General features: G+C 44.2%; 1 protein-coding gene across 16 annotated transcripts; it reads right to left on the bottom strand.

The window, feature by feature from the left end:
• Positions 1-2,941: 2,941 nt before the first annotated feature.
• Positions 2,942-115,144, bottom strand: ARHGAP20 (Rho GTPase activating protein 20). Of its 16 annotated transcripts, none has more exons than XM_053305207.1 (17): positions 113,413-113,476; positions 111,982-112,035; positions 94,899-95,004; positions 92,794-92,879; positions 53,092-53,262; positions 43,002-43,151; positions 40,651-40,692; positions 40,090-40,174; positions 36,302-36,379; positions 27,724-27,790; positions 22,308-22,496; positions 11,741-11,919; positions 9,783-9,944; positions 9,112-9,221; positions 8,526-8,715; positions 6,497-6,611; positions 2,942-5,527 (listed from the first exon to the last, which is right to left on the bottom strand). In XM_053305207.1, the coding sequence occupies exons 3-17, from the start codon at positions 94,899-94,901 to the stop codon at positions 3,792-3,794; spliced, it is 3,363 nt and encodes a 1,120-aa protein (XP_053161182.1). In that variant the 5' UTR covers positions 94,902-95,004; positions 111,982-112,035; positions 113,413-113,476; the 3' UTR covers positions 2,942-3,791. The 16 variants fall into 16 exon arrangements, with proteins under 16 accessions (XP_053161182.1, XP_053161187.1, XP_053161186.1 ...); XM_053305212.1 differs by lacking the exons at positions 111,982-112,035; positions 113,413-113,476 and adding exons at positions 76,452-76,531; positions 101,354-101,610; XM_053305211.1 differs by lacking the exons at positions 94,899-95,004; positions 111,982-112,035; positions 113,413-113,476 and adding exons at positions 76,452-76,531; positions 114,846-115,142.
• Between the last annotated feature and the right edge of the window lie 29,035 nt (positions 115,145-144,179).

Here is a 144,179-nt window from a genome sequence, read left to right on the forward strand (position 1 = left end):
GAAGTTCAGCTCACACAGCTCAATGGCTGGCTCAGTGGTGGGGGCAAATATCGATAACCGCCTTTCACCATTAAGTGCTCTGTGTCACTCGAAAAGACGTCCATGAGAGGGAAGGGAGTTAAATTCCACCCCACGTGTATACTAGCACTGATGCAGCATTCACCTAGAACTCTTCAGAAGCACTGGTGCTTCTCCCATTTTGCTGGCGCAGTATTGTACAACTTCAGCCCTCCTGCTGATGCTGGACCACAACTCTCATTATCACTTACCACTGGTCACTCTGACTGGGGATGTGAGTTGTAGTTCAAACACAGTTGGAGGGCCAAAGTTGTGCAGCCTTGCACTAGTGCTTCATTAGTCAGGATATCAGTCACTGTGGCTACATTGCAGTAGCATGTTAAGGAGCCTGAAGACTAAGCGGTACTGGAGAAGCTTTACCCTTGCTATCCAAGCAAGAATGCCAGCAAGGAAAGATCAGACTGTCTGACTCCAACAGGATAAAGACCCTTATACAACTTGCCACTTTGTTTTGGCACTGTCCAGTTGATTTCTCCCCCGCTCCGAAGTTTGAGGGATTTTTTTTAAAGCAAGTAGGTCTGAGCTATATGGCTGCATCCCAGCTGCCTGGCACAAGGATGCTGCTTCAACCTCATCACAAGCCTAAGACAGTATATGGTCAGGCTAGGATAGTATGGATCAAACTGCCTAGCTTTCTGAATACAAAGTTGTAGAGAACAGACTCCCTACCCCAATTCCCCCCCCCCAAGAATTAACTAGAAGTGAACCCTGTCTTGACTGATAGGCTGGTGAACTCCAGGGCTCAGCCAATCAGCACAACAGGTGGGTGGGACCTAGAGAGTAGTGGTGAGAAAGGTCTTTGTTAGAGGACATAAGGCCATGGAAGTTGGCTCCAGGATAATGACTCTGCAGGTCCTTGAAATATAGGAGGGAAGGAAGCTTGATTCGCAACGAGTTTGGTGAGTTCAAGGGAAAAGGAAAGTTTAGTCTAGGGAAACATTTATTAATCAGACTTTGCGTTAGAATTTCTATTTCTTGGAGGGGCGGTGTTTTGCATATTCCCAATACTATTTTATTATAGTTACGTGCAACATAATTGAAATAAGAAACACTAGCCTACGACCTAGGGCATTGCAAAAGACTCTATAAACATTTAAATGTGCCTAAGACAACCTATTTTTGTAATCTATTAAAATATTTTTAACTGTATCTAAGAAAGCTAGAAAGCCTCAGATGGAAGCAGTCTGCAGTACTTGAATAAAACCGTTTTTTAAGCCTTTTCTTTTCACAAGCTTGGTTTTTAACTCAGGAAAAAGGGGTGGTGGCGAAGGTGGGAGTTCTCTGGTGCAAACATGTCCTCAGACGCTCAGCAGCTAACCGTTTTCTCATCCCTTGTAAGCTTACACGTAGAAGGTTCTTGTACTTATCCTTTAGTAAAATAGTTTTTTCCCTGGGATTCCACCCCAAGCCTAGGGAGGTTCAAGCTCTGTTGGTAAACCAAATAGTTTTAGGAGAAGCCTAGCCAAGCAGCTCAGCAGGGATGATTCAGCATTTCTTTCTCTCTCGTGAGCTTGCTCTGAGACAAAGGCTTTAAACCGCAGCAGAAGTATACAAGTTTGATGAGGGAACAACTAGTGTATTTAATCAAACAGCCATTTAGCAGCAAACAGAAGGATATTTCAGTGTCCATCATGACAGGACAGAGAAAGCCTGGACAGGATAGCTGTGCTGGTTGTTGTCACCATCAGTTCCACAGTTTTCAGTAGTGTACTGTGTGTACCAGTAGACACAAAGCCACATAAAAAGGTGATAAGTTATTAGATAAAAAGCCTAATTTTCAATGAGGTGATACAACTTGTGCCTGGGCCGTACCACATCAGACTGCAGGTCATCTGCACTAAAAGAGGACCTGCTCCTCCGTACCAAACTGAAACATAAGCTCATCCCCTCACTGCTGATATAAAACTCAATGTCGGGGAGCAGGGTTAAGTTTGCTTCCTCACATCTAGTTTTCTTTGTTAACCCCCATCTTCACTTTGAAATGGTATAGCTCAAACACAGGGAACTCACCTCAGTGAGAGCTAGGCCAAAGAGCATATGCATACTTTTTTGGGCTACTTGCACACCTGGGATCCAAAGCCCAGGAGCCTTTACCACTTAGCCATCTAACGTAGACTTTAATTGATACAGCTTCAGATACAGTAAGATGACCCGTAACAACTAGTTTAGGTGAGGATGGTATGTGTAGATACAAATCACCCCGTCTGCATGGAGAGTTTTCAAGTCACCACCAGGAACATTTGACAGTGGTGTGGAGACTGACTCCCATTCATTTCAAGGAGGATCATGCAAGGGCAGATTTTCACAGACTGTGCTCACTATTGTTAAGGAACAGGCCATGTTTGGATGAAAGAAGTCAGCAAGAACAAATGTTGCTTGCCTAATAGTTCTCAACCCATCTCCTTTGTGGCAGATTTTTCTAAATGTCAGATACACCACTGGCGACATACATCAGGGGTTCTCAACCTTGGGTTCCCAGATGCTGGCTTGATTGATTGATTGACTGACTGCCATCAAGTTGGTGTCGACTCTTAGCGACCTCATAGATAGATTGTCTCCAGGATGATCTGTCTTCAACTTTGCCTTTAAGGTCTCTCAGTGGTGCATTCATTGCTGTCGTAATCGAGTCCATCCACCTTGGTGCTGGATTACAACTCCCATATCTATAATCCATATCTGGATTACAACTCCCAATCCTGTTGTTGGATTACAACTCCCATAACCTCCAGCCACAATGGCAGATGCCATTGTGGCTGGGGAATGATGGGAGCTGTAGTATGGGGACCCAAAGCTGGGAACCCCAGCAAACAAAAAAATCACCAGTACCCGAACCACGCAAAACTTTATCAGCACTTTACGCAAGTACAAAAATACACATTTATTTGGGAACATATACAATAGCAAAATTTTATCAAGATATATTATACAATCTCAAAGCATTTTAAAAGAGAATGCATTACTTTCAATATATTATAATAAAGATGATTTCAACCGTAGATAATAAAATTACATAAGTTCTGCTTGCAATGCCAACAATAAGAAAATATAATGCCATTGGACAGCATTATTGTTAAGAAACTATTCACAATGGGGAAAAGAAAAGAAAAAAACCTTTAACACCCAAATGGAGCACAACAAGTGACACACACAAAACTTGGAACTGTAAATTACAGAAGGTTCAGGATTTATGCTTCATTTAAAACTTTCTTCATCTTTTGCTGCAAGAGGAAAAGGACTGGAACTATTGAGCAGATGCCTCATAAAACATATAAAAACATTAAGCTTCTTTCCTTGGAGGACAATGAAATGGACCATCAGCTTCAAAAATAGCAATACGATACCATAGCTATGGAGCCAAGCTGACCTCACACACTACATCCAAACCACAATGGACACAAAACATAGATTTACAAGGTATAGAACATAGAAGGAGTAGTTCAGAGAAACACTATATGGCAAACGTACACGCAAGTGTTTGCTAGCGTTGCAGAATCAAGCGTTTCTCTTAAGGTTTTGATGTGGCCATCCCAAATACCAGGAAACATCTTTGAAATGGCAATATTAAATCTGGGGAAAGTCATTCTGATAATTCCTCAAAAAGCACAAGTTCCATTAAGTCCCTGATGAGAGTATGTTCGTCCCACCCTCCCAGGATATTAAACCAAGCAAACTAAAAGTTGAGCTAAAATAAAATCCCTTGACACTGGCTGATCTCAAACATAAGATTCCTCTGTGAAAAACTTTTGGTCAAGCTCCTCAAACTTGGGGTCAATGCACAACTTTTTTAGCCACTCCATTTTATTGGCATCCGTACCTTTCTCTGATTTTGGGAAACAATTTTTCAAACTGGACTGAAAGGAAAGTTCATCCTCGGCTTTGGTGGGTTTCAAAGAGACATGCAAGTCTCTTTCAGAGTCAACGTCAGCAAATCGGCTTGACAAAGATTTATCATTCTTGGAATCTGCTCCTTGCTGGGCTCTGACCTCTGTGGAAATTGCAGATTCATTTAAGTTTTCCTTGGCGACATGTTGACATTCAGCAATGAAGACAGCATCTGGCTCAGCTTTATGTTCGGCACTTGGATTAGGACTGGAAGGCTGTCTTTTATGAGAACGAAAACACGAAGAACTTTCCTCCTCTTCCTCTTCCTTGCTTTGCTCGGCCAAAAGTTCTAAGGCCTTTAGCTGCTTATCCTTGACTTCCATTGGACAAAAGGGAAGGCTGATGAGCTGCCCAGTGGCTCCCTGAGAAAACTCACCCTCCTGCTCTGGTGATACAGCACCAACACTTTCTGTTACACCAGAGTGGCTTACCCCTTGCTGTTGCCCTTGACTTAAGTTACTCTCGGATGCATCCGAAGGAAAGATTTGCGATTCCAAGGTTATTTTAACAGAACTGTTCTTCTTCTCTCCCTGCTTGGATGCCCTTTCCCTTTTTCGGAGAGTCCAATTCTTCATGGTGGAAGCTCCACTTTTCAACCAGGTGCTGGGATGGAGAGTGACATGGCTTTTGTGAGGAGGCCACTCAAGGCTCTCTTTCCTAACACTGACTGAGTTGCTGCTATGGCTGCTGGTAGCTTGGCTAGGAAAAGAGCCCACTCCAGATCCAGGGTGGATACCTGAGAAAGGGTTAGAATCAGGGGAAATGTCTCCATATTTCCTCTGAAGGTGAAAAGCACAATCCAAAGGAGAGGAGGTCTCTGTGGGAGTAAACACAGAGTAGTCCGAAAACTGTGAGAAAGCACTATCTAAAGAGCTCATCGAAGACCCTGAAGGTGAAGTGCCAGGAGAGGAGAGGCTAGAACAGCTAGTCCTTGAGCAAATGTTCAACCTAAGAGGAGGAGGTGGCAGAAGGTGGTTAGAAACATCTTTCTTTTCACTGCCATGGCTCTCAGAGCGATCCTTGCCCATGTCTATCCCCATCACCAAACTCTGGTTGATAAGCTTTTGGCCTTCCACCTGCAGCGAACGAAGCTGCTTGAGATAGTCTTCATCCATGTGGGACAGAACTGCATCGCAGCTGGCTTTGCGCATGGCGCTTTCGTGGAACCCGCTCAGTGGAGTAAACTTGGATGCAAGGAGGCCAATTGTGGGCTCTGAGCAGCGCCGGTGTCTCCGCGAGCTTTTGATGACATCCGAGATGGCTGTTGATGAGTAGCCGGACGTGATGGAGCACAAGGACTCGTTCTCTGAGTGCTCCTGTGCCGGGGATTGGTGATGGAAGCCAGCAGAAATGGATACTGGCTGAGATTTGGCAGGTAATTTGATCTGAGGGCATTCAGTTTCAGGTGGGTCCAAATCACAGTCACTCAGGGTTAAAACAGAGTCCCTACTCCTGTTCTCTTGACCTCGTTTTTTGATTAGGTTGTTAAATGAGGAGTCTGCACAGTCATTCAGCTCATTTTCCAAACTGTCATAGGAGGAGTCGTTCAGATGAAAGGAAGAGAGGTCTGTAAGTGGATGAAATGTGTATTAGCATATCTTGAAGGATCACCTTTCTAATCAAAACCCACACTGCTTAATATCACCACCTCCTCTTTATTTCTGGCTGTGTAAGTGTCCTGCATGCTTTCCCGGTCTTGATCTAAATTTACTCATTCTACAACAAGCCTGTAAGATAGGGTTCAGTTGAGAGACAACAGCCCTATTCAGAATTATGGTGTACAGCTGTCTGTACACTCATGCATGTTTTTGTGTAAATGTGTTCCTTTTAAAAGCGAACCTGGGTTCAGGCCCCTCAAATACATGCTGCAGATAGTAAGTGTACTGCTATACCTGTGTTCAACATAACGTGTGAATAGTTGTACCTATGAACAGATCTGTTTCTGTGTACATTGTTCACTCATACAAGTGTTGAGTATAACATGTGAATAGGGTTAATGACTTGCTTAAAGCCACTGAGGATACTCCCAACATCTTATTTTTTCAAGAGGTAGCTACCTGGGGATGAGGGTGGTATGGGGATATGGAGGGTCTAATCCTCATCCCTGTGTTATGGCCCCTATTCAAATTGCCCTCTTCAAAGCTGCAGTTAGCGTCAGAGGAGAAAACAATTTTGTGCCCATATGATTTCCCCTCTGCAGCTAATAGCAGCTTCAAAGGGGGTGGGGTTCAGTGAGGGATCTGGTGTGGAAGTAAAGGGCTAAGATCCCCTAGCCCAGTGCTGCAGCCACATCCAAATTCGTTCCTCCCACTCAGTGGTTGCTTTTTGGGAAAAGATGCAGAGAATGCCAATCATCTTGCATTTGGCTTCATGGGATTTAATTCTAGGAGTCCCATATTTAGACCACACTTCACTGCACCAAGACAATGTGACACGTTGCAATCCCCATGGAGATGGCACATAGACAGCACCTTCCCACAGAACCTAAAATCCAGGACCATCCGCACCCCCACTTTCTTTCCTTTCATTTTTTTACCTGAACCATCTTCTCTGTTGTCATTTTTGGGCACTAGGTCTACAAAGATGGAAGTGATCTCTTCTCCAAATATCCTGCAGCAATTTTCAATTAGAAACTGTACAAGGACAGAGACCTGCAACCAACAAGGATATTGAGATTTATTTCAAAGGCACTGGGAGTGGGAGAAGTTGACCGAGAGATTAAGATACATTTGTAACTACATAAGCCCTTTACAAAGCTCCGTCTTCGGCCTTGCTGGGCTGGTCCAGCACACCATGGAGTCCTTTACCCCTCTCTTTTGCACATTCACTGGATTTAGACAGCATGTCATTTTTAATTCTGCTGCTCTGTGTTGTGAAAGAATGTTCAGTTATGCAAATGCTTCCTTTAGAAAGTGGCCTTTCTACGTAGGATAACATATATTAATAACATGCACTTTTACAAGCAAATGAGCCTTCCTGCTAGTCCCTGCTGTTTCCTTGGCACGGGAACAGGCTCTTTCCACAGCGCCTTCCTCTCCTGCTCAGCACCAGAACATTTCCCCAGCCTGCCTCCTGTCAGCTGTGCACAATCCCATTTCTGAGCCAGTTCTTTTCCTCCCCCCAAGATCCTCCCAGTGCAACCTGTTTGTTCTAGGCTGCCTCCCAAGATAGCACTGGAATTTCAAAATGCACTGCAAGGGTTGTTGACCACATAGAAAGAGGAGGAGATCTCTGTTGTTCTCAACTTCATAGCATCTAGTCAAAATCTTGTCCATGTATGCCTTCACATTAAACACAAAATTAATTACTATTATGGCATAATGGAGTACAGGGCAGGCATGGGCAACCTTGGCCCTCCAGCTGTTGTTGAACTACAACTCCCATCATCCCCAGTCACAATAAATTGTGGTTGAGGATAACAGGAGTCGTAGTCCAACAAGATCTGGAAGGCCAAGGTCCGCCCACCCCTGTTATAGGGACTATCACTGGTTTAAATCCAGTTGATACATTTAACAGGATAACATGGTCAAGTATTTTTTGTTTAAATCACTTCAGACAAAAAGTCACACATCTAAGTACTTGTCCAAGGAGCTATTCCACATTTCAGGCACTACCAGACCAAAAGCTCTGCCTCTCATACCCACTCACTGCACATCCATCAGTACATCCATTTGTGCCACCCCAGGATCAGGCAATAGCAATGAGACAAAAGCTGAGTGTTATTCTGCATAATGGCACCCCAGCCCATATCTCTGGATGACCTCACCCAATATTTGAATACTAGTCCAAGGAGGCTAGTCCACATTTCAGGTACCACCACCGAAAAGGTTCTGCCTTTTATACCCACTCACCACCAGTGCATCTGAGCCTTTGCAGGAACAGGTGATGGAAACAAGAGAGCCCTGTGCCACCTGCATATTAATGGCACCCCAGTCGATATCTTTTGATGACCATCTCCCAACTGTTCCATGAAGATGCCGCAGGGCAGGGCTGCACAATTTTAGCCTTGCAGATATTTCTGGACTACAACTACCACCATTCCCAGCCACAGTGGCCAATAATCACAAATTATGAGAGTTGTAGTCAAACATCTGCAAGAGGGCTGAAGTTGGGCAGCCCTGCTGTAAAGGATATGGAACAGTATGGAGCCCTGCAACCCCCAGTAACAACAGAAGGGCTTCTTGGATGTGCCGAGAAAAGAGGCAAGAGAGAAAGCATGAGTGAATTGTACTTCCTCTCCCCAGGCTGCTGGGTCTTGTTCAAATAGGGATGACACACCTTCTATCCCTGTCCTGGGAGAACAAGCATCCTCCCACTTTGGACAAAACTCAAAAGCATGGGGAGAGGAAGCACGGGCCACTCCTGCCTCCTCTTTTGTCACTTCCTTGGCATATCCTGAAGGGGCTCTAAATGAAGAGACATCCCTGATCGCCACCATTATTATTACACAGCAATATCCACGTACAGTACATGGTATGACAACAAATGAGAGGGCAGATCCCTGTCCTGAGGGGTTTACAATCCATATTAAAACTTCTAGATTGCAAAGCTGTGGGGTTGCTTACCTTCTTTGTGAATTCACCTTCAGTCCCAGGGCTTGCGGGAGCTGGAGGCCAGAGCAGACTGGGTGCGATGCAGACCGCTAAATTAAAGGCGGTCATCTGGTTGTCTTCAGACTGCTTTTCTATGCTGTACAATACTCCAAAGAGGTAACGCAAGAGCACCACGTTGGCTCTGGGGAGTTGTTCCAGTAGCCTACAAACACAAAAGCCATTCCTTTAACACAAGACCGTGCTTGCTAAAAATGAGCCTCAAGGCTTCCTCTCCACAGTCTGCCCTCTTAGTTCAGGCATGCTGGGGCCCATTTCAGGGTCAGGGGAAGTTTCCCCAGTAAACAAAATATCCCCCTATTCTATATTTAACATCTAGACTTGCAGCCTCAATCCACTTTTTGGCAAGTAATGAGCGTACCAGCGAAAAGGGGACCAAACCGGAGTGCTTAATTAGGTAATCAATCAAAATATATAAATGCGAAGTTTAAGAGTGTGATGGTAATGGAGATTTTTCAGGCCTCATTTCACAGTCCTACTGCCCCCTGCCCGGGCTATTTTATTCTGGATGTGGCACTGGAAGTAACACAAATAATTCTACCTGTGGATACTTTTTATCTTCTCTTCATGGTTCCCTTCATCCATTAAGGAGACCCACTGATCACAAAGCTGGGATGAAAAAATACTGCCAGGGATATTTCGAAGGAAATCCTTAATGAGAGTGAACAAATACACAGGCAATTATTTACTGGGAAATTAAACCTATGCATGAAAGCCTGGGACTCCCAAGCTTGGGTTCTCAGATGTTGTTGGACTACAACTGCCACCATCCCTAGTTACAATGGCCAAAGGCTGAGGATGAAGGGACTTGTAATCCAACAAAAAGTCATTGAACTGGCACAAAATGACCCCAAAATCTGCATGTTTCTCTTATAGGATGACCCACCAGTCCATTATTAAATAATTTTGATCTTCCGGTCTGAACATTTTCTGACTATATGGATGCATCTGAACTGAGTAAGTACAATGGCTGGTTTGGTTGGAGACTAAAAAACTCCACCCCTGTAGTATACTATTAAACAGTAACCAACCAGCATGGTATAACTAAGTTTTATCATTTTATGAGTTTATAATGGTTAGCTGTCCTGAATGTCCCACTTGAGATGGAAGGGCGGGCTATAAAATGTTTTAGTAAATAGGGATGGACCTGAACTGGGAAGACTGGGGTTCAAATCCCCACTCAGTCATGACACACAGAGAGAATTTGTTTACCTTAAACACAGAAGCTGTCACAAATATAGATTCGCAGAGTAAGTGCACGTCAGCCCCTGAGTCAAGCTTCTCCCTCAACTCTCTGCAGGATTTTGCATTTGCTGAACGTCTGAAAATACCCCGAGTGAAAGGCCCCTCTTGGTAGAGAAAGAAAAGCATATCCTGCAAAAGAATATGTAAACATATACCAGCACCGTCGGGGAGCTGTACCTTAGAGACAGGGCACCCCTGCTTTGCACACACGGAAGATCCCCTGTAGAGCTAAGAATGCAGTGGGGGGGAAATTGCATATTTTGATGGTCCATGTCCCAAGTATGTGAAGAGCTAGCCTGTCAGAGCAATGGTTACTAGCCTAGCATTCTGCCCAATAGCCTAGCTTTTGTTTCCTACACCATTTGCATGGAGGAGCTTTAAACATGACAGTAAGTCAAGTTAAAAAAACAAACAAACATCACCGATGTGAATTTGGACCCTATCCATGTTTTCTTAAGGACCAACCCAGCAACCATTCCCATGAAATTAAAAAGCAGCACCCCAGACTGTTGCTTCCTGGGAGACCAATATCTAGTGATTGAAAGCACAATGAATGGTTATTTAGCAATGGAGGTACTGTTTCATCTCAACAGAAGGACCTTTGACTGGATGGCAGAAAGGGGAAGCAGGAGGAGAATGTACTGTCATTAAGACTGAACTATTATTACTGTAAGCTGACTATAAAAGCTTTTGGCTCTATTGACAATCTGAGCTTTTGGGTAGGATCTCTTGATGCTCAGCTGTACAAACTTGTCAAAGAGGAACTTTGTTTGAAATGTCTTCTGTATTTTTTTTATTTATTTTACAAACAGGGTTTCCACTCCCACACCACCTGTGCACTTCACCTGTTTACTACCTATATTGGCTGACATGAGCAAAATTACTCAGAGTAGTCCAACTGAAATTGAAAGAACACGTTAGCAATGCCTAACAAGCCCTTTTAATTTCAATGGAACTACTCTGAGTAGTTTTCCTCATGTCGGCCATTGCACTGTTAGTTTTGAGATTTCCATTTTCTTTTTGAACGGGACTATTGCTCAGTATTCATGTATGGAATGGAATGGAATCTTTATTTTGGCCATTGACCAGACAAAAATAGAACACAACAGATAAGTAGTCGCCTCCAGCAATCATGATTCTGCCAATACTTTCTTACAAAACACCATTTACATATAGTGCAGTCGACACTCAGGGTTTTACCAATTGCTTCCTTACACAGCTTGCAGTGTAGCAAAGTTTTGCCACCTTGGTGGAAACATTAATATCACTGTCAGACAAAAGGAGACACACATAAAAGGCCGATGGCCTACCTGGGAATCGAGACAAAATAGGTGACAAAAGTGCTAGCTGAATATCTCTATAAACAGTGAAGCAACATATGGTCAATTGTCTCAACTGTGTCTGACTGACACGGGCAAAACCGTTGAGCAAAAGGAACACCAAGATAGCGGCCCTCTAAGAGAACTGAGGGCAGCGCATTCAAGAGTGCCAGTATTCATGTACTTCATGGCCATTCAACACGTGGGCTGACATATTGAAACAAACTACCCAAAGTAGCCTCAATGACATTGAAACAAGTTAAGAAAATCTTAACTTGTCTTTTTAATTTCAATGAGACTACTTTCCCTCAGTATGTCAGCCGTGGAAATGGAAAGTAGATAAATGAATATCTACAAACTGCCCTGAGCCACTTTAGGAAGGGCAGTATATCTATCAATAGAACATCTTCATTGTCTTATGAACATGCATGTCACTGCAGCAGGATCTGCAGGAGGCACACTTCTTTGGGTATAGAAAGTAGGCCCCACGTTGCCTTATAAGCAAACTGGGCAAGCACACACTTAACAATCATGCAGTTGCCCTAAACATCTAATCTGGCCATCAGTCTAATGTTAGTCATCAGCACTGGAACTTATGGGACGTACCAAAACTGGCTTGGGGAGGTTGTCATTCTCACAGATGGCTGGAAGCGAAAGGCCGAAAAGCTTCCCTGGCGCAAGAGATGTTGGAGATGGCGGTGTGTTGTCCAGCGGAGCACCCGTTCCCCGCCAGAAGGCCCAGTTGATTATTGATCTTTTCCTTTTAAGGGGCTTTTGGCTTAACTCTGAGGAGAGAGAGAGAGAGAGATCTTTATCAGGGGTGTGTGTGTGTGTGTGTGTGTGTGTGTGTGTGTGTGACCTCCTTTGTTTATTTAGTGGTTGTTATATTTCTGGAAAAGGAAAAGGAAGTTTTAACAACACAATTAGCTCATATAACAGGTTCCACCTTCTCCCTCTGGCATAGTGCACATGCCTGTGTGAAGAACGCAAGGACTTAAGAGGACTTTTCAGGGAGCTTGTTTCATGATAGGCTGCAACTATCTGCTTGGGGAGGATTTTGAAAAATCCAGCCTGCTGCCTTTTTTCGCATATAGATTCTTCCTGTATTAAGAATCCAATCCATTTTATCATCACATACACACATTGTTATTGTTTCATAAGAAGGAACACCTGCCTCCAGCAGTACAGTCTACAAGGAACTGGCAAAACACAAAGCTCACTTAAGAGTCTTCCTGGCCCATAAGTCTGAGGCGAAGCATACGAGTTTTGGGAAGGACAAAAAATGGAACCAGTGTCACAAAGTGGTTCAGCAATTTGGTTGTGACCTGGGTGGCCCAAGGATTAAACTCTTGCTCAGACATAACACACACTGGGTGATCTTGGACCAGTCACCAAAGCTTTTCACATGATCGGTGTGAAGAGCTTTAGGCGGGTCTGCGGGGAGAATGGATTTTCCCGACCTTCCCTGCAGACGATCTCTCACCTTCCCCTGAACGGATGGATCGCCCACCCAGATGAGTGGCGGCTCTCCTGCAGGCTGCCCGTTGCCCTGCAGTTCCAGGGGCCGGATGCAGGGAAGCACTGCTGCATGGCACCCCACCCCCTGGAGCCCCAGTAATGCACCGCATGAGTGCATGGTGCATTACTGGAAGCCCCCTCCCTATCTGAGTGTATCCGCTGCGGCTGCAAAGCCATGGCAGACACACAGTCACCTAGCCCAGTTTTTGGGCGCACTCATGCCCAAAACCTGGGTTACGTGGTGGGCTACTTAAGAGGGCTTGCTGCCGTGCCACTGCCTGGAGCCACACTGCTCTCGGCAGTTCTCACGAGCAGCAAAAACGAGGCTGGGCTTCCCTAGCCCGGTCTTTGCTGCTCGCAAGAATAGCTTCACTATCTCTTGGCCTAATCTACCTTGAAGTATTAATGTGAGGATAAAATGAGGTAACCTCCAGGTATAACACCGAAAGCTTCTTAGAAGTAGGGAAGGATACAAATGTTTATTATCAAGCATGATAACTACGTAAGCCATATGGCCAGTACTGAAAACATGAAATAACCATACTTTCTGTTGGGGGTAATTACTTATATAGCAGAGTATTAAAGCAGAAGTTAACAGAGTCTCAGGGGCAACAGCTTGTAAATGGTAAGCATGGAAATTCATGTGTTAAACGAATTTACTTTATTCAGAAGTCCATAATGACAGGAAAGACCTATATCTAACCACTGGCTACATGATGGTCAGAGAGAGAGAGAGAGACCTATAGAAGCATGGTGCTCAGAGAGAGCGAGAGCTAGAAGCATTCTGGGAAGGAGGAGGAGGAGGAGGAGGAAGTCTCAGGAAGTTCCTAAGTACATTCTATCAGTAGAGGAGTCATAGAGGCAGAGATAAACAGGAAAGAGAAGAAGTCCCTAACGATCTCTCTCTACTTCCAATGCCCCTAGTGGTCATTAGGGTTACTGGCGCAGAAGGTCTATGCCATCTGGATCTGGATCTCCAACACTTCCCCCCTGCCTCAACTTTCCGCCCCTTCTTCTATTGTATTCTTCTTTGAGACATGGAACCATCTTTTCATTTTGTGTACAGCTCCAGGCCTACATGTGGCACTATACACATTAACAGTAATTATTGTTATGGTACTAGACCCGCTGGTACACCTATATCGGGCAGCAGTGATATAGGAAGATGCTGAAAGGCATCATTTTATACTGTGTGGGAGATGGCAGTGGTAAACCCCTCCTGTGGTTCTGTGGTTGCCAGGGCTCTGTGGTCGCCAGGAGTCGAAACTGACTCGATAGCACACTTTACTTTACCAGACCTAAAATAGAATTACGCTTAAACTGGAAATGCGAAAACCGTCAAGCTCTTGAATTCAAATTGCAATCCAGTCTTTGAGCTTTAAAACTCAGATGCTTTGGCAACATCCAGTCTTTGCTTCACGTTTGCCAGGCACCTCCAAGTCTGCAATGTTGATCCAATGGCAGACAACGAAGAACTAAGGAGGAAAGGTGGGAGCAGAGCCAAAGGGGGGAGGAGTTACCACCCAAACTAACAGCAGGACTACAGCTTTACAAGGTTCCCGAACTGCATCTACACTTGTGCAAAGAGCCTAATGGTGTGAGTCACAGAGACCACAAAGAAGAACATGTTGTTAGTTTCAAAAAGAGTTTTTCAGTAATGTATGTTTGGGAGTGGAGGTGGAGAGAAAACCCACAGTCTTAATCTGTTTCCATCTGGCTACTTGTATCTTCCTCACAGCTAGCCAATTCCAGCAATTGTGAGCCACAACAACCAAGTATCAGGGAATCATAACTTGTCTCAAGAGCATTATATAGAGAAGGGAGGTTTCTTAGCTGGGAGGAAGTCACTGAAAATGCCCTTGCTATCTGAACCTGATGCACAGAAGGCACCTTTGTATGGTTTTCTTAACAGGACCTCATCTTCCTTTGCCTCACTGTACTTCCCAGAACATACTGATTGCTGTATTCGTTTTGCCACCCTTTCTTGCTGCTGAGATGTCACAGGAGAACTGCTCAGATTTTCCCAATATATAATCGGATCAACATTCACATTAGAATTAACAAATGGTTCCAAAATGGACGTGCACTATGCATACGCAATCCAGCTCTGCTTACTAAGTCAACTGGCCAAGTTATAGAGATACTAAAGTATGGTTGGCTGAAGCTACTGAACACATAACCAATATTTTAAATTGAGCCTGAAGACCGCAGGGACCTACTACAGATGAGAAGGTAAAAATGTGCTATCATCATAATAGGGATAACATTTATCTAACAAGCTGTGATCCAGATGCCACTAGGCACATAATTTTGTATTTTGTTGGAGGCCTCAGGAACCCTATTTAGTCCTTTCTAGGCCATGGGTTATTTTGTGAAGTAACTGAACACTGGTCAGTTGTATGGGATCCAAAAGGCTTTCCTCAAGATAGCACTTCAGTTTCAGACAAACGGGCATTTTCCTAGTATTGGAAATAAAATACTACTACTATTTTTTTTAATTAATTTGACAGCCAAAAAAAGGGGGGGGGGGAGGAAGAAAAAAATACAAAGAGTAATACTCAGGATTTCAACAAAAACAAGACATCAGTAATAACCTTATAACATACTGAAAAATATCTCAGATCATCAGAGGAATGTGATTTGTTTTGCCAATATATGATAAACTGATCCCAATTCACAATAGCAATAGCAATAGCACTTACATTTATATACCGCTTTATAGCCAGAGCTCTCTAAGCGGTTTACAATGATTTAGCATATTGCCCCCAACATTCTGGGTACTCATTTTACCGACCTCGGAAGGATGGAAGGCTGAGTCAACCTTGAGCCCCTGGTCAGGATCGAACTTGTAACCTTCTGGTTACAGGGCAGCAGTTTTACCACTGTGCCACCAGGGGCTCAAGGAAACTATTGAAATTCTGTTTTCCTTCCTTGACTCTTACATAATTTAATTTTTACTTTACAGCACATTATACAATTTATCTTCCCATTCCACAACATATGGGACAGAAGTATTCTCCAATATCTCACATGGCATATACAAGCTGGCATAATCATATAAGAAATTATTTTCTAAAAACTGGGACATCTTTTGTATAATTCAATCGGAATAATAAAGGATCTAAATTTAATTGCTCTTGCATAATTTATTCTATCCAGGGGTGCTTTCTATCAGCTCCGGCTGATATGCCAGCTGCGCCCGTTTCTTGAGATCAATGACCTCAAAACAGTGGTACATTTGTTGGTAACCTGCAGACTGGACTTCTGTAATGCACTCTACGTGGGGCTGCCTTTGTACGTAGTCCGGAAACTTCCGTTGGTTCAGAATGCGGCAGCCAGGTTGGTCTCTGGGTCATCTCGGAGAGAACACATTACTCCTTTGTTGATGGAGTTACACTGGCTGCCAATAGGTTTCCGGGCAAAATACAAAGTGCTAGTCATAACTTATAAAGCCCTAAACGGCTTAGGCCCTGGGTATTTAAGAGAGCGTCTTCTTCGCTATGAGCCCCACTGGCCGCTGAGGTCACTTGAGGAGGTCCATCTCCAGTTGCCACCAACTCGTTTGGTGGCTACACAGAGACGGGACCTTCTCGGCTGCTGCCCCGAGATTGTGGAATGTGCTCCCTGCTGAGATACGATCCTCCCCATCTCTGGCAATTTTCAGAAAACACCTGAAAACACATCTCTTCAACCAGGCTTTCTCAGCTTTTTAAAACTTGTTTTTAAATTGTTCTGATTATTTAATTGTTGTTTTATGATGTTTTTAATTGTTAATCATTGTTTTATGCTTATAATTTTTGTTTAATTATTAATTGATTTTAATGGTGTTTTAATGTAAACCGCCCTGAGCCTTTTGGAAGGGCGGTATAAAAGTTTTAATAATAAATAAATAATAAATAAATAATATCTTATCTCTGATCTGACTCCAGTATTTTCTAGCATTGCTACAGATCCGCCACATGGAAATAACTTCCAGTTTTTACCTTACATTTCCAACATATGTTATTTAAAGTCCCATACATTTTAACTGGCTAGTATTAAGTGTCATTAAGCAATCTTGTCATAACCTTTTAACACCACATTTGTACATAAAGAAAAAGTGGATGAAATCCAGACTAATGCTGTGCTGGTGCCAGAGGTGATTTTTGTCAATCTGCCCTTCTCTCTGAAGTCCACTGTGCCTGCCAAAAATGTGTCCCTGAGAACTGCTCAGCCTCCTGGGACATATTTTTGGCAGGGACAATGACCTTTTCAGAAGAAAGGGGAGATGGATGAAAATCACTCCTCCCTGTTAGGATCAGCACATCATTAGTCTGGATGTCAACCAGTATTACTTATTTTCTAGATATATTCCCAAATATCAAAAGTAACTGATATGACACATTGACTCTAAATTATCATATAAGTTTAACTTGTTCTTCACAACAAAACATCAATACATTTTATAAAACTTTTGAGATAACTTCTTTCTTCCATACACAACCAACCTTTTGAATTCTGAAATCTCTGAATATAACCACTTTTTAAAAGTTTCTCTTACATAGGAACATAGGAAGCTGCCATATACTGAGTCAGACCATTCATCTATCTAGCTCAGTATTGTCTACACAAACTGGCAGCGGCTTCTCCAAGGTTGCAGGCAGGAATCTCTCTCAGCCCTATCTTGGAGATGCCAGGGAGGGAACTTGGAAATTCCCCAAAGCGGCTCCATCCCCTGAGGGGAATATCTTACAGTGCTCACAAGTGGTCTCCCATTCAAATGCAACCAGTGTGGACCCTGCTTGGCTAAGGGGACAAGTCATGCTTGCTACTACAAGACCAGCTCTCCTCTCCCTTAGAGAGGACACATTCCCATAAATATTTATATTAAGGCAAAGTGTCAATATTCACCAATTTTTTCCTAAGTCCAAAAACAATTACTGTTCAGCAGATCCAAATAACTATACAAATTCCTTCAAAATATTCTGTTATGAAAATGCAATTCCTCTTCCCAGTGGTGCCTCAGTTATGTAGAATGTGATTAAACAAGAGCAACGAGCACACATCAGACAGTGCCCATGACATGACTGGTTATGATCATTCAAATTTCTTCTCCCAATTCCAGAGCTTTTAAAACATTCTTTAAAATTACTTTCAAAAATTATTTAGAGACTGAGTCCTCCCATGTTACAGTATTTGAGTTAACTTGTGCTTTTGGTTTCTTTTTATAGTTAGTTTTCAATGCCATGCAATACACATGTCTGCAGTTTTAAAAAACAGAAGAGAAAAAAGAGAGAAGAGACAGAGGCAATCATGATATACAGCTGTCCTGCCCATTAGGGGGAGATGGATATTATGCTGCTACCGCTGGATTGGGGCTAGAGCAAATACCATGCAAAGATTTTAGACAAATGCACTCTTAGTTGGAAGTAAGTCCCATTGAACTCAATGGGACTGGCTTTTGAGAAAATATATGTAGAAAATGGCCAATGCCCTATATGTGTGTGTGTCTGTCTGTTTTAAAACGCTTTATGATTTCTTCATAGCACAATCTATTATGAAATATCTCAAACACGTAAAAGGTTTATTTGAAAATAAAACTATTATTTGGCCATTTGAAGGCTTTTCCTGCCCATTTTTTTAAAAAAACCAAAATAAATAAATAAATTCTGGAGTATTTTTCCAGTTAGCAAGATTTGATGAGACCAGTTTATTATGCTCCACTGCCTTTTAACAGATGGTTACATGAGTACTTGGATGCCGAACAATTTGAAGTGATAAAATATATCACATGTAACGTTAGCAATGTCAAGACAGAAGACCTCTTTGAGAAATGAGTGCTGTGGACATTTATTTGTTTATCAACAAGTAGAGAAAACCCCCTAAGGTGCCTTTTACAGTGAACTGTTTGTATGTATTTTTGTAGCCAAGTTTTGGCCTGGCCAGTTGACACTTTCTAAACAAACAGAGCCAGAGTGTGTCTGCACAGGAATACATTTCCATTTTGCAATCATTCTGTCAATTGAATTCCTATACAAACATCTATCATGCTCCTGGTGCATTCTGGGAAAGCCTGGGCAGCTGTCCTGTGGCATCTCAGCAGGGGGAAAGGATGTCCAGAGTCATTAAAAAAAGTAACTTCAAAAATGTTATATGCCATAAAGGAAGGCAAGCTCCCTTTATGAAAGCCACGCAAAGACACATCTGCACCACACGCTGGTTTTTAATCACTTGTTATATTCTACTCTTACGTGGAGCTATCAGTTGTCTTGCACTGAAGTTTCTGTTCAGATCGACTTCACTGGTGTACCTATAACTGAATGGATATATTCTAAGAGCATGAGTTACCCTGGGCCCCCAGAGGAGAGGGGTCACTGAGGCTTGTTCACCTGTTGTCTCTGCCACCTTGGCTGACCCCCACTGACCTGCCACCTCTAACCCACACTCCTCACTCATCTGCCACCTCTACAGCAGCCCCACTAAGTCTGTAGTGGCCATGAGCCATGGCTGGCTTGCTAAGGTTTGCCAGCCGTGGCATGTTATAATGATGTCATACCCCAGCGCTGGGCTGTGATGTCATTACACTGTGCCATGGTTGGCAAAACTTAGCAAGCCGGCCACAGCTTAAGACTACTGCAGGTTTAGTGGAGCTGCCATGGAGGCAGGAGGTGAACGGGGGGCAGGGCCTGGGGAGCGAGAGGTGACAGGTCAGTGGGGCTTGGCAAGGTGGCAGGAAAGTGGAGGAGTGGCAGCGGTAGCGTGCAACATTTTCTGAACATGGGCTCTCTCCAATGTAGCTATGCCACTGATCTACTTAGCATCAGCAACAGCATCAAGTGCTATCAGACCATACACTGGGTTCTGCTCCACAAACTCTAGCATGGTGCCTTCCAAGAAGAAGGCAGAGAGGGCTTTGGAGCATGTTTAATCCTCTCACAAAGCAACAATCCCGTGTGTTTCATGTGAATAATGAAATTATTTTAAAGCAGGGATTCTAAAACTTCTAGCCATCATAGTTTCACAGAAAATACAGATCATATGAGTACACAGTATATACCAAGGAATGCTTCCTTACATAGCATGAAGAAGCCACAAGAAGCTTCTACTGACACGCAACTGTTCTGCGAAGAGACTTCTGACACATGCAGAACAGGGCCTAAATTTTTTTAAGTGGCTGGCAGGAAGTGTCTGACTAGAGCAGATGGGAAGGATGAGGTCTAAATAAGGATGGGGTTATCATGGCGAAGAATGGTCAGAGTGTGGATGCTACAGGGATACAAAGAGGAAGGCATTGGTATGAAGCTTGGATGTGGAAGGTTGAGGCCACTCTACATGCATTGTTAAAATGTGTCACTCACCCTGAGGTGCTTCAGTTTTTCCCAGTAAATAGAACGTGGATTGGGACCATGGTGAGTCCCAGGGAGGGGATATCCCTGCTCCTCAGGATGATCCTGTTTGGGTCCTCTCCCAGTAGCAACTTGTTTTGCCAAAGGAACAAGCTTCCACTGTCATCAATAACAATTGTTTTTCCCCCTTTGCAAATGCAGTCAGGGAGGTGGGGACCATGCTGGAGAATACGGTTAAAGCTCCAACACAACACACACCCTTTGTCATAGTTCTGAGATAAACAACTTCAGAACAGTGGTACATATGCTGGTAACCTCCAGAGTGGATTACTGCAATGTGATCTATGTGGGGCTGCCCTTGTATGTAGTCCAGAAACTACAATTGGTCCAAAATATGGGAGCCGGGTTGGTCTCTGGGTCATCTCAGAGAGACCATGTTATTCCCGTACTGAAAGCTACACTAGCTGCCAGGCAAAATACAAGGTGCTGGTTATAACCTATAAAGCCTTAAACGGCTTGGGCCCTGGGTATTTAAGAGAATGTCTTCTTCGTCATGAACCCCACCACCCATTGAGATCATCAGGAGAGGTCCGTCTGGTGGCTACTCGGGGACAGGCCTTCTCTGCTGTTGCCACAAAGCTTTGGAATGCGCTCCCTGACAAAATTAGAGCCTCCCCATCTCTGAGAACTTTTAAAAAGTCTTTAAAGACGCATTTGTTCACTCATGCTTTTAATTAAATATTGTTTTAATAGTTTTAACATTGTTTTAAAATACTGTTTTTAAATTTTTTTAAATTGTTGTAATTTTTTTTATCATTTATTCTGTTGTCATTTATTTTGTTTGTTTTAACTTTTTCTGTTTGTTTTGCTTTGTTGTAAACCACCCAGAGACGTAAGTTTTGGGCAGTATAAAAATTTGGTAAATAACTAAATATCTAAATAACTAAATAAATAGTCAATTAAAGATGCTATTCACCCAAGAAAATTTCAGGCACCTCGGGGCCAGTGACACATTTAAGATTGTGTGTGGTCTAGTTCTGAAAATATGATCACCAACAATAGAGCAAAAGAATAAGATGGATGAGAGGTCAAGAGACAGGCTTAGATTCTGAGATCAAGAGTTCTAGTTCCAGAAGTAAAGAGCACGGGTCAGTAAACAAGGGGCTGTTCATGAACTGTGGTGGGTAGGAGAACAAGAATGGTCATTACCTGGGTGAAACTCTTTTAGAAACAGCAAATTGCATGCAAAGAGGAAATGCTGGAGGTCAGGTTGGGCTGTGAGCCAGGGCAGAAGAGGAAGACATCTTCCACTCACAGCATAGATATGCTTGTTAGGATGTACTAGTTTAAAGCAAAGTTGAAGGCAGAGATTAGAATCCATCACAAACAAAAGCAATGTGGAGCTTTAATGCTGCAAATATTAAGGGAACACCAAGAGACAAGAGCAAAGAGATTCAGGCTATTAGCCCAGGTTGCAACAGTAATTTTTAAGACATATTCTGGCTGCAGGACCTTGAGCTTCACTAGAACTGTATTCACAATGCAGATATCAGCCAGAGTACAAACTGCCCTAAAAGACAACTAAACTTACCAATATTCATTTCCCCCTGGAATGCACAGCTGCAGGGCTATATTATAGGCCATATATAGGAAAACAACAACAACAAAGTCCAACAAATTGTGCCTCCAAGAAGGCTTCCCAGAATCCTTTGCTGGTCCACGGCAGATGTATAGGTGTTCTTTGGCTCCCAAGTCAACAGGAAAAAAGATTTTCCTAAACCAGATCTTTGAAAACCCAAGTATAAATTTAGTCTTCTTCTCTCCCCTTTCCTTTTTTCATTTAATGCATTGATACTCACCCAAAGCCTTCAAGATCCAATGAGAAACACAAATCAACAGATAAATAAATTGCAAAGTGAAGCATGTCAGTAAACCTTGAGAAATACTTGTTTATAAAAATCAGTGGACAACTAGGCCCCTCCAGATTTCTCCTTGCTACAGAGACAGGAGGATTGGTACAGCATAATTCCTTGGAACAAAAGCTCTAGCTGTGAATGACTAGAGCTTTTGTTCCAAAGGATCATGTATAGACAGTAAAATGAAGGAGGAAGAACTGGACATTTCCCTGCTGACTTTGGCTTCTTGTATGCAAGCTTTGGTTTAATACAAAAAGAATTCTCAGACACCCCCACCATGGCACAGGAAAATTGTTTGGTATAATCTCTTGTCTGCGCTCTTTTTTGCCCACTCTCTAGAATGTTGGCTTGTTGCAACACAGAGTCAATCTGAAACTCTCTCTGAACAAGGCTTCTGTAAGGGGAGAGACTCACCATTCAGCTGATGGCCGGTAGCCAGGCGACTTGGCTTGAGTATGAACTGGCACTGAAGCTCCCGGGGCAGCTGTTCCATCAGGAAGGCCCCCTGAAGGTCCAGAGGGCAGACACCGTCCTTTGATCCCTGTGTCTGAGGCAAAGTGTCCCGAATGTGGCTCATTTTAATGCCAAACGGATATTCATGTCCTGCTCGAAGAAAAGAGGAAGAGAATTTAATTTGCTCTGAGCAGCAACAGAAGAGCATTTCCCTGGGATGTCGCAACAGTATTTATTCCCTAAAAATCTCGGAACAAATGTATTCTTTTCATCTGACTTGTACTGCATTCTCTTGTCTTCCAAATTTATCTCCACACCCCATTTCTTCTGCTAAGCCTTTCTCTAATTTTTTTCTTCTTCTCTTCCTAAAATAGTAGCTATGAATTTGGGTGGATGGCACAGATTCAGGCGACCCGCCTCGCCTATCACTGTCAGAGAACTCCTTTTTTGCTGCAATGCTCCTCTTGGTGGTCTTTCCCCTCCACAAGTCCACCTCCACTCCAAATGATGTTACATGCTGATGTAGCTTCATCCGGAGGGGAGGGGTCCTGATGGAGAGAGAAAAAACAGCAGCTGCCACCACCCCCACCAGAGCTCCCCTCAGAACAACAGTACATGATGACAGCATCATTTGAAGGAGGGATGATGGGAGCAAATGGCAGCTGCCAGGAAAATGGGAGGAGCACCACTGAATTTCACACTCCTCAAACCCCAGTTTCACACCCCTCCACTCCTTGCCAAAATGGCCCAATTTTTTCTTTCTATGAATGGTGTGCTGAAAGTGTTATTTCACCTCAGGTCTCTAATGTGAGCTCCTATGAGAGAGGAGTAGAACCTCTTGTAGAAATCTACAACGTGCCATATACATTCCATGCTCTATCCATTTAAATATTTTGGGCACAAGCCAGCCAAAGTGGAATTGTTTGAGGTCCAGCTGTTTTCAACAGGAGAGTAAAGCATGCCCATTATCATCTGCCACAACAGCTACTAATATTACCATACTATACTGGGGCAAATTAGAAATACTCTGAGGTAATCAGTGAAGTTGCCATAGTCTATTCCTTCAGCTTACTTTATCTCTCAGATTGTGCTGAAGGAACAGATGTGCCAAAACTTTTGAGTTTATAGCTTGTACTCTGCGCACCCAGAAGAGTATCTGGATGCTATATAAAAGTTGTCTCTTTCCCTGATCTTGATAACAATCTTGATGCGCCTCAGTGTGAGTTTCTTAAAGAACAATAAAATCAGTGCATATGCCCACACATGAAATACTTGGAAATTAATATAGGAGTTCCTAAGGGTCAATTATTGTGACTTTTGTGTTCATGACAAGCCTGGTCATTTTCAGCATAGGCTTGAGTGTTATGGCGAATCGGCTAGCAGTAGTTTTGCCGAACCAGTTGGCTGGATCAAGTGTAGCATATCAAATGAAGGGTCAAGATGAGGAGTACAAGACTTCAGAAGCGGCTTTGGCATCGTGTTTTAATCTAAACGTGACAGCCTTTTAACTGTTTCAATATTTGACCTTAAGTTCTCACTTTATCTTCTTTACTCAAGGATTCCTCTTTTTCTTGAACCTTTCCACATACATACCCTTTCTAACTGGACCCAGCACTCAAATTTACGCCCTAATACAGAGTTCACAAACTTTGGCCATTGCAGCTGGGGATGATGAGAAATATAGTCCAACAACAGCTGTGAACCCAAGAACATCTGGGCTACAAAGTGCAAAACTGAGCTATAGTATGAAAGTTAAGTAAGAAGGGATTTCTCCTGTTTCATTCCTTTGCTGTTCCTCTCTTCTTGATTTCTAATTTAACTGCAGATAGTGGTCTGCCACAGTTATCAACTCTGTTTGTTCATTTGCATCTTTTCCTCCTCTATGTTGCCAATATGCCTGTGTGCATTAGTACTGTAAACAAGCAACCACGATTTGATCAGACATGAGACTTCTTCAAGACTCGCTTTAGCCAGGTTTACCCATTTGCACGCTGGTAAAACACCATGCAAAAAGAATTATTATTATTACTTTATTTGTATAGTTGCTCCATAACAATAGTTATCTTCATATAGAGTGTATGATTACTTCAAGGTTTTTTTACAGGGTTCTATCAATGTGCACACAAGTGCACATGCGCACCAGGAAAACATGACACAAAATGAATCTTGACACCATCATACATATGACTAGCTTTTTTACATGTTTATCAAAGCACATTGATTATATTTAATTGTATGGGCTGGAGAGAGATACAAAGGAACTTAAAGCTTCAGTAAACAGCACATGCATAGTCCTCTGTACAAAATTGGAAATAAGAATGGAGCGGTGAAGAATTTCTAATATATTAATTCCACTTTGGAAACCAGACCAGCTAATTTGGAACTGCAATATCCAGGGAGAAATTTTATGGGGGGAATTTTAGAAGCGTCTTTAATGAAATCAACTGCTACTAACATAGACAGTTTTGACCAGACAAATTCAAAGAGGTTAGTGATTAGCAACAGCTATTAATCAGAGTTGTAGCAAAATGGAAGAAGCCTCCATATACTTCTGAATACCAGCAGCTGGAGATATATGACAGGGGATGCTTATAAACTTCCAGAAGCATCAGACTGGCTACTGTTGGGAGTCAGATTTCTGGACTGCACAGATGTTTGGTCTCATCACGCAAAGTATTTTCATGTCCCTATTACAGGTTTTCATGTATGCTTTGCTATGCTTTTGGGGAATGCACAGAATTTCTCTTTGCTGTGTGAACCAGTGGCTCAAGTACACTTTAGTCCACAGCAAAATATGCAGAGACTGGAGCCAAGACACTTTATGTCTTGAAAAGAAAAGGAGATATTTTAAAAAACACAAGATTAACTCAAGCACGCTCCATCTTGGGTCAAAATAACCTATAATATGCCTGTTCATTTCTGTGCTATATTTCAGAGCCATTAATCATTTAAAGTGTACTTGGAAGCTATGAAACTTGAAATCTGTTTGTGGGCGTAAAAGCAGGCGGGGAACAAAGCTGAAGCAATGAGGGCCACACTTTGCCTTCTGATGTGCATCTGTGCAACTCCCACTAGAAATCAAAGAGCGATGGAAACAGAGCCATTGGCATCCTTGATTACCCTCCTGGGAGAATATCAAGTGTAGCATCACTCTAATGTTTGATATGGTTTCAGAAAGAGAAGACTGTGTTCTGCACTTGCAGAGGAAGAGACACCAAGAACTAAGAGTCCTTCCATCTGCTTTCAGAACCGCCAGTCTCAAAAGTAAATATGGCTTTGGGCATCCCATAACTGGAATGGAAAAGAAGGATTAAAATCTTTTAAAATAAAATGAAAACAAATCACACGAGAGGAAAATTACACACAGAGCACTAAATTAAAATCCTAGAAGATAAATATCATTTCTCTACATAGAGGGACAAGATTAGCCCTTTTGTCAATATTACATGTATAACAATGTGTTTGTGAATAGTAGATAGCTTTGGGAAACAATGCTTGGATTTTTGTGCCCATATATGTAGAACTTCAACAAAAAGAAAATAAGGGGGGGGGGGAATCAAGCAGTCGTATACTACAGAAGCCTATAAATAATTCAGCCAGGCTAGTCCCCCTTCACCAGCTTGGGTCTAACAAAAGAAAGGAGGATACTATCAGTCCAGTTTGAGGAACTAAAGAAGTGAGCCCACACCTGTACTACGATCAGGCTGGTCTCCATCTTTAGGCTGCAAAGGGCTTGTCTGTCTCCGGAAAGAATTTTAGTAAATTTTCTCAAGATATGTCAGATATTCACTGGAACCTCCCATTTTTTGGCTGTCCTATTGGCAAGTGGAGAAAATGGAGAGGAAGGCAAGTTGGTAATTCTAAGAAGGGGGGTGGTTGTAGCCAGCAGTGGCAGCCATTACACAGCATTCCCAGGAAGCACTCTAGGGGGGAAATGGCCACCAGCCAGCCATCACCTGGAGGACTGACACCTCTGAGAACATGGTGGCAGCAACAACAAGGAAAGCAACAAAATGGTAAGCTGGTTTCACCTCCTCTTTCATTCTCCACAAAGTGTGCCGTCAAGTTGGTGTCAACTCCTGGCGCCCACAGAGCCCTGTGGTTCTCTTTGGTAGAATACAGGAGGGGTTTACCATTGCCTTCTCCTGTGCACTATGAGATGATGCCTTTCAGTATCTTCCTATATCGCTGCTGCCTGATATAGTACCAGCGGGGATTTGAACCAGCAACCTTCTGCTTGTTAGTCAAGCATTACCCTGCTGTGCCACTTAAGGCGGCCTTTTCATTCTCCATACCCATTAAGAATTCAAGCCAAAAAGTCTTATCTTAAAACTTTTGGCTCAGTCCCAAAACCGATTCCTAAATGTTTTGTGCATTATGTATTTTATATTTGTAAGCTGCTTTGAACAATATTTGGATACATGTGGTAGAAATCATGAAATAAAGGCTCCAAAAAGTGTACGGGCGTTTCCTGAGTTACAAACGTCTGTACATACAAAGCTCCATCACATATTACATTAAGGAAGTGCCCAATTTACAAATGACAACCCACACATACAAACAAGTCGTTGCTCATATGGATTTCAAGCTATGAACATCCGGCTTACAAATGGACTGTAATGCTTCAACAAAACAGTAAGGATTGGGTCCCATAGCACTGTATGCATAAGAAATAATGCCTTAGCTATACAAATATAGTTAAGAACAATGTATGTCAAATTTAAAAGGCCACAAAAAGGCATGTTTGTCCAAAACCCACACCTCTCAACTAACCATCTCAAAATGGCAAAGTCTCTACAGCACAACGCGTAATGGGAATAGGAATTCATCCTTCTATTTTTCTGAACTCCTGATGTCCTTTTAAAGCAGGGCTGCACAACTTCGGCCCTCCAGCTGTTGTTGGACTACAATTCCCATCACCTCCGGCCACAGTGGCCAATAGGGATAATGGTGGTTATAGTCCCACATCTGCTGGAGGGATGAAGTTGTGCAGCCCTGTTTTAAAGGAAAGCTTATTCTGCAAGATCAGCTGAGAGGGTGTTCCTGATCATCTGTGCACCAAGTTCCAACAGCAAGGGCACGCAAAGAAGCATTTGTGGTGGCTGCCTCGTGGTCATAGAACAAACTCCCTTCCCTGAGAAATCAGTCCAATTACAAGCCTGTAAACCTTCTGAAAGAACTGTAAAACCTCTCTCTTTGGGCTGGCTTCCAACAACCAGGATTAAGCAGGAATTGGGTAGTTTTATTTTACTTTTCAGGTTTTGTGTGCATCTCTTGTTCTCTTTTCAAGCTGTTATGAACTTCCCTGAACTGCTGGGAAGGGACACAACAGAAATGGACATAAACAAACACAAAAGTATACTTTCCAGAGACTTACCGATAAGGGGATATGGGGCATCTTCTTTCCCAGAATTCACCCACAACTGATGTTCCTTTTCAGAGCCCTTTAAAATATATATATTCCCACAATCATTAGAATGAACAGGAAATTGGGTTGTTGGTTTCCCCACATTTCATTTTAAATTATTCCAACGATTTGCATGTCCTTTGCAATATATATGAACTGGCAGAGCCAGCCTCAAGCTCAGAAGCTGCAGGCATCCAGCAGATTTGCAAAGAGTAGAGTATTATCTTAGTTTGATATGATATAGTGCGAGATCAGAGAGTTTTCGACTGGGCTGAACTTCAGTGGTTCCTTCTGCACATGGAACTCCGTGGATCCCAGTTATACAGTGGTCCAGTTCAAACATCACGCAGAGCCAAGACTGAATCCTGGCTTTGTGAGATGTCCACATCAGTGTTCCCTCTAACAGGGATTCCCAGATGTTGTTGACTACAACTCCCAGAATCCCCAAGCAAAAGCTATTGCAGGTGGGGATTCTGGGAGTTGTAGACAACAACATCTGGGAATCCTTGTTAGAGGGAACACTGGTCCACATGCCTCACGGATGTGCTCCCTGCTCCCCTAATGCACACGAGAGGAGGTTGTATTCTACTTCTGATCCTGGCTTAGAACAGCAACATCTGTCATAGCATCTGAACTAGGCAATCCTGGCTTGTTCTAGCCAGAGCTTCCAAATACACCAGGATCTGAAGATGGGACTGTACGGTATTGGTTTATTTGCAAATTCTGGTTAGAATAAGTGGGAACAGACAAAGACAGAGCATCAGATAAATATCCCATCAACATCCATTGCTAAACGAATTGTTAGGCTCAGAGTACCATATGATCGGGGAAGCACCAGAAATTCATGTAGTGCAGTTTATCACTGGGTGGCACTATACAGATAGGCTTTACACACAAGAGTTACTGCTTAAGATATTTCCTCAAGAGAAATAGCCATGTGCTCTAAGAGAGCATGCTGGCAGGTAAATCTTAAAGGCAGACAGCCACTTCATGGTTAATGAAAGGCATCAGGAGGAAAAAAAACAGATGGCTGAAGCCATACTAGTGAGAAGATAAACTGCCCACCCAAACAGATTTTTCAGGATTATAGAAATTAATTTATATTTGTATATAACTTTGCACTCAGTGTTTCCCAAGGCAGTTTAACACTCCCCTAATCAAATCACACATATACCCATGAATGAAACAAATAAAGGTGAAACTAAGCATGATACAGGAAGCATGGTGCAGCCACACTAACCAGCATGACATGGTGCTTCTCTGCCAGCCAGGGGTAGGGAAATGTACAATTTAATGATGCAAAGGCTGACACTGCAATAGTGCAATGAACCAAGATGCACCCACGGAAGGTGGTCACGGAGCTGAGCAGATGCTCAAAGCAGCCCAGTCTCTTCTTACTCTTGATCCGCTTAGGCAAGCATAGCACTTGGACCCAGCAAAGAGAGCTTTGCATCATTCGTTGCAACACATATGGACTGAGGAAGAGGTGCAGCAGGAGGTGTGTCACAGTTGGCCCAATTGCAACCTGTTGCACCAGCACAATGCTAGTCCGGAATGCAAACTCAACTCAGCAGAATGATCCAGGGCAACATCCTTGCAATCGCGTAATACGTTGGCACAAGTGCAGCATTAGTCTGGATGTCAATTTTCCCTACACTTTATCAAGGGGAAGAGGAGAAACAGGATTTGTTTTTGCATGGTTCCCGACCCTCTTCACATGCGTGATCTGCAGGGTAGGAACTGCTTTAGTGTGGTACAGTCCCACAGCATGTAAATAGCATGACCATATGAGCAGGGCTGTGTCACTTCCCTGCCATGGAATCAGTTCTGAAAGACTCATGAGATTTGCCCACTGTTTGCACACATGTCAACACATGATCCGACACTGCTGGGGCATCTGGGCAAAATCTTGTGGTTCTTTCAGAACTGACACAGTGGGAACTGAAGCAGTTCCCATGCTTCAGGACATGTTTGGAAGAGGGCCCTTATAACACTCAGCTCTCCCCTAAGACGGAAAACATATTAAGGCCTAATCCTCTCCAGCCGAGCAGACAAATGTTGCAGTCTTGTACCAGTGCCTACACCACATTTCTGGAGTCTCTGTGCATGTTGCCTTCCGACTCCACACCTGTGGAAGAGTCCACATTCCCAGAAATTTCGTTACGGAGCTGCGCAGTGAATGACAGAAACAGAGATGTGGGGGCTACACTAGATCTACTGCTAACGTAAGGAACAGGAGGAAGATAAATAAGGTCTAGTGATATGGTTGGTGCCTTACAGAAAAGAGCCAGAAATAAACAAAAACAACTGCATTTGTTTCATCTATCTATCTATCTATCATATTTGTACACCGCCCCAAACTTCCATCTCTGGGTGGTTTACAACAACATAAAACAATAAAACAAGTTAAAACAGAAATCAAAACCCGCAGTTTTTGTGTGTATTTGTAATGAATGACAATATTACTATTGTTAAAATTAATAAAAATTGAATTTGAAAAAAACACACAAAAAAACCACAGAAATCAAAACCTTAAAACAAATTTAAAACCAGTCCAGTTAAAAAGCTTGGGTGAGAAAATGTGTCTTTAGAGGCTTTTTGAGTTGTCTGAGAAGGGAAGGCTCTTATTTCAGCAGAGAGCGCATTCCAGAGTCTTGGGGTGGCAACAGAGAAAGCCCATCCCTAAGTAGCCACCAGATGAACTGGTGGCAACTGCAGACGAACCTCTCTGGCTGATCTCAATGGGCGGTGCGGCTCATGCCGTTAAGACTTTCTCTTAAATATCCTGTGCCTAAGCTGTTTAGGGCTTTATAGGTTACAACCAGCACCTTATATTTTGCCCGGAAACTTAATGGTAGCCAGTGTCATTCTTTTAAGATAGGAGTAATATGGTATCTTCGAGATAACCCGGAGACCAACCTGGCTGCCACATTCTGTATCAACTGCAGTTTCTTTCTAAAGCAGTCCGACATAGAGTGTGTAGAACTAGTCAAGTCTGGAGGTTACCTGCATATGTACTACTGTTCTGAGGACATTTATCTCAAGAAATGGACGCAGCTGGCATATCAGCCGAAGGTGATAGAAAGCCCCTCTGGCCACTGCCACAACCTGAGAAATCAGGGAGAGGCTTGGATATAGAAGCACTCCCAGACTGTGTACCTGTTCCTTCTGGGGAAGTGTGACCCCATCCAGAACCAGCAGATCAAAATTGTCTCCTGAGTTCTGACCCTGCACAATAAGTACCTCCATCTTATCTGGATTCAGTCTGTTTGTTATCCCTCATCCAGCCTATCACTGCCACCAGGCAGGCGTTTAGGGAGGTTATGCCTTCTCCCAATGATGTTGAAATGGAGAAATAGATTTGGGTGTCATTAGCATACTGATAACACCCTGCACCAAATCTCCTGATGATCTCCCCCAGCAGTTTCACACAGATGTTAAAAAGCACTGGAGATTTACTTGAGCTAGCCGAGCCGCACAGAGCATCTGTGCACTCTTTGGGGCCAGCTGTTCCCCCCTCCAGCCCCACTCTCCCTCCTGCCCCACTCTCTTGCCCCCCTCCAGCCCCACTCTCTTGCCCTCCCTCTCCTTTCCACCCTACTCTCTTGCCCTCCCTCTCCCTCCCACCTCACTCTCTCCCCCTCCCTCCTGCCCCATTCTCTCTTGCCCTCCCTCTCTCCCCCTCCCAACCCAACTCTCTCTTGCACTCCCTCCCCATCCCACCCCAACTCTCTCTCACCCTCCCTCCCCCTCCCATCCCACTCTCTCCCCCTCCCACCCCACTCTATCTTGCCCTCCCTCCTGCCCCACTCTCTCGCCCTCCTTCCCCCTTCTGCCCACCCTCCTTCCCCTTCCATTCCTCCCCTCCCTCCCCCCACCCGCACTGAACATTTTACTTCACCAGGCAGCCATATTCAGCCAGACCTCACTGGGCGGCGGGCATTCGAAAAGGGCCCCGCTGCCACCGTTCCTCCTCCCGGGCAGCGAACAGGGAAGTCTCGTTGCCCGTTTCCCTCCCACCCCAGCCTCCCCACTGCCCGTTTCCCACTCACCCCCTTTCCCGCCACCGCCTCTTGCCTTCGGCGGCCAGGCCGGGCTTTGCCACCGCCTCCTCCCCCTTACCCGGGACAGCCTGGCCACCACGATGACCAATCCTCCTGGGTGCGCCTCAGCCTATCAGGCGCCTCCGTCGCCCAGCCAATCAGCTAGGCACCGGGATGCACATTCTAAAGGTGCACCTAGGAGGATTAAATATATAGATCATATAAATCATCAAGTATCATGAAAAAGATACTTGCCTTCTATTTTCAAAAAGATATATTCAATTCTGAATAATTGTTTCATATTTTTAATGAAAAGTGCAGGTGCAAGGCTGAGATGAGCAATAAATCTGGCAATACTACAACTTTAATGGACTGATTACTCCTTCTGAAAAGTAAATGCCATTTCTGAATTTGCCTGGAAACATCACAAGTCTGCTGATATTTATGCTGTGTTATCCACATATCCCATTTAAAGAAGCAACCTATTTGGCAGCTTCTTCTTCTACAGGACAAACACAGAAAGCAATTTGCCTTAATGACTAATGCTATTGCTTCTACCATCCCTGACAAAAGGGGCTTGGGAGCTTGTATCAGCCTGTCTGATCTTCCTTAGGAAACCCTACCTCTACCATTGCTGCACTGAATCATTAAGGTGAGGTAATCACTTAACGCTGATTTCTGAAAATTCACATTGCAAATGTTTTTGAGAGCTGCTTACAGCCTAAAAAGGAGATGTAAGAGAGCTAGAAATGAGATGATTGGTTTCACAAGACCCTAGTCAGCAACTAGCTTGGGACCATGGTCTTGGAGGTGGTGAGCCAATGACTGCCACAAATGTCCTGCTTCCAAATCACATTACTACATATGCTGGTCATCAACATCCTCATTTGTCTAGATATAGTGGATATCTAGATAGGTATGACATAGCTATAGCATATGGCATAGCTATAGAGGGCATAACGGAAACCTGGTGGAATGGTGAGAACCAGTGGGGACACTTGTTATCCCTGGATACAAACTCTACAGAAAGGACAGGGAGGTTTAGGGGCGGATTGTGAGTGGAGTAGCACTGTATATTTAAGAAGGGATAGAATCCAACAAGCTAGAAAACCTAGGACCACCAGAGTCCTCCACAGAATCATTATGGACAACAATACGAGGACTGAAAAGAAATGTGTTACTAGAATAGTGCTATCGCCCTCCGAATCAAAGTGCTGAGAGTGACCTGGAGTTGGAGAAGCAAATCAGAGAGGCATCAAAGAAAAACAGAGCTGTAATCATGGGTGACTGCAGTTACCCTCAAACAGACAGGGCAAATTCACATTTGGGTATTGACAAGAGAGGCCAAATTTCTAAACATGCTAGATGACTGTGCCTTAGAACAGTTGGCCACAGAACCAACCAGAGAGAAAACCACCTTGGATTTAATTCTGCGTGGTGCCCAGGATGTGGTGCGAGAAGTCAGAGTTGTAGAACCATTATGGAACAGTGACCACAGTGTGACCCAATTCAGCTTATATGCAAGTAGAGTATTGCCAAGGAAGTTCAACACAAATGTGTTGGACTTCAGAAGAGGAAACTTCTCAAAAATGAGGGGACTAGTAAAAAGGAAGCTGAAAGGAAAAGTCAGGAGGGTCAAATCATTCCAGAAAGCATGGAAACTAATCAAAACTACAATAATAGAAGCTCAGTTGGAATGTATACCAAGAAGGAGGAGAGGTACCTTCAACTTCAGGAGGATGCCAGCATGGTTAACAAGTAGAGTCAGGGAAGCTATAAAAGGGAAGAAGACTCGTCAGAAAATGGAAGTCCTGCTCAAATGAAGAGAACAGGAAGGAACATAAACTCTGGCAAAAGAAATGCAAGCAGACAATAAGGGATGCAAAAAAAAAAAAAGAGTTTGAGGAGCATATAACCAGAAGTGTCAAGGGGAATAACAAAAGCTTATCAAAGTATATCAGAAGCAGAAAACCTGGGAGGTGGTTGGATCCTTAAATGATGAGGGCATGAAAGAGATTATTAAGAAGGATAAGGAGATTGAAGAGAAGCTGAATTAGTTCTTTGCATCTGTCTTCATGGCAGAGGATACTGACCATATACCCTCTCCGGAATTGAGCTTAGTGGCTGAAGAACTGGGTTTAGTGGCTGAAGAACTGGGCCAATTTGAGGTGACAAGGGAAGATGTGCTAAACTGTCTTGAAAAACTAAAAATTAACAAATGGCCAGGGCCAGATGGCATCCACCCAAAACTTCTGAAGGAACTCAAATGTGAAACTGCTGATCTCCTAGCAAAAATATGTAACTTGTCCTTATAATCAGGCTCTAGTATAGTATAGTATATTTAATGAGGACAGGAAAGTAGCTAATGTAACTCTGATTTTCAAAAAGGGATCCAGGGGGGATCCAGAAAAACAACAGCTGGGTAAATTGATGGAAATCGTACTTAAGGACAAAATTGTTAAACATACAGAAGAACAGGCCTTGCTGAAGAAGAACCAGCATGGCTTCTGCAAGGGCATGTCTTGCCTCACTAACCTTTAGGAGTTCTTTGAGAGACAAGCATGTGGATTAAAGTGATCTGGTTAACACAGTATACTTGGACTTCCAAAAAGATTTTGTCTAAGTTCCCTGCCAAAGGCTCTTTACCCTCAGGAAACAGAGGGTAGGAAGGAATGCAGTTTTCACAATGGAGGAAAGAAAGAAGTGGGGTTCCCCAGGAATCTGTACTGGTACTAGTACTCTTTAATTTGTTCACAATCTAGAAGCTAGGGTAACCAGCATAGTGGCAAAATTTACAGATGATACAAACTGGTTGAGTGGGTGACAAAATGGCAAATGGGGTTCATTGTAAGCAAGTGTAAAGTGAAGCATATTAGGGCAAAAAAACCCCAACCTCATACACTGACAGTGTCTGAGCTGTCAGTGACTGACCAGGAGAGAGATACTGGGGGTATGCTGGACAGCTTGTTGAAAGTATTGATTCAGTGTGCGGCAGCTATGAAAAAGGTAAATTCCATGCTAGGGATCATTAGGAAGTGGATTGAAAATAAAACTGCTACTGTTATAATGCCCTTATAGAAATCTATGTTGTGGTTGCATTTGGAATACTGCATACAGTTCTGGTCACCGTATCTTAAGAAGACATTCTAGAACTGGAAAAGGTACAGAAGAGGGCTGCCAAGATGATCAGGGGCCTGGAGCACCTTCCTTATGAGACAAGGCTACAACACCTGGGGCTCTTCAGTTTAGAAAAGAGGTGACTATGGGGAGACATGATAAAGATGTATAAAATTATGCATGGAGTAGACATATTATGCAAAGATCCGGCTCCCTTGAAAAGTCCACAATGCTGGGAAAAGTGGAAGGAACGAGAAGACGAGGACGACCAGCATCAAGGTGGATGGACTTGATTACGACAGCAATGGATGCACCACTGAGAGAACTTAAAGGCTAAGTTGAAAACAGATCATTCTGGAGAGAATCTATCTATGTGGTTGTTAAGTCGACACCGACTTGATGGCAATCAGGGAGAGTGGACAGAGAGAGTGGACAGTTTTCTCCCTCTCTCACAACACTAGAACCAGGGGCCATCCCATGAAACTGATGGCCAGGAAATTTAGGACCGACAAAAGGAAGTATTTTTTCATACAATGAATAATTAATCTATGGAATTCTCTTCCACAGAATGTAGTGGTGGCCACTAGCTCGGATGGCTTTAAAAGGGGCTTATTCAAATTCATTGAGGACAGGTCTATCAATGGCTACTAATCTGGTGGCTACAGGCCACCTACAGCCTCAGAGGCAAGATGCCTCTCAATACCAGTTGAAGGGGAACAGCAGCAGGAGAAAGGGCATGCCCTCACCTCTTGCCTGTGGGCTTCTCAGAGGCGTCTGGTGGGCTGTTATGTGAAACAGGATGCTGGACTAGATAGGCCTTGGGCCTGATCCAGCAGGGCTGTTCTTATGTCCCTAGGTGTGGCAATTAGAGGGCCAAAGGGCACCACTCAAAGGAATGGATTTGACATTGGGGTCACCAGCTTCTGACCCCTACATACAATTAACTATTTTAAAATTCAAATATTTATTCTTGTTTGGAATATATGTTTCTTCTGATAATACATTTGCTTTTAAAGATAAGTCAACATCCAGAGAATACCTTTGGCAGCAAAGAGCAGTGCTTAGACACAAAACCTCAGTTAGCTGGACATACAATTCCCTGGTGAATGGGAAGCAAGTGTCCTCTCCTCTCCCCATCAAGGATTCTTGAAAGAAAAGGATGGCCTCTTCGTAGCTCAAAATATGGGTGATGGGTTGGGGGTGGGGGTGGGGCGAGAGAAGGAATTGGGTTCAGAACATATGCATCCTCCAGACGCAGTGAATTTTCATGAAAGCACAACTTGTAGAGGTATGATGGCTTTCCACCTGGGTAACATATAATATTGGCAGATGCCTCGCTAGTTGCAAAAAGTAGTACATTTTATAAAAAGTAAGTTGTTAAATCTCACATTGATTCCCAGCTGCTGCAGGGCCATGAGGATCACGTCACTGGCTGTATCCGTGTTGGTTATAGTTAAAGTTTTTGCCTAGTTGGCGGGGGGAGGGGGGAAGAGAGAGAGAGAGAAAGTTAGAAGGGAACATTAGCACCAAAATGACAACATTTTAAAAGCAGCAAATACCTCATGACATTTACACTTCCACAGGAAAGTAGCAGCTGAAAATGTCAGCTGCAACCTGGATGTAATGTCTGCATTCCAGCTGATAACACAACATGTACCAACAAGGAAGAACAAATTTGTTCATGATACATAAGCACAGGGTTTTTCATAGTTAAGCTACACATTATGTTGGAGCTCCACAACTGAAACCTCTAACGTAATTTTCTTCTTGTAAAAGCTGCTTTGGAGGGAGGATTTGGATCAGGGCCACAGCATGAAGAGATCCAACACGAGATCCCCATGCCATGCCCTCAATTCAAAATGCCCTTGCCTAGCTGTTTTTGCCCGTAATTTCCCCACTCTGTGCCCAACAGCAACTTTGAGGGAGGGATTTAAGTCAGGAAACCAGAGTGCAGGGAAAAGGGTCCACCAATACAAACAGGGTCTCCCACCTTGCAGGTGTTTTTATAAGAAAAATAAAATCATGTTGGAAGTTGCAATCACAGAGCTGCTCTCTGCCTCTTCCGAACAAATGTGATGTCTTTCTTTTGAGGGAAGGGTCACAGCTCAGTGGGAGAGGACTTGTTTTGGGTGCAGTAAGTCCCCGGCTCATTCCCTGGCATCGTCAGTTAAAAGAATCAGGTAGCAGGTGATAGAAAAGACACTTGCCCGACACTTTGGGGAGTTACTGCCAGTCAGAGAAGATAACATTGAGCTACATGAACCCATGCACTGACTCAGTTAAAGAAAGCTTTTTATCACACAGACTGGACTGAGTAGGGTAGTTCCAAGTCCCAGTGGAAAAACCAGCATTGGTAGTCCTAGAAACTCCTCCCACCACATGGTAATTGGTTCACTCTACACTACAGGGAGTCTGGCAAACGAAGTTCCACAATTCCAGCATCATCTCAAAACAGACCCTGCTTCAAGCACCCATAAAATGGATGTCCCAGGAGCACAGAAACCTAACTAAGGATTCTTGAAAGAGTCATACCAACCAGGAAGAAATCTCCTACAGAGGGGCTTCTCTTATTTTAAAATAAATTCAAGATAATTATTTTTCTAACCCTTTGTGTGGCTGGTGCTTCCAATTTCATGACATTTCCCAGATAACACAAATATTTTCTCAAATCCTGACTTCTCGCCAGCATGGAGAAGATAATCAAAGGAAGTGTATCCAAGTCTGAACTTCCACATTCTAGCCTGAAGATCGTTTTGTCCTGCTCTAACATACATTTCACATCAAATTTTTAAAAACCGGCTACCAAACTTCCAGGTCGCTCAATCTTGTGCCAGTTGGCACTCAGAAGAATCTCCAAAATGCCCTTCTGCCTAAGCCACTGAAAACAATGAACTGCCAAGGGAACTGAAGCAAAGGAGTATGAACGCAGTCTATTTTTGCCTGAGGATATAGCTGAATGATCATAACATAAACAAAACCAAAAAAATTAACATTTCCCCAAAGCAATGACATCTGGCACCCAGGAGTAGGTCAGCACATTTGCATAAGGCTTGCCTTTGGCTAGAATATAATAAAATGATTTGTGTGGCAGGCACCTCCCCCCCCCTCGCTAACCCCGACTCTCACATCAAATGAAACAATTCCCCGAGATCTCCAGCTGCTCTAGCAGAAAATAATGTGGAGCTTCATAGAAAGTATTTATATTTTCAGGAAGCTCCCATCTGTCGCTCTTGCCTTGTGAGTGATATTTCTGGCACTACTATGTTGCATTTCAAGAATGACCAGTCCTGGAAAGCCTACAGTGAGCCAGTGGTAAAGGTTCTGAACCAGTGTGCAATTTGTGTGTGCACAGTACATAAGAGCATAAGAACAGCCCTGCTAGATCAAGCCCAAGGCCCTTCTAGTCCAGCATCCTGTTTCACACAGTGGCCCGTCAGATGCCTTGGAGAAGCCCACAGGCAGGGGGTGAGGGCTTGCTCTCTCTCTCTCCTGATGTGGTTCTGAAAATATGACCAGGAGATGTGGTTTCGAAAACATTTTGACAGGGATTGGTTCAATCCATCTCAAATCACTACCATGATGACCTTTTGAACACCGTATCAGAACCCCAGTGGTCCCCATTCTTTTTTTTTTAAAGAATGGTTTAGATAAAATCTTGGAGGAGGATAGGTCTACCACTGGTTGTTTGTACATGGAAATTCCATTTAGCTAGCATTACTGAGGCTGTGCATCTATGAATACCTCTGTAAGCCTACAGGCAGGGACTGTGTTTTTTAAATTTCTGAACTGTGCTTATAGATTTTGAGCACTTTATAAGTAATGCCACCACCTCTATAGGGACAAGCAAAAGAATGCTATTGCCTTCACACTGTGCTTTTGGGCTTTCCAGATACATTTACGCTGGCTATTGCTGCAATAGGGTGCTAGTCTAGGTTTACATTTTTAATATAAATACGTATTCGCTAAATGGTTGGATGGATTCTCATTTCCAACCAACAGGGCCAGTCTAGTGTTATGTTTTTAATGACCTCCCCTCAGCCACCACAAAAAGTAAGGTTCACTTTATCAGATGTAGTCCTGTAATAATAGGGGATTGATGCCTATTTAAAATGGGCAGTTGCACATCAAGAAATCCACAAGATCTGGACCGCAGATCCATGCAACTGCTTTGTTGCTAACTCGGGTCTGGTTTTCACATTTTACAAATATTTCACTTGCATCATGTCTCACCTTCACTCCCAAATAAAGCCCTGCTTCTCATATGGTTAGTTAGCACAAAGAAGCTTGTCACAGATTCTCTGAATACTTCCTAATAGTCAGAAATAGCTGCTTTGATTTTCAGTTGCTTATAAATCCATCCTAAATGGGCCTGAGGGGTAAGAAAATGGAAAGGGAGTCACAGGCTATCATCCATGTGTGGCTGGATGACATGAAATCTCAGTGGTTATGGGATATAAAAGGGAAAGCCGGTGCATTATTGGGAAGCACTGAGACCAGGTTTGTGAGCAGAAGCCACATTCAGGAGGAGCCCTAAGGCAGCATGGGAAAATCCCAGGACACTGCTGGGATGTACACTACTGTATCTACCTGAATCCAAGACTAGTTTTTTCTGAAGTGATTTGACATTAGAAATCAGGAGATCATTTTAAATTCAGAGTCCTCTTCCTTTTGGGTAAATATAGGTATAACTGTATTTAACCTCTATTTTTTAAAGGGGCTCGTCTTAAATTCAGAGTCATCTTGTATTTGGGTAAATATGGTTTAGGGTTCACGATATACTCTTTAGGAAGCAAGAGCAGGCAGGAAGCTGGAGACTGGATGTGTGTCTGTGCAACTGGAAGTCTCAAATACTTACTCAGGCAGGTCCAACCGTAATGATGAACACTGGTTCCTAGCCAGTGAGCCAATTGCCAACTGCCTCAAAACAAACTAATCACATCCCATTTGGCTTTCTGTTTTGGACCCAGAATAAGAATAATCCTAACAAAAGGATCAGCCAAACTTCCTAAGAAGCACTCTTAGCTAATGATCTTCTAAACAAAAAACTAGATTTCACACTCACAGTAAATGTTATCCATCATGCAATAATTGAATTTCCACTAGTGTTTGGCAAGGAACAAGCATTGTTATTGTGCTGACATCCTACTAATCCAAAATATAGCTGAGGAACACTTACATATGCACAATTTCCAATATCCTTTGCAATAATCTTCAAGGGAATGCTCTTGGGATAGTCTTTTGCTTTCTCGTCTTTGATTCGACTGTTGAAGTTAAAAAAAAAAAAGGTAGTTTTTAAAATAGTAAATTCCAAATAATAGAACTGCACACACACACATATTCAGCTCAGGGTGCTGATTCACTGTATCCCATTGAAGTGTATACAGAAGAGTTCCTCCACAGCAAGAGGGGCTAAAGTGATTTCCGTATAAGACACCCTCAAAAGTTAAAATGTATCCTTTGCATATGATGATTATTCCCTTTCAATAGCTGAATTTTGATTCTACAGAATAAAATCTTAATAAAGGTTTGATCTAACTTAATTAACAAAACCACATCTGTTTCTTCATTTGGTTTTACAAAACTTGAGATATTTGATTTTTGGGAACTCAGAATTAGCTGCACTTCGACTAGACAGATGTAGAAAAAGGAACCGCCTTAGGTTCAATATGGATCAGATAGGCAGAGCTTTGTATTGCCTGTTTTGCTGGTTATGGATCACATGGCAGAATAGAAGTACCTTTGAAGGGAAGTGTGCCACTTCTCTTTCTGCTCGACGGAACTGAAAAAATTAAAAACAAATTGTAAATGGTAGGAAGCTAACAGTGACATCTTTATATATCTGTTTGCAAAGTATAAGCCAGCTTTGGTTAATATATTAAGAGTGCTTGGTTGGAGAGAAGCAAATGAGACATCAAATTAGAGCATGCAGATTTGCAGAAAGTTATTGGTTTTGCCAATTTACACCCTCAAAATCAGATAAACGCAATGAAAACAAAGACAACTGCAGGCTGCTGTTTTTGTAATATCAGCTGCTATTTGTTGCAAGTGCTCTGGCTTCAGTTACTCTAAATGAGACCTTTTTGGCCATTGGCTCAGTGGCCGAGGTGGTGTGGAATTTTCTGAACATTGCAACTGCCAGAAAGAAGGTTTAGGGCCAGATGGGGTGCCATGGCTCAAAGCAATCAACAGTGGGCTACAGACTTCAAGAGAAGGGCAACACATTGTCCAGCTTAATGAAAATCTCAGCATTCACTTCACTACTAAGAACAACTCCCTAAGTTGAAAGCCAGCTAAGGAAGCAAGTAGTAGGCTGAGGCTAACAGACACGTATCACCAATGGCCATGACCGCAGCAAGGCAAACATCAGTTCTTGTATCTCCTGCCTTTGTCTCTCTTCATTTCTCAGAAAGAATTTCAAAGGCTCCTGCAGATCCAAAGAGGGTTCTTAGGAAAGTGTAAGTTGCTTCTGTAACACGTGCTTCATAAATACTTGGACTTTCTTTTTATTACTTCACTTAGCAGATTTGTGCGTAATTAAATACTCAGAAACAACCCTGGTTAGAAGTTTTTCATATGCTGTCTTTACCTCCCTCTGAGAACATCTCTGTTTATATAAAAATCTATGGTTCCCCTTTAACGGCAACCACCATATTTGTAAGATGGACTACTTGGAGTCAAGAAAAGACAGACAAGGAAGAATACCCACGCTAACCTTTTTCTTCATCAACAGAGGAGTCCAAATAAAATCAAGAATATGTTTCCAGCACAAGCCACCTACTCTAAAGCTGTCAAGCTGGGCTGAATGAGACTCCTCTGGAGTAGATGATTTATGGACTACAGCCTAAACATTTAAAACAGCCTACACTTCATTGTGTGTACAATCAGGCCCAGCTCTAGGGTTTTTGGAGCCCTAGGTGAAGTTTTATTTTGATGCCCGTCCAGCCGAAAAGTGCAGAGCCCCAGTTTTAAGCTGAGCTGTCCAGGGTGCTTATTCATGAGGTCACATGACCAGACCACACGGATGACCAGTGAATGACTAGCCCACACTGGTTTGAGGATACAGTGGCAGAGAGTTTCCATCTATTATGGAAGAAAAACCAACACTTCAGAGATGAAAAGACGCTGATGTTAATTTGGAAACCCAGTCTGAGTTGCTTTTTGAAAATGAAAGCTGAGGCCAGCAATTTATATTCAAGAGAGGGAGTACAGCTTATGGGACTAAATGTTTTTTGGGGGGCTAGGGTGCAGTGACCACCCAGTTCTGCTTAATGGATGGGCAGAACCTGTGTCCCAAACTAAACAATGGAGCCTATCTTTCTTCCAAGATGATAGGATCAGCGCTTGCAATATCCAGACTGACCCTCTGCAGTCTCTCAAAGTAATAGCTAATGAGGTAAGTGCAAATACCCACCTCCACGAACATTCAGAGGCTCTGTTTCAAAAGGAACATTTACCATGTTTTATTTTTAAGTACTTTGTTCCTAAAAAAAATAATCAGTTTTTTAAAAAAATGCTGCAAACAATATTAGTTTTGTGCCTTGAGAGGTTGTTCTCATTAGGTCACAGCTATTCTATAGATCGAAACTGGTTTAACAGGCATCCCTTTCCCCAGGAGAACTCTGGAAACTGTAGTTCTGTAAGGGCAGCTGGGGATCTCCAACACAGAATTCCCAGCACTTTCAAACAATTTCCAGACTTCCTTGGGGAAGCCATGAAAGTTAAACTGGTATAAGGCTTGTACATTTGTAGAATATATCTGCCCCATGGAAAAAAAAATGAGCACAAACATTTCTGTTCTCATTTAAAAAACAAACCTCAGAACCACGTGTACCCTTTGAGGAAATGCAGTTCAGTCTCAAGGTAGGACGCTGGGAACTACACTTACTCCAGGCTGCAAGATAGCTCCAGATTCCCAGTCCCAAGTTCATTTGGACTATGAAAGGTACAAATACACCTCATTGACAACCACTTGTAAACCTCACATTGATTGGATTTAAGGAATATAGATTCTGTACCTGTTAATTCTTGAACTTTGACCCTGCTAGAAAAATACAGCAAGACAGCAATCCATATGCAAGATTCTTGTACCTGAAACTAGCAACACAGTTGGTGGTAGGCCATCCTAAAACGAAGGACCTTTCTGGATTAGTACTACCCTCACAGACTTCTTCCATGCAAGATGCTGTCCACATTTCACAGAGGCGTGCCTGGCTCTTCAGTTTGAAATGCAACTGCGACCTGTAATTGAAGAAGTCAATTATAGTACACTAAGGAGAACTCAGAATTAGAAATCTCACAATATTAGCAAAAGATCTCCATCAACTCAAATCCCTAACACCATTCAGCCTGCCCTTGCTACAAACAGGAGCTGCACCTGCCACAGTCCTGCAGGACAAAAGCCTGAACTAACAGATGGATCTGCAGACTCACAATCTGGGTTTGATGGATCAAGCAAGTTCCTATAGGCAAGAGAGCTGTCGCCAAGTGCTATAATCTAAGAAAAATAGAAAATTAAAGAGCAAGTGTCAGCCATTACAAAAGTGGAGATGTGGATTAACTCAACACCATGGCAAGAAGGGCTCTATAAATAAACACAAGTCTTCAATCCCTGCCTGCCCCCCCCTGCCGTGTGTGTGTGTGTGTGTGTGTGTGTGTGTGTGTGTGTGTGTGTGTGTAGAATACAAAGGCAGAAACATGGCAAGGGATTGGGAGTTTGCCCCTGCTGGCACTTGAGCAATTTCTCAAAGCTCATTGGGATAAGCACCACTACAAAGACAAGAGATCAATTATTTGCCATTGCACATATTTGCCTGTGCTGGAACATCTTGCTGGGGATGCAGCTCCTGATGGCATCATGTTTGCACCAGCAACCCTAATGACCACTAGGGGTAGAGATAACGAGCAAGGGAATCCCCTCTCTGACTATGCTTTTTCTACTCTACTTCCCCTTTGTTTGACATAGTCCCAGGTTTCAACCTCTCACCTGGAGGCTTTTCAGACAGCAAGCTGTACCGCATGTTTACCTCAAGGCTTTACTGCAAGTTCAGGGCATAACGGATACTCCTATGCAGAAAGAGGATTTTTTTTACCCTAGACAAAAATCAGGCTAGGTTCCAATATGGAGGAGGAAACCTGATTCATGTGTGAAGTGCTCTCTGAATTGTTGCATGGACATCGGAATAAATCTGGCCGATACGTGGACGAACAACCACCCTCCCAAAGTAAAGTTGCAGTAAAGTTGCCATATGAAAAAGCTCCTGGAGAGAGAGACTTCCGTCTTCTCCCTTTCTCTTCTTCCTGTATGTAGCTAGCAGCAAGGCATGTAGGCCTTAATCTATCTCCCTGAAGGATTTCCTAAGCAAACTACTTTATTCAGAACTTTAACGTCATGTCTCCAGACAATATTAATTAGCAGTGCTCTCCTTACCTGTGTACCTCTGCTGCAGCTGGGGTAGACAAATCCCCTCCAAGCTCTCTAACACATCTAACTGGCTTCCTGTATGTCCTTGGGCACAATTCAAAGTGTTGGCTTTCAACCTATAAAGCCCTAATCAGTGTGAGTCTAGAGCAGGGATGGGGAACCTTGGCCCTCCAGCTGTGGCTGGGGATGATGGGAGTTGTAGTTCAAAAACAGCTGGAGGGCCAAGGTTCCCCACCCCTGGTCTAGAGTATAAGAAGGACCACCTTACCCTGTATAAACCTGTCCCATTAACTTAGATAGTTATTAGAGGCTCTGCTCCCAATGGCTCCACCTTCTGAGTTTAGATGGATGGCAATCAGGCAGGACCTTTAAAAAAAAAATAGTGGCACCTTATCTCTGGAACAGCCTTCCCAGAGGTATCCCAGAGATGCTAGGTGAAGACCATTTTACTTTCTTGGGGTTATGTTTGATTTTGAGAGGCACTCCAAGGAAGTCAGAACTTCCAGTGGAGACTCAAATAACTTTATTTAAGAATACTGTGTGCACTAGATTGTTCTGTGTTGAATCTATTTTGGGCTGTTCCATTGTTACTTGGCCCCCTGGATTCTACCAGTATAATATCAGGAGAAGCAGGCCTCTTGCACAGCTACTATCACAACAAGGATCTGATGTCTATCACAGAGTCAGGGAGATCCTACATTCAAATAAATATGGTATCTCCTAATTCTCCTTCCATGAAGCCCTTATTACCTTCTCTTTGAGGTGACGGAAACACTGAGTGCACAGGAGCCCTAGACCTATTCCCTCTCTCATTTCAGGCAGATTCCCAAAGGGCCAAGTAAGGACTGAATATGCCCTTCATGGGGTAGACAGTGCAACACCCCTTCTTTAGAACTAGGCTAGTTTATAACACAAATGTAGGCCACATCCAGCTATTTAGGTCTAAAATAGGAAAGCCCTTGACCCTAATGGATTTCAAAGGACTGACCTACATTTATGAGGCTCTGATTTCCCCAAAGCTTTTACCATCTAGTCCGGTGACAGCTGTGACTGGCTGCTGCGCCACAGAGGACCTGGCACCAACCCAGATACCCACAGATGTAAGCACTGCTCTGGGCACCACTTCCTCGGAACTGAATCTTATATGAACCCCACTGAAATGAATGGGAGCTGGACAAAGTGACAGTTGTGCGACTGCACAATTCCCAAAAGTTTCACAGGGGCTTGTGGAGGCATTCCCAGGAGGACTGTGCATTCTGTCTACCATGCTTCTGCATTCAGTGTCATTTCTCCAGATCCAGCACTTCAGTGCCAATCTGGATACTGGGGAGAGAAAAATGTGGCACAGAAGAACCCCATGGGAGACTACATGTGTGAGCACTGTAAGATATTCCCCTTAGGGGATGGAGCCACTCTGGGTAAAGCACCTGCATGCTTTCAGAGGAGGGTTTTTTTTGAGAGAGAGAGAGATTGCCCCTGTAACTCTGATGAGATTGAATCAGTTGCACATGTCCTCCTGCGGTGTGTCTTTTATATAAACCTTAGGCAAAGGTTAATTGACCCTCATTTACATAATCTGCCAGGTCGATCGGACGAATTCTACACCAAATATCTACTAACAGACGTGAATTCATCTATCACACACAAAGTGGCAACATTCTGTTCTGCAATACAAGTTCATCGCACTCTGCTTGCTAAGTGTTAGATCCAATGTACAGTTATGTTATTAATATGGCGATGTTTAAACTTTCATATTGTTTTAGATGTTGTGTTATTGGTCAAAGACCATAATAAAGACTGACAGAGGATGGGACACTCACACACATAGTCTGGGCTTGTTCTGTTGCTGCATTGTTTTGCTTGCAAATCCATAACATTGTTAATATGATTATGCAGTGATGCTTGGTTGTTAAAGATGTTCATGTCCTTTTGCGGTATGTATGTACCCAAAGTATGGAACTTATCTATATGTCAAGAACAATTGATTCTTTGAGCATGGGGAATTGCCAAAAGGATTGTGATATAACATTGGAAGGAGAAGTTTACTCCTGAAAAACAGCTATGGGTTATGCATGTGTGTTCCCTAGCACAATTTGAAAAAAGTTTTTTCCCCGGTGAAATGGAAAAGAAGAGAAATGTGTTGTAATTTGATCTAATTTTAATGAATTATATGGATTTTGAAGATTATATATTTCTAAAGGGTTTTTTTAAAGGCTTTTTGGTTTGTTAAAGCCATTTTGCTAGTCTGTGTAGACAATACTGAGCTGGATGGATCAATGGTCTGACTCAATAGAAGGCAGCTCCCTATCTTCCTCCGTCTATAATGCAAAATGGCTGGCTCAAAAGGCACATTCACGTTTATACTACCATGGACCCTTCTGCTGCACAGAGAGGAGGGATAAAGTACAAGCTTAAACTAGGGCTACAGTGGCTTGTGGGTGTTAGAGGTACTAAAGAACTCTACCAAAACCTGGAGGGTGGGGAAATTCAAACATAAAATTTCATGACCCTCATTAGGAATTGGGAGCCAATTTTTGTCACAAGCAGAAAGAAAATGAAGCCACACCATTTAGAGGTGATGACTAACTCAGCTGATTAGTATCTTAATGTCATTCTATTTTCCCTTTATGTGGATTTTCCCGTTCTGCTTCCACAAAGCCCAGAGAGACTCCCCACTTCATTCTAGGGAAAGAGCAGAGCAAACGTGTTAATCTCAGTCTGGAGGCAATATGGCCAGATTTTCACATGTGTGCTAAAAGAAGCAGCAATGCCTCCGCCTGAAATGTACAACTTTCATATTCCAACTTGGCAACGGTGGAAAGAGTTGGAAGAGGCTCTCTGCTGTATGGCCTTCCCGGTTCTTTTTCTCTCTGCAAAGCATTGTTGATCTGGAGATGGCTGCTGCATTTTCTCACCTGGTAAGTGGATTACTACCCAAGATTGGAAGCTCTTGTATAAAAGTGGGTCAACCTAAAAAAGGAGAACCTTAATAGGCATCTAAAACGTCCAGGGTGGGTGGGGGGTGGGAAAGAAGTCTGCCAGGCTCCAAATGAGGGAAAGGCCCACCTCTTAAAATGATGATCATGAAGAATAAAAATGCTTGCATTGAAAAAGATTGCTGTAAAAATTCCTAATCTGGCACACTTTGCTGCAAAAGAGCTAGTAAGGGACAGTACGTAGGGTTTTAATAGTTGCATAGAAGAGAGATTTTTGCCAGGTGCAATTTCTCTTCCTATATTATTGTGTTGATAAGAGAAGTATCACGTAGAATTCCTGCTGCTATGCAATTACTCAGGAGACATAATTCATATTGAGGGAATAGTCTTATGAGCCCCTCCCACATAGATATCTAGGGTATGTAATAAATTCTATACTGCTTTCTTCATCTCTTTAAGTCAGTGCTGCTTTATCACCATCACAATGTTTAATTATTTTAGACATTGGAAAGGTCTGTCCATAAGCCATCCACTTAAGCATAATTTTCTCATAAATAGTGTAACCTTTCTTCTTCTTCTGATCACACAGTTTAAGATCTTTTTCTTAATTGTGAAGTATGTTAACATTTCCCTCCTCCTGTGCTTTTAACATGTATTTGAAATTGTAATTCAGAATTTAGTAGATAAAGCTTTCTTCATTATTTCATCTCCATAACAGGAAAAGGTTTGCTTCACATGCTAATTTTTAAGTTAAAAGGTAAAGTGTGCAGTTGTGGATTTCAACTCCTGACACCCACAGAGCTCTGTGGTTTTCTTTGGTAGAATACAGGAAGGGTTTACCATTGCCTCCTCCTGCACAGTATGAGATGATGCCTTTCAGCATCTTCCTATATCACTGCTGCCCGATATAGTAGCAACGGGGATTTGAACCAGCAACCTTCTGCCTGTTAGTCAAGCATTTCCCTGCTGCGCCACTTAAGGTGACATTTCCCCGCTGCTCCACTTAGGCTACCGTTAAAGGCACAGGACCACTCCTAACAAAAAGAGTTGGTAACCTTAAGATTCCATTGCCATCCAGAATACCAATATGCAGTACAATTCTGTGCATATTTACTCCAAAGTAAGTCCACAATGTTTAATGGAGTTTATTTCCAGGTAAGATCTCACCCTACAAGTATTACAGCAATAGAACGCAACACAACATTTGACTAAACAGGAAAGTCACATACTTTTGCAAAAATACTTCAAAACAAATTACCTGAACCAAAAGTTGAACAGAGATAGTTTACAATACAGTCAGTACTGAACACAAGAGTCAGTTTCAGATAAAATCTGAATGAATAAATAAAATAAAAATAATAATAATAATGTAATAATACACATTTTAGAGCTGAGATTATTATTTTTTCAGTCCCTGCCTTTTAGCATGATGTGAAGAGAAACATGATTGACAAATTTTCCTATTGCAAGTCTGACTTCAAACAAACAGGGCTCAAATTCCTAAAGAAACAGTATATTTTTATATTGGCTCTTATAGTAGTCTATAATTGCCTCTGTCCAGAGTCAGGTACACCTTTTCTTCTGCGACCTCCTCTCCAAGTCAAATGAAACATTATGCTAAGTACATGCTCAAATGCTGGTGTGTGCTTGTTTCTTCTTAATTAAATAGCTGCTGGATCGTACCCAGTGAGGATTGGGGCCATGGCATGGGAGAAAGCCCCTCTCGTGGCTGCTATGTGCCTTGGAAGGGAAGCTCCTATTGGCACCATTCCATTACGGTGATAAATCCCTCTTCCATGACACAGGGATCATCTGAGCTACTAGCTCTCCACAGCTTTTGGGCCCAGATACATGTTACACGTATGTATTTGTAACTAAAGCCCAGTGACTTAAGAGGTGACCGGGAGCTGAGAAGCTGTAGGCAAGTGTCTTTTTCTCTAGGCAAGCCATCTGTAAGACCATTGATATACATGTACATAGGATGTTGCTCCATATAAAGTCAGACCATCAGTCCATCTAGCTCAATATTGTCTATACTGACTGGCAGCGGCTTCTCCAAGGTTTCAGGCAGGAGTCTTTCCTGGCACTACGTGGAGATGCCAAAGATTGAACCTGGGACCTTCTGCATGCAAAACAGATGCTTTACCACTGAACCATGGCCCCATCCCCATGCATGCACGCACACATAAGTACAGACACCAAAAGCAAATGAGCTGCAGGCACTGATAGCTAGGAGTGGGGGCAGAATGGAACAAGGCAATAGATAAACCCGCTCTTTCTTAGGAGTGATTGTTTTAAAAACCTGTGTGTGTGTGTGTGTGTGTGTGTGTGTGTGTGTGTTGTGAATTACTTTGGTAATCTCTCATGAGCAGGTTTATGAACTTGCAATGCTTTATAAGCATATGTCTACGATTTTGGCTGTCTTGTGTGTCTGCAGTAAAGAGAAACTGTTTGGACGACGCTCCTAAACAGAAGGCGATCGCACCGAGGAGTCTGGGTAAGCCATCCGTGTGCAATCAGGCTTGATGCTGAGCTTGGATTATTCACTCGGCCATTCACAATTAAATCAAATTTACAAGCTGGAGCTCTCGCATGCCAGCCTCTCGTAGGAGCACTTGTGGTCTCAGGCAAACCTGGAGGGTTCTTTCACATGTGATTATGTGTGAAGGAGAATCAAAGGCGGGGGGTGGGGGGGGAAAGCACTGATGGGGCTTCATCCTCTAAAGATAATGGGTGCTGTAGGCTTCATGGTCTGAATGTGTATGTTGTGCTTGTGCTTGTCATACAACCTCCTCCTCGAAAGGCAAATACAGAGTGTCTGCTGTGAAAGCCAGTAGACGGCTTTATGCACTTTATGCACAATGGCACCTGAGGTTCCCACAAGCACCTGCAACCCTGGGGGTGTGCGATCCACCCCCAACCCTGGGCAAGCCTCTATTTCTTGTCTAGGTTCCAATATGCAGAGATTGGTGGGTTTGGACGTCACAACTGATCTCAGCGTCTTGGACAGGAAGTAGAGGCTTACGCAGGGATGGGCATGTGCTCCTAGGGCTGTGTGTGCTTGATTAAACCTCCAGTGCCACAATTATGTGTGAACTTGCCCAATATAAATTAGGTCTTTGCGCAGGCATTTGTGGGATAGTGTCAGAGACCCCCTGACTGCGACCCTGGTGAGTCCTCTGAGGGCGAGTCCGTGGCCAGTCAACTGACAGATCCTGAGTCCGCAACCAACCAGCTGCCTGTTTTGGAACCCAAGACTGACCAGTTCCCTGATCTAGAATGAGAGGCCCATCTTCCAGCTCAAGACTGGAGGCCTGTCCCTGCAAAATCCCAGATCCAATCCCGGGTGCGAGACCACCAGCATCACTGCCAGACCCTCGGGATTGCCATTGCAGAGATTGGCCCAAGCTAACTGGGCAAAGAAGCACCTTTTACTGTGGCAATTCTCTTTATTTAGCAGTGGGAGAGTAACTGGCCCTATCCACCCCCAGCACAGTACTCCCAGTGACTGTTACTGGTGTCTATATTATGTTTCTTTTTAGAATGTGAGCCCTTTGGGGACAGGGAGCCATCTTATTTATTTATTATTTCTCTGTGTAAACCGCCCTGAGCCATTTTTGGAAGGGCGGTATAGAAATCGAATTAATCATCATCATCAAGTCCAAACTCAATGGCGGGAACATCATACAAGCCATAAACACCTGGGCTATACCTGATGATACACTGCAGGAATAATAGACTGGACCCAAGCAGAGCTAGAGACGCTAGATCGTAAGACCAGGAAAATCATGACCATCAATCATGCTCTGCACCCCCGCAGTGATGTAGATGGCTCAGGTGGAAGAGAAATGCTGCAAGTCCATCAAACAGTAGAGGAGGAGAAAAGAGGCCTTGAAGAATATATAAGGGACTGTGAAGAAGATGCACTTCAGATGGTCAAGAACGCGAAACTATTCAACACCAATGAAACAAAACAGGCCTACAAGAACGAACAAGTCAAGAACTGAGCAGAAAAATGGAGAAATAAGCCACTGCATGGTCAATATTGACACAATATAAGTGGAAAATCAGACATCACCAAGACATGGCAATGGCTTAAGAATGGCAGCTTGAAGAAAGAAAGAGAGGGTTTAATTCTGGCTGCACAAGAACAAGCACTAAGAACAAATGCAATAAGAGCAAAAGTCGAAAAATCCACAACAAACAGCAAGTGCCGCCTTTGTAAAGAAGCAGATGAAACAGTGGACCACCTGATCAACTGTTGTAAGAAGATCACACAGACTGACTACAAACAAAGGCATGACAAGGTAGCAGGGATGATACACTGGAACATCTGCAAAAAATACAAGCTACCTGTAGCCAAGAATTGGTGGGACCATAAAATTGAAAAAGTTGAAGAAAATGAAGATGTAAAAATATTATGGGACTTCTGACTACAAACAGACAAACATCTGCCACACAATACACCAGATATCACTGTAGTCGAGAAGAAAGAAAAACAAGTCAAAATAATCGACATAGCAATACCAGGGGATAGCAGAATAGAAGAAAAAGAAATAGAAAAAAATCACCAAAGACAAAGATCTACAAATTGAAATTGAAAGGCTGTGGCAGAAAAAGACCCAAATAATCCCAGTGGTAATTAGCGCCCTGGGTGCAGTTCCAAAAGACCTTGAAGAGCACCTCAACACCATAGGGGCCACAGAAATCACCATCAGCCAATTACAAAAAGCAGCTTTACTGGGAACAGCCTATATTCTGCGACGATATCTATAACCATTGACAATAAAATTCTGGCATCCCAGGTCCTTGGGAAGGACTCGATGTCTGGATAAAACAAACCAGTCAATAATACCTGTCTGACTTTGTAAACAAGAAATAATAATACAGCAGCAACAACGTTCCGCTGATGGCTTGCAGGTGGATCTTGGAAAGGTCTCCTCAAGAGGTAATTAATGGAGAGGAGACAAGACCTGGCTCAGCTGTGGGAGATGAGACTGAGTAGAGCCAGGAGATGGGTGGAGACCTCCTGGTTCCTACTCAGTCATCTTAGTCTCAGACATCCACTGCTGGTGGAACAGTCCTCTATGCAGTTTGGACCCTGCCTTGCATGAATCTTGCCTTGGTGCCCAGAGAAGCCTGGCCCTGCTCAGGTGGAGCCTGGACAGATGGCTCTCATCTTCATATTTTTCCTTAGCAGCCTCCTAGAACCATTTGGCTAGCTACTGTTCAAGACAATAACAAACCTGAAGTCTGATCCAACAAAGCCATTGTTAGGGTCTTATGTCTGGTGCATAATAAATGCAGTCAAGTTGCAAAATGAGTGCATTGTGAAACAATCATGCATACCACCACTTCACCACACTGAACTCTACATAAGTCCAAATGGCATATACTTGATTCTCCACATGGGAATCCTGCCCGACAGCAAACATTATGAGTTCAGCTGCAGAACCATGCTGTTTTTATTATTTCTGTAAACCACCTTGGAGTCCCTAGACAAAAGGCAGCATGTAAGTGTGAAAATAAAGAAAGTGCCATGTACACTGATGGCACTTGATGTAAACCGCCCTGAGCCATTTTTGGAAGGGTGGTATATAAATCAAATCAATAAAATAAAATAATGACAAGAATAAATGCAGTGTAACCGACAACTACCTCACAATACAATGAAGAGTCACTAGTTTCTACAAATTGATTCCTCAAAAACTCCGGCTTAGCATCTGGCTGCTACCCTCTGTGAATGTCAAAACCCTGTTGTAAAAATGCATAGTTCCCATCACTGTTTCATAACAGAGTTTTTCTTGAGTACTGGACTTACTTGGGCTTGGCAACCACAAGGATATCCGTAAAGAGGAAAAGGTGCCGTTCTTGGGTCTGCAGGCCAGTCTTCAGCTGAACGTGCCCATCCAGAAGAAGTGTTCTGTTGGGACAGAGAAAGGACTGCACCAGTGGGCATGTCTCTGGACTGACTGGGGAGAAGCAGCCTTCCCTGTGTTAAAAGGAAAACATTGTCTGTCAAATCCATCCATAGTAACGAAGAATGCTTTCTCAGAAAAAAAAATACACAGTCAAACTGTTTCGGTTTTCAGTAGCAATTGACTCATTCACAAGCATTAACTGGAACTCTTACACCAATGGTGGAGCCAGAGTATGGAGGCCAGGGTTCTGTTCTGTCCCTGTGGCCCCACCATACATGTGCCGCATGCCCCTCGCATGTGACATCACACGCACATGGGCATGGACCAGTCACCGGAGGGCCTGCATGAGTCCTCCAGAGACCAGGTCACACCCACGTGCATGTGACGTCATGCGCAAGGGCCATCACTGGTGTGCACAAAGTGGGGCCCATGTGTGCGTTATGTCATGCACAGAAGGAGCATGGCCCAGCCTCCGGAGGACCTGCACAAGCCCTCCAGAGTTCATTCCCAGCCAGTGTTTGCTGGCTGGGAATGAGCTCTGGAGGGTTCGCACAGCTCTTTGGTGGCTCATGGCTGGGTTCTTTGAACCTGTCTGCTCAATGGTGGCTCCACCCCATCTGACACAAAGAACACTGATTCCTTGTGACAACACCAGCTGCTCAGTGTCCAACACCTACAACCCATAGTTATACGACACTTAAGCCCACCCCATGCCAGTTCACCCCAGTCCACACAAGGGATGAATCACGCAAGCATGCCCTAACATAGCAGTATGCAAGATGAACGTGGCGTTTATCATTTCTGTACATCAGGAACTCTGTTTTTAAATCAGTATTAAATTTATATAGTGCTTTCCCTAAAAAGTTCAAAGTGATGTAGAAAATTAAAACCAGGCTTATATTTTTGGGGAGCACAAGTTGCTGCAGGGGGATTGCTGAAGATCTCCCCTCTCACTTGTGAGATGGCAAACCCTTCTCCGCCAGTGCACCGTTAGTCTGGATTTCAGTAACTAGGAATACATATTTTACAATAAATAAATTAATAATAAAAAATATAAAATAAATATAATACATAAATACCAAAACACTCTTTGGTATCTTTGAACTCTACTGACTAAAGTGTGTATGTGCTTATTGAACCATCCAAAGTGAATTCTACATTTCCCCCAAGTGTTGATTTCGCTCTGGATATCATAGGAATATCTATGATATCTTTGACAGTTGCAGTCAAGCCAGATTTTATTTCTGGGGGGGGGACCCTGTTGTGGGTCCAGCCTTGCTTTAATCTTCCTTATCCTCCTCCCCAATTTTGCTCCTAGTTATGGGCTGTTTCCCTGAATTCTCAACTCTGCCTCACCCAATCCTGGGAGTAAAACTGCTGTGAATACCCAAGGAACTCTGCCGGGCCATTTCTTGGAAGGGAAGGCTAGTGCTGTGTCTGGATGTCCCTTGGCCTCTTCAGCCCATTGTTTGTTATAACCCTTGCTGTGTGCAGCTGGATTGTTCAGAGAGGTCTAGTGACAATGCTGACTTAGGAAACCCTGACAGCTGGCGATGGAAGGACATGAACTGCAGCATGAGTATGACTCACTTTCACTGACCTACAAGGAGGTTGTGAATAGCTGCTGCCTAACAGCGAGAGTCCAGACTTATCCTCTTATTCTTCCGCTGTGTCAAGAACATGGGATTTTATTCTTCCTTAATTCTGTCAAGAATTCTTTCCGTTTTACATCATTAAATTCACCAGCTGGATTCACCAGATACATTACTGATTGCAGAGACTAATCGCCTCTCGGGTGGTAAGCAAGCTTATAAAACCCTGCCTGGATAGGACCGGACCCTTTAAAGAGTTCTGTAAGGGGGCAAGATCCTGCCTTTCATATGCCATGGCACTTTTCTCCTTGGTTTAGATCTTCAACGGGATCATCAGGAGGTTGAAGTGAGGTGGAATAACCAAACCCTGTCAAGATCTGGGTACTTAACTAGCCCCTTCTTCCAACCCAGAGTGATCCAGCCAGCACAGTGTAATGCAGGTGTGTCAAACTGCAGCCCTCCACCTGCTATTGGACTACAACTCCCACATCCCCAGCCACAGTGGCCAGTAGCCAGGGATGATGGGAGTTGTAGGCAACTGCCGTAGTTTGACACCTCTGGTGTAGTGCAGGAATAGGCAACGTGTGGCTCTCCAGATGTTGCTGAACTATAACTCCCATCATTCCTAGCTATAATAAACTGTGACGGGGGATGATCTGGAGAACCACACGTTGCCTACCCCTGGGTTAGAGTGTTACACTAAGACTGGGGAGACCCAAGTTCAAATCCCCGTTTGGCCATGAAACTCACTGGGTGACTCTAGGCCAGTCCTTTATCTCTCAGCCTAACCTACCTCACAGGTTTGTTCTGAGAATAAACATAGCTATATATACTGCTCACAGTTCCTTGTGGGGGAAGAGTGGGATATACATGTAAACAAATTCCGATGGTTAAAACTGGCAGTTCCTCAGAAAAACAAACAGACCTGCAAATGGCTGAGGAAGAGAGCCAGTTTTGTGGTAGTGAACAAGAATTCTCCCCTTTGCTAAGCAGGGTCCACCTTGGTTTGCATTTGGATGGGTGACTAAATGTGAGCACTGTAAGCTATTCCCCTTAGGTCATGGGGCTGTAGATCAGTGGAACAGCATCTGCTTGCATGCAGAAGGTCCCATGTTGCATGCCAAAGGTCTCCATGGTGACTGACCAGGAGAGGGATCTTGGGGTCATGGTGGACAGCTCATTGAAAGTGTCAACTCAATGTGAAAGTGTCAACTCACCTGTGAAAAAGGCCAATTCCATGCAAGTGGAAATCAGGAAGGGGATTGAAAATGAAACGGCTAATATTATAATACTCTTGTACAAAACTATGGTGCAGCCACAACTGAAGTACTGCGTACAATTCTGGTCACCACAACTAAAAAAAAGACATTGTAGAACTGGAAAAAGTGCAGAAGAGGGCAAACAAGAAGATCAGCGGCCTAAAGCACCTTCCTCATGAGGAAAGGCTACAACACCTGGGGCTTTTTCATTTAGAAAAAAAAAGACAACTGCGGGGAGACATGATAGAGGTCTATAAAATCATGCATGGTGTGGAGAAAGTGGATAGAGATAATTTCCTCTCACACACACATAACACTAGAACCAAGGGTCATCCCATGAAATTGATTGCCGGGAAACTTAGGACCAGCAAACGGAAGGATTTTTTCACATAATGCATAATCAACTTGTGGAATTCTCTGCCACAAGATGTGGTGACAGCCAACAACCTGGATGGCTTTAAGAGGGGTTTGGATAACTTCATGCAGGAGAGGTCTATCAATGGCTACTAGTTAGAGAGCTAAAGGCCACCTCCAGCCTCAAAGGCAGGATGCCTCTGGGTACCAGTTGCAGAGGAGTAACAGCAGGAGAGAGGGCATGCCCTCAACTCCTGCCTGTAGGCTTCCAGCGGCATCTGGTGGGCCACTGTGTGAAACAGGATGCTGGACTAGATGAGCCTTGGGCCTGATCCAGCAGGGCCGTTCTTATGTTCAGTCCTTGGCATCTGCAGGTAGGGTTGGAAAAGACTCCTGTCTAAAACCTTGGACAGCTGCTGCCAGTTGGTGTAGACTAGACAAGTGGTTTCCAACCGAGGGGCCTCCCGATGTTGCTGAGCTACAACTCCCATCAGCCCCAACTACAATTTATTGTGGCTGGGGATGACGGGAGTTGTAGTTCAGTAACTCCCTATTCAACAGCTGAAGCACAGCAATGCAGCAAGGCAGTTATTTTCAAAATCTTTGATCTGGGGAACCCTTGGAAACTTTGTGAGGATTCCTCAGTGATAAGATCAAGCAAAGCGATTGAACTTCCCTGAAAGTCAGCTCACCCATCGCTAGAGACCTTCTCCTGAAATATGCAGCTTCAGAGGAATGCTGGGTGTTTTCCAGGATGCCCTCTCCATTCATGCAGGTCAACCAAGAAGCTCATCATGTCTCACCAACACCCAGCATAAGCAGAGTGCAAAACATTCAAACATAACCCAGAACCCTCTGTGTTCCCATAGCAGATAAAGTGATATGAGAAGCATACCCTGAAGACAGAGAGTGTAAGCAGCTGTTGAATTCTTGCTGGGGAACAGGAGCCTAGCCCCACCGCCCAAGCAACCCTACAAGCAAGAGACCCATTCACATGTTACGTTCAACACTTGAATGAGTGTACAGTATACACAGATACAGTCATTCACATTTTATGCTGAACACAGGTACAGCAGGACTCTTCTGTCTGTACCATGCATTTGAAGGGCCTGTATCCAGGTTCACTTTTAAAATGATCACAGGTACAGTCATTCATACAAACACGTGTGCAAGTGTACAGACAACTGTACACTCGTACAGCATAATGTCTGAATCGGGCTATGGTTGAGCAGAAAGCAAGTAGCCATTTCTAAAAGCACAGGAACGTTACTTAAAATGCTCACTCAATTTGCCTCAATAGGCAGAGAAGTCTTACCTGCAGCCCCCTGTAAATTGCTTCCAAAAAGACGTGCATTCACCTTGCTCACCCAAGGCTTGTTCTATGGTTTATTTGTTTTTGTTCTTTTTCAAAAGAATCATGTATTATCGAATCGCTGCCCATATGAAAATGCAAATGATGTTGCACATCATAGGGTTTTCATGTGTTTCTTTCTTTGTCAGAGTCACACCCTGGAAGGTTCAACACAGCTTTTGGGATGGAATTAGGAACTCATTTGTTAGGACTACTGGAGGAGCTCTGAAGCAGAGGCTGCAACCCGCACAACCTTACACCCCTTTTAACTGGCTCAAGGGTCTCTCGCCCTGAACCCTCTGCTCTAGCCAGAATGCAGTTCCCATTCATTGCTAAGAAAAGGGCGCTGGATGGTGGTCACTTCCCCTGGATAAACTGTTTGCAAAAACTGGCTTTTCTGACGCACATCAAGTTATTCACAAAGCCAGACTATTCCTTAAGTAGCCACACTGACTTCATTCTCTTTGAGGATTTGCAGCCTCTGTTATTGCTTCAGAACCAGGAAGTATCCTCAAGTTACCTCCTTTTAAAAAAGATGAAATTGTAGCACATACAAAGTTTTCTCATTCTTGAACTTGGGTCATAGCAGGGCAGTGAACTCAGACAGTTATAATAATGGGAATTTCAAAATCTACGGGAAGATACTCAAATTTTTTTATACTGTACTCTCTTTTTGGTTATGAAGTATTTTTGGACTCATTTTGATATGTAACAAATCTTTCATATCTGGGTCAAAACCAAGTAGAAGTCATTGGCTGACATACAGAGTGAGAATGCACTAGTGCAGCAAGACAGCAGCCCAACAAAACTTCCCAACTAACTACAAACTGGTGTAGTGGGGAAATGGCAATTTTTGACACCCTCCTCTTCCCCTACAAATTGTCTCTGCCAGTCAAAAACATGTCCCTGAGGGTCATACAGCCCTCAGGGACACATTTTCAAAAGGTACAGAGAGTTTCCTGGGGAAGTGGAGGAATTAAAAAAAGTTGCCACTTCTCTGCAGCACTGGTGCATTCTTGCCCTGTATGTCAGCCACTAATACATAATACTTCAAATTTGGTTCGGAGAGGAATTCAAACTAAATTCACTGACTGACCTCCTAATGAAGCACCAGTGAAACAGGAGAAGCACCAGTGTAGCACCATTGCTTCTGAAGAGTTTCAAACCAGTACTGCACTTGTGCTAGTGGGTGGGTGGGGAGGGGAGGCAGATTTCAACTACCTTCCCTTGGAAGCCTTCTGCTTCACTGCAAAATATGTCCCCTAGGGCTGTGTGACCCTCAGGGCCATATTTTTGAGAGGCACAGAATGCCTCCAGGGAAAGGGAAGGTTGTTGAAATTTGCCCCCACTGTTGATCCAGCAGTGGAGCAAAGTTGGTTGAACCTTTCAGAAGCAGCAGTGCTTCATTATCACAATGCCAGTCAATGCTGTTATACAATCAAAGACCAAATGGGTAGGAAGGGAAAGATTATAGTTCCAGCATAAGCAACAATTTTGGTGTGACATCTTCCCATGGTAATTTGTTCTTGATCCTTGAGAAACACACATCTCAAACTCCTAGTGCTACAAGCTAAGGAGGAGCGGAGGAAGCCAATGTACAGGTGCAATGCAATTTTATTTTGTTTCAGTTATTCCACCATGGAAGCTAAATACATTTTTCAAATACAGGCTGGAGAGGCACCTATCAGGGATGCTGTAGCAGTTCCCTGCAATGAGCACGGGGGTGGACTAGAAGACCTCAGAAGACCCCAAGTCTAGAATTCTAGGATTCTGTGTAGATGGAGGCTAAACCAAATAAATGGAGCCTCTCGATGCAGCAATTCAGCACATGCACAGATGGAAAAGGGAGGAGATTCAAGGTAAAGCATTTATCTTAAAAAAAATTAAGCCACTAGATCAAAATTATTAGTGATTTATCAGCATCAGTCTTCACTAAGGAGTTTAATTGGTGCAAAAATGCTGAACAATCATCTGCTAAACACACACATCTTTTTAAAAGTTAAGTCTTCTACTTGAGTCACCCAGATCACTGGCCACATTTGAGAAACTCATCTCAACAAGTTACCCACTGTAAGTTACCTCTGAATGACCTTTTTATGAATTTTAAATAAGCCGAAAACTGGTTGGTTGTATTTTTAATAGCAGCTGCCAGTCCTGGAAATAGACCAAGGACCACCATGGTTGACCCTATCATTTGAAGGGTTGCCACGGCACCTGGAAAGTATCCAGAATCCAGGCACACACAATCTAGCTCCAGGGCAGTGAGGCATTTGGCCAACAGAAAGTCTCAGAAAACATACAGAAACCCAAAGGGCAGCAATCACTGAGTTAATTTTACAGATGGTTCTGGTCTGACACACAGCTTCATCTCCCCCCATATCTGGCTTAGCCAACCTCATTCCAACAAGCTAGCCATATGACAGGGGACAAAGGGCTATTCCTCTTTTGGTCAAACTTCTTGTTCTTTTCAGGATGTGCTTTGCACATGGGGACTTTAACAAAAAGATTGAACAGAAGCAGGACCAAGGGCCCTCTGGCAATAATTTGCACAAATAGGAGCTCCCCCACCAGGGAACTAGCTGCAGGAAAGGGAGGAGAGAGGGCATTGTGGGCAGAACACCTGTCCTTCCCCCTTGGCAAATAGCACTTGCAGCTGGGTGTCTGATTTGGACTGTAGTGAGGGTGGGGCTAAGGCCCCCCAGCCACAATCCCAATCCATGGCAATGGTGGGGAAAATCCAGCTGCCATTTAATATTTACAGAACAAACACACACTTGTGAATCACTCGTTTAAAGTAACATCTAGCTGGAACCTTGGATTCGGAGCATACAGCTGTATCTAAGCTTCCAAACCAACATGGCAGGGCAACTCACGGAGTCATGTCTCTCATCTTGAATTCTGGATACATTTGATGATTCTAGCCTCCAAGAGTTGAACTGCCATTTTGGGCTGAGAGGCAGCCATCTTGGATACAGCTGAACATGCATGGCAGAATCCCAAGGAAGAGCAAGGACAGAGTTTCAGCACAGTGTAGCTTCTTGGCAAAAGAGAAACTCCACCCAACTCCATTTCCATATTTCATTATGTCATCCTGACCTCCAACTCAGCAGTCAGAATCCTGAAAACGCTTTGCCTTGGAACTCTATGGCCCACTTTAAAAATCAGCTCAGTACTGAAGGCAACATCCATGCTATGGCCAGAGTGAAAATAAACACCGTGGGTCTCACATCAGTATAGTGACCTCATCTTCACCAGGAAACATGGTAAAACAAAACCTCAACTAAAGATTGATCTCCCCCAGACTTTCATCAGGATTTCTAAATAAAGCCAGTATCTTTATTATGTGTGCACAAAAATGTTTATTTTCATTTAGAGTAAAACGTAAACACATTTTTAGTATCTATAGCTAGATGGAACCAGACCAAGAAATTATGATGCCTCCTTAGTAACCTACTAACACAACACATGGTCCATGGCAGCACCGGCATCCAGACCTACATCCGTTGAAGTAAACAGACAGTTCTGGGGTTTAGATCAGAGATGTAACTATGCTTTCCAATCTTCAAAGCACAGAGATGAAATGCAGTGGAAAGGAAGCAAAGGACTTGATCATCTGAGAGAAACAGGAACAACACGATTGATTAACAATGCACTTTTAAAGAACAAATGGCAAGCAGTGAGGGCTGGCCTGAAGTGACTGGTGTTACTATAAATGAGGTAGTTGGAACCTAGCAGAAATTGAGCCCTTTCTCACAATCGGAGAAAGGGCTCTAAAGGGGTGAGGGGAGGAAGCCACAAAATGCTTACCTCCCCTGCAGACCTTCTGGCTGGATGAGCAGATTGCTTGCCCAGACGGTCACCAGCTGCTATTGGGGGCCAGGAGTGCACTGTGCATTATGGGGAGCCTCCCAACACAGGCCAGGAAGCTACTTATGCATAGGTGCCATGCAAAGCTGCACGGCACTGACACATGATCATTTAGCCAGCTTTCTGGGCACCCTCGCACCCAAAACCCGGGTTAAGCGGTGGGCTCCCTAAGTGGGTTTGCCAACACCAGGAGCCGCGTGGTTCCTGGAGGTACACACGTGCAATCAAAACCAGGCTGGGCTTCCTTTGTCCGGCTTTGGTTGCGCATGTGAATAGCTTCAAGGAGTATGATCCTGCAAGTCTCTAGATCAGGTCTCACTAGATGGCCCTATTCTCTCAGCCCGCCACCACACACCTGCAATATGGGGACTTTAACACTGGATTTTTAAATAAGTTGTTCTGAGAAATACTATGTGAAGCACTATGGACACCTGCAGTCTACCACACTCTAAATATGGTTCCAGAATATGGGCAGAAGATACATGATGCAGCAACCTTGTTAAAGCTAAGCAGGCCTCGATCTGGGCAGTGCCTGGATAGGAGGACACTTGAAAACTCTATGTGCACTGTTGTGAGTTCAGCTGAAGAAAGGCATAAGTGTAATAATATTTGTATTATTATTTACCACAGATGCAACTCTCTTAATTTGCCAAGTACTTTGGCCGTCTTTGTTGTGGCTGACCTCACAATGAAACCTGCGAGGTAAGTCATTATTATTCATTCTTGCCCCTCCCCATTGCTTTGCAGATGGGAAACAGAGGAATCTGAACAGAGGAGCCAAGCATTGACTCTACAGCAAAGTAAAGACGGGACTGGAAACCACACCTCCTGAATCCATGATATCTACCACAATGGACAAGTCTTGCAACAGCAAAAATGGAAAGCATTTGGACAAGTCTTGCAACAGCAAAAATGCTGCTGTGCTAGTATCAAGGACATAATGCATGGCTGCTGCATGAAGAAATGCACCTCCGTTCCAGACTAATTCTTATACTAGGAACATAGGAACATAGGAAACTGCCATATACTGAGTCAGACCATTGGTCTATCTAGCTCAGTATTGTCTTCACAGACTGGCAGTGGCTTCTCCAAGGTTGCATGCAGGAATCTCTCTCAGCCGTATCTTGGAGAAGCCAGGGAGAGAACTTGAAACCTTCTGCTCTTCCCAGAGCGGCTTCATCCCGAGGGGAATATCTTGCAGTGCTCACACATCAAGTCTCCCATTCATATGCAACCAGAGCAGACCCTGCTTAGCTATGGGGACAAGTCATGGTTGCTACCACAAGACCAGCTCTCCTCTTCCTTACTCCTCCTCTCCAAAGCCATGCAATTACAACATGGCTTTGCTTACTCGCGGGCCACCTATCTGTATACCATTTTGTTATCGCAGGGGTAGTTTTGTCTATTTGTGGTTTTCTACCCCACACAATAACTAAAGTTTCCCTAGACATTCTCAGCCTTTTTCAGCCTCCCACACGTCATCTGGGAAGAGGGAAGAGTTTAAAGATAAAATGGCCACTCTCCCCGCTTCTGAGCTGGCGCGTGGGGAGGCTGAAAGAGGCTCGCCTGTGTCTGGGACACTAAGTGCCCCAGCCACTGGGGCAGCTCAAGTATTTTTTATGTATGTATGCATGTATGTACCGTATGTATGGGATTTATATACTGCCCTTCAAAAATGGCTCAGGGCGGTTTACAAATTAAAACAAACCACTAAAACAATAAAGAGCTAAAACAAATTAAAAACAATATAACAATTAACAATTTAAGGACATTTTAAACCAACAATTAAACAATTACAGTGATTAAAAGCCCCAAAATCGGTTTAAAATATTAAAACAGATTTTAAAACCCTAGAAAGCCAGGCCAAACAAATACTTTTTAAGGGCTCTCCTGAAGGCTAACAGAGAATTCAAATTATGGATTTCTGCAGGGAGTGCATTCCACAGCCCTGGAGCAGCTATAGAGAAGGCCCGCCTCCGAGTCGCCACCAGACAAGCTGGTGGTAAGTGGAGAAGAACCTCCTCAGATGACCTTAATGTGTGGTGGGGATCACGCAGAAGAAGGTGCTCTCTAAGGTAACTTGGGCCTAAGCCATTCAGGGCTTTAAAGGTAATAACCAGCACTTTGTATTTTGCCCGGAAACATATCGGCAGCCAGTGCAGTTGTTTCAAAATAGGCATAATATGGTCTCTCCGGGTTACCCCAGAGACCAATCTGGCTGCCGCATTCTGAACTAATTGAAGTTTCCGAACTATGTACAAAGGCAGCCCCACATAAAGTGCATTGCAGTAGTCAAGCTGAGAGGTTAACAGCTGGTGCACCACAGTTTTGAGGTCATCCTCCTCAAGGAATGGGCGCAGCTGTCGAATCAGCCGAAGCTGATAGAAAGCACTCCTGGCCATGGCCTCCACCTGAGAAACCAGGGTGAGGCCTGGGTCTAGGAGTACTCCCAGGCTGCGCACCTTCTGGGGGAGTGTAACCCCATCCAGCACAGGAAGATCTAACTCACTCCTCAGATTCTGAGCCCCCACAATGAGCACCTCCATCTTGCTTGGATTCAGCTTCAATTTGTTATCCCTCATCCAGCCCATTACTGCCTGTAGGCATGCATTTAGAGAATGAGTGCCATTTCCTGAAGATGAAAAGGAGAAGTAGATTTGGGTGTCATCAGCATACTGATAACACCCAGCACCAAATAGATATTGAAAAGCATTGGTGACAGAATGGAGCCCTGAGGGACTCCATATAACAGCTCCTGCTTTGAGGAGCGACTGTCACCAAGCTCCACCATCTGGGATCTACCCGAGAGATAGGAACGGAACCACTGCAGAGCAGTGCCCCCTATCCCAACTCCCCTAGGCAACCCAGAAGGATACAATGGTCGATGGTATCGGACGCTGCTGAGAGATCCAAGAGGACCAACAGAGTCAAACTCCCTCTGTCAATTCCCTGGTAAAGGTCATGCATCAGGCCGACCAAGGCTGTCTCAACCCCACAGCCCATTCTAAAGCCAGTTTGAAATGGGTCTAGATAATCAGTTTCCTCCAAAACCGCCTGGAGCTGGTTAGCCACCACCCTCTCAATTACCTTGCCCAGCCAAGGGAGATTGGAGATTGGCCTATAACTATCCATCACTGAGGGATCCAGGGAAGGCTTCTTAAGAAGTGGTGTAACTATTGCCTCCTTCAAACAGGGAGACACCCTACCCTCCCTCAGTGATGCATTTATGATATTAACTAGGCCATCCCCAACAACCTCTCCGCTAGATCGAAGCAGCCAGGTCGGGCAAGGATCCAGAGAACAAGTGGTAGGCCGTACCGCTCCAAGCAGCTTGTCCACATCATCAGGAGTCACAGATTGAAACTGATCCAACCTAACACTGCAAGAGGGATTGCGGGATACCTCCCTCACAGACCCTGCAGAAATAGTGGAGTCCAAGTCAGCCCAAATACAGGAGATTTTATCTGCAAAGTACCCACTAAAGGTGTCACAGCAGCGTATCTCCGGGAGCTGATTTGAGGCAGAAGGAGCAGAAATTATACTCCTCACCACTTGGGATAACTCTGCCGTACGTGAACCCACAGATGCAATGTGCGCCGACCAAAAACGTTTTTTGCTGCACGCACTGCCATTGTGTAGGTCTTCAAATGGGTTCAATGCTGCATCCTGTCAGATTCGAGCCGAGTTCTCCTCCACTTGCATTCCAGTCACCTACCAAGCCACTTCATCCCCTGCAACTCCTCCATGTACCAGGGAGCCTTCTTAGAAGCAGGCCTGGAGGGACGCTCAGGAACAATAATAATGGAGATAGTGTTTTTATGGACCACAGCCAGTCCACACACACACACACACACACACACACACACACACACACACCCGCCCACTTCCCCTAACCTGCTCCACAACAGAGTAACCTGGAGGGAGAAGCTGAGCCCACACTGGGCCACTCGCCTCCACCAACCAGGTCTCAGTTAAACATGCCAGGTCAGCTCCCTCATCCATGATCAAATCATGAACAATTTCGGTCTTATTTTGAACCGATCTGGCATTACAAAGGAGCAAGGTCGGGCTCTGAGGGTCGTTGGTGCTGCTCCCCAAGGCCTGAGAGTTGTCAGAACAGTTGGAAGTAGAAATAGTTAAATAGTAGAAATAGTTACTAGATTACTAATTTCTCTTCCCCTGTAATGGCCAGCTGTTCTGCCAGCGCCAATTCTTCCATTCCCCACCACTACAGCAATAGCTGCCCCAAAGCTGCCCGGCGCACCCCCTGCATCATCCCCGTCAGGGGAGCCCAAACACATCTCAACAACTAGGCCTGGCACAACTCAGGGCAATAATAACAGCACTTTGAGCCAAAAAATCCACCCACCCACAAAACAATCATCCCCCAGCCCTCAGTCCCACCCCCAAAGGCCGGCCCCTTTGGCAGCCACCTACAGGCAGGCCACTGGCCACACCACCGGTGTGTCTTCAGCAATATTTATGAACCTCTAAAACTTCCCAGCAGCTGCTTCTGCCACAAAGGACTGCTGGCCAACACAGTTGTTAATTGTCAGGCTTTCTGAAGGCAGTAGGCTGGCAGACAGCTCCTCGTCCGGGCAAGATGGAAAGTACAGAACCAAACCCCATTTTGGGGGTGAGGGTAAGCACTCTAATATTGCGGCTTCACCATTTGCAGAACTTTCCGAGAGCGTAACCTCAAAACAGTCAAATATTGGAGGTCTTCCTACAGAGCACAACTTCATACACAAGACTTTCTATACACAAATGGGGATTCAGAGATCCTGCCCAGTGCTTTACAACACTATTTTCATGTCCACTTCTTAGAAAGGCAAATGAAAAACAATAACCCAGTGAGCAGGTAATCTCAAAACCTCCAATTATGGAAGAATCAGGTATGCATAGGTCAATGCAAAATTACCTGGTTTCATGACCTCTCTCTGAAGCAGTTAACGTTGTACATTGTCATTTCTTATGTCACTGTGATTTGGCTAAGGGCTGAAAATGGGATAAGGCCTTCATTAAGAACAATGAGTTATTCTGGGGCCTGTGATTATTAATGTAGAACAAGTGTGTTTATATACTATGAAGCTGGCTGTATAAATTTCTGGCTTCTAAGCAGATGAGGTGAAGCAGCTACATATTTGAAGCTAAGAGAGTTTCCAGAAAATCAGTGTCATTCAGAAGCATTCCAGCAGCAACAAAGCTGACTAATCTGTAACAAGATGGAGGCTGTATGTTCAGAGGCGTCATACATTACTTTGCTAGTAAGTCCATAAAAGTTTCTAGCCTGTACAAATCAAACTACCTAAAAATCCATATGAATCCCAGTGCAAGGGCCATGGTACATCAACAGCCTGGAGACATTCCCAGATGTACCTACTCACCAGGAATTAATCCTTATGTACCATAGCTATTGACAAGCTGATACAACACTCTAGAATACCAGATGTTGGGTACAGGCAACAGAAAAGGCTACTGCCTTGAACTTCAATTCAGTCCATTCCCTTCATATGTTGTCATATAGTTGTCCTACTTGCCAAAATATCATTAGCCCTATTCACACTTACACATTACATTTAACATATGTATGAGTATACATTATACACAGGTACAGTGATTCACATGTTATACTGAGCACAGATACAGCAGTTTGTACCATGCATTTGAGGGGCCTGTACCTAGCTTCACTTTTTAACATGAATGTGGGTACAGTAATCCATACAAAAACATGTACCTGTGCAAAAACATTTGTATATCCATACAACATAATGGGGCTGTTCCCATGACCATTATTTTCAGGGTAGGAGGCAGTAAACACAAATATACAGGCTCACATAGAGTCACGGGAATCCCAACCTGTCCCCTGCAAATGTCCGTAGCCCAACTTTTGGACCCAGTTCTTAACCAAGGTAGGACAAAAAATAGCAACTGCCTTACCTCGGAGTTTGTTTGTGACCTATGCCATTTTAAGCAGCTCCTGACTGCCAGCACCATCTTTATCAGAGCGTTCTGTGGCTAGAGGGGTGAAGCACAGGAGAGCTGCTTGTGCAATGAGGGCTGCTTCTCTATTGGGAACACAATGCCTTGTGGGATACCTGGAGCCCCCAGCTCCTAGTTTAAGTATGGAGCCATCAGCTCCCTTGATCACCTGGGTGCAGGGCTTGCAGAGTCCAATGGGGCTCTGCTCGTCTGCCTGCACCAAGGTAGTAGATCTTCCACCCTCATATGGTCATGTGAATGGGTCTAATGTCTGAATAGACCCCATGTTGCAAAAGACCATCACTTAACAGAAGGAGATGGTTTATATCTCAATCATTACTTGCATAAATTTCTGGTTTTACTATACAAGAAGTATAGTAAAACACATATTATATACCTCTCAACACATTCAACTAACAGAAACAAACTGTAACTTTGGAAATATTAACTCATTAAGTTTATTTTCAGTATCACTTTCACATCCAGAGGAACATCGGGCATGTTACAGAGTTGGAAATTTTAGTAGTCTAGGGGCTAGAAAAGATTTTTCTAGCAAAAGCTTTCACTATATGCTACCAGCAATTCTGCTCAAAACTCCTGTAATGTTAGAATTCAAAATACACTGGGTAAGGAAAAGAACATTTCCATTTGCAGTGTCAGAATTAATTTTCCATTTTCGTTCTGCCATTTAAAAAGAAGCGGTGAAAGAAAGGAAGAAAAAATAGGAAGGGGAAAATAAATATGCTGCTGATATAATTAAAAATATCAGCCTACAATTATACATGCATTGGAAAATCAAATGATCACTAGTTTAGAGTGAACTGGAAGACTGGCTTGCCTTGTTTTCATGCATTTATATTTTCCCCAAGTGTATATATTTGCATGTCAGTTTTGAAGGGGGGTGGGGATCAAACTTCACAATTGCCAAGTTGACAAGTTCTGCTTGATAACTGCAGTCTCACTCCATTACCTATATGTGTGAAACTGATGTAATCAATCACCACAGTGCTGAGTCATCATGCATCATTGCTTCTTATCAACACAGGCAATTACCCAACAATGGGAGACAAATTGGTAGGTTATAATCCCATCATGGGATGGCTTTCACACTTCCCTGGCTGGAAAAAATCCCAGGAGATCAGGAGGAAAGTATTCACTGCTTTCCAGCACAGCTGCTGGTAGTTAGCTCACAGGACTGCTGGTTAGCACAACCCCAAAACAAAGTCCAATCCATAGTCCATAAGCAACACTCCACCACAGCAACAAACTGAAGATGCATGAACAAGATAACATTTGACTGGCATCTCCATACAGCTCCCCTAAATCCCTCAAATTGTTCAGCATATTTGTCCCTGGCAAAGTCTTTGTGTTAATGTGCAGAGCTTTGTAACTTTCCCCCAGCACTGCTAATGGATTCTGGTTAAGATAAATGTGTGAATTTTACACTCGGGACATTTTGAGAAAACCTCTTCATAGATGGGAAAGGAGAGAGTCAATGCAAGACCTTCAAAACCAAACCTGCACCCTTCCAGTTAACAGAAATGAGTGCAAATGGTGTTGTCATAGTCCACTCATGGTGACACATCTACAGCATTCAATTTTCTTAGTAAATAATAACAGGCACCCGTACTAGAGACATGGGATATGTAGGCTATCATTTCATATCACATACCAAACACGGGGGCTTTTAGCATGGGCTTGAGAACAGGACCACAAGCGCATAATTGATAGCCTACATCTAGTCACTCATTTTTACCACAGTGTAGCCAAGATAATGGTACTGTGTGAAGAAGTTAGGCAGAACACTCAGGGGTCGAGAAATGCTGGCTCTGGTCACCAGCTCAGGTGGTTCCTCGGGCTACATTGGTACATTATTCATCAGGATTTTTTGCACTCATACGTCATTTTTCACTCATCAAAGACAAGTAGACTAGTGGAGTCCTGTCAATATTACTACATTAACAAGTCTCTTTAATCCGCTACTCTATAGTTCCATTTGCATTTGATTCCCTTGTGTTGCTCTTCATTGATAAAATTGGGAAAATTACACAGAGGATCCATTATAAACTAATCCTAATCCTATCAAACTGAATCTACTGGACCCAGCACAAGGTTAAGTTGAAGTTGAACCACAGGGCTCTCATAGTAGTGTCAGAGAAACCCAGTTAATTTACACGATTGTCCCCACCTCCATTAATTTTATGCCAGCTTTTACTATCCAGTTTGTCAAGAGTTTCTCCTACACTGCACATTGAAAGGATTGGCGCTGCGTTGCTCTCTTCCTGTAGCCATTATCCCAAGATGACAAAGCTAGGTCAAGTTCATCTTGAAAAAGGAGATTATTCTGGTGAGCAGATGGCAGCCTGTGCTCAGTTCTTTCATAGCCTAATTTTCAGATTTCCCGTCTCAAACCATTCCTCCAAGAAGAAACCTTTGTACACTATTAAAGCAAGCCTTGTTTGAAGAAATGTGACTTACACATGTAACTAACTAGATATCAGCAACCACATTGATCTCACAGTATTCGTAGACTTCAGATGGACAGTTAACCAGTGCTGCCTGTCTAGATCATTTGCATTCAGAGGCATTATCTTACAATGAACATCTCTCAGTCTCTCTCTACTCTGGACAGAAGTCCTCCATTTATGCGGAACAGAGCACACTGCAAAAAGTAAACATACACACTACAGTTATTTATAGACCACTTGAAGGAGATGTAACCTGTATTAAGGTTATATAAGGTTACGTAAACACTTAATCCAGTTTCACCACAGAAATACATTACATTTCTGCTTACATCTTACAAATATTATAATCTATCTATATCTCATTGCAGCCAGGAAGAATGTGTGTGCCCTGCTTCTAAGCTTTCAAGAAGCATCTGGTTGGGTGCACTTAATCATACATTATGCTCAAAAGAAAATGCTGGACTACATAGATCTGATCAAGACGACCTTTAATTATACTTTTCTTTTTTTTTTGCAAGTCAAAATGGTTGAGGGTTTTCAACAGTCTCTTTTTTTTTGGCCTTGCCTCATAGCATGAACAATTTGCTAGACTCATAGGGAGCTATATTATTCTGATGACATATCTAGAATTGTTCAGGAGGTTAAAGAAAAAGCTCACAAAAAGCAATTAAGAGAATAATTTTAAAGGAGAATAAGGTGAAAAAAGAAGGAGGTACTGAAGAAACAGAGAAAGAGAAAGGGAAGGTGAGGCTCTTCTGAGCACAGAAAGAAGCTTGCAGAGAAATGGGAGAGAGAAGTCCTATTCACACATTATGCTCAGTGCATGTACAATCTTTGTAAGCATACATACGTACACATCTGTACGTACCATAATTCAGGCATTATGTTCATCACATGTATAGCAGCACACTTCCTATCTGCACCTGCATTTGAGGGGGCCTCCATCACAGTTCACTTTTAAACTTAACGCGAGTGTAGTCATTCACACAAAAACATGAATGAGCACACAGATATCTGTACACTCATACAACACAATGAGGCGATTCTCACGAGCAGCAGAAAGCGGGCTAAGGGAGCCCAGCCCAGTTTCTGCTGCTCATGTGCCGCAACAAGAGCTGCGTAACTCCTGGTGGCAAGGCTGCCTAAATGCCCTCCCTCTTAAACGAGGTTAACAGAGTGAGTGCTTTGTTAACCCCATTTTTTGGCGTTGCGTGTCTGCCACAGCCGCTTGCAGCCACGTGGGGAGGGGGGACCCCAGGAATGCACCATGTACTTACTGGGGCTCCGTGGCGCTTCCCTTTGCCCGATCCCTGGAGCACCTGAGAGAGCTGCGGCTGGGCGCGGGGGCACCGGAGCAAAGTTGCCGCTCGTCTGGGCGGGCGACCCACCTACCCAGCAACGGGCTAGTGATTGTCTGTAGGGAGAGCAGGTCAAACCTCTCAAAAACCCCTTCCGGCTCTTCACACCGCCAACCCCCTTTCGGCTCTTCACACTAATCGCATGAAGAGCCTCAGTGTCCGAACAGGGCTTATCTCACAGCTTAACTTACTTTATGGGACAGTTCTGAGGATAAAATGGGATATCCCCATGTGAACAGCACTCAAGGAAATATGAGGAGGATGCTGGACTAGAGGGGCATCGGGCCTGATCCAGCAGAGCATGTCATGTGATTTTTCAAAGTTTATTCAAGTTTTGTTTTACATGACAAACCACACTTCACTGTTAAAATGAATGCAGAGACAGTCATTGACACAAAAACATGCACATGTGTACAGACACATATGCATGTACAGTATAAGGTCTGAATACCACTAAAGCAGGGTTTCTTAACCTTGGGTCAACAGATGGTGTTGAACTCCCATCATCCCCAGCCAAAAGGCCATGGCTGGAGATGATGGAGGTTGAGTCCAACATCATCTGGGGACCAAGGTTAAGAAACCCTGTACTAAAGTAAGCCAGCATTAGATGACACACTCACTTGTTCTTGCTTTTGTTCTCTTGAGACAGGTTTTACTCTAGAACAGCTGGGTATCTTCTTCCACATGACTCTCCCAGCTGGGAAGGTTCTGTTCCAGGTACTAACAATATGCACAGCATAAGGCCTTCCCCAACACACTTTCATCCTTTGGATCGGATGGCCACCTTAAGGAAACTAACCATTCCCAATTCTTTTATGACTTTTAACAATTAAAGACCTTTTTATTCTCAAACGCATTTAAGACTGGTATCCACAGCTGCCCAGGAGTGTTTCATTGTGCTACAGTTTTATTTTATTGAAGTTCTGCATTAAAAAAAATGCTGTATGTTGGCTTGGCCTATTTTTAGGAAAGGCAATTACAATATTTTATATACAAACAGAAGCTATTTTGTTGTTTTGATTCCGATCTTTCAGCAGTTAGGATGAATGAGTGGGGTTCTGGGAAGCTCCTATGAGGTTTTAATATTATACTGACTATTAATAGAATGTACTTGGACAGAGAAAAGCATCAAACTTCCTCTCTTGTAAGGACAGCCAATCTTCTTTTGAAGTCTTACTGTCAACTGGATCCTTTCAGCACCACAAGAGCTTTATTCCAAGAATGAGGCCCTTTTGTTGAACAATAGCACATCTTTTAATGGTTCAAGTACTCTGTGATAAAACCACTTCTGAGTTTGGAAGAAAGGAAATAGATGTATTTTGCGAAGCTTCACTACAACTGTCCTAGTCTACAAAACACCACACAGTGCTTTGCATACATTTTGTCACAATTTAAAAAAATAAATCAGTTTTCTTCTCCATTTACTTGTCAGGGCTAGTCATAAATAGCAACCACAGGAGAGTCCAGTAAGAAGTCAGGACCAGGAGAGGAGGCGGCGTGTCAGGAGCCAGATGCAAGGAATCAAGACAGAAGTCAGGATGAAAGTCAGGGATCACTGAAGAATCAAGCTGGAAGGCACAACTGAAGCCAGAAGCCAAGTCTGAGAAGCGAGTCAGGAGGACCAAAGCAAGAAGTCAGAACTGAGGAGTCATGACAAGGATCACAGACAGGAATATACCAGAGATAAGAAGTCCTTATTGCTCAGACAAAGTTCTAGCCCAAACAGGAAGTATTTTATTGTCTTTCCTTTTCCAGTAAAATCCAATGGACAGCCTGGCTGGATGGGGTCAGTTCAGAGCCTTTTACTCCTGCAGTTCTGGTAGCTCATCACATGGACAGTCTCACACAGAAGCTATGGTTCTCAGCTCCAGTCTAGGCAATTCTTGACAATGTTTAACTTGCATAATGGCGAAGCAGGGAAATGACTTGACTAGCAAGCCAAAGGCTGCCAGTTCAAATCCCCACTGGTGTGTTTCCCAGACTATGGGAAACACCTATATCAGGCAGCAGCTCTATAGGAAAGATGCTGAAAGGCATCATCTTGTACTGCGTGGGAGATGGCAATGGTAAACCCCTCCCGTATTCTACCAAAGACCACCACAGAGCTCTGAGGTCACCAGGAGTCGACACCGACTCAATGGTACACTTTACCTTTAATGAAGGTATATTTCAATTAGATAGATAGATAGATAGATAGATAGATAGATAGATAGATAGATAGATAGATAGATACAGTACCCTGTTCATATTAGTCAGTCTATCTCAGTTGCAGTCTACCCATACTCAATCTGCAGGCTCCCACATTTCTGGTTGCCACCTTCACCACAGTGAGTGGGATGCTGTCCTCTGGTGAGGGTGAGGAGCAAGCTCACAACCTTGGAGACAGAGAGGTGGGTAGTGATCATCCAGTGGCTGCACAGCTATCCCCACCCCCAAATCCAAGGCTGAGGGTTGTTTGGCCACTGTGTTACCCTGGCACTCAGAGCACCTTGGCTGCACAGGGCCAAACCAGCAAGTCCAGCAACTCTCTTTCTAGCTTTGCTCTAGAGAGGGGAGGCAGAGGGCCTGACAGTCCCTGCCTGATGGTGGCTCCAGAACAGGAGAGGAAGGCACGGGGTGATCTTGGCTGCACTCAGCAGAAAAGCCCTGCCAGTGAGGGGCAGAGGAAGGAAACCACAGAAACCGGCTTGTTGACCTTGCCAACAGTTGTGGAATGCAGCCTAGTTGCAATATGGGGATTATGATGTGACATACCGTGAAGAATTGCTATAAGGATAAGATAATGTACATGTAAGGCTTTGAACACTTGGATGTGCTACAAAAAAGGTTTATTACTATTTTCAACAGCATGAATCGGCTAAGTTGGGGTGGTGGTGGAAGAGAATATGAGTTCAGCTTTAATCTATTATCATCATTAGTCTGTTTAGTTATTATGACAGAACTTCAGAGGTACAAATTTCAGTGATGAAAAACATTGTCCACATTAAGCCAAAAAAAACTGAAATCCAATCATAACAACAATATTCAGAGAAGGTTGGATGAATCCACACCAAACACTGGAAATCACAATTTATTAACAAGCATGACTCACAAATGTAGGTAAATAAAAATCAGTGTGTCAAATGGAGACTGTCCATTCTCCAAACGTGCATTCCAAAATGTAGAACTCCTCTTCAACGCCACAGCATTTCATCATTTATTTCCAAGTAAAAACTGCAAAAAATGTTTTGACTTTTGATTCAGTAGCCATAATTAAAGTATTGGATGACATCCAGACTAACAAAACGTGTGTTGAGTGACACAGTGCAACACCAGAGGGATGGTTTTTATCAATATCCCCTTCCCTCTGAAGCTGACTATGACTCCCAGAAGTATGTCCCTGATGGTCATGCAACTCTCAGGGACATATTTTCAGAAGTCACAGTTGGTTATAGAGGGAAGGGGATATTGAAGAAAATAATCTTCCCCACATAGTGCATGCTGTGCATTCCCTACAGCAATGCTTTTTTAATCTGATGTTGGCCACTAAGTCCAAAATAAAATTTTTAAATAGTGTTAAATTTTAATACTGTAGGACTGTATTAAAATATGTTCTGAATATTTTGAATAAAAATATAATATGCACTGAATATTATCCATTGAAATATGCTTGTGGGACATTTGTTAGTTATTTTCATTACTGTATTTTCATTTCATTTTAAGTTATTGCCACCATCTATCTGCCCTTCTACGGGAGTCCTACAGTCACAATATTTGTACTGCTGCTATCTGTAAGTGATGGGACCTGATCTTCGTCTGATTAGTTAAGCTTACTAGGAAGTGGTAAAAGGCGTGGAATAGGAATGTTTGCAGAGCGGCTGAAACAGAGCAGAGTGGAGCAAAGCAAGATCCATCTGTGAGCCTTGTTTCTCCAGGGCTGAGAAACACAATTATATTCACTAATGCTGAAGGCCATGGTGGCTGGGGATTATGTGAGTTGTAGTCCAACAATATCTGGACAACTCAGTTTGAGAACCTCTGCATTAACGAATCACCATTCTCTAACCTCATGTGCTCTAGTTGTTGTTGAAATTGCTCTATTCAAAGTCAAAGAATGCCTTGGGAACCTAATGTGCTCTACTACCAATTTCCATTTTACTGTCATCGTTATTACCCAGTTTTGGTCCTTTTGAAAACTATTTGCCAGATACGGAATACTCTTCACAAAGGGGACAATTCAGAAGCGAGCTCTGGAGAAGCAGCTTATCAAAACAATTTTAAAAAAATATATTAACATTCATAGTCACTTTTCTAAAAACATGCTTACTCAAGCCAGCTCACAAACATTCTTGAAGGTACATTTTTCCCAATGTATTTTGAGCATTGGGGCCAAAGAATTTTGAATCTCTGCCTTAGATAAGAAGGGCCAAAATTATAGCAGAAAGTTTAACCACTGGATTTATAAGCCGATTTTCTACGTCACCTTCTTAAAATGCACTTCTGAACTCTTCCTTCTCCCATAGGCTTCCCTTTACCTTTTGCTTAATAATAAAAATCACAGCATATTACATAAGTCTGGCAGAATCAGTCAATTTCACTTTCCAGGTGTATAAACACAGCCATAAACCACTTTTATGTAATAACCAGAGAACTGAAATGTTCTACAAAAACACAAGGATTGGGGGTGGAGGGATGGGGAGAAGAGACCACACGAGAAGGACAGGGATTTCAAGCTTGTAAGTTAATTGGAGGTGGGGGGAGACCTCTTGCAGCCCCAGAGGGTTCACATGGTTCTTTATTAACAGTTTTAATGAAACTTTATCTTTAGCTATTATAGCAAAAAAAAAAAAAAAGCTTCTGAGTTTGAGTGCAGTGTTTGGGGAAAGAAAAAATAAATATATTATCACACCAGCCTCATAGCTGACTCAAAGGAATTAGGAGGATTCTGAAATTCCATTATGTGCAACAGTATTTCTAGTCATTTGGATATATTTCTAGACAGTATTTCTAGTCATAATTGAATTCATATGAGGAGGATTAGGTGCCTTACTGTGCTGGTGTTCTGCACAGCTACATTTCTTCCCATCCATATCTGCCTATTTTGTTCTTTCTTTTTTGCTGATTCAGCACCTATTTACAAAAGTAATAGGGAAGCATTAGCTATTGACTTCTCAAAAAAGGGGGAGGGTTTTGACTTCACTTAAGCCAGGGGCTCCCAAATTTGGCTTCCCTAGATGTTACTGGACTACATTTCCCATTATCTTCAGCTGCAATGCCCAAAGGCCAAAGACTTAAGCTATCCTTGTACTGGCCTCGAGACTCAAGCATGAAAGTGGACTGATTATAATTTGCCATCTACTTCTTGAGTACGTCATGGGCCAGTAATGCTCAAAACCCATGGATGGAACATGTGGAAACATGGGAAATCCACTACTGCAAGGTACAGTCCTTCCTAGACTGTGAGCCTCACGATCCATGAGAAGGGCTCCAGAGCGGGCTGCGGGGAAGGCAGGTTATACTTCCCTTCTCCACAGATGATCCCGCTGGGGTTGCTGGGCATGCTCCCTGCATACCCAGATGATTCCCCATGTCCCAAGGAACTGGCAGCGGGGAGGGCTGAGATGTGTCATACCAGCCCCTAGAAATACTGTGATGCACTGTGCAAGTGCACGGTACAACACAGGGATCCCCACTCCCCTTCCCAGGCTCCACACAGTCAGGTAGGTGGCTGCAAGTAGCCACAGCTGTCCAACAATCAGAAAAATGAGATTAAGGGAGCACTTGATCCTTTAACCTCATTCTCAAGGGTGGCTACTTAGGCGGGTTTGCCACCGAGTTGCTGCTGGGATTGGCCTGATCCCACCAGTTCACACGCGCGTGAAAAAACTGGGCTAGGCTCCCTTAGCCTGGTTTTGCATGCGCATGTGAATAGCCTCTACAGCTCTTTATCCTGTAGGCAGGGGATATGGCACATTTGTATACACTTTGTGAAGCAACAATTCAAACACAGAAAGCATTTTCATATAAGAGTTCTTCCCTTCTAGTTTTTATTTTAAACTTTTTATTTCTGAAGGATTTACAAATTGGGAATCAAGAACGATTTCACATGCACAAGCAAATACCGCACTGGGAGAGGAATAGGTTTTTGGGAGAATCAGACTAAAATGGGAACCATATAGTGCCTGGTATTAAGTTAAGAGAACTACAGGCAACAGGTCACAATGTCAGGCCAGAATAACTTCAGACATATGTTACATGCCTACGTTAGCGTGAAACATTAAGGTGTCAGAAGGGGTGTACATTTATACATGTGATTCCCCCATCAGATTAAATAAGTAGTGTAGGTTGGAAAAATCAGAGATCAGATGATGTTATACTTATGACTATATCCACTGGTTACTCGATGCTGAAGGCTCTCTTAAGCTTGACTGTCTTGCACAGTTTGACGTTGGGCTGTGCCCTCTCATTTAAAGGTGGCAACATGTCTACTGAAACAAGCTGACCAAGTCCTTTCTCCTGCTATAACCACAGCACATTCCTTATCCAGAACAGGAGGCAGTATAAGGGCATGGCCAACCGTTCTGCTTGGAGAGACAGAAGCACCATTTCAGCACCAGCTGAACTCTCCTGTCTGAAAGGGCAGAGTGCTTTAGCATGTGCTGATCTCCTATTGCTCCCTATGCCAGGAGGGAACTATGTGAAATAAGCACTGGCTGTTCACATGGCTAGCTTCCCAGGTCACAGGCTACAGAGCCAAATGGGAAGCTGCCATTTGTGGTTTCTTGCAAGTAACATGAATGGGACAAAAATTTAGAGGGAGGCTAAGGTTAGAAGCCAAGGAAGTCTAAACCCCGCAGCTAAATAGTTCAGACTTGGGAATGATCTTTATCCTCCCACCACTTTAAAAAAAAAAAATGTTTCCTCTTTCACATATGAAACTTCCCAATCTACACTGAAATTATTTTTTCTCCACATATTAGCTTTCTGCTGAATGATGAATATCTCCAGAGGAAATGAAAGGGGAGGCCTTTCTCTTTGCTTCTGAAAGTACAGAACCATGTGGCCCCTTTTTACCTTATGCTTTCACAACTGGGTCAATGTAGGGATGAGCAAAGGTGTTTGCTCAGGTGTGCAGGTCACATCTATCCTGGGACCACTCTATAACAGCAACATTTGCCCTCATAACTAAAAGGTCAAATGACTGCAATTCTCTCTCAGTAGGGCTCCCTACAGAGTCTGTCCATGACTTGCAGCTGAAGATACAATAACGCAATTACTCACCATGATAATGTTACACATACCCATTCTTCAGCTTCTCTGATGAGTGGCTATAGCAAGGCACTGCTGCTCTTCAAAAGCTTTAACTTACAGAGCAGTTCAATAGCAATGGTGATCTTGTACAGAACATACATTTCTGAGAGCTAGAGAAGCTCTAAAACTTTTCTTGTGGCACACAATATATGCTTTCCCCCCTCCTCTACTTCCCTCACTTGCGAACTAGATTGTCAGGGCTGTTAAGAGTACTTTAAGGCAGCTCCTGAAATTAAAAATCTGTCTGTCTGTCTCCGACAACAAGGGATTTATGAACATCCACCCACTGAGGCAGTGGATGTTCTGAACCGCAGTATGGAGGCTGTTCTGGGCTGGATGGGGACAAACAAGCTGAAACTTAATCCAGATAAGACAGAAATGCTCTGAGTTGGTAAAACTCACTTCCCCTGAAAGACCAGGCTTGGGAGTTCTTCTGGACCTGACACTGTCCTTGGAGGCAGAAGTGCCAGCGGTGTGTAGGGATGCCTTTTACCAGCTACGGCTGGTACACCAGCTGTGACTGGTTTGCAAGGGAGTGAGGAGGAGCCCAATTGCAAAGTGATTTAGCTCAGAGAGTCTCCGCATAAGAATCTCTAGGACACAGCCATTGAATGCACTCTCCATCTCTGGACTTCAAGTGGGTGGATGGTCTGGTTAGCAAGAGATGGGCAAACTCAATCCATGGGATCAGCTAGATGTGTTATGTGGAGTCCTTGTGGCAAGAAAGTTGAGAAGCTGAACACTGAACAGACAGTCTGACGCTAAGAGAGGTTTTAATACCCTTTTGTGAGGGGAGTTTTAACTCTAGTAGTTGAATTGTTTAGCTAATCTGAATTGCTCAATAGTAGAGATTTCACTATGGGTGTGAGGATTGACCTCCAGGGTTGATTTTAGGTTATTTGTCTTACCACTCAGAAATGGGTCTTATCATTCAGATAGGAAGGCTGCTGAGAGAGGTGACTTTTAATGCTATTCCCAATAATTGGATTTCCTGAGATGGCTCCATAATATTGCATATCAATCTAGTTACTATTCTTCCAGAGTCTACCCAAGCCTGCTAATTCTAATTCACTCAGGTATTTGTTCAGCCCGGTTTGGTAACGAAATTCCATAGTGGAGAGGGAGACTTGTCAAAAGCCTTCTGTCACCTTCTATAGGTTCTGTTTGGTCTCTGGTTTTGCCAGTGTTGGACCTGCAAAGGTCCCAGTTCTGCCTGAGGGACTCATAAATGTGTATTTTGGGCTGAAGAAGAGGGGTTGCTCCTAACAACAATGAGACAAAAACTCTCTCCAGACCCCCAATTACCTTTCCTGTCAATTTTGGACCATTTAGATTCAGACCTCCTACACAAAGATTCAATACCACCATTCCGGCAGCAGCTAGAATGGAAATTGCTCTGCACTGGAGACTGGTAACATGAACTCTCTGAATAAACCTGAGGTCTCTAGATTAGAATATGAGCAATTGCATTAGCGGGGACGACGACGGGGGGAGGAATCACACAACAGCTAAGAATAGCTAAGGGAATAACCAAGGAAGGCAAGTTCCTTAATACGTGGCATGCCTTCATCAGTCATGCCAATAATACGCAGGACTACCCAAGACCACCTTCTAGTCAAAGTTCTTTTTGGTGGGATATGTTGGGATAGGACGTGCCAGAGATGTTCATGCTCTTTGAGACTATATTCTTATTTTGTACTGATGGGACAAGTACAGAAAGTGACGTATTGGTTAATTCATTTGCCAATACTCACTTGCTAGATCCACTACTGATAAATTACTACAATTATGTAACTCTGGAATGCTCTGTATTTTGCATATGTTTTTGTTTATAATGATATCCTTTTTTTTTTTTAGTATGAAAATTCTTCAATATAATTTAAAAAAATTAAGGGGGGGAACCTTTCCAATTCCAGCATGGTGTAGTGGTTAGAGTGCTGGATTAGGTCTGGGAAGACCCGAGTTCAAATCCGCATTCAGCCATACTTGCTGGGTGACTCTGGGCCAGTCACTTCTCTCTCAGCCAAACCTACTTCACAGGGTTGTTGTGAGGAGAAATTTAAGTATGTAGTACACTGCTCTGGGCTCCTTGGAGGAAGAATGGAATATAAATGTAAAAATAATGATATTTTCCAATTGATCTTTTTTTGCCGTAAAACATAAAAAGGGGGATAGAAGCCTCACCTCACTTTTTCAATCTGTCCCCTCACTTCTTCCATCTTGCCTCTTCATGCCTGCTGCTCATCTGGCTCCCATGCCATTTCTATGTACCATGTTAGCCAAGTTTGGATAGTCTCATGGAGAAAGCAAGGCTGTGGTTCAGGCCCCAAATAAGTTGTTTTGGGGCTATGGGTATCAGAAAGGCTGTGGTAAAAACCCTGTGGAGTCACTTCTTTTGTTTGCCAAAAACCTAACCAAGCTTGGATTTGGAGAAAAGTCTTTGGCCAGAAGACAAAAATAAATAAATAAAAAAAATAAAGATCAACCAAAGAGCAGGTAAGGGAATAGGCATCCACAGCACTTCCCCCAAAAGGCAGCACACAGGAAGAGAAAATTAGCTGACTGAACTCAGTCCTGACTATCTTTTCTAAGCATACGCCCATTTGATACAAGGAAGAGCTGTTAAACTATTGAGAGCCAAGTGGAGAACAATCCTTCTGCAGGAGGACTGAAGACTGAATATAGTTTGTTTGTTTTTTAAGCCAGCAAATTTTCAAATCTGTTTCAAATTAAATATTCAGAGACTTCTCAGTCAATGCCACACATTGAGTCGACACTTTCAACGAGCTGTCCACCACGACCGCAAGATCCCTCTCCTAGTCAGTCACCAACAGCTCAGATTCCATCAACATGTACTTGAAGTTGGGGGTTTTGTCCCAATGTGCATCACTTTACACTTGCCAACACTGAACCACATTTGCCATTTTGTCACCCACTCCCCAGTTTGGAGAGATCCTTTTGGAGTTCCTCACAATCTGTTTTGGATTTTGTTACCCGAAAGAGTTTGGTATCATCTGCAAGTTTGGCCACCTTACTGCTTACCCCTGCTTCTAGATCATTTATGAATAAATTAAAAAGCACCGGTCCCAGTACAGATCCATGGGGGAGCCCACTTCTTTCTTCCCTCCATTGTGAAAACTCTCCATTTTTACCTAACCTCTGTTTCCTGTCCTTCAACCAGTTAGCAATCCACACATGTACTTATCCCATGACTGCTAAGTTTTCTCAGGAGTCTTTGATGAGGAACTTTGTCGAAAGCTTTTTGGAAGTCCAAGTATACTATGTCAACTGGATCACCTTTATCCACACACTTGTTGACACTCTCAAAGAACTCCAAAAGGTTTGTGAGGCAAGATTTACCTTTGCAGAAGCCATGCAAACCATGGGAGAATTAGAATTCTTCAATTACCACTTGAAGAAGATCTCTTGTCTACTGAGTTATGCAAATATCAGATGAAGAGGTGAAACTGTTCCTGGACTATAGCACTTGAAACTGCATGAGAACACACCATGGGGGTGGGGGGAGGGGACAACAAAAACCTGACTCTTCACACATTTAGAAAACCCAGGATGTCAAGGAGATGCCTAGGCTAGAAGCTTGTCCCCAACATAAACTTCTCTACGTGCAGGGCTTTTGTTTTTAAATGAGGGAGCATCCATACAATCTCTGGCCTGCAATGAGAAGTGGTACAGTCCAAATCTTGCCAGCCACCTTGCCTACCTCTTTGTGTTTCCACTCTATTCAAGAGATGCTATGAACAATGGCATGGTCTTAATCTCCTCAGGTATGCAATAGACTGGTGGAGTAAAGGATTCACTGCAAACACACAATGACCTGAGAACTATCAACTGTATACTGTCACAATGTCCTGGAGTATCTTGTCTATAAAAGACTTGAGTTCTGTCCAGACTATTCCTTGAGATCACAAGCCCTCAGATTCTAGGGCCTCAGACAGTAGCCTTGACAGGATCCCTTAACAGCTCCCATCTGCTATCCCAGGGCTGAGTGTACTACAGAGAAAAGTTGTCCTATACATTTAAAAGGCTTGCACAGTCTATGAGATATTTAAGTTTACAGGTATGTACAAGCTTAGTTCTTTGTAGAGATCATTGTGTAGAACTAGTACAAATTACTGCATTAGAAAGTCATTACTTTGTCTACCATGAATATCAACCAAGAATCAGAAGACTGAACATAAATGTGTGTGAGCGCGCCTTGGAATACGACACTTAAGACCTTCTGGCAATTCACATTTAATAGATCTCCAGTTCTATCTTCTTCTAGCCACATAGCTCAGACAATCCACATGTCTTCAGATTAAACTTTTTTGGGAACAGTTCCGTACAATCCTTTAGGGTACGTACTGTATCTCCCACAGCAGAGCTAATCCTTTTGCGTTACTAGATAACACACATGATCTTTGTTATCCAGGAATACTTAGCATTTGGCACAGGGCTGTAAAACAACATGTCAAAATCATTTACTATGATTTAGACAAGAACAGGATTTCCATGAAACACAGATCTTTGATATTATATGCATCAAGGAAGGAAGAAAATCAGGGAAATGCCTTCAAACCACATCATTCCCTCAGTGTCCGAAAATCTAAAAACTTAGAATTATAAATAGGAGGATTCTAATACATTTATTTATAATGTCTATTAAAAATTCCTCCTTAAGCACACTAAAATCCTGCTTTTAAACAAACACTCTCTAGACTACTCCTTCATGTTGCCTACCATGGATAGCAATGAGACTCCAATACTTTCATAAAAGGTATTTAAAACTTGTAAGTTACACATAACCTTAAAAAAAAAAAAACACCAGCTTGCTCAGTTTCAAACGATTATCTAAAAAAACAAACCAACAAAAAACACACCACGATTAGACTACCACAAATGAGATGCAACAAACCCTAGGCTCGCATGCCCTCTTCACCGCATACGGGAAGAAGAGGTTGAAAGCTTTTGCTTTCACTTTAAGAACTAATCATAGTTCTGTGTCGCATACAAATTTGGGGAACTCTGATTTGTTAAGCTGACTATAATTGGAACAAATCAGGCAATATTGAATCAAGATCAAAGTAAGGTTTGATATCCTTCATTCTGGTCAATGACTGAAATAAAGACTTGTAGTTCTTGTAGTTGTAGATATCCTGACTGTTCTAATCATAATTAGTTTATACTCCACAGTTCTCCACAGCAAAAATGGAACTGTGGTTTGTTCTTAAAGTAAGTGAGTGTGTGTGTGTGTGTGTGTGTGTGTGTGTGTGTGTGTGTGTGTGTGTGTGTTTGGGGGGGATTTACTCCTCCTCTCACACACAAAATAGAGTATGAGCCCAAGCTCACCATGGCTCATTTGTGATAATCTAAACCATATTTTAGACAATTGTCTGAATCAGGCCGTAGCATAAAACCAAGAAATGGCACCATAGCTAAGTGGTAAAGCACAAGATTTGCATGCAAGAAGTCCCACGTTTAATCTGGTGTCTAAGGTAAAGGTAAAGTTTTGCTGTCGAGTCGGTGTCGACTCCTGGCGACCAGAGCGCCATGTGGTTTTCTTTGATAGAATACAGGAGGTGTTTACCACTGCCATCTCCTGCACAGCATGAGATAGTTCCTTTCCAAGCTAGAGAAAATCCTTGCCTAGGTCCCCGAAGAGTCACTGCCACTTGGTGCAGACAGTGCTAAGCGAGATGGACCAAGGGTCCGATTCAGTATAAGGCAGCTTCCTATGTATTTATAAACGTACAGGCAGCTTGCTGATTATATTTAAAGCAATGAGGAAAACCAAACCATTTCCCCATTCCTTTCAGGGTCAAGTTTTAGAAGTCATAGATATCTACAGCTCTCACCCAATTTAGCTGAAGTTGTGCTATCCATCGGGAAGTATGACTAACTGCTTCGTCTGAAGATTGATATATTGAGTGGACTTCAAGATCACTAGCTCCCTTTTGGATTTGAGAAGGACTTTGAGAAACAATTACAACTATAATAATAACATAGTGACTGCAATATTGGATTTTTCATTTGACTGAGGAAGTTTTTGAAACCTTGTTTGAGTGCTACAAGTCTCAGTTTTTTGTCCACTGTATCATTACCCATAGGGTCACTTATACTCTATTTCTCTCTTTTACTATTCTTATTCAACCAGGAGCGACCAGTGAGGGCAGCAGTGGGGGGGGGGCAGCGAGAAGCACCTTTAAGGAGGTAGTAAGCAGGTGATTACCATATGTAAGCAGCACCTGCAAGCTGCAGTGCTCCACCCACAATCCCATGCAAGGAGGCGGTGCTCCGCCTGGCATCTGGCAGGGCCGCAGCATAGCCCTAGCCTCTGCGCATGCGTGGAGCCTCTGTATATGCATAGAGACCAGGGCCACGCTGTGGCTGCCCCATGCAGGATTGCAAGTGGAACACTTACACAATGGGAAGCACCTGCTTATTACTTCCTTAAAGATGCCTCTTGCCACCCCACCAGTGCTGCCCTCACTGGCCGCTCCTGCATTCTACTGATATTACAATACATCTTATCAGCTCGGTACTTGTTTTTAATTTGGGGGGGCTGTATTTTGGTACCTACCCTTCTTTTTCCCTCTACAGCCTTGTATGTGTCCCAGAGAAGGTCTTCTGCTAGAAGCTGCGCAACATCATGGAACACCACAGGTTCATGAAGCTCTGCAACCTTCTTGCCCGCATGTAATTTCATCCATTGCACCAGCACAGTGTTAGGATGTCAGCCACTGAACTGAATCAGCTGCTATGGAGAGACAAATCCCTGGCAGATGTAGGCTAGATCTGGAAGAGCACTTTGTGATCTACAGATCATTAATCAACCACTAAGACAACAGCATACTGAGTTATCAACAATAGGTTCAGTGCCAAAATGAACCTATGATCTATTTAAGCTTGAAATCAGTATTTTGCCTACAAAAGGGTGCTAAGCACTGACAGCTTTAAGACAAAAATATTTGACCATCCAAACATGCCAGAGGTCATGTCACTCATTGCTCTGTTGCTGCTTATAAAAGGGAGTTAAGCATTTACAGAACAGAGAGTAGAAAATTCAAACACTGTTTGTTTGATTATTGATGAAGAGGAATGGAATCTTGTTAAACAGAGAAGGAAGGCAGACCAGGTTAAGGGGGAGGCGGAAATCAACTGAACTAAAGTCAAATAGTCAAAGGAGCCAATCATACTTGCATGTAATTTTGCCAGTGACCTTAACACAATCCCTGCAAATTATAAGAACTAAAGGAGAGCTTGGTAGAAGCTGAATCAAAAAATTGTTGGGCAGAGATGGAGCATGAAAATGCAACATGCTAGAAAAATATCAGCTTGTCTGAAGACCACTCAGTATAATACAGAGCTCTTGGGGGAAAACAATACAAGTAGAAAATGTTGCACAAACTAATCTTGTCATCTGCTAATCTCTTTATAGTGTGGCAAGCAGTTTCCCAGAACTTGGGTGTTGAGCTCAGAATCTAGCAGGTGATTGTTACTAGGGTCCATCAGAAGCTTATCAAGAGTAATTCTAGAACAGGGGTTTTCAACTTGGCATCCCTTTTATCTCAAAGCTTCAGCTAAGGTACTCTATCTACCCAGCCACCCACACACAGCCAAGAATCTGGATATCTTTCTTGTGAACCACATAAATCTTGTCAAAGCAAGCAAATCTACCCTGGAATTGATGTGGTGGTGGTGGCGTATACTCCTAACTCTATGCTGTGGGCTCCCTTCCTTTTCTCACTCTGGAGACTGGCAGCCAGGGCTCTACAGGATATCCTTGGCCTGGCCCAGCCCTTCCCCTCTCCTTGTGGACTGACTGACCAGGTGTTCAAGATCAGCTCACCCCTCCCTCAGCCTGACTGGCTTGGCAGTGGATGATGATCCATGAGGGAAGGATGCTGCTTGATACTCCTCCCCCACCCACTTGGCTAGTGATACGAATCCTCTGATTAAGAGCCAACAGTGCAGCATGCCAGTCTGGAAGGCTCCATGTACCTCTCTCTGAGGCTTGAAAGTGCCCCCAGGGGTTCAGGTACCCCTGGTTGAAAATCCTTGTTCTACAACAGGGTTGCTCAACTTCAGCCCTACAGCTGCTGTTGGACTATAACTCCCATCATCCCCAGCCACGGTGGTCAATAGTCTGGAACGATGGGGGTTGTAGTCCAACAACAGCTGGAGGACTGAGGTTGTGTAGCTGTTCCAGAAGAAGTAATGGTAGGTGCTTCCTTGAAAGACAGCTTGCCTACCACTACTGACCTTTCCAAGCCATGAGCAGTCACAATAGAGCCTTGGGTGTGTCTTGTGGTGTGTTCTCAGTTCATATAGATCAAGGAGATGGTCCATCAGGCCAGGTGAGCAGTGTTCCCTCTAAGGTGTGCATGTGTGTGTGTGCGCACTTGCACTCACACACTTTTTGATATCCGCTCAGTCAGTTTTAGATCCAGCTCAGATGGTATCAGGAACGCCCCACTCTGAATGCACATGCGTGCACACTGCCTTGATACTGCTGCCCAGAACAAAACTCATTCCGCGCACAGATGAAAAGAATTAGGGAACACTGCTGGTGAGTATTTCAAGGTGAGTTGACTGCAATCTACAGTATGGCTCAAATTATTGTACAATTCACAGGGATGCCACAAGACACCCTGGAGCTTTTCAGGCAAGCAAGGCCCAGCAGGAAGTTTGAGAGCTACTGCACTAGCAGATATGGATACCTCTAAGCGCTTGGACCAGGTCAGAGATGGAGCACCTGGGCTGCAACGGGGTACTAACCTGAGACACAAGGAGAAACATGATTTATATGTTACAGGATTGATATGTTACCGATCACAGGAGATCAAGAAGATATCCCAAAAACAAATCGACTGTCAAGAGCCTTTTTCCACTGCAGATAGGCTACTTACAGAGGTAGCCTATCTTCCTCTAAGCAGATAAATTGTGAATTACAAAAGGAATTCTAATTCTTTATCAGTAGTAGTGGTGGTGAAAGAGGACAAAATGCAAGATGGCTAAAGTGGTGGGCATGAAATATCCACCTACCACAAGGAAGGAAGGAAAGCTGGTCCTGTGGTAAGCAAGCATGACTTGTCCCCTTACCTAAGAGGGGTCTGCCCTGATTGCATTTGAATGGGAGTACATGTGAGCACTCTAAGATATTCACCTTAGGAGATAGAGCCACTCTGTGAAGAGCAGAAAGTTGAACCTTCTGCCCTGGCATCTCCAAGATAGGGCTGAGAGACTCCTGCCTGCAACCTTGGAGAAGCCGCTGCCAGTCTGAAGACAATATAACTGTGCTAGACGGACCAATGGTCTGACTTAGTATATGGCAGCTTTCTATCATAATAAATGAACTAATTACAGCTTTAGCCTAGATTTGTTTATTACCGATTTCTTAGTTTATTTATTGTTGTTGAATTTATATACCGCCTTTCATTAAAAACAATCTCAAGACGGTTTACAGTATAAAGATTAAACATGTCATTAGATTTTTAGATTGTGAGCCCTTTGGGGACAGGGATCCATCTTATTTATTTATTATTTCTCTATGTAAACTGCCCTGAGCTATTTTTTGGAAGGGCAGTATAGAAACTGAATGGATGAATGAATGAATGAATTAAACATTATTATTATTAAACTGTAATAAGCACAAAAAGTGTAAGCGAGTGCCACTATGCCTCCTACTTACATTCTTCTGGCCATCACTTGTGTTCTACAACCCTCACCCTGTACAGCTCTTATCTATTTAACTTCCAGTTCTTCTCCTTTTCCTCCCTCTTCCTGCCTTTTTGTCCCCTTATTCTATTCACCTCTCTCTCAGTTGTACTTCCTGCATCAAATAAGCAAGCAAACAAGCAATTGCCTTATTGTTTTTACTACTGACATGGAAACAGGGACATGGAGATTAAGGAGGAAATCAGGAGCAAACCCAACACCCAGATGAGAATTAGCTGCAAGCCTCTGTTTGCTAGTCCTTGGTTTGGGTCACCTGACTGTAAAGTGTGCCGTCAAATTGATGTCTACTCCTGGCGACCACAGAGCCCTGTGGTTGTCTTTGGTAGAATACAGGAGGGGTTTACCACTGCCATCTCCCACACAGTATGAGATGATGCCTTTCAGCATCTTCCTAGATCACTGCTGCCCGATATAGGTGTTTCCCATAATCTGATTATTCCCATAATCTGGGAAACATACCTGCGGGGATTCAAACTGGCAACTTCTGGCTTGCTAATCAAATCATTTCCCTGCTGCGCCATTTTGTGGCTAAGACTTATTTTGTCATTATTGTTGTTTCCAAATCCAAGGAACATCACATTCCAGGATGTTAAAGGTATTGTCTAGAAAATCAGTGTTTCTCAACCTTTTTGGAGTCAAGGACCACTAAATTCCTCATGCAGAGTTTCAAGGACCGCTACATTCTTCATGCGCAGTTTCCCAGACCAGCAGTTAGTAAAGGGGTTTCAAGTTTAAGTTCTTCTATCTATCTATCTATCTGACTTCTATACTGCCCAAAACTTGTATCTCTGGGCAGTTTACAATTAAAATAATATAAGCATTAAAATCATTAAGTTTGGAATCTTTTGCAAACTTGGAATATTAGGGGTTCTCAACCTTGGGCCCCCAGATGTTGGTGGACTTAAACTCCCATAACCCCCAATCACAATGGCATTTGGCCATTATGGCGGGGGATTATGGGAGTTGAAGTCCACCAACATCTGGGGACCCAAGGTTGAGAACCCCTGAATCTAAAAGCCTGGGTGAACAAATATGTCTCCAGTATGTGCAGGGTGGGGGTGCTTGTGATTACTCAATGGAGAAGGGATGTTGCACCACTAGAAAAATTCAAAAACTATGAAACCAACATACAAGCAAGCTTTTGAATTCCCCAAAACTCTTCATCAGGCTGGATGTCAAGCAAAGCAAAAAGGAGGTTAGGAGAGGAGAGCTGGGCAAGTTGTCAGTAGAGCCCCAAGTTTACAGTTTAACACTCTCTTGATGGAGGTGGAATTTTAGCCGGAGTTGTGTAGTCACAGGGCCGGATCCAGACCACGTTAGTCAGGACCACCCACTGAAATTAATTTAGTCATCTCTCATTTGTGTCAATGCTGCTTGGTCATGATCACCTGGCTTGATCTGGATCCTGCTCTTAATTGTGCACTTTGTGAGGCGGACCTAATGAAACCCGCACAGCTCCTCCAAAACTCCTTAAAAACAGTTATGTGGCAGGCGCTGGGAATGGGGTTTTTTTAATGGTGAAAGAAAACGTGAAGAAGAGCGGTGGGGACCTGGTGTTAAAGGGAAGGGGGCAATTCTGAGATGGCGGGGGGGGCGCGGGCGTTATAGCGGTGGATGGCTCGTCTTCCTCGCTGGGGAGACGAGGCACTGGTGCACCGGACTACGCTCGGAAGGTCGCCTGGGTCCAAGAACTGCTACCGCTGTGCTTGCGCACCTCTGCATGCGCCAATCACAGCAGCCTGCTTTGGGGGCCACGCAGCTCACGTGGTCCCACATGCTGCCCGTGCGTCGCTGCGAGGCAAGCCAAAGCAGCCCTCCTCCCTCCCTCCACTGCTTAGCCCTCACCGTGGTGTAATCCCAGCCAGAGGTTGTCCCCCACACTCGGCGAGGTCATAAAGGGGACTGCTGTCTTCCACCGGTGGTGCAGACCAGGGGGTTATAGGGGGCCGAGGGACCACAACGCCCCACCAATGCAAGAGGGAAATGGCATTCTCTCTCAAGGTGCCTTGGCCGCAACAGGCAGCTGGTTTTAAATCGGTTGGGATCGGACACGAACCGCACTGGGCATCAAATCCCCAGGATCACTTCATTCCAGTGCCATTCATCCAATGACCCTTTTGTATGAATTCACAAAATGGTCTCTTGCCTCTCCCCCGCACGCTGCCTCCCTCCTCCACTTAGCCCTCCTTGGTATGTGTGCTTGCTTCCCCTCCCCGAGGAAGGTCCACTTGCACTCCCTTTCTGTAAAGCCCAAGCCAAGGGGGCCCTCCTCCCTCTCTCCACTGCTTAGCCCTCACCATGGCATGATCCCAACCAGAGGTTCCACCCCCTGGCGAGGTCACAAAGGGGACCGCCATCTTCCATCGGCGGTGCAGACCAGGTGGTTACAGGCGGCCGAGGGACCACAACACCCCACCGATGCAAGAGGGAAACAGGGTTTCCTCTCAAAGCGCCTCGGCCACAACAGGCAGCTGGGTTCCAATCAATCAAACTTTGGCTGCAAATAATGAGCATGCAAGAACCAGCAGCCCTTCGAGTGGCACCCACTGCCATAACTTTTCCTCAATGCCCCCACGCCGCATACAGTTTGAAGTTGTAAATATAAAGATAGCTGTAGGAAGATCTCAGCAGGACGTGGAGGCAAGGTGGAAGCAGGGTCCCGTGCCTCCATAATACTCCTCCTCTCCCCTGCCATGTGCAAAATTGAGGAAGTGAGTGCCTTGATTGCAGTTGTTTGGGGGGTGGGTTTGACTCCCAGTCAGGGACCGGCACTCAACCCTTTGGGGACCGGCAGCGGTCCAGGGACCGGTGGTTGAGAAACTGTGGTCTAGATCAGGGATTCTCAACCTTTGGTCTCCAGATGTTATTGGACTTCAATTCCCATAATCTCCAGCCCCAATGGCGTTTAGTTGGGGATTATGAGAGTTGAAGTCCAAAAACATCTGGGGACCCAAGGTTGAGAATCCCTGTTCTAGATCACGCTGCCTGCTAGCAAGGCTAGCAGACTGGGATGATCTAAATTCAACATCAAAGCGTCTGCACAGCCACCATTCAGATACCTCTGCATTAACCAACACTGTTGTATCTTTACAAATGTCGAATAGGTTGAAACTGTTGTTTGTCTTGCTTTTATTTTCTTCGCTGAGAAGATGTCTCAATGGAACGAAAAATGCTACCCAAGCATCATGGAATAATGTAAAAGGTTTTAAAGGGACTTTTCAAATGTTTGCTACAATTAAAAGAGTCATGACAGCCCTTTCCTAGACTCACACATTTGCAACCCTCACAGAGAAATCCATTTCCATACTATCAACCCAAACCACAGGTATGTCTGTTGTCAAGCAGGCATCCACATTCCTCCTAAACATATCCATGCTCAGTCATGAAGTTCACTGGGTGACTTTGGACTAGTCAGTCTCTCTCAGCCAAACCTACTTCATGGGGCTGTTGAATTGTGTGCACTGCCCTGTGCTCGATGGAAGGATGGGATTAAAATATATTTATCTATCTATATAATTCTCTAAGGCGTACCCGTGGCTAATCCCGTGTGTGGAAGCTCTCGCAAGAGTTCATGAGCAGAAGCACTGTGGTGATTGAGCAGTGGGAATTCCATATGCAGATATAGAGAAGGAGCCTGTGGCACCATGGTGATTGGACATTGGGGATTCCATATGCAGATAGGGAGGAGGAGCCTGTGATGGTTAAGGTCAGTTGGAATGCAACTGTTACTGGTCAGAGCAGTCAAGTACTAACACGCAGATGCTGTGTGAAGGTTAAGCTAGTTATTTTATTATTATCGAGTCCCACCTGGCCTTGTTCTCATTCAGCTGAAAACCCCACTCTCTTCTTCCAAAATGATGTCTTACTCAACAGCTTATCAGAAAGCACACCCACTTTTGTAACTGTGTGAGCATTGCTTCATTCATTTGTGTTATCCTTGAAGGTCACTCATTACAAGAGATGGAGAGATCACAGCAAGGCAGCTCAGCTGGTTACAGAGTTTGGAGATCACAATGGAGATCACAATGAAGTGTGTTTGGATAAACCACATGGTCCAGGGTTGTACATAGCTCACACCCAATTCAGGAATTAGTGAACTGAGTAGATTCTCATACATACAGTTTTTCAAACCTATTTACGAAGTTGTGACCACCTCTGCTCCACACATATTTTCAAAGGTCCAATACTTCCCGAAAAGGCCACTGAGGGGGTGGCTCATACCTTCTCCTGCAGATACCGTTTAAGCCTTGCATGGTTAACTGCTTGACAAACACACACATTGCGATCTGGGCCGATAAACCTGTAAAAAGAAGTACAGCCAGAAAAAACACATTCCACCTCACCTGGCACTCGTTCTAGACTTGTTTAGCGCTTTGCTGAGAACCAGGGATGGTGCCGATTGACGTCGTTGGGCCAAGCTCTTCATTTTCTGATGAAAAACAGAAAGAAAACTAAATGTAAGAAAATATTTCCAATAATAAGTGGATGGATAAAAGCATGAGGAAGTTTGTGTGTCTTCCCCCCTCACACACAATGTAATTAGGAGGATTTTACTGTTATACTGGCAGAAACTGCTTTCCCAATCCTCGGGAGATGGGAAAGAAAGGTCTGCAGAATGTAACATATTGGGAAAGTGGAGGTGTTTTGGTGAAACAACGCAGAAGACTAGCTGCATCTTGCACAATTTGTTCCAGGAAACATTGCCACAACAAGCTTGTGCACCGACTAATCCTGAATCTGGTCTTAACTAGTGCTTTTACTTTCGCTGATTGTTGATGTTGAGGGACACTGTGGTAAAGCCAGTACCTGTTTTATGAGCAATACCAGCTTTAGTGTTAATAGGCTTTTTGCAATGCCTGTCATTCCCATCACTGTCTCACCCTTGCTCTTCCATTTTTATAGAGAGTGTGCGTGATCCAGTTATTCACCAATCTTCACAATACGCCTACCTTGTTTCATACCTCCACTGGCACTACTTTGACCCAACTCAAGCTAAGCCAATTGGACAAAAGTAAATTTGTCCTCCTAAAAAAAAAAAAATCAGACTGGCTATCAGTGACAGCACTATTGAACTGCACAGCAAGTTGCAATCATGAGAACCGGCAACTTAAAATCTCTGTCCCTTATAAAATAAGTTTACATTTCATTATCATGAATCCAAGAAACAAGTCTTGTCCCAAGATATTTTGGCACCTGAGGCAGATAATCCAAATAGTATCCTCTCTACCCCATCCTCCCTCTGTGACTATTTTGAATCCTTGAAGGATGCTAAAGATCCACCTAATGGTAAAGCCGGCCCTTAAAAAGACACAGTGATCCTAAGGGCAGATTCTCACTCATGGTTAAGAAATGTGGGCTGTTAACTGTTTGTTTATATAGAGCTATTCTTCTCTTCAAGTCAATACCATAAATGCATTGCTGGCATTGTAATGGCAAACATCATTACAAATTCTGTTCAGAAGGAATGGATCTCCATCCATCTTTGTGAAAGATGTCCACTCTCCCACTAGTTGACGCCATTAAACTCATACCCCTAAAAACTGATTAGGATTGAAGTTCAATGACAAGGGAGAGGAGGCTGGTGCACCATCACCACCCATGTCCTGACTGGTCTAGGACTTTGCATCGGGGTGGTAGGGCAGTCTGGCACCTGTCCTATGAATGAAAGGAAGTCTGCTTTCAATAAGGCCCACTTGATAAAAAAACACAGTTAATGATTTCAAGCCGACATGCTCCACTTTCTCTTGCTGTTTCAGTAACAACCACCAAAATATCAGCATGAACACACATTCTAGGATTAGTTAAAAATAAACTAAAAAGTATCCACTGAATAGGTTTAATAAGATCCAGTGCCAGGTCATACAAATTACTTTCGCTTCAAGGCTTAAAAGGAGGAACAGAAAAGACTCTGAAGCATCCAAAGGGCAAAGCAATATCTGGATAACACTATAGATCAATTATGGTCTGTTTTTCCATCTCTCATTTTTATTAAGATCATGTAGAACAAACCAAATGTTTTATTTTATTCCTCAGCAGGACAACACTGCTATTTTTACAACCTAGATACATGTTTTTCATTCCATTTTAGTAAAAGGGGGGTCCTGACTGCCATTTGAGCCAACAATTCAACTGTTGGTTTAGCATATATGTCGAAGGGCTGTCCCATCAGCTCCGGAATACAATGCCTCTAAGGACTTGCCTACAAAGCGGGAAATAATAGCTAGTGGTTATTCTCTTAGCATGTGGCTAGTGACAGTGTCCCTTAAGATTTTTTTTTTTAATTCCATTTCGTTCCCCCTCTCCAGAAGATAGTGTTAAAGGGTTAGAGTTCATGGAATAACAGAATGAAGCAATGGCTGAGCACACAGAGTAAGGGGAAAGAACAAGTTGTTCTGGTAAGAACTAATCTGCCTACTTTCCTTTCACTATAATCTTAATTGATAGTTACCATCTTCACATTAGTCCACTTCAGCCTTAAATCTTCACATCTTGAATTGGGGTGGATGACAGCACCACAAACTATGCTGTTGAGGTGTCCCTGTGTGTCCCTACAGCTGTAGCAAATTTGGTTCAAATTGGTTAGGCGGTTCAAAAATTAGCCCACTTGTACATCAAATGTGCACACATCCGCCATCTTGAATCAGGGTAGATGACATCATTGCCGCTGAGGTGTCCCTATAACTGCACCCAATTTGGTTCATATTGGTCCAGGCATTGCAAAGTTGATATGGACACACACAGCCGGGTGATCTCATAAGCTTACTTTCCTTAAGTAAGGTAGGTTAAAAACCAAGCAGAATACATATGTAATGCTGTCTTGTATTGAGTCAGGTTACTGATCCATCTAGCTCAGTTCTGAGTACCAGTCAGCCAGCACTGAGCTAGATGGACCTTTGATCTGACTGCCAGTAGCTCTAGAGTTTAAGACAAGGGTCTTTTCCAACTTGGAGGTACCAGGCTCCAAGAGGAGAGCTGGTCTTGTGGTAGCAAGCATGACTTGTCCCCATAGCTAAGCAGGGTCTGCCCTGGTTGCATATGAATGGGAGACTTGATGTGTGAGCACTGCAAGATATTCCCCTCAGGGGATGAAGCCGCTCTGGGAAGAGCAGAAGGTTTCAAGTTCCCTCCCTGGCTTCTCCAAGATAGGGTTGAGAGAGATCCATGCCTGCAACCTTGGAGAAGCCACTGCCAGTCTACACGAAGTTACTCATAAGCAGTCTTACTGAAATTGACAGGACAAAATTTACTTGTTCTATTAATTTCAAAGGGAGTACTCAGTGCTAATTTGCTGAAACCTGTCCATCAGGGTGAGAGGAAGGGTATGCCGAGCTTCAGCACACAGCCAGCACAGACCCTCCTCCCTCCCCTTCTGCAGCAAATACATTATTGAGGTACGTCAACTTCAAGCAGGCAATCCTCATAGGACAATAGAAAACTGCCTTCTACCAAGTCAGACCATTGGTCCATCTAGCTCCGTATTGACTACACATACTGGCAGCAGCTTTTCCAAGGTTGCTGGCAGGAGTCTCTCTCAGCCCTATATGGAGATGCTGCCAGGCAGAGAACTTGGAACCTAGGTACGCTTTCCAGAGTGGCCCCATCCCCTAAGGGGGATATCTTACAGTGGTCACATGTAGCCTCAGATGGGGAACAAATAATGCAGCTGCAGCAGAGGGAGAGAGGAGGGCTCTGAGTACCCCTGGGAGCCCTTCAAGTACCCCTAGGGCTACTGGTACTCCTTTGGGAACCCCTGCTCTAGGTACATGACTGGCTCTCAATTTAATCTCTGCACCTCTGAATCAAAAACATTAGCAACTCAACTCTGGAGTGGTTGGAAGGATGAAGGCCTGTAAAGCACTCTGCACTTTATCCAATGTGTTGCCCTTAATATACATTTGCCACCAAAATATTGCCTGCCATTTATCAATCACAGGGGGGAAAGGGGAGCTGTTTTTAATAAGCACTCGCAGACGTTTTAAAGGGGGAGAGGACATTCCCCCAATAAGCTTCAATGCCAAGGCTACCTCACAGGATTGCAGTCCAACTGACATATTTATTTCAGCCTTTCTTCGACCCCCCCCCGCCCATTTACACAAACAAAACAGCCAGATTAGCACTTGGCACAGTACACCCTCGTTCTTAGACTTCAGGGCTTTCCCAGTGGGATTTCAAAACCAACATGGCTCAGACAGTCCTAAGCTAGTTCCAAACTGCTACTGGGGATATGGCTCAGTGTGGTGAGCCAACACAACCCGAGCCAAGTTCCGATGCTGAAGAAACCCCACTCAAAAGCACTCATAACATGAAGGAAGGCTCTATATGAGTGATTTGCTCTCTCAGATACTGCTTTTTCGCGAGAACTCCCACCCACAGGCACTGAGATCACACAACTGAAATTAAAATAGAGGTGTCACTGGATTTTCGCCTACAGTTCATTTCAAAGTGAATTTGGGATTGGTTAATGTCAAATAAACATATAAAAACATAAAGACTGAGCAAAGAGACATCATCAAAAGTTGTGATTATCTTATATTTAGCAGGGGGAGAGCAACTGGCCCTATCCAACACCAGCAAAGCCCCCCTCCAGTGGCTGTTGCTGGTGTCTACCTTATGATTCTTTTTAGATTGTGAGCCCTTTGGGGACAGGGGACCATCTTATTTATGTATTTATTTTTCTATGTAAATCACTTTAAGAATTTTGTTGAAGAGCGGTATATAATATTTGTTGTTGTAGTAGTTATGGAAGGAATTTTACAGTTTTAAAAATACATCTCTCTTGCCCTAAGGAGGAATAGGTTCTCCCACATTAACATACACTCACAAAATGCCTGGATTACTCAAATTCAATCACTCAAAATGGGATGGCCAACTTTTCTGTTTCCTAGATAGGTACACAGGGGCCAAGAAGGCGTTTTGCTGCACAATCTGACCCATCATAGCTTGTCCAACAAACCCTAAGCAAGCAAAGTTTCTCATTTCCTCATAAATGAAATAAGATATGGGCAAAATTTCCAAAATTTCTTGAAATTTGGCTGGGCAACCATGGGCCTGAGAAATTGCTTCGCGGCCCAAAGGTTGGCTATCCACAGTCCAGATTGCTGGGTAGACCCCATGGAATTCATTAGTACTCATAAGTTATTATATAGGGCTATCCATGTCCCAAAGTTACATCATGTAAGCCACAGGTTACCTGTGGATAACCTCATTACTTACTAGAATGTTCCTTATATAGGCTAATCTTAAACAAAATATCATCATGGAACACAGGGCATAAAATCAAATATTTACTGAGGAGCAGAAATAGGTTTGTGACCAGCAGACTAGTACTTTTTACAATGGATGCACAGAAGAACAAAGTAAATAACTTCTAATGTTAAGGGCTGCGCTAAGGCAGCCTGAGCATAAGCTCTCTGCTTTTGATAATGTTTTTATTGGCAGATTAATGCCTGTTTCAATACTGTCTATTGTGTTAACCTGAACATAGCTGTTGGGTGAACTCGTAAAGGCCTACAGCTAGAACAATAAAATTACCAGAGATATTTCAATGGCACTTCCAAATAAAGCAGTTTAAAATAGCAGCTTGAGTACTGTTTAGCATATATGTGAAATAGGTTCTTTAAAAGCATCAATTCAGACAATCATGGATGTTTTCATTCTTGTGGTATGTGGTGCAGTACTCTATTTATTTTAGATGTTTACTATGCCCATTCTCTGACACTCAGAGCAGATTACAACACAAGCTGCAGGTGCAATCCCAAGCATTGTTACGTTGAAGTCAATAAGATTAAGTATGTGCAACTGTGCTGGACTGAACCCAAAATAGAATGAAGATACAGCCTCAGTTACACTGCATCCTAGGAACCAATAGAACAATCTTTACTGATGTATGCCTCAGAACAGGGCTAGAAAAATATTTTAACTCCTAAAAACCCTGTAAAGAACTTAGAAAATATTTTTAAAAACTAGATGCCATAATCAAACTGTTAGAAGTCAATTTTGTTTTACGCTCTGTTTGGAAATGCCAAAGAGACTCTACTTAAGGAAATGCCAAAGAGACACTACCTGAAAGACCTACAATTTTTGACTACAAACTTGAAAAGTTCACACAGGTATGAACAGTGTTCACTTTTTTTTTTTTTTTTTTTGCTGTGGGAAAAATAAAATTTTCTCCAGTTTTGGGGAAACACTGAAACCAAAAAGCAGTCTCAAAAGGCCAAAAATGTTACACCTTTTCTTTGTGTACACACACAAAATTTGGATATCTTAGTTAGGATAAGGCAGTAGCTATTCAAATGCAGGACACCAGGGTATATCTATGCTGATTAGGCCGGGAAACTAAAAACAAACCTGACTCAAAATACTACTGATCTAGAAAACAAGCATCACAACGCTTGCACTATCCCTCCTTTTTAATAAGGAGACTATTCCCAGGAGAAACTGGGCTAAGGGAGCCTAGCCCAATTTCTCCTGGTCGTGTGATGCAATGGGATAGGCGAGGCTCTCGGCAGCAAACCTCTCAGAATACCCTCCTCTTAAATGAAGTTAGCAGAGTGAGCGCTCCATTAACCCCGTTCTTCTGATCATGAATTGCCATGGCATGACTCCGCACTGTGGCAACTTGGGAGGAGACCCCCGACCAGGAGGCTGCAGCAAGCCCTCCAGTGTCAGGGGTCCCCCCAGAATGCCCCACGCACTTGCACGGGGCGTCCTGGGACTTCTGGGGGCCAGGCAGCCCCCGATCCCTGCCGCCCCTACTGGTTTTGTGACGGGTCCGGTAACTGTGTGGGCAGCCGATCCGGCCACCCAGGGTGAGCTCCTTGCTCGTCTGTGGGGAGAGCGGGCTAAGCCTGCTCTCCCCACAGAGCCCAGTTAGGCTCTACACACAGATCACGTGTAGAGCCTCATTGTGTTTTAAAGGCATTTCTGTGCTCCGGCCCAAATTCACTTTTTGCTACCTCCTTCAAAGAACCTTGAGTCTAGCAGTTAATTCATTGAAGAGGCCTAGAGAGAAGCAAGTAAGAGAAAAGCTGTATTTTTACTTTCCAGAGTTCTGTGTGGATTTCAACAATCTGTCTCAAAAACCAATGGCTGGCATCCTAATGAAGTGGGCATGTAATGAGTCTCTGCAGGGGCACGCCAGAAGCCATGTGCAACTCCCCCAGATCTCTTACGCATGTGCTGTTGCTCCAGAGGGTTAAGACATCTGAGTGCTGCTCATGCTCTGGAGGAGTTCTGTAAGATGAGAAACACACTGTTGATGGTCAGCATGGACGTAGGAAGTCTGGGTAGTTGTACGTGGGCTCCCAGAACATCTTTACAGAGACTCCTTACCAGTGTTCCCCTCTAACAGGAATTCCCAGATGTTGTTGACTACAACTCCCAGAATCCCCAGCTGCAATGGCTTTTGCTTGGGGATTCTGGTTGTTGTTGTTGTTTACATTTTATATCCCGAATCTTAAGTTTCTCCTCACAACAACCCTGTGAAGCAGGTTAGGCTGAGAGAGAAGTGACTGGCCCAGAGTCACCCAGCAAGTATCAGGGCTGAATGGGGATTTGAACTCGGGTCTCCCCGGTTCTAGTCCAGCACTCTAACCACTACACCACGCTGGTGTCAACAACATCTGGGAATCCCTGTTAGAGGGAACACTGCTCCTCACATGTATGCCTTGTCAGGATGTCAGCCAGTATAAATTAGTAGCACAGATATACCTTTATTCTTTTCATGTGAAAGGGAAACTCCCTCCACATACCACTCTCCAGCATTTGCTCTCTCTCTTCCCCACACATACACGCACACACTCCTTATCAGCCATCAAGAGATGTACCACAGACTAGTGTTTGTCTAGCTAACTAAGACTCCTTCCTCGCTAGGATTTCTAGCCTTCTAGAATTGGCATCAGTCTCCAAGTGACTACTAAAAGCAATCCTGGAGATTTTAATGGCTTGATATTGTTAAAAATATTAGGAAAGATAGCTGGGGAAAACCTCCAGGAATACCTATTACATTTTTATCCACCCTGCTCTCAAGGAACTCAGAGTGGTGTACACGATTCCACCCACTTTATCCTCACAAAACCCTGAGAGGTAGATGTAATGATCTTGGGTCCATCAATACGAAAGAATGAGGTGTGGCATAGAAGGCAACTTTATTGGTTACAGGTCCAAACAGCCATGGGAACACACTACTAGGCCAAAACCTTTCACCTAGCTGGCAGGCCCGTTCTCTAAGAAAGCACAGACCTTATAAGGGGACATCTTCTGACATAGTTATAAACTATCACTACAGTAGCTTGGGTGGGCTGAAAGGGAGCCTGGCTAAGAGTCACCCAGTGAGTTACATAGCTGAGTGGGATTTGAACCCAGGCCTTCCAAGGCCTAGTCTCTGACACTAACCACTACATCACAGTGGTGTAGCTTCAATCGAGTCAGCACCCCCTATTTCCGTCACCTGCCCAACTGCCATTCCACTTTCCCTTTTCTTCAACTACCATATTAACAATACGCTATATAACAAGTTGACAAGGGTTTGAAACTAGTGAACTGGAGCAAAGGTTTTTGTTGTTCATTTATACTGTGACAGTTCACCATCTCCCCTCCCCATCTCCAAAATTATGTTTCAACATATATAAAGGTAAAGTGTGCTGTCAATTTCAACTCCTGGCGCCCACAGAGCCCTGTGGTTTTCTTTTGTAGAATACAGGAGGGGTTTACCATTGCCTCCTCCCACACAGTATTCAACATATGTACACAACCCGAAAAGAGGGCACCTCCCTGTTTGAAGCCATGGGGCTAAATTATGTTCAGAACATACACATCAGGATGATTGCTCCCAATTTTTCAGTATTGGTATATACGTGGTATATAAGTATATGCCTTAAATATTCCATATCTGCCAACATTCACCTTCAGGTGGATGGGAAAACGGGGTCATGTTTGCAGGTATGATATTCCTGAGTAGCTACCACACTTTACAATATATTGTTCACCCCAATCTTGCTTTCTCACACAATATCACACAAAAACAGTTTCATTCCACAAAATAAGTGCCTATCATTTAACTGCTACATCCTTCTTCAAAATGGTCATGATCAGAAACAGAACAATGACTGGCTAGATGAGTCAGACATATCAACAGCAACTCTATGGTACCAAGGACTTCCCATCACACAAAGAAAGAACCACAGAGAGAAAGATAACTGCTAGATTCATACACCATCACTGTCCTTATTGGCACTTCCAACACTCAGGGGCATATCTAGGGTAGGGCAGGCAGGGCACGTGCCCTGGGTGCCACTTGAAGGGGGGCGCAAATTCTTAAAATTAATTTAAAAAAAAAAAAAAAAGGCCACTGCACATGCTCAAATGGCCTCTGTGAGGCCCTAGGCCATGCCAGGCCTCGCAGAGGCCATTTGAGCATGTGTGGCGGCCATTTTGTTTTCAGCGGCCATTAAAAAAACCACAATTATTTTAAAAAAATGGCCACTGCACATGCTCAAATGGTCTCTGCGAGGCCCTAGAGGCCAGCAGTGGGAGGGGTAACCTTTGCAGGAACCCCCCCCCCACAGCCTATAGGAAGCACCCCAAAGGGGCTACAGGTAAAAAATAATAATTTAATATAATATAAGTCACTGTACACATATTCAGTTTGGCACTATGTACAGAGAATCAGGGCTTGTGAATACTGAGCTGAAGCTTATGAGCTACGATTGTATTCATTTGCTCTTACTTTGCTTCTTATGATAACTGAGTTAAATGTGGTGTCTTAAAAATATGGTTATTAATGGTGAGTTTGTCTTTGAATCAGTGTGAAATCCTTAGTATTAAGCCCCACTGGGAGTTTCTTGCTCTCTTTCTCTCATTTTAACTGTCTTCCTGAAATACTAGAATATATTCCAAGCAGTGACACAGTTTACTCTGCATATCCTTTAATTATTTTCAAAGTATCTGGGAAAAGGCAAATTCTCCATTTATTTTTAAAACTTATGTAATAGTGATACTAGTAGATGCATAGTAGAGAATTAGACAGGCGCTTCTGTTTAGTTTTCCAAGTACACCTCCACATAGTATTTGGGTATTTCATGAGCCCCAGCATACTGAAATTTGTAGTTTTCCAGCATTTTTTGGTCTGGCTACGTCTACTGATAAATAGTTTTTGAATGAGCGCTTGACTTATATTTTTCAGCTGATATTATAGTAAAGTTATCTGAAAGATGGGTGTCAGATGTTTGGACAAGGGGCGCAATTTCAGTGCTTGCCCTAGGTGCTATTTTCCCTAGATACGCCTCTGCCAACACTGAACTTGTTTTCTATTCTAACTTCCAATGCAAAGTATACCAGGTTTTCACCACAGAGAGACAGACGCCTACACAAACACCATTTTGAGTCCATAAAGAGCATCATGATCAATTACTGCTTTCAGTTTTTACCATGGTAATCCAGGAAGCTTTTAACACAGGGAAAAGCCCTTTATCTCGCATCTCCTCAGGAAAAGAGGGTGTGCTTTCATATATTGGGCACATTTACCCCAAAGTCCCCGCAAGCTATCAGGGAGCACGTCACACACAATTCAGGTTTTTCATTGAGCATTAGAGTGCAGCCCGATTCATATCTGGGATTAAAATAACCACTTTTTGCATCGGGATAACTTTCAGTTAGCAGTAAAGCCTTCCAGAAAACTCACGGTAAAGCCTGCTGTGTGGAGAACTCCCAGGCTTTTACTGCCCTATGAGCAAAAACAACCCTTTCCCACAACATGACTGCCTTATATCAAAGTTCTTTCAGCCAGAGTTACTCCTTTTATCAGAGAAAAACATAACATCAGAATGGCAAGTGTGCTAGTAAAGATCAGGTAACAGAACAGGTTAAATAAAATATGTGAAGTGAATCTGTCCAAAATTTGTCTCACAAACCTACTTGTTTGTTGCTAATTCTCAGTGGAACCATCTTCAGTTTCACACAACTGTATTCTACACAGGTTTACCTGGAAGTAAGGCCTACTATGGGACTTGCTCCTAAGTGTTCACAGAATCACAGCCTTTCTTGACATGCAACTTGCCCATTCTTACTTGCACACTCATTCACTCTCTCTCCTGATTGAAGTGGTGGGGATGCGGATCCTCTAACCTTTTAGATCAATACAGAATATTTTAATTTAGAAGGTTAGAGGGTTCTTCCTCCTACTTTCCAACCAGGAGTGTGAATGTGTGCAAACAAGAACCAGCATAGAGTAGTGGTTAGAGTGTTGGACTAGGACCGGGAAAACCTGAGTTCGAATCCCCATTCAACCATGAAACTTACTGGGTGACTCTGGGCCAGTCATGTATCTCTCAGCTTAACCTACCTCACAGGGTTGTTGTGAGGATAAAAATAACCATGTACACTGCTAGCTCCTCAGAAAAAGAGCAGGATATACCATATTTTATGGACTATAAGACGCACTTTTTTCCTCGAAAAATATCCGCCAAAATTCAGGTGCGTCTTATACTCGTAAGCCTGCCCAACAGGTTTGGGGGGGGGCTATCCCCCGGCAAAGCCTGTAGCGATGCTAAAGGACGGGGTTGGGGGCGATCCTCTATTAACCCCGTGCCGCCTGGGGACTTCCGCTCCAGCTCACCCTCCGCCGCTTGGGCCGTGGACTTCTCCTCCCCCGCCGAGCCGGTGGCCTCCGAGGATCGTGCCGCCGCAAAAGCTTCCAGCACCTGGGCCCTCCTGCGCTGCCGCTGGGCCCTCGCCTGGTCCGCGTCGGCCTCAAAGGCCGAGTCAAAATGGCGGCCATCACTGTGCACGCCCGCACGTACCGCGGCGGCCATTCTTCGAGGCACCCACTCCCGCAGTGGGGAGCGTCGCCGTGGATGGCCCTTCGCCCGGTGGGGACATGGTGGTCCTGGGCGTGGCTGAGGCATGCTTGGCGGCGACCGCGCTCACAGCGGAGCAGTCCGCTTTCGCTGTTTGCACCCTCGCTTTCTCCGTACTGGGCCTAAGGCCCTGCAAACAAGGCACTCTGCTCTGCTCCATGGCAGAAGGAGGGAAAGGACAGAGTGGGGTGCGGTGGGAGGGCTTGGAGGGGAAATGGAGGCGAGAGGAGAAGGAAAGCTCAAAAACGAAAGAGGGGTGTTTTTTTTTTAATAGGGTCAGAAGCGAGGTTGAAGAGAAAACAAGGAGTGGAGTAGGAGCAATTGAAAGAGGACTTGACAGTTTAATGTGTTAAAACTCTGAAAAACTGGATTAAAATTAAGGTGCGTCTTATAGTCCGTAGCGTCTTATAGTCCATAAAATACGGTAAGTGTAATAAATAAATAAATAAATAAAAGAGAGGAAATGACAAACGCCAAGAAAGGCTGTGATTCTGTGAAGACTTGGGAGCAAGTCCCCACGGTAGGCCTTATTTCCAGGTATAGAATAGGGTTGTATAAATTACCCCACTCGTGAGCTATGCAATGCCAGAACAGACAAAAGACCTGGAAAAACCAAAACAGTTCACACCATCTCTGATAACAAACAATTCAGAATACAAAAGGCCAACATGTGCCTATCACAGTATGTTATGTACTCAATAACAGGTGTCCTGGTGGCAACAGTCTACTTAACAAACAGTCCTCTGGTTCATGAATTAATTCACATAGATCATTTTTCTATGAGCAAGAACAGCCTGTCATTCTGGGAGCAATGTTCACGAACAGGTGCAAAGTCATCACCTTTGTTTTCTGGCACAGCTTCTGCATCTCTGACACCAGACCAGCAGAAATTCAACAGATGCAGCTTAGATTCTGTACTTTTAGGAAGCGTCACCTGTTCAATTTCTGCCTGTGACACAGCTACCAAATGCTTTGGAAGTGCTGCCAAAAACTTTATACAGTTGAGATTTCGCGGGCCTCTTAGGGTGGGCTCTTAAGGACTCCAGCTGAGTCATAAAAACTGTACAAAAAGCCCCATGTACCATAGCCTTAAGAGGTTAATATTTATAGTTTTGCTCAATATAGCATGTAGTAGAGTCCTCAGTTTGCAACAAGTTGATAACATCCTGCTGGTCAATATAACATTTTGTGTGTGATTACAGTGCTAAATTATTTGCAATTAAGTCACTATCTCCCTGAAATGACTAAAATTTACATTAAATACAAAACTTTAGTCTCAGACCCATGATAGGATATGAATATATTTTTCTCCTTCAGATTCTGAGGAGACAGTCATGAATTAGGCTGAAAATACTGGGCCCCTAGAAACACATTAAGCTGCCAAGATGACCATATATGTATGCTTTTTCAGCTCTACTTATATCAAGAGAATCTGATCCAATAAAAAAAGTTCAGGAGATCAATCACAGGTCTCCCAGTGTAATGTGGGAGAAAGAAACTGAACGAAACACATTTTCTCACTCCACCCTGCATAACCCAGACCACCCACTTCTTTTTCTCACCCATTCCTATTCAGTGCAAACCCATTATATAATGGGGTTTCCCACAGTATGTTTATCCCTCAAAATTTGTATGCTTTTTTTTGCACAACAGAGTACACACAGGAGGCTGGTTGCATGGATGTTAATTATTACAAAATAGGACAGTGTTTAAATTGCCATCATAGCATTGAGCAAGAAGGACCCCAGTCTTTAGACCTGACCTCACATGTGTTCACATCCAACACCATTACAAGAAAAATATTTCAAACTCCAAAAAAACCAGCAGTAAATTTTTAAGCACTCGGCATCAGATGATTAGAAGCCTTTTGTAGAGCTGAAAATATATGTGCATGCCGGTATTGCGCAAAGGGCAGCAAGGAGACGCCCAGCTGTCATGCAGTCATAGCTGGGGGGAGAGCCGCCATTACGAAAGTGGCGGTGGACTGAGGAGGAGCAGGTATGCGCCTTCTCTCCTCTGTGTTAAGGGGACTGTGTAAGTCCTCAGTTTTAAAGGAATGTGCCTGCGATTCGGATGCTGAATCACGTTCCAAGCACATCCCTAATTCATTTAGTGCCAAATCGCATTTCAAGCACATCCCTAACTCATTTAGTCCAAGGCACTTAGGTGTACTTAATATTTAGGCTGCAAGTCCTTTGCCAGAGATGCTCAGTGCTATGAGTACAATCCACTGAAGACCAAAGCAGAGCATATTAATACATAGCTGTGCAACCTGTGCAATGTGATCTCAGGCAGAAATCTCTCACGAGGAAAAGGTTGGTTTTTTTAAGAGACTTTCCCCACAAAATATGGGTCTTAGGAGTGATTCAAGATGACACAGCACTGCATGGAGACTGCTTATAATCTCATTCTCACCATATGGTAGCTGCATCCATGTGGGCAGCCAGTTATCTTTGCATTCAGGCAGTTTGGACACACAGTGAAGCTGATCTTACCATAACACTGCAAACCACCAAGAATGTGATAAGGTTGGATTCACTGCATAACCATTCACTATAAATTATCATCTTTGCACATGAATGCAGCAGCTGCTAAATGGTGGGCAGCTTGCAAGTAGCCACCACTCCATGGTGCAGTGGTTAGAGTGTTGGACTAGGACCAGGGAGGCCCAAGTTCAAATCCCCATTCATCCATGCAACTCACTGGGTGATTCTGGGCCAATCACTTATCTCTCAGTCTAACCTACCTCACAGGGTTGTTGTGAGGTTAAACACAACCATGTATACCGCTCTAGGCTCCTTGGAAGAAAAGAAGGAGATAAATGTAAAAATAAATAAATAAAATAAAAATTATCTGAAATCATCCTATGTATTTCCCAAGAGCTGTTGTTTCTACTGGTGCATCTACCTGCCACCCTCCTCTTAAGGCCAGCAATTCCTCAGACCTGCAACAAGACATTTTGCAGGATAAAAAGCATAATCAATCCTTGGCACGAGGGAACAGGAAGACTCCTATCCTTAACTTGCTCAGCTAACCAAGATCAGAGAGGTTCATTCCCACATGATCTAATTCCACAGAATTTGCCTCCAAGATGAAGGAAAGGAAAGAAACACACATGCTTTTGAAGGAAGGACAATTTTAAACAACTGCTAAATATTTCCAAAGTAGGGTGAGTAAGCCTGAGCTGTTTTGGTGTCACAACTCTGACAAGTTCTGACACTAGCCAACAGCTTTACTTCCCCATCAGTCAGAGAGACTGCAGGTTTAAGGTTGCAAACCTCCTTAGAGGGTTCGAGTATTGGAGGAGGGACTATCCTAGTATTCAGTAGGTTGCATATCTAGCAGACAGTAGCCCTTTCCAAACATTATGTTCAAGGAACATACAATCTGTGCACAGTCTATGCACACACAGTTATTCATACACTATGTTCATACAGTATGCACTGTGTACGTAGTGTATATTATGTATGCACACAGTGTATGCACTGTGTGAATGGTACATACACACAAGAGAACACTTCCTATCTGTAACCTGAATTTGAGGCCAGTACCCAGGTTCATTTTTTTAATATGAATGCATGCAGAATCATTCACACAAAAGCATGTAGGTGTGTGCAGACACCTGTACACATATACGGTATAATGTTTGAATAGAGCTAGTGCCTTAACCTGTTCATCCCACTATGGTCGTAATTTATTCCTTTCTGTAAAGGCTGAATCCCAAAAAGGATCATCTAACAGTTCTATGAACGCCGCGTAATTTGATATGGGAAGTCATGCAGTCTGGTCCTATGGATGTCTGCACAGAATAAAGTCCCACTGAATTCAGTGGAGTTTCCTCCCAAGTAAGTGCGTGCATACACAATGCTTTTGCGAATGGTGGTGAGATGAGTCAGAGAAGAGGATTCCAAGACGGTAAAAACTGAAAAGCCTCTCTCTGTTATCTTTCCCCCTCACACCTTATTCTGACTAAGATAGGAGAGAAAAGGATAACAGAGACTTTTCAGTTTTTACTGAACTCACTGTTGGTTGTTCTGAACATGTTATAAGGATTCTTGGTTGTTAAGATGGTGCTTAGTCGTGACTAACTTTCTTTGGATTCATTCAACCCAGAGCTGTTTATTGACATGCTTTGCATTTGCAGAAGCATGAAAGCAGAACCAACTCTCTTCCATTTTTACCAACATCTTTCCTGCCTGGAGGCACTTCTCCTTCTCCACAGGCAACCAGGTATATGGCTATTTACAAGCCTGAGCAAAGGCACCCTAAAAGACATCTAACTAACACTGCAAGACACTGTGTGAGCTTGTTTTTATAATTATTGCATGCTTATATGGAAACGTTCACTATGATGATGATACCTCAAAGACTGGCACAGAGATCTATACAGTGGAGGTATGCCACTGCATCGACAATTTTAGAATTCTTCCTTAGAATCTTGATTTGTATAAGCTAATTCAAGATTTCCTATTGGCATCAGCAGTTAGATGGATTACAGAAGTGCACAGGATTTCAGATGCTCAAAATCTTTGACTTTCATGGGCCAACACAATGGGGGAAATAAAATGTTGAACAGTACAAGCCTCACACTGCACTTGAAGGCTGAGACGCAAGAGAAAAAATTACCTATATGAAGTTGCCATTTCTCGCTCCCTCTCCCCCAATGTGATCAGGACTGGAAATATTTATGAAGTGCACTATAATAACCCAGGCAGGCATTAAAATCCCAATAAGCAATTTTGGCAGCCTGCTGCAGTAATTCTCTCAGGAGAATGAGCTTGCAGGGATTTAATGACATTTTAATGCAAACCCTGCAAATAGGAGATTTCCTTCCCAGCGTGGTTCCCTTTAGTCTTTGCAATATTTATTCTGGAATAGTCTTTTGCAGGAACTGTTTTTTTTTGGTTTTTTTTTAAGTGTGGGGTGGGAGAAGACTGAAGGCTGGACTGTATTCTGGGGCCCCAACACATCTCTGATTCATAAATAACACTTTCTCCTCTGCCAGGTTTCACACAGAGGCAAGCCCACACATAAGTGAGCATGCGCACGTGCACACACACACACACTATTCAAGATGCAGAAAAAAATCATACTACAGTGGATAAGGCAGTTTCCACACTAGGAATCAACCAGACAGTAATGATGCCCCGACAGAGGCTTCACATGATTTAAGAGTGCTGTATAGCCTATGCAACCAAGCATACAGCTCATTACATTTTATTTATCCCATCCTTCCTCCATATTCTCAGCTCACCTCATTTTATCCTCCTAACACTGCAAGGCAGATTAGGTTGAAACTTTCCCAAGATCTTCTACTCAGCCCCAAGACTGAGCAGGGACGAACCTGAGTTTCCCCACATGCAAACCTAACATGCTAACCCCGGGTTGCACAACTTTGGCCCTCTTGCAGATGTTGGACTACAACTCCCTTCATCCCAGACTATTGGCCACTGTGGCTGGGGATGATGGGAGTTGCAGTCAAAAAAACAGCTGGGGGGCAGAAGTTATGCAGCTCTGCAAAGTCTGAAAACATCACATAATTCCATTAATCCAGCACTTGGCTCTGAATTTCAGTGGCAGTTTTCTGGAACAAGTAGTCTGTGGCTCGCTGATCCTGAAGAAAGAACTAACTAAAGGCGGAATCATCTCCTGCATGCTTACTGTTGTAAAAGGTTACTCTGCCATAAAAACTATGATGGACTCACAAGACTGACAATAAAGGAAATGCTATCTAGCATAACCCTAGGCAAAACTCCAGTTGCAAAACAAATTGCACAAGTGACATTTAGCAACTAATTTGTGAATGAATTCCCTAGAAATGCCGACAGCAGCTAGGGCATTGTGAGGGACAAAATACTGTAAATGGAAATGTCACTTTCAAGCAGGCCTTCATCTCAAAATCTGTTTTCAATGGCAGGGCTATAACATGTGCAATATAAGAGTAGTTTTTAAAAGTAATAAAGAAGCAAGTGCCTCTGAGCATGAGACTCTCTTTCCTTAGAGAGGCATCACAATCAGTTCCCATATACATGTGGGCTTCTGAGACAAAGGATGCAATTTCCAGGGAAACTTCCATCTTTTTATTTATTTATTTATTTATCTGATTGATTTATATACTGACCTTCCAAAAATGGCTCAGGGCGGTTCACATCAATGTCACACATTGGACACAGGGGCCAGCTATAAAATTCAGACAGGATACATTTATCAACAGCTACAAGTCATTACAGCAGGGGCGTAGCTACCCCGCTGGCGGCCCGGGTGCGGCTGCGGCGGGTGCCCTGACAGCCCCGCCCCCTGCATCTGATGCCAGACACAGGGGATAGCCACGCCCCCACATCTGACATCAGACGCGGGGGCGTGGTCTGGCTCCCGAACGGAGCCTTGAGGCATTGAGGCTCCGTTCGGGAGAAGCAGCTTAACTGCTGAAGTTTGGCAGTTAAACAAAGGCTGGTGCTGCATTCGCAGCGCAGCCCAGGAGCACTGGAAGATATTCCCCTTAGGGGATGGAGTCACTCTGGGAAGAGTAGGAGGTTCCAAGTTCCCTCCCTGGCATCTCCAAGATAGGGTTGGGAGATTTTCCTGCCTGAAACCTTGGAGAAGCCACTGCCAGTCTGTGAAGACAATACTGAGCTAGATAGACCAAGGGTCTGACTCAGTATATGGCAGCTTCCTATGTTCCTGTGTCCATCACTGTGTCTGGTAATTTTATCAACTGTCCTTTTTTTGGCTTCTAAATGTTTGGACTGGCTCCTGAATACAGGTAAAATTTGTCAAGACCTGGCATAGATACTGTGCCTTTTTTTCTTCAATAATTTTTTGAAAATACCCTTAGAATAGTAATGAAGTACACAAAATTTTGAAGTCATAGCAGCCTAAGAGACTTACTGGATCAAACTAAAGATCTTTCTAGCCCAGCATCTTGTTTCCAGCAGTGGTCAGCTGGATGCTTCTGGGAAGTCCACTAGTAAGCATGAAGGCAATAGCTGCCCCCTCCCTCCCTAGTTTGTGCCCCCAGCAGGTGATATTACAAGGTATGCTGGCAGTTTCATTTAGCTGTAATGTAGGGGTTCTCAGGCTTGGGTTCCCAGACACTGTTGTGCTACAGTTCCCATCGTCCTCAGCCACAATTGATCCATGATCCTCAAGCCATTTGTTCTAGTCCCAGAGCCTAGTGCTGGATTAATGGTGTGGTGTAAAAGAGTGTCAGGTCTAGATGAGGGAAACTCAGGTTCAAGTTCCTAATCAGCCATGGGCTCAGGAGCATTATAGTTATTCTAGTCTCCCATTCAAATGCAACCAGGGTGGATCCTGCTTAGCTAAGGGGACAAGTCATGCTTGCTACCACTAGACCAGCTCTCCTCTGTGGACAAATGTAACTGTGTTGAGGGAAAGGGAGGGTAAGTGGGGCTTCTCTTTATGCTCTTACAAGTAACATACTTAGAATGGGACAAATGAAGTTTTTATTAAATATTTCCACCTTTTAATATCCTAGCCTAGGCAACACAGTTACATTTGTAAGCACCACGGCTCCCTAGCACCTGGGATTTGTCAAGACCTAATCTATGCAGCTTAACAAAACACAAATGCAAACAGAGATAAAATTATACGCAAGATTTAGCATTTCCTGCTATCTAAGGAAAATTCAGATAAGGCAAGGGAAAGTCTAGAACACACCTTATTTGGGGGCAGAAACAGGAACTGTGTAATGCTTCTCCTTCTGTCCATTCCCTACAAATGAGGAACACCATAAGATCTCGTGCCAGGGGATGTGACTGTTCTCTGAAAGCAGCTTCATACAAGCGGAAAATGGCTTACACAGCAGTCACTTCTGTGCTGGGAATTGCACTAGTCCTGTGTGCAGCCTGTCATGTGACAATAGCTCTATTCAGACACTGGGCCAGTTCACACAATGACCAGCCAGCACAATACACAGAAGGCAGGGAAACGCAGAGAACATCAACATCATCATCATCATCATCATTTTACATTTATATCCCGCTCTTCCTCCAAGGAGCCCAGAGCGGAGTACTACATACTTGAGTTTCTCCTCACAACAATCCTGTGAAGTAGGTTAGGTTGAGAGAGAAGTGACTGGCCCAGAGTCACCCAGCTAGTATCATGGCTGAATGGGGATTTGAACTCAGGTCTTCCCGGTCCTAGTCCAGCACTCTAACCACTACACCACGCTGGAACATGCCTATCCCGACATCACTAAAGGAGGTCCTGTTGTGTTGTCGAGACATACTTTACTTGTGTGAGGGGGTGATAATCCGAATCGCCTGCCTACATGTGCTAAAGGAACCTGGGTTTGGGGGCACATGTAAGGTCAGCAATGCCATGCTGGCCATGCAAATGGCCACCGCACATGCACAGCAGCCAGGTGAGTGCTGCAGGCGGGTCGACCACCATGCCGGATGCTGGGTGGGGCACCCGCTGCCCCTCCCCCCATGTCCAGGTGCTGGTGGTATCGCCCGCTAAGACTTTTGAAAGTATCTCTCACCACCCTCATCGCCCACCACTGGAGTGTACACTCTGTGCACATATTTGTGTGAATGACCGTGCCTAAGTTAATTTAAAAAGTGAACCTCGGTGATTGATTGATTCTGTGCTGCCAAGTCAGTGTCGACTCTTTGGAACCTCGGTAAGGTCCCTCAGATGCATGGTACAGATAGGAACTGCACCGCTGTACTTGTGTTCAGCATAATGTGTGAACAGCTACACCTGTATAAACTCTGTACCTGAGTACACTGCATATTCATTGTACGACTGTTGAACATAATGTCTGAATAGCGCTATAGTCACACACATATTTGTTACCTGTATATGCACTGGGAATTTCCATCTGGCAAACATTCCCCAGTGCATGTGCACAGAGCAGGTACTGCAACACCACAGCTGCACATTCAGTCACCACATGAGTCAGTCTGCACTTCAGTTGTGGTGGAGCAGGGTGGTCAAAAGCAAGGGCAAACCCAGCCCCCTCTCTCCAATCCAAGCATCTCCTCAACCACAAACTCAGGAAGAGTCTTCAGGCCCGCCAGACACTCTCTCTCAGTCCGAGCATCCTCCATCCCCATATGCAATACAAGGAACACACCAGCCTACCTTACACGGTTGTTGTACACATTGCAGAGACTGCAAACGCCAGCCCTTTTTATAAATGCCCAGAGCGCCCTGCATCAAAACGCTAAGAATCACAGGCACAGACAGAAATGATTTCCCTGTAGGAATATGGTCCCAACTGAAGCGGGGACGGAGCCTGCCTGCCCTCTCTCCCGTTTGGGTCCATTTCCGTCGAGAAGCCGCGTTCCGCATTTCACCGGGACAAACACACACACACACCACACACACACACCAGCGAGCTCTCGGGGGATTCCCGCCGCACAGCCGGCTATGCCAAATGCCAGACCCCGGCCCGATCACGCGGCCCTCCTAGCGATGCCATGTTCAATCCACACACAGCCCTAAGAACTGCCCCGGTCAGCCAGCAACCTGTCGAGGAAGAAGCCGCTGATGACAGGGGCCACCCCGCCGCCGCGGCTCTTTCTGCGGGGCGAGGACGGGCTGCGAGCAGCAGCCACCACGCTGCAATCACAGCCGTCCTCAAGCGAGAAGACACCGTAGGCGTGCGAGCCCGGGGCAGAGGGGCTGAAGCACGCATGCGGAGGAGGTGGGGAAGTCACGCATCCCGCCCCCGCCACTGCCTGCCGAGGTCTCCTTGGTACCTTTGCAGAACTTGATGTACTGGAACAGACGCCCGACGGAGAGAGATCTGCGGCCGTCAGCGGGTGCGAGCTGCTCACGGCCCCAAAGGCACGCGCATCCGAGGGCAAAGTGGGGGCGCCACGCAAGCCAAGACACTTTCTTCGGAGGCTTGATGCAGCCCGATCCTAAATATGCACGATTACTGGGAGGTAAGGCTCGCCGCCGCGTTCAGGAGGGCTTACTCCTAGGATTGCAGCCTTCAGGGAAGCCCTGGCTGGCTGGTTTGCTTGCTTTCATTTTGCCGCAATATTATATATTGAAAATCTGGTTAAAATCACCACGACGGGGAGGAAGGCGACAAAGGTCGTAGCGAGGAGGCGGCAGTCGCTAAAATACCCCTCCCCTCCCGAATGGAGAGAGAAGAATAAGAACAGCGAATGACATAGGCGTCGAGCTTGGCAAGGAATTGCTGGCCCTCCCAGGTATAGCTGCAGGCAGCAGCCCCTATGCAATGTGCATGCTTGTCTGTCCCACTGAAACCGAGTAGGATTTACTTCCAAGTATACAAGCTGCATGCAGAAGGCTGCTCGGTTGCAATCCTCTGCACACTTCCCTGGGATAAAGTCCTATTTAAATCCGCACGATTTATTTCTCGGATAAATATGCATGGATAGCATGGGGCTGCCTGCAAGGGCTGAGCAGGGGATGGAGAAGGCAATGCAATTCCCTGCTGGATCCAGGGAACGGGAGGCTGCCCAGCCGCCGGCACAGAGGGAGAGAGAGAAGCGCTTAGGTGCAAGGGGAAAGCGAGGGAAAGGACAGAGCTCTCTCACCTTCTTGCTGTCGGAAGCTGCGGAGAGCCGGGATCCTCCAGTCAGAGAAGAAGAGCGCCCCTGCCCGACGTGATCCTGTTGGGGGGACATCGCTTCCATCAAGCTCCCCTTCCTCGCCCGCTGTTAAGCAGCCCGAAGCGAATCCAGAGTCATCACAGGCTCAGCCCGCATCCAGGGCAAGGTAAGGCAGCCCCGACGCCTCTACCGTCGAGTCATGGAGAATAATGCAGCCTGCCACGGCTACTGCGGCATCTGCCCGCACCAAGCATGGGCTGCCTACGCCGGGCGAGCGCAAGCTGCTCTACAACAGGCAGTCCGAAGGCGGCAGACCGCAGCGCGACTAGCCCCGCCCCCTAAGAGCGACTCACAGGCCGCTTCCCCGCGAAACTCCGCCCAGTGATAGAAGCTATCTGCGTAGCTGAGCCTATCGGCAGGGCAGTCTTCTAGAAGCTCCGCCCACTCAGCTTCGTCTGTGGTTATAGTCTGCACCGCGCTGCAAGCCCAACTCACCTACCATACCAAACCCAGCTGTAAAAGTCTACTGCGAGGGCTAGGTTGTGCGTCTTATTCGTCCGTCCTGGATTTTCTTTATTATCATGTTATTTATGGCATCATCTGTATACATGGTGCTTTTGTGATGGAAAAAGGGCAAAGTTTGTTCTCTTAAAATTTATCAGCGGCGATTGACAACGGAGATAATGCAGCAGACATGTGGGTTAGATGTTTCGGCTTCCGTTTTCATCAGTAAATTGGCTTTAAAAGCAGTATGTGTGTTTTTTTTTTTTTTAACTCAAGCCCTTAAAATACAGACAGAGAGATAACCAACCACTTTGTAGGAGGCTTATAAAGATCCTTGCAAGTTCTTCCAGTAAGGTTGCCAGCCCTAGCTTGTGCTATTCACATAGGAACATAGGAAGCTGCCATATACTGAGTCAGACCATTGGTCTATCTAGACCAGTATTGTCTTCACAGACTGGCAGCCGCTTCTCCAAGGTTGCAGGCAGGAATTTCTTTCAGCCCTATCTTGGAGAAGCCAGGGAAGGAACTTGAAACCTTCTGCTATTCCCGGAGCAGCTCCGTTCCCTGAGGGGAACATCTTATAGTGCTCACACTTCTAGTCTCCCATTCATATGCAACCAGGGCAGATCCTGCTTAGCTAAGGGGACAAGTCATGCTGCTTGCTACCACAAGACCAGCTCTCCTCTCCATTACATGCAATCTGCTTACATGCAATCCACATATTACATGCAATCTGTGTAAAGTGCATGCATGTGCAGGTCGGTACACACCCTTATTCACATGTTATGTTGAACACTTCCTATCTGTACCTTGCATTTGAAGGACCTCAAGTACCCAGGTTCGCTTTTTTAAAACGCATGTACAATCATTCACATAATAATATGTATGTGTTTACAGACACCTGAGAGTACGCACATTGTAATGTTTGAGTAGGGCTTCTGACTGAAGCTATTCTTGGAGATTTATTCTCGCCAACATTTTCCCCAGTATTTTCCACAGGATCAAACTAATAACATCTCCATGATTACTTTGAAAAGACACCTGGAGCTTTTTCAGAAAGCAACTTTACCATGAATTTACTTTGGGGGATGGGTGTGCATTCACATATAGGCCAGATTTACCCCAAAGACCGTGAGATATTTCAGAGAGCCCTTCACACACGATTCGGGGTTTTTCCCTCCATATTGAAACCGATATGGTTTCCGGGGGTTTAAGAATCCCCTTTTTGCGTCGGAGTACCCATTATGCCCTAAACTCGCAGCAAAGCCTCACAGTAAACCCACAGTAAAGCCTAATGTGCGAAAAGCCTCCAGGAGACGAATGCCAATTCTGCAAGACTTCAGACTAATCCTAGATTGAAGGTTGGTAACCCCAACTTCCAGAGGGTTAGCCTTGTTAGCATGTGGCATCAAAAACTGCAAAGAAAAAAGTTGTCAGCGGTGTAGTCAAATAGTTGGGAAATGCAGGAGGCTTAAGCCCTATTCAGGTGTTCAGCCTGAACATGAGAAAGCGGGGGTGGGGGGGCAGGATCACACCAGCTAGCCTTGTCCCCCACACAGGCAGCCTTCCTAATCACAGAAAGGAGCTTCCTGGCTGCTGCCAATCTGTGTAGGCAATACGGAGCAAGATTAGGGATGTGCACGGAACCAGTTCCATGCACTCCTGGGAGGACAGGGGGGTGATTTTAAGGGGCAGGGGGAGGTGCTGCCTACCTGCCAGCCACCGCCCTGCCGCTTCCCCCCCCCGCCCCCCCGCCGGCGCTCTTGCAAAAAGTGGGCACGCAGGGCTGCAGCATACCTCCCTGCAGTCCCATTCAGTGTTGTCGTGCAAATGGCTGTCACACGTGCCTCTCACTTTTTGTGAGAGTGCCAGCGGGAGGAAAGAGGCAGTGCCTCCCCTGACCCTTAAAGAAACCCCCTGCCCTCCGACCCGGCCAGAATGCTGGTTGACAGAACCAGTTCGGTGCTCCTAGAATGGACGGCTCCGTCCGTGCACTGGCTAGATGGACCAATGGTATCGCTCGGTCTATGACAGCTTTGTATGTTCGTTTGCCCCCATACAGCATATTCACAGAAAAGCTGCATGAATGGTCAGCGGGGGCGGGGCTATAGACCCTATCAACCTGGGGGCAGAGCATACCAGTGAGGTCCTGTTTCCCCGGTACCCAGGTCAATAACACCTGGACAGAACATAGGAAGCTCCCCATACCAAGTCCAACTACTAATCCGGGTAGCTCAGGATTGACTACGCCGACCAGCAGCGGCTCTCCAAGGTTTCAGGCAGGAGCCTCTCTGAGCCAGACTTGGAGAGGCCAGGGATTGAATTTGAGAGCTTCTGCAGGCAAAGCAGATGCTCCACCAATGAGCTACAGCCACAGCCCCTAAATAGCTATCAGGGCCGGTTTAAGCCTACTGCGACTGCAGGGGGCCGGCCACAGCGTTGGGGGGGGGGGGGGCTCATGCTGGGCTGGGGTCTGTGCAGAAGAACAGCTATGGAAGGAGGGAGGAAGGGAGAGAGAGAGAGAGTTTCAGAAGCCAGAAGATGGGGTTTCAGATAGGCTGGCCCTCCGCCAATACTAACATAAGAATAGTCCTGCTGGATCAGGCCCAAGGCCCATCTAGTCCAGCATCCTGTTTCGCACAGTGGCCCACCAGATGCCGCCGGAAGCCACAGGCAGGAGTTGAGGGCATGCCTCCTCTCCTGCTGTTATTCCCCTGCAACTGGTACTCAGAGGCATTCTGCCTTTGAGGCTGGAGGTGGCCTATAGCCCTCTGACTATAGCCGTTGAGAGACCTCTCCTCCATGAAGTTATCCAAGCCCCTCTTTAATCCATCCAGGTTGTTGGCTGTCACCACATCTTGTGGCAGAGAATTCCACAAGTTGATTATGCATTGTGTGAAAAAGTACTTCCGCTTGTTGGTCCTAGATTTCCCAGCAGTCAATTTCATTTCATGGCAATCAATTTCAATACTGAGAGAGGAGGAGAGGTAGGAGTCGCAGGGCAGCTGAGGGGCGCTTTGCAGAGCAGACCCTGCAACGGGGTCACGACGTATCTCTGAAGTGTGCTTCCACACTTCCTGTATTGTTTCACGAGATTGCTCCCCCTGCTGGGCACTTTGCTATTTACGTTTTGAATGCGGTTTGCCTGAACGGAAGCATTTTGTTGCTGTTGAGCAGCTAATCAGGAAAGTGCCCAGCTGTGGAGAGCTGAAGGACCTGTCACTTTCTGTGCGTAAAGCAGGGGCTGTATCCCATAACTTTCCCCTGAACATAGGGAGCTGCCTTGCACTGAGTCAGGACTTTGGTCCACACGGTATTATCTACGCTGACTGGCAGCAACTCTCAAAGCTCCTCCCCAGCTCTGCTACCCAAGAACCTTGCAACTAGAAATCAAATCTAGGACCTCCTGAATGCAAAGTTCTGCATGCTGATTAATGATGCACAGTGTAAAAAAGTCCTTCTTTTTCTCCATTTGAAATCTCGTGCCAATCAGCTTCATTGGATGATCCCTGCAATGAAAATGAGGCAAATAAAAATGAGGAAAGGAGACGTTGCTTGGAGGCTATTGATAGTTTTCTTTCTTTTGTTCTAGATTGTTGCCAAGTTAGCTGAGGAAGTGGAGCAGCCAAGGGATCAAGGTGCCAACAACCTCCCCACTCTTTAGCCCAAAGCACATTAGCTGTACATATTTTTTTTAAATTTATTTATCATATTTTTACACCACCCAAAACTTACATCTCTGGGCGATTTACAACAAGATTAAAAATAAAACATTAATTAAAAACAAAAACAAAAAATTTTTAAAACACAATTTAAAATTTTAAAACAATATTCTAACAATATTTAAAACAACATTAAAACAATCAAAACAATATCAGTTAAAAGTCTGGGTGAAGAAATGCATCTTTAGAGACTTTTTAAAAGATGTCAGAGATGGGGAGGCTCTTATTTCACTATGGAGTTCATTCCAAAGCCTTGGGGCAGCAACGGAGAAGGCCTGTCCCTGAGTAGCCACCGGACGAGCTGGTGGCAAATGCAGACGGACCTCTCCTGATGATCTCAATGGGCGGTGGGGTTCATAACGAAGAAGATGTTCTCTTAAAAACCCAGGCCCAAGCTGTTTAGGGCTTTATAGGTTATGACCAACACCTTGTATTTTGCCTGGAAACCTATTGGCAGCCAGTGTAACTCCTTCAATACGGGAGTAAAATGGTCTCTCCTGGATGACCCAGAGACCAGCCTGGCTGCAGCATTCTGGACCAACTGTAGTTTCCGGACTACGTACAAGGGCAGCCCCACATAGAGCGCATTGCAGTAATCCAGTCTGGGGGTTACCAGCAGATGTACCACTGTTTTAAGGTCGTCTAACTCAAGAAACGGACATAGCTGGCGTATCAGCCAAAGCTGATAGAATGCACCTCTGGCCGCTGTCGCAACCTGGGACACCAAGAAGAGACTTGGATCCAGAAGCACCCCTAGACTGCGTACCTGTTCCTTCTGGGGAAGTGTGACCCCATCCAGAACAGGCAGATCAAAATTGTCTCTTGAGTTCCGACCCCGCACAATGAGTACCTCCATCTTATCTGGATTCAGTCTCAGTTTGTTATCCCTCATCCAGCCCATTACCGACTCCAGGCAAGCATTTAGTAGCGGCCCCCAAACCCGCTACTGCCTAATTGCAGTAGGCCCCAAAGTTTCTAGAACCAGGCCTGATAACTATAGCCCGTGCAGTTCTAAGTAAGATAAGCAAAATGACAATTCATAGGCCTCTTCATTTCATGGCCATTTGGCCGTACTGTTTATATTTACATTATCTGTTAATGAGGATGAATTCATGCATCTGATGATGTGGACTGCGGTCCATGGAAATTTATGTTACAACTTGGCAAACCATTGTGATCAATACGGCTACAAACAATCTTGTGGCACCTGCAGGACTAACAAAAGCATTGTAGCATAAGCTTTCATGGCCTAGAGCCCAGTTCATCAGATAGATGAAATGCCACAGAACACTTTGTTTTCATGGCAACAGACGAACGCGACTCACCCTGTGGAAACATATCAAACTATCTCTCATATCTGCAGATATCAAGTTTTTCTTCTCCCAACACTAATGAGGCATAATATTTTTGTATCAATATGTAATTGTTCAATAGAGCTAATCTTCTTAAGCAGGGCCTGTTCCAGGTTTGGGAGGGGGCATCAATCAGATGTCCTCCATGAGCCTCCCAACCCCCTCTGACTTTTGTGGGTGGGCCCCCTTCCACTTACTGTACTTTGCCGTTGAACATTTTAGCTGGTAGGCACTAGGTGGCTGCCACTCAGTTTGTTCTCCCACAGTGCCCCACATAGCACTGCTTACAACGCCTGGTAGAGATCTGAAATGGAATAAACTGGGTGGGCACCTCTTAGGGTCTGCCAGCTAGAATACTGTCAGTTTTGCCACTGAACCACAGGCAGAAACCAGAGTGTTTTAGCTGGCTGGTGCGCCATAGCTGCTCCAGGGCTGTGGAATGCGCTCCCTGCAGAAATCCGCAGTTTGAATTCTCTATTAGCCTCCAGGAGAGCCCTTAAAACTTATTTGTTTGGCCTGGTTTTCCAGGGTTTTTAAATCTGTTTTCATATTCTAACCCGATTTGGGGGCTTTTAATCACTGTAATTGTTTAATTGTTGTTTTAAAATGTTTTTAAATTGTTAATTGTTGTTATATTGCTTTTAATTTGTTTTAGCTCTTTATTGTTTTAGTGGCTTGTTTTAATTGTAAACCACCCTGAGCCATTTTGGAAGGGCGGTATACAAATCAAATCAAATCAAATCAATCAATCAATCAATCTTCTTTATTTCCTACTAAGGCACTATGTAGTACAGTCAGCCAGAGGCATAACTATAATAGGGCAAGAGGAGACAGTTGTCTGGGGGCCCACTGCCTTGGGGGACCCCCCAGAGGCAAATCACATGACTGACCCCCCAGCCGCACACCTGCCCGGGCTTCCCTCAGTTGTATTCATCCTCCAAAACTGATGTGAGTGTTAAGACTACCAGAAGAGCATGTCTTTCTTTCTGTAGTACCATTAAATGACTTGCATCGTCCACAATTTACAAAACCTTTTAAAAAATAATTTAGGATGGTGTTCTATAGGTTATATATATAAGGTTATATATATATATAACACATAGGTTATATATATATATATATATATAGAGAGAGAGAGAGAGAGAGAGAGAGAGAAATAAAACTTTTACTATGCTTTTTGTTACCACTATTCAGCCTCATTTAAGATTTCTTTACTTCATGAGCTGAGCTTCAGTGGCGGGGGGGGGGGCATTTTAAAATCTTGGACTGGGTGAGTCTCACGATCCGTGAGACCCGGTTTGGGGCTGTGAGCGGGGAAAGCGGGCTTAGGCTAAGCCCGCTCTCCCTGCTCACAAGTGGGGAGGGAGCCGTGGGTGGCCGGATCGGCCGCCCACGCGATTGCCAGCTCCGAGACGGAACCGGTGGGGGCTGGGGAGCTCAGGGGCTGCGCGGGCATACTGGGGAGACCCCTGGAGCCGGGAGGCGGCTTTTTGCCGCCCGGTCGGGGGTCTACTCGCGAGTAGCCGTGGCGCGGAGCCACGCCGCGGCTACTCACGAGCAGATAGCCTGGGTTTGCGGAGCGCTTGCTCCGCAAACCTGGGCTAAGGGGCGGGCTCTACAGGAGCGGGGTAGCCGCTCCAGAACCACCGGTTCTGACGTTCAGCAAAAATCGGGCTAGCGGAGGCTAGCCCGATTTTTGCTGATGGTCAGAATAGCCCCCTTGTCTCTGGGTCCACTCCAACCTTGCTATGCCCCTGCAGTCAGCCCCCGCTAACCACAGTTTCCCCAATCATAGATTTGAGTATCCACGACTGGGAAATTGTGACAGGTCTCGCCAACCGCGACTTGAGTATCTGCAGTTTGGTAAGATTTTTTTGTGATGTGGTCGGGGGGGGGAGGCGGGATTCATTATTTTCAGAGGTTTCGGGGTGATTTGGGGGGTGCCCCCCCCACTCCTCTTGCTGACACTTGTGATTTCGAGGGATTCCGAGTGGTTTGGGGTGATTTTCTTTGCATTTTTCTTTATTTTTCAGTCTTTTCGCAACCATGATTCCCCTAACCCTGTTTTCAATGTTTTTCAATGGCTCAGCAACTACAAATTTGCCAGCCATGAGGTTTTTCCAGAACAGAACCCTCGTGGTTGGTGAAGGATGACTGAATTTTGCACAGTGCTCAGGCATCTTTTGTCACTTCCCAGCTAAGAGCATTTTTGTTTCTGTCACTGCTGGCAGCAGCAGCAACCAACACCCAACAATGCTGAGAATGTATTGCCCTTGGATGCTGTAGCAGTTTCCTGCACTGAGCTGGAGTAGAAAACTTTCAAGGTCCCTCCCAACTCTAAAATTATATGCCTTAAAAAAACAAAAAACCCTTTGTGTCAAAAGGAAAAAGGATCCCTGTGTCTTCTTTCCTTTACTTTGGAGGCAGGATAGCACTGAATCTCAGATTCTGGAAAGGAACAAAGAGGTCTTGTGGTTGCAAGTATTGTCCCCTTTGCTAAGCAGGGTCTGCCCTGGTTTGCATTTTAATGGGAGACTACCTCCTCCCACTTTTTTGTGCTATAGCTTTGCGCTTCTTATATATAGTTATATAGTCTCGCTGTATTTATCACTTACGCTTTTATGCAATTATGCCTTTTTGTGCCTTTTATCCTGTTTTTATGCCTTTTATACCTCTATGTCTTGTATGTCTTATGCTATTTTATGCCCTTTTATGCATTTAAATGCTTTTTAATGTTTCCTTAGGCCCTTTAACATATTGTTATGCATTATACTTGTAATCACCTCCTGTTTTTTATGCTGGACTATGACCGTAATAAAGATGATTGATTGAATGGGAGACCACATGTGAGCACTGTAAGATCTTCCCCTTAGGGGATGGGGCCATTCTGGGAAGACCACCTGTGAACTTGCATGCAGAAGGTTCCAAGTTCCCTCCCTGGCATCTCCAAGATAGAGCTCAGAGAGACTCCTGCCTTGGAGAAGCCGCTGCCAGTCTGTGTAGACAATACAGATAGACCCATGGTCTGACTCAGTATATGGCAGCTTCCTATGTTCCTATGAGGAATGCTCAGCTTCCTCCTCCCTGCCTCCGTTTTTAGGTTTCAAGTCAAGATCTAGCCACCTGGGTAATAGCGAAATGTTCAGGCAGTTATTTTGTGTTGGTGCTGCTGTTTTATCCTATGTCTGTGCTGATATATTTGTATTGGTTTCATTTACGCAATACTATGTTTACATATTGTGAACCACTTTGAGTGTTCTCCATGGGCAGGAAGGCGGAATAGGAATGTTTTTAATAAGTAAATAAATACAAGAACACCCTGTACACAGAAGGTTAGTTGGGTTTATCTTGAATGAGATTATCTACCCATTGAAGGTTTGGTGTTGGATAGCATCTACTAGATTCTCTGGAAGTGCAGCAATAAGGGGCATCCATTATTCTGTTCCATGGGGCTGTGATGCTGTTGAAAACAAGATGACCCTCTAAAATGAGAAACAGCTGCAACTCTGTGTGGGAGATTGGGATGAGGAATGTAGCCAGAAATGTTGACTTTATATTCATGTCTGCTAGAAAGACTCACCCTCTTGTACACAAGTTCATAATACATGTAAGGAAATATTAGATCTCATTTTTTAAAGTAAATTCTAGCTGTTATGGTTGTAAAAAAAAACCCACAACCTTTTAAAATTGCAGTGTTTACAGATCAACCTAAGGACAAGGCTTTGAAGTCCCTTTCTCCTCTCACACACGTTTGGGAGTGCAGAGAACAGAACTCTGTATACTACATGGGGCTGGCAACACTCTAGTGGGAGGAAGGGATACTAGGTCCTGTTTCGTGCCTCACCACTTACTCAGTTTCAGTTGGGAGGTACAGAGAGCAGGGCCTCTTCCATTGTGGCACCCAAGCAGTAGAACTCTCTGCATTCAGATTTGGCTCCATCATTGATGGGGTACTGATGCCTTAGTTGTGTTGTTGCTTCAAGAGCTGAATTCTGGCCTTGCTCGTGTTGCATCCAGAAATATGGACATATTGTTTGTTTGTTTGTTCGATTTTTAGACCACCCTTACAAAATAGCTCAGGGCGGTTCACAAACATCATAAAACAGTTAAAATCAATAAATGACCGGGCATTAAAAATTTTAAAATACAATAAAGCAGCTAAAAAATAAAACAATTCAAAACCTTATAAAAACCCGATACATTAAAGACCCTTTAAAACAATTTAAGAGCACTGGAAGGCCAGGCCGAACAGGTAGGTCTTTAGGACTCTCCTAAATTCCAATAAAGAATTCAAATTACGGACGTCTGCAGGGAGCGCATTCCACAGTCCAGGAGCGGCTACAGAGAAGGCCTGCCTCTGGGTCGCCACCAGACGAGCTGGTGGCAAGTGGAGCCGGACCTCCTCAGATGACCTTAGCGTGCGGTGGGGATCAGACCGAAGACGGCGCTCTCTAAGGTAACCTGGACCTAAGCCGTTCAGGGCTTTAAAGGTAATAACCAGCACTTTGTATTTTGCCCGGAAACATATAGACAGCCAGTGCAGCTGTTTCAAAACAGGCATAATATGGTCTCTCCGAGTTGCCCCGGAGACCAGCCTTGCTGCCGCATTTTGAACTAACTGAAGTTTCCGAACTATGTACAAAGGCAGCCCCACGTAGAGCGCATTACAGTAGTCAAGTATGAAGCTGCCTTGTACATAATCAGACCGTTGGTCCATCTATCAGGGTCCTGTCTACACTTACTGGCAGCAACTCTTGTGAGCTGCAAGCAGACATCTTTTCCAGCTCTACCTGGAGGTCCCATGGAATTAACAAGAGCACGAGCTCTTGAGCAAGAGACCTTCATCTTTAAACCACTACCTGCTAGACTGCTTTTATATTCTTTCATTGTGTTTATATTTTATTGGCTTTTAAGTCAAATTGTTGTTAGTCTCTTTGGAGTTCCTTTTGGGACAGAAAGTGTGGGATATGATATACATATGTTAATAACATAAAGAAAGAAATGGCACCTATCAAATAGCCTCTAACTGAATCAGGTTTTGCACTTTGGTGTTGTGTATTGGATTTATTAATTATTTTATTATTATTATTTCTTGTTTACACAGTCAGACAGGTGTTATTGACTGGTTTGTTTTATCCAGACATCGAGTCCTTCCCAAGGACCTGGGATGCCAGAATTTTATTGTCAATGGTTATAGATATCGTCGCAGAATATAGGCTGTTCCCAGTAAAGCTGCTTTTTGTAATTGGCTGATGGTGATTTCTGTGGCCCCTATGGTGTTGAGGTGCTCTTCGAGGTCTTTTGGAACTGCACCCAGGGCGCCAATTACCACTGGGATTATTTTGGTCTTTTTCTGCCACAGCCTTTCAATTTCAATTTGTAGATCTTTGTATTTGGTGATTTTTTCTATTTCTTTTTCTTCTATTCTGCTATCCCCTGGTATTGCTATGTCGATTATTTTGACTTGTTTTTCTTTCTTCTCGACTACAGTGATATCTGGTGTATTTTGTGGCAGATGTTTGTCTGTTTGTAGTCGGAAGTCCCATAATATTTTTACATTATTATTATTAACATTTATATCTCGCTCTTCCTCCATGCTCAGAGTGGTGTACATGGTTATTTTTATCCTCACAACAACCCTGTGAGGTAGGTTAGGCTGAGAGATACATGACTGGCCCAGAGTCACCCAGTGAGTTTCATGGTTGAATGGGAATTTGAACTCGGGTCTTCCTGGTCTTAGTCCAACACTCTAACTATGCTATGCTGGCTCTTTTATAGGCTCTGCACAGGTTGAGAAAACATGTCAACATTCCTCCAAGCCTGGACAACCAGGTGCCTGCAATTTTTCCTGCACTTCAGGGCTCCTGTGCAGAAGAGGGAATTTTGGCAGATGCAGTTTGTCATGCGCAGCTAAGAAAAAGCTTATTCTGCTTACTTTACCTAACATGGTTAAACTGTCTCTTCCTTGGGTTGGATTTCACAACTTTGCATGGATGCTGGAGTGGAAAAATTAAGGTAGCTAAAGCAAGACAGGATTCCTTTTTATAGTTCAGAAGAAGGAGAAGTATTGATGGATTCATCTTTTCTTAGCTGCACATGACGAACTGCATCTGCCAAAATTCCCTCTTCTGCACAGGAGCCCTGAAGTGCAGGAGAAATTGCAGGCACCTGGTTGTCCAGGCATGGAGGAATGTTGACATGTTTTCCCAACCTGTGCAGAGCCTATAAAATGCGATGCTGATTTCACTGGATGCATTTTTATTTAATGACTATATCGAGTTTTTATGTTAAAAAAAGAATACATCACCGTAAGCAAGAATGATAATTGTTTAATAAACTTCTCACCCCATGCCATCACCAAATACAAAATCTATTTACAGTTTTTATATCCATTTACAGTTTTTAAATACAGGTCATTCATCTTCAGCTATGTTATTCTTCTCCACTCAGTGCAACTGGCATCATTGACAGTTTTTTAAAAAGCAATTAAAAGTAAGTAGACACACACACACACACACACACACACACACACACACACTTGCAACCTTTAAAAACATTATTTATTCAATTTCACTGTTTTGTGGGACTCAAAATGGTCTCTCATCCAAGGAAACAATAAGGTTCACACTTCAGCAGCAATGCAGAAGCCTTGGGTGCTTCCAGATCATTTACTCAGCCCTGCACGGTTAAATTATTGCATCTGGTTCTTATGCAGAATTTCAGTACCTTTAACAGAAGTGTGACAGGCAGAAATTCAACAAGTGTGGCTTTCCAATAATGGACTTTCCATGTGGGGAAAAGTAGTAGAATTTTTGTCTGCTGTGCACAGAGTTCCTTGGCGGGGTGTGTGGTGGTGGTGGCAATGCCAAGCTCTCTTCATCCACAGATCTCCGCATGGGTAGCTGTCCAATTAAGGACATATAATACCTACTGGAACACAAAATATTAGGCTTTTAATCGAAATTAATTTTAAACTGTTTGTTTTTATCCCATTAAAAAAAAATATTCTGTGCAATTGTTTTGTCTTTATTCTGTTCTGTTTTAAATTGTGTACACCACCTAAAGATACACATATCGGGCCGTGTGGAGGAACAGCCCTCTATTCCTCCTAATCTTTTTACCACTGCCACCAAGTGGACTTCTGGTATGGCTGGGTCCACTACAACAGCCCTTCACCGTTATCAAAAATTACAAAAAACCAAAAAAACCTCAGTAGTGTGGAAAGGCTTATAGGTGTGAGGTGGAGACAAATCAACAAGTGGTTAATTCTTTTATAATAAGAAAATTTACTTTTAGCAAAAAATGGTTCAGTTAAAACATTATTCCGCAGCAAAGCATACAAATTCAAAACAGTTATTTACAGAGCAGGTGAGGGGAAAATAAAAAAATGGAAGAACACAATCACTACCTGACTCTATACTGGTCCTTACTCAGAGTCCTCTGTGCTTCCTTTTCAGCTTCTGGCTTTCTGGGTAATCTCTTGTTCTGATTGAAGCACAGGTCTGGGGCTCAATCCTGCCTGGTTCTTCTTTTTCTTCTAGTGATTCCAACTAGGCTTCTTTCCTTGCTGGCTGCTCACGCTCTCTCTAGCAGACTTCCAGACTCTCTTCCTTCTTCTACAACCTCCAGCTCTGACTCTCTCCAGCAGACTTGATTTGACTCTGACTTCCAGGACTCTCTTCTCTTGACTTGCCTCACCTCGCCAAACCCTCTCAACTCTCTCAATATATACATTTTCCTGCCCCAACAGTTCCTCAACTCAGCCAATCAGTACAAACAAAAATTCCCTCCTTAAAAAAAATAAATCTCTTTTCCTTTCAAAAATCAACAGTCAAACTACAGAAAAACGTCTGGACTTTTGACCCTCCACTTTCTCCATGCACAGGGATTTGCAACACAGAATTTGCAATAATGCAGTTTTGGGAATACAATTTATAATTCATTCATAATATAAGGACTATTTACAAAAAGAAGAGGTTAGGGAATATTAATACACTATACAATTAAAACACTATACCATGCCAGCATCTTAAGTGGCGCAGTGGGGAAATGCTTGACTAACATGCAGAAGGCTGCTGGTTTGAATTCCCACTGGTACTATATCAGGTAGCAGCAATATAGGAAGATGCTGAAAGGCATCATCTCATACTGCACGGGAGGAGGTAATGGTAAACCCCTCCTGAATTCTACCAAAAGAAAACCACAGGGCTCTGTGGGTGCCAGGAGTCAAAATCTACTTGACGGCACACTTTACCTTTACTTTTATACAATGCAGGGGCTTATTTATAGAAATCCAAGAGGTCTAGGCCTCATTCCTCCATGGGCAATATATAAATATGATTAAATAAATAAATAAAAATATTAGAATTTCATTAATCACTGTGGGCTACATAACTTGAGGCTGATAGATTTCTTTTTTCACCGTAAGTAATCATATATTTAAACAAATGGCTGGTTTAGTTGGCTGGCCTGTTAGTTTTGACAGTATCCAGCCATTGAGTCATCACACAAACTGAGTAAACATAGATTTTATTAGGGTGAATTGTTGTTACCGGTGCTTTCCCAAGATAGATCCTAAAAACAGCTAGTGATTTTCACACTAGATCCCAAGCAGGATCACTGATTGATACACTGCTTCTTAATAGGTTGCATGAAAGTGTACAGTATGTTCCTCTTCAAAAGGGCACAAGGTTTTTTGGGGTGATACATACGAACATAAGAACAGCCCTGCTAGATGAGGCCCAAGGCCTATCCATTCCAGCATCCTGTTTCACACAGTGGCCCACCAGATGCCTCTGGGAAGCCCACAGGCAAGAGCTGAGGGCATGCTCTCTCTCCTCCTGTAGCTCCCCACAACTGGTATTTACAGGCATCTTGCCTCTGAGACTAGAGGCGGTTTATAGACTAGTAGCCACTGATAGATCTGCCTCCCATGAATTTATGTAACCCCTTCTTAAAGCGTTCCAGGTAGTTAGCTGTCACCACATCTTGTGGCAGAAAATTCCATAGGTTAATTATGCATTGTGTGAAAAAGTACTTCCTTTTGTTGGTCCTAGATTTCTTGGCAATCAGTTCCATGGGATGACCCCTTGTTCTAGGGTTATGCAAGAGGGAGAAAAAATTCTATCAATTTTCAAAATTCTATCAACTATCAACATAAACTGGGTAAATTCACAGTCACGTCATGACAAAGAGGTTAAATTTCTAGATACGCTAAATTACTGTGCCCTAGAACAGTTGGTCTTGGAACCAACCAGAGAGGGTGACCTTGGACTTAATCCTGAGTGGCACCCAGGACCTGGTGCATGATGTCAGTGTCGACGACCTTTAGGAACACAGGAACATAGGAAACTGCCATATACTGAGTCAGACCATTGGTATATCTAGCTCAGTATTGTCTTCACAGACTGGCAGCGGCTTCTCCAAGGCTGCAGGCAGGAATCTCTCTCAGCCCTATCTTGGAGAAGCCAAGGAGGGAACTTGAAACCTTCTGCTCTTCCCAGAGCAGCTTCATCCTCTGAGGGGAATATCTTGCAGTGCTCACACATCAAATCTCCCATTCATATGCAACCAGGGCAGACCCTGCTTAGCTATGGGGACAAGTCATGCTTGCTACCACAAGAACAGCTGACCCTTTAGGGAACAGTGACCATAGTGCCATCAAATTCAGCATACATGCGGGGAGAGAATCACCAAGGAAGTCTAACACAGACATTATGAATTTCAGAAGAGGAAACTTCTCCAAAATGAGGAGTATGGTGAAAAGAAAGCTGAAAGGGAAAATCAGGAGAGTCACTTCGCTCCAGAGTGCATGGAGTTTACTCGAAACCACAGTACTAGAAGCCCAGTTAGATTGTATAACCCAAAGGAGAAAAGGTACCACTAAGTGGCGCAGTGGTAAAACTGCCGCCCTGTAACCAGAAGGTTACAAGTTCGATCCTGACCAGGGGCTCAAGGTTGACTCAGCCTTCCATCCTTCCGAGGAGGGTAAAATGAGTACCCAGAATGTTGGGGGCAATATGCTAAATCATTGTAAACCGCTTAGAGAGCTCTGGCTATAGAGCGGTATATAAATGTAAGTGCTATTGCTATTGCTATTGCTAAGTCCAGGAGGATGCCAATATGGCTAACAGCTACCATCAAGGAAGCCATAAAAGGGAAGAAGACTTCCTTCCGAAACTGGAAGGCCTGTCCAAATGAAGAGTGCAAAAAGGAACACAAACTCTGGCAAACGAAATGCAAGGTGACAATAAGGGAGGCAAAAAGAGAGTCTGAGGAACATTTAGCCAAAAGTATCAAGGGGAAATAACAAAAACTTCTTTAAATACATCAGAAGCAGAAAACCTGCCAGGGAGGCGGTTGGACCATCAGCCAATGAGGGAGTGAAAGGAATTATTAAGGAGGATGTGGAGGCTGCAGAGAAGCTAAATGAGTTCTTTGCGTCTGTCTTCACAGCAGAGGATACTGAGCATATACATGTTCCTGAACCAAGCTTTTTAGGGATGGAGGCTAAAGAACTGAGTCAGATAGAAGTGACAAGAAATGATGTTCTAAATTGTCTGGAAATACTGAAAACTAGCAAATCACCAGGGCCGGATGGCATCGATCCAAGAGTCCTCAAAGAACTCAAATGTGAAATTGCCAACCTCCTTGCTAAAATATATAACTTATCCCTGAAATTGGGCTCTGTACCAGAGGACTAGAAAGTAGCAAATGTAACACCGATTTTCAAAAAGGGATCCAGGGGCAATCCAGAAAATTACAGGCCAGTTAGCTTAACGTCCGTTCCAAGCAAATTGATGGAAAACATCCTCAAGAATAAAATTGTAAAGCACATAGAAGAACAGGCCCTGCTGAGACTGAGCCAGCATGGCTTCCGCAAAGGTAAATCTTGCCTCACAAACCTTTTGGAGTTATCTGAGAGTGTCAACAGGTGTGTAGATCAAGGTGGTCCAATTGACATAGTATACCTGGACTTCCAAAAAGCTTTTGACAAAGTTCCTCATCAAAGACTCCTGAGGAAACTTAGCGGTCATGAGATAAGGGGACAAGTACATGTGTGGATTGCTAACTGGTTGGAAGACAGGAAACAGAGGGTAGGTAAAAATGGAGAGTTTTCACAATGGAGGGAAGTAAGAAGTGGGGTCCCCCATGGATCTGTACTGGGACAGGTGCTTTTTAATTTATTCATAAATGATCTAGAAGCAGGGGTAAGCAGCGAGCTGGCCAAATTTGCAGATGATACCAAACTCTTTCGGGTAGTGAAATCCAAAACAGATTGTGAGGAGCTCCAACAGGATCTCTCCAAACTGGGGGAGTGGGCGACAAAGTGGCAAATGCAGTTCAATGTTGGCGAGTGTAAAGTGATGCACATTGGGACAACCCCCCCAACTTGTACATGTTGATGGGATCTGAGCTGTCGCTGACTGACCAGGAGAGGGATCTTGCGGTGGTGGTGGACAGCTCATTGAAAGTGTCAGCTCAATGTGCGGCAGCTGTGAAAAAGGTCAATTCCATGCTAGGGATCATTAGGGAGGGGATTGAAAATAAAACGGCTAATATTGTAATGCCCTTATACAAAACTATGGTGCGACCACACTTGAAGTACTGCGTACAATTCTGGTCACCACATCTAAAAAAGGACATTATAGAACTGGAAAAGGTGGAGAAGAGGGCAACCAAGATGATCAGGGGCCTAGAGCACCTTCCTTATGAGGCAAGGCTACAACACCTGGGGCTTTTTAGTTTAGAAAAAAGACGACTGCGGGGAGACAAGATAGAGGTTTATAAAATCATGCATGGTGTGGAGAAAGTGGAGAGAAAGAAATTCTTCTCCCTCTCACATAACAGTAGAACCAGGGGCCATCCCATGAAATTGATTGCCGGGAAATCTAGGACCAACAGATGAAAGTACTTTTTCATACAATGCATAATCCACTTGTGGAATTCTCTGCCACAAGATGTGGTGACAGCCAACAACCTGGATGGCTTTAAGAAGGGTTTGGATAACTTCATGGAGGAGAGGTCTATCAACGGCTACTAGTCGGAGGGCTATACAGAGGCATAACTATAGGGGGGCAGGGGGGGCATGTGCCCCGGGCGCCATCTTTTCTGGTCACGTGGGGGGCGCCACCATGACCAAATTTTTTAAATTTTTTTTTAATTTTTTGTTAATACAAATGTTTCCTGCTCAGTGCAGCAGCGCTGCAGCAGTCAAGGGAGCGCGTCGGTGCCCCCTTCCCCATGAGCGGTCCCTTCTGCGCCGCCTGCGCCCCCCCCCATTGCTTTGCTGGCGCCTGGCGGCCAGTCAGTGGCCTGGCTTGGCGGCGGCGGCGGGCGCTTGTGAGGAAAAACCTAAGTATAATGTAGTATGTTGGGGGGGTGGCGGTGGGGGGGCGGGGGGGGGGGCGCCATTTCAGTGCTTGCCCCGGGCGCCGTTTTCCCTAGTTACGCCTCTGGGGCTATAGGCCACCTCCAGCCTCAAAGGCAGGATGGCTCCGAGTACCAGTTGCAGCGGAGTAACAGCAGGAGAGAGGGCATGCCCTCAACTCCTGCCTGTGGCTTCCAGCGGCATCTGGTGGGCCACTGTGCGAAACAGGATGCTGGACTAGATGGGCCTTGGGCCTGATCCAGCAGGGCTGTTCTTATGTTCTCCACACCATGCATGATTTTATAAACCTCTATCATGTCTCCCCTCAGGCGTCTTTTTTTCTAAACTAAAAAGCCCAAGCTATTGTAGTCTTACCTCATAAGGAAGGTGCTCTAGGCCCATGATCATCTTGGTTGCCCTCTTTCTTCTGATTGCCCTCTTTCTTCTACAGTTCTATAATGTCCTTTTTGAGGTATGGTGACCAGAACTGTACACACTACTCCAAATGTGGTTATACAAATATATGGTGAATGGATTTGTATAAGGGCATTACGATATTAGCAGTTTTATTTTCAGTCCCCTTCCTAATGATCCCTAGCATGGAACTGGCCTTTTCCACAGCTGCTACACATTGAGTTGACACTTTCAACAACTGTCCACCACGACCCCAAGATCCCTCTCCTGGTCAGTCACTGACAGCTCAGACCCTATCAGCGTATAAGTACAGTTGGGTTTTTTTGCCCCAATATGCATCACTTTACGCTTGCTTACACTGAACTGCATTTGCCATTTTGTTGCCCAGCCTCTCAATATGGAGAGATCCTTTTGGAGGTCCTCACAATCTCTTTTTGATTTCACTACCCTAAATAGTGTAGTGTCATCTGCAGATTTGGCCACCTTGCTGCTTACTCCAACTTATAGGTCATTTATGAATAAATTAAAATGCACTGGCCCCAGTAGAAATACCTTGGGGACCCCACTTCTTACTTCCCTCCATTTAGAGAACTGTTGATTTTTACCTACCCTCTGTTTCCTGTCTTCCAACCTGTTACCAGTCCACACATAAACCTGTCCCCTTATCCCATGACTGCTAAGTTTTCTCAAGAGTCTTTGATGAGGTACCATATGATACTTCATGGGGTGTCTGAACATATGGAATATCCAGTCTACTAACTAGAAGGGCTTCAGTCTCTTGCTTTCTTGCTTGAAATCAAGCCTTCCCTGACGGACCTGCTGCAGCCCTTAGAGGCTTGGCAGTTAGGGAGAGCTCTGTATCAAGTTGTCTGCTGCTTGAAATAGAGTTTCCCCCGAACCTGTCAGCTTTACAAGAGCTGTAGTAGATCTGCCAGCTTTAAACTAAGAGGCCTTCCAAACCAGCCAGGGCTGGTGTCAGGGGTCAGCACTGTTGGGAAGCTGTTGGGGGTCCAGGACCTTCAGAAGAGCCCACTGTTTATCCCCGAGACCATCTCTGTGCCCGTATCTGCTTGTTGGCCGAATGACTCTGTCAGGGCCTACCTATGGAGGGCAGTTTGCCAAGGGGGCCCCCTGAAACCTGGATCTGGACCTACCAGCAGACCAAAGAATAATCAGTCCAAGCTGCTACTCACTCACTGTTTAACCACGAAGTGCAGCGACAGAACATTCTGAAAGGGTGAGCGAGAAGTTGCTCATTCCTCCCGGATACACCTTTGATTAAATCTGATTTAAAAACAAAAACATCCAAGTCCAAATGGCTCAATGATGTTCATTCTCACAGAAAGTATTTGAAGTATCCTCTTAACTTCTCTAGCCCAGCCCTCTCCAGCTGGTTAGCAGCAGGGAGCTGTAAAGCCTCTGCAACTCTGGGCCTATATCTCTATAGTTCTTCATACCTTGAAACAACTCTGCCCTAAAGTTGCCCTTTGTGGTAGGCGGAGGTTTCTCACAGCTTAGTTTTTCTTTTATCTTATCTTTTCAGGATCCTTGACAATAACTAGGACCCTTATTTCTCAGTCTGTGGGGATTATAGTTTTAGGAAAGGGGTTCTCACACTTGCATACCCAGGTGTTTGGCTCCCCAGATGCTAAAGGCCATTATGGCTGAAGATAATGGGAGTTGTAGTCCCACAACATCTGGGGACTCAAGTTTGAAAGCCCCTACCTTAACAGCCAGCCCTTACAATGCAGGCGCTTGTGTTATTATAAGTCATTATTAAGGGCCAATTTGGACAATATGTCTAGCCAGCCCCTCCCACCGCATATTGTGAGGCATAAGTACACACATCCCACCCCTCCTTCCTAATGCACCATTCTGCAACCTCATAATTGTGAGAGCCAGCATGGTGTAGTGGTTAGAGTGCTGGACTAGGACTGGGGAGACCCGAGTTCAAATCCCCTTTCAGCCATGATACTAGCTGGGTGACTCTGGGCCAGTCACTTCTCTCTCGGCCTAACCTACCTCACAGGGTTGTTGTGAAAGAGAAACTTAAGTATGTAGTACACCGCTCTGGGCTCCTTGGAGGAAGAGCGGGATATAAATATAATAATAATAATAATAAATTAATAATCGGCACTTCGTGCCATTTAAATGCTACAATATTTACATTGTGTGGGGACAGTTTGGATGAAACACACACACCCCACCGCCGTAATTATGAGATGGTGGGATGGCATGGCAGCAGGGATGCAGGATGTGTGATCACATCTTGCAGTGCATCTTGGGAAGAGCTGATTGGACATATTATCCAGACCAGCACAGATAGCTATATGTATTCCCAGTGATACAAAACTTCTAAATGCTCTGAAAGATGAAAGACATTCCACAAGTTTTCCACCTAGAGTATTGCAGTGGCAGGAGAAATTGTTCTTGCTTCCAATTCTTAAAGGAACAGAATCCCTATTCCATTTGGAATACGATCAACTACACTTTAATCTCACCCCTCTCAGTCCATCTAATTCTTAGAAGTAGTTGAAAGGCCTGCCTGTGGTTGCCTAGTAACAACAAAGTGTTTTTACTCTTGATAGCAATGGAGAATGGGCACCTGACTGCATCATTTGTGAGTGGCACCTGGAGCTAGTATATTATTTTTCTTCCTGGAGAACTGGCCTGAATTGCATTATTTGCTAGAGGAATTACTTCAGGGTGATGCAATTAATTCTTTTCTAATCTACAGTGAGCCGCTGCATTGCCTTTTGAGACAAATGTCTGAACATTTACTTCAGTTACGTGAGCACAAACATTTCAAGAATGAAGATGTTCATTCTTTGAATTCTCGCTGTCTTTAATTTTCCATCTGAAATGCCAGCTCCTGGTATCAGCAAATATGGCCATGCACCATAATATTCAAGCAAAATCATAATATTTTTCTCTATTGCAAAGATTTACAATAACTATACAACCAAAAGTCAGTAGAGTACATTTGATTACAGTAACAAAAAAAAATTTTTTTAAATCAACATTCTGTAGAGAAACATGAGAAGTGTGATTTTTCATATAAAGCAAACCTGTAACCGAAACATTGAAAAATCACATCTCCTTGAGGGCTGTTCACATGGGGATATCCCATTTTATCCTCAGAACAGGCCGTTAAAGTAAGTTAAACTGTGAGATAAGCCCTATTCATATGCACTCATACATGTTTTAATGTGGATGACTGTATTTGCATCCAATTTAAAAGAGAACCGGGGTAAAGATCCTTCAAATGCATGGTCCAAATAGGAAGTATACTGCTGTACTTGTGTTCAGCATAACATGTGAATTACTGTACCTGTGTGCACTGTACACTTGTATGGGTGCTGAATATAATGTGTGAATTATTTTATAGTGACCACACAATATGTTTCATGGCTGAGCAGATATCTGAAATCCAAGTCCAGCACTCGGGCCACCAGAGACCGTTGGCTGTGAGCACCTTTGTTATTCCACTGTAGGTCAAGAGTCAGGAGATCCTTGGCAGACTGTCCTCCATGGGTCTCTCCTAGCTGGGTGAGCCCCAAGAGAGTCACTTCAGCATCACCACCACCATCTGAAGACTAAGGTCATAGAGGTGATCTTGGAGCCCATGGCAGCCACCCTATTTGCTTTGAAGTTTCTTTTTATTGCAATGTTTAGCTGTTGTTTTTTATGTTGCTTATTTGTTTACTTTATCTTATTGTGATTCAAGGCCCATTCACATGATGTTCCACACCCAGATGAGTGTACAGTGTATACAGGTACAGATGTGTACACAGGCAGAGTCATTCACTTGTTATGTTGAATGCAGGTACAGAAGTACATTTTCTTTCTGTACCATGCATTTGAAGGGCCTGTATCCAGATTCACTTTTAAAATGAGCACAAATACACACATGTACACAGGTACACAAATGTGCGTGTATACAGACACCTGTACAGCACAATGTCTGAATCATGCTTTAAGGTTTCATCATTGTAGTTTCCCCGAGACTGCTTTGACATGTATGAAACACAGGATCCCTATTCAGTCAGTTTTTTTAAAAAAAGTTTCATTCAGGGCTGACAGTAGATTCTGAGTGTTCATGAAGCAATGTTCAGAGCTGGGCCCCTCCAATGGCATGTTGTGCCTCTGCCCCCAAAGTGAACATCTGGAGTACTCACTGCCTCCTAGTGGTGCTGGCAGCCCAGAAAAGCTAGCCAGGCAGCAGAGAAGTGCTCTTTCATATCACTTCAGCAGTGCTGAGGCCACTGGAGGAAGAAGGTTTGTCTGTTGTCCACAAAACCAGGAGAACTGGTCTTGTGGTAGCAAGCATGACTTGTCCCCTTAGCTAACCTGGTTGCATATGAAAGGGAGTCCAGAAGTGTGAGCACTGTAAGATATTCCCCTTAGAGGATGGAGCAGCTCTGGGAAGTGCATCTACAGTGTAGGTTCCAAGTTCCCTCCCTGGCTTCTGCAAGATAGGGCTGAGAGAGACTCCTGCCTGCAACCTTGGAGAAGCCACTGCCAGTCTGTGTAGACAATACTGAGTGAGATGGACCTATGGTCTGACTCAGTATATGGCAGCTTCCTATGTTCCTAGTTTTTCAGGGTGACTGGGCACCATCAGAGGGGATCACGGGCCCAGTGGGAGCGGAGGCACATGCTGAGTCCCCATGGTGAGCACTGGTGCCTAGACCCTCAAGAAAGCTTAGAGGGAAGTGGGTGGATTCCTTTCCAGCGCCATTGGAGGGGCCCAGCTCTGGACATTGCTTCAGGTGATGGTACTGAGAGAGGAACAGCACTGCCTCTGCTGCTGACCACCACCACCTCATAAACTCCCCCCCCCCAGTGGCCAGCAGCAGATATTCTCTTCATGGTGGCACCATTTTACGTTTTCCATGTTCCATCCTCTCTCTGTATTTGAGGTTCTGTCCTGTGTCTTCCAGTCTGACATATAATGGATGGCCACCTAATGGTGCAGTGGGGAAATGCTTGACTAACAAGCAGAAGGTTGCCCGTTTGAATCCCTGCTGCTACTATATCAGGCAGCAGTGATATAAGAAGATGCTGAAAGGCATCATCTCACACTGCACGGGAGGAGGCAATGGTCAACCCCTCCTGTATTCTACCAAAAGAAAACCACAGGGCTCGGTAGGTACCAGGAGTCGAAATCAACTTGATGGCACGCTTTACTTTTACCTTTATAAAAAGTATGGCCTTTTTAGTGGTGACACCAACCTTATAGAATGACCTCACCAGGGAGGCTTGCCTGGCCCCATCACTGAGCATTTCTTGATGCCTGGCAAAGCCCTGGCTCTTTCACAAGACCTTCAGAATTGGGCTGAGTGTCTTATCTGGCTCAGTGTCTGTTTTGACATCCTCTTGCTGCTGGTGGCGTTTTACTGCTATTTCACTGCACTGATGAGGTTTTGCCTGTCTGTTTTGCTATCTGATGCTGTGCCACTTAGTTTTTACTGGCTTTTGGCTTTTGATTAGTTTTATTTGTTACTTCTGTTGTTGCTGCTGAATCACCACATTGATTCCTTTCGAAGCTAAAGCAGCACAGACGTTGGGTAAAGAAATCAAAATAAAATCAATTCCTCCCCAGCAGCAGCAGCCACCATGGGTGTGGAGCGAGCCCTCGGAGCGCAGGGAAACACACCATGTCACAACATCAGGACACTGGCAGGTTTAACATAATGTGTAGTTCCTCCCTTTAGCCTGGTCCCAATGTTCCTAATATGTGGACACCTTTTGTGGGCCTCCAGTCACCCTCCCTCTTCTGCTGCAAAAACCAACAGAATGTTGTGTGCTGAAGCCCTGAGCCTATAAGGAGTGACTCAGAGGAAGTTTATGAACTGTGCTTCCTAGAAGCTTTAGAACATATAGTGCTAGCAAGCCAGCTGACAGCATGAACACCATGTGTGCTGTGCATACAAGAGCAATCTGCAAGCATCCTGAGCACACACACACACACACACACACACACACACACACCCCACACACATAAAGAGCCTAGTGCAGCCAGCAGGCCTCACACCTTAAATCTATTAATCTCAAGGGATACAAGCAAGCAGCTATCAACTGCCAAAAAATTGGACACAGGGAACACTGATTGTCCCAGTGGTAGAGGGCTCAGTATTCCACTAACGTCCATTTCTTTTACAACTGGGCCAGGGTTTGTATTTTTAAACGTGGAATTTTCAGCGATTCTTCAGCTCCATCGTGTTTAGTGCTCAAATCACCCGTTACATGACTAGCGCCTGGCAACAGCTTGATAAATGTATTTTTTCCAACAATACTAACCATAATAAATTTGAGCTTGATGATGATGAATGCAAGCTGGCCAACTATTTTCTTAGCCAGATCTCTGGCGGATAGTCCAGGAGGCTAGTGGGTTCTCTGAATCTTGAAGTATCCTAAATGGGGGTAGCACCAAAAACCTAGTGAAACAGCTGAGACTTGCTTTGTGGGCAAAGGAAGCTTCCAACGGGGCGATTCTCTAATACTTAGCAGTGGAGAGCTGTTGGGTTTGTGATTATTGAGCAAAGTGCCAAGGAAGCTACCACTCCTGTTACAGAGTGTGGCGTTTAGTTGTTGCAGCTATTTAAAGAACAGGCATGGTGATCATTGTAGAGTCTAAGTTACTTAACTAGTTTATTGGTGAAATACAGTGAGATAGGAAAGACTTAAGCCTATCTAAGGACTACATAATGAATAGGTAGGGGGAGAGAGAGATGTTTCCATCTACTCTCTAGGAGGAAAGGAAGGAGGCTGACTCACCACAGAAAGTACCTGAGGAGTCAAAGCTGGGTCATAGAGTAGAGGCAAGCAGGGACAGGTAAGGAGACCCTCACTAACTACCTCTACTTCTAGTGCCCCTAGTGGTCATTGGGGTAGTCGATGCACTGGAACACCATCTCCAACAAGAGCAACTAGACCTATTCAACTCCAACACAGCATCCTTCCAGCAACTGTTGGTTGTGTGTGCTTTGTGTGTCTTTGTGCCCTTTGGAGAGAGAGTCTGCTTTGTGTGTCTTTGTGCCCTTTGGACCATCTTATATATATAAAGCTACTTGGGCCTCACTCACTCACTGCCATGAAATTCCCAGATCAAACCACAAAAGAAAGAAACATGCCATTATCACAAGAAGGTTCCAGACCTCGCCCATACTACCAGAAGGTTGTGTGTGCTCCCAGTTTTTGGTTGTGTGAAAGCAAGGTAGCAGGAGAAACTCGGTAGAAGTGATTGTGTGGCAGCAAGGTAGGAGAAAAACTTGGGTAGCTTTTCCTCCTACCTTGCTTCCACACAACTGAAAACTGGGCACAAACACAGCTCCCAAACCCGGGAAGAACACAGTTTTTGATTGTGTGAATGACCTCATTGTGTGTGTGTTTGTGTTTGCACATGCATGCACGTGTGTGCACACGTCCTCATGCGCGCGTGTGCACGCACGCACACACACACACACCAGCTCTTGCTTAATTCAGAATAAGGTCTTTGTTAGAACTTGATTGGCCACCAGGACTGTCCTCCCAGAGAATTTGGAAGAGAGAGAGGTTGTTTACACAACCAAGTTGGCGGGGCGGTGGGCAGGCAGGGAGAAGGCTGATTAAGCTTACGTTCCCCCCAGACAAGTGATGGCTTGTTTCTGAGAATGCAGTCTGCAGCGTGCAGCTCTGGTGGCCAGGACAAAGCATCCCAGCCTCCAGGATCCCACAATGCACTGCGCATCATGTGTGACACATTAAGGGATCCCTCCAGGAGATATGCACTCTAGCTGGAGGCACCTGACTCTGTGTCTGCTGGGGCTAAACATAGCCCTGGGATTCTGGAGCCTGGATTAAGGGTGAACTTGAGCCCTTAACCCTGGCTAAGGGCCAGGTTTTAAACCGGGGCTAACTGGTGCTGCCCTGCCAGGATTGGGCCTGATCCCAGCAGTTGTCATATGCAGCCTAATCCAGGCTGGGCTTCCCTAGCCTGGGTTAGGCTGTGCCTGAGAACAGCCTTAGAGAATGGAGACAGGGAGCAAACATAGCTATCATTATATTAGCAAAGTCTGTATTATACCAAAAGAAAACCACAGGGCTCTGCGGGCACCAGGAGTTGAAATTGACTTGATGACACACTTTACCTTTAGATATTAAATTAGCTAAAACTGCATCTGACAGTGCTCCCTGGTCGATATGTTTCAAGAGTTTTGTTTTTGTTTTTGCAATGCTCCAAAACTTGGAATTTCAGGAACGCAGTGGCATTGTCTGGCAATCTTGTGTACCTATTTTAGTCTGGCAGTATAGACACACACACACACACACACACACACACACACACACACACATAGGAATCTACAACATCGGAAGCAATACAAATTTTGGCTGCTGCCACCTGCTGGGCTCCCGGGGTAAGATAAAGGGAGATGCTCATAGGGAATTAGCAACTGGCTCCTAAAAAAACATATTAAGGCGATATCCCAGTGACAATTTTGGCTTTCACAAGACTCCCCTCCCCCTCCATCCTTTGACATCTCTCTCTCCTTGGAAATCTGTTGTGCCTCACTTAGATCTGAAACAAATCCACACTAAGGATTTGCAGATCATTCCACAATCAGACAAAGCATTTTTGACATGTTTATCATCACCCCAAAGCTGAGCTTACAGCTGGGATGAGAGACTGAGGGTTATTAGAACCGAGGCAATGCGTCTACTCAGTGTTCCCAAAAGCACTAAAATATGACAAAATGCATCATTCATGCTGTGCCACAAGCTCAGGTTCTTCCATTACAGCAAAAAAGAACTCTTCCATTCTTTTGCTTTTAGGATTACACAAGAACAGTTGCAGAAGTGAATGCACACTTCCACAGTGAATGCACAGCTGTGGAAGTGAATGTATGGGGAGTTCTAACTCCCTGGAGGATTAAAACTTACTAGCTGACCAACACGGAGCATCTGTGCGCTCTCTGGGGCCGGCTGCTCCCCCCTCCCTCCTGCCCCACTCTCTCTCCCCCTCCGTCACTCCTGCCCCACTCTCTTGCCCCCCTCTCTCCCTCCTGCCCCCCTCTCTCTTGCCCCCTACTTCCCACCCCACTCTCTCTCTCGCCTTCCCTCGCCCTCCCGCCCCACTCACTCTTGCCCTACCTCTCTCTGCCTCCCGCCTAACTCTCTCTCACCCTCCCTCTCCCTCCCACCCCTCTCTCTCACCCTCCTTTCCCCCTCCTGCCCCACTCTCTCTCTCTCGCACTCCCTCTCCCTCCCACCCCTCTCTCTCCATATTTCCAAATATGGAAGTCCATATTTGTTTATTTGTTGTGGATGTTAATAAGAATATTGTTAAAATCAATAAAAATTTAATTTGCAAAACAGCTTTGTTTTTCTGAGAGGGAAAGGGTCTGACAAATTTAAGCATTTGGTATGCGCGGGGCTAACCTGTTCAAAAAGCAGAAGGTGGGGAAGTTGGAGCCACCAGAAGTGTGTTTCATCACTTCTTGCTCCTCTTAATTCCCCGCTGCCTGCCTTTTGAATAGCAGAGGGCAGGATATGACAAGGAGAGAGAAGGAAGAAGGGCAGTGGCAACGGTTGGAATACCACAAGAAATGTTTTGGGGGGCAGGGGCAGGTCTAGCCAGGGTGAGGTGGCTGGAAGGAGCAGTGGATCCATTGAGGTCTCTGAATCCATCACTCTAGGTGACTGTCTCACCTTGTTCCATTAGTGGGCTGCCCTGGCTGAATTCTTGGCAAACCTTTAACAGCTGCATGACCAAAACCTGCCTGTTGTTAGCAGCTGGTGTTAATGAGATATTAATGAAACATTTTTCTCCAAGTACAAAAAATTCCCGCTAGCTTAGGTTCTTGGAAACACAATCTGAATTCTAGGCATCTTGAATGACTCTTAACATGTTTATTACCTGTGGTTATAATTTCAGATCTAAGTGTATTATTAGCACCTTTAGCTGACTGAAGCGAGCTTAGGGTCAAAGCTCGCAGCTGTGATTCAAATTCATCATTTTCATTGCAACAGCAGTTGAGTTTCCTTCCTAATGAGAAAGCAGGGGATTTTCAGTTTTTTAATCTGCAGGGGGACATTAGGAGATCTTTGGGATGGAATACAACTCTGTGGTGGCAAACTCTAATTTTTGAGCAGTTTTATCATATGCCAGCAAGTTGTAGATAAGTGGATACTGAACAGGTCCCGGATGTAATCCAAATATAACAAAAGAAAATATATAAACCAGGATATTTGCTAATACATTATCAAATACGGTCTATGAATTTGATTGTTATTATTAGCCTTGATTCTAAGGAGTTCTAACCCAAACTTAGTATTGTTAGCGTGTTGTGACTCTTCAGAGCATGAAATAACAAACATGTACATGTTCATTATTTTGTGCAATGTGATACATTTGAAGAAGTGAAGCAAAGTATCCCCTTTTTAGCTTACTTTCCAGAAGGCTTATGAGATCACCTGGCATTCTGTGTGTCCGTGTGTGTGTGTGTCCCCTCGCATCAACTTCGCAATGCCTGGACCTATATTAACCAAATCAGGAACAGTTATAAGGACACATAGGGACACCTCAACAGCATAGTTTCTGATGATGTCATCTACCCCAATCCAAGATGGTGGACACAAGAATGTTTGAGGCAGAAGTGGGCTAACTTGTGGACTGTCTAACCGATTTGAACCAAATTAGGTACAGTTGTATTGAATGACACACAGAGACACCTCAATGGTGTAGTTTGTAATGATGTCCTCCACCTCGATCCAAAATGGCAGACGCATGAACATTTGAGGTGCAAGAGATCTAATTTGTGGACCTCAGTTTGAACCAAATTTAGTCCAGTTGTAGCGATAGTGAAAGGAAAGTAGGCAGCTTAGTTCTTTCTAGAACAACTTGTCCTTCAATAAACTCGACACAATACTTGTATTCTTTAAGGGTGAGGGCACCATTTTCAGTTTTTGCAGTGCA

The sequence above is a fragment of the Hemicordylus capensis genome, chromosome 3 (assembly GCF_027244095.1).
Source record: "Hemicordylus capensis ecotype Gifberg chromosome 3, rHemCap1.1.pri, whole genome shotgun sequence".
NCBI classification, from domain to species: domain Eukaryota; kingdom Metazoa; phylum Chordata; class Lepidosauria; order Squamata; family Cordylidae; genus Hemicordylus; species Hemicordylus capensis.

Bases quoted from the DNA above. Each gene is read 5' to 3' on its own strand.
- ARHGAP20 (XM_053305197.1), bottom strand. From the start codon at position 113,622: ATGCGGAACGCGGCTTCTCGACGGAAATGGACCCAAACGGGAGAGAGG. The intron at 92,880-111,981 runs GTGTGTTCTAGA...GTTTTTCATCAG, and splicing joins TGTTTCTGCCCCCAAATAAG to AAAATGAAGAGCTTGGCCCA. The intron at 5,528-6,496 runs GTAAAAAAATGA...ATCCACTTACAG, and splicing joins CAACAGAGAAGATGGTTCAG to ACCTCTCTTCCTTTCATCTG.